General features: G+C 35.3%; 4 protein-coding genes across 15 annotated transcripts; 3 read left to right on the top strand and 1 right to left on the bottom strand.

Annotated features, from left to right (window-relative positions):
• Positions 1-73,889: 73,889 nt before the first annotated feature.
• Positions 73,890-86,015, bottom strand: LOC136202807 (mannosyl-oligosaccharide 1,2-alpha-mannosidase MNS1-like). Of its 4 annotated transcripts, none has more exons than XM_065993702.1 (14): positions 85,638-86,011; positions 85,491-85,538; positions 85,222-85,401; positions 83,853-83,965; positions 83,576-83,641; positions 83,289-83,460; positions 81,184-81,273; positions 80,897-81,021; positions 78,831-78,896; positions 77,194-77,302; positions 77,019-77,117; positions 75,054-75,134; positions 74,801-74,971; positions 73,890-74,451 (listed from the first exon to the last, which is right to left on the bottom strand). In XM_065993702.1, the coding sequence occupies exons 1-14, from the start codon at positions 85,791-85,793 to the stop codon at positions 74,215-74,217; spliced, it is 1,713 nt and encodes a 570-aa protein (XP_065849774.1). In that variant the 5' UTR covers positions 85,794-86,011; the 3' UTR covers positions 73,890-74,214. The 4 variants fall into 4 exon arrangements, 2 of the variants coding, with proteins under 2 accessions (XP_065849774.1, XP_065849775.1); XM_065993703.1 differs by having other exon boundaries at positions 85,496-85,538; positions 85,638-85,780; XR_010674609.1 differs by lacking the exons at positions 73,890-74,451; positions 74,801-74,971 and adding an exon at positions 75,711-75,810 and having other exon boundaries at positions 75,105-75,134; positions 85,638-86,015.
• Positions 86,016-95,445: 9,430 nt separating this feature from the next.
• On the top strand, positions 95,446-99,088 carry LOC136203269 (probable inactive purple acid phosphatase 28). The gene is made up of 4 exons (XM_065994389.1): positions 95,446-95,715; positions 95,800-95,947; positions 97,368-97,795; positions 98,401-99,088. The coding sequence occupies exons 1-4, from the start codon at positions 95,530-95,532 to the stop codon at positions 98,851-98,853; spliced, it is 1,215 nt and encodes a 404-aa protein (XP_065850461.1). The 5' UTR covers positions 95,446-95,529; the 3' UTR covers positions 98,854-99,088.
• Positions 99,089-117,760: 18,672 nt separating this feature from the next.
• Positions 117,761-120,442, top strand: LOC136202293 (cell division cycle 20.1, cofactor of APC complex-like). 4 transcript variants are annotated; one of them, XM_065992809.1, is made up of 5 exons: positions 117,761-117,955; positions 118,219-118,334; positions 118,708-118,986; positions 119,068-119,337; positions 119,546-120,442. In XM_065992809.1, the coding sequence occupies exons 2-5, from the start codon at positions 118,239-118,241 to the stop codon at positions 120,287-120,289; spliced, it is 1,389 nt and encodes a 462-aa protein (XP_065848881.1). In that variant the 5' UTR covers positions 117,761-117,955; positions 118,219-118,238; the 3' UTR covers positions 120,290-120,442. The 4 variants fall into 4 exon arrangements, with proteins under 4 accessions (XP_065848881.1, XP_065848880.1, XP_065848878.1 ...); XM_065992808.1 differs by lacking the exon at positions 117,761-117,955 and adding an exon at positions 118,424-118,522 and having other exon boundaries at positions 118,249-118,334; positions 119,068-119,304; XM_065992806.1 differs by lacking the exon at positions 117,761-117,955 and adding an exon at positions 118,424-118,522 and having other exon boundaries at positions 118,249-118,334.
• Positions 120,443-121,261: 819 nt separating this feature from the next.
• Positions 121,262-132,264, top strand: LOC136202294 (calcium-transporting ATPase 10, plasma membrane-type-like). 6 transcript variants are annotated; one of them, XM_065992812.1, is made up of 11 exons: positions 121,262-121,391; positions 121,518-121,608; positions 123,087-123,540; positions 123,941-124,010; positions 124,659-124,729; positions 124,812-124,895; positions 128,848-129,134; positions 129,242-129,287; positions 129,367-129,501; positions 129,688-129,799; positions 131,326-132,264. In XM_065992812.1, the coding sequence occupies exons 3-10, from the start codon at positions 123,403-123,405 to the stop codon at positions 129,775-129,777; spliced, it is 921 nt and encodes a 306-aa protein (XP_065848884.1). In that variant the 5' UTR covers positions 121,262-121,391; positions 121,518-121,608; positions 123,087-123,402; the 3' UTR covers positions 129,778-129,799; positions 131,326-132,264. The 6 variants fall into 6 exon arrangements, with proteins under 6 accessions (XP_065848884.1, XP_065848885.1, XP_065848886.1 ...); XM_065992813.1 differs by having other exon boundaries at positions 128,848-128,985; positions 129,034-129,134; positions 129,688-132,263; XM_065992814.1 differs by having other exon boundaries at positions 128,848-128,910; positions 129,034-129,134; positions 129,688-132,262.
• Positions 132,265-144,179: the final 11,915 nt, after the last annotated feature.

Below are 144,179 nucleotides of genomic sequence, written 5' to 3'. Positions count from 1 at the left end.
TAATTAACAACAACTTTGGAGGGTGAGTTAAACATGAAATTATACTATTTTTTTCGGTTAGATTTAAATTGTATAAACGTTAGATTTAAGATTACGTTGTTTTTTTGTTATGGGTAAATAAAGAAGAGAGAGAGAAAGAAAAAGGGGAGTGTAAGTGGTTCACGCCAATCCTGGTAGAGAGACAGCATTTTATTCCCAAAGGAGCCAAAAAGCAAGAGTATGTCTGCTATTACTACATTTCATTGCATTGCATTATTGCTTCTTTTTTCCATCCTGCATTCACCTTTTGTCTTCATTCTCTCTCTCTTATCAAACTCTTCTCTACTGTCTTAATACATCTTTTTGTATTCACATATCCAATTAATTTCTGATCACAAACTTGAATATTCAAGTTCTGGTTTAGACAATCATTAACCGGATCCTTCTATTTGAGATTGGATATTTAGTCCGTTTTTCTAGAAATGTATTCCTTCTTGATTAGACTTAGAGAATGTTTGTTTCAGCTTTTCAGATGAACATTTAGCGTTTCACTCCAAACTGCAGGAAATATACCATTTGTTTAGGTTTATATAATAGCAGCGTTTAACATTTTCTCTGGAAATTGCAGCATTCTCAAGCGTTTCACACTCCTATTTGAAGCTTTTTCATAAACAGTTGTTTGTAGTTATATGTTATTGACAAAATTATCATTCTTATTTCCATATTCTTTAACATTATTTATATTTCTACAATATAATTACTGGAACAACAAGGTTTTGTTGCATTCAATAAATTTTTTATTTTTTATATAGATTATTTTTATTAATTTGTGAAACACATTTTTTATTTTATAATTGGATACGGTGCAGAAATACCCCTAACATTTACAGTTAGGAGTAATTTTACCCTTAACGTCTAAAATGATGCAATTATACCCCTAATATTGGCAGCCAAAATCAATTTTACCCCTAACATTGACAAGTTGGGTCAATTTGAGAAATAATTTATCAAACTGTCTTTTTTTATCATAAATATTGTCATCTGCACTTCACATGTGCATCATTCTATCATCGTTAGTAACAGATCACAAACATATGATTAGACGTGAATTTTTTTTTAAGAAAATAAAAAAATATATATTGTCTTTTCTATGAGGTGTACAAAAAAATTTCAAATATTTTGCTGAATTTATAAATATTAATTTTCAATTTTATTATTAAATCACAAAAATACGAAATCTCTTTTTTAGAACTACTGATATGTACAATTGGTGTAGAATAAGAAATAAAATATCTATGTTTTCTAATAATATCTGAAATCGACCTAACTTGCCAATGTTAGAGGTAAAATTGCTTTTAGCTGCTAGCGTTATGGGTAAAATTGCACCATTTTAGACGTTAAGAGTAAAATTATTCCTAGTTGTAAACGTTATGAGCATTTTTTCACATTTTCCCTTTATAATTTCATCGTTGATTAATTTAAAACATGTCAATTTTAGACATTTTAAATCCGAACAGCAACAGTTCAATATAATTTTACCAAACATTAGTAATTAAACAGCTACAGCATCTAACAACTTACTGCAACTGCAAACAACTAACAGCAACCGTAACAGCTATTAGCTAACAGCTGAACCAAACAGACCCTTAGACTTAGTGTATCCTCAGTTTCACTCTAATAAGAATTGTCCGGTAACCACAGTTATCTTCTAAGTATAATATATCTAATATTCACGCATTGTATATTAACATTAATGAATCCCTATGTATATACATGAAGTGACTGAACCCTCAAGGAGACAAATCCTTGTCTAACTCGTGTAACTCACTATTAGTCCAAGACCCGGCTAGTTCAATATGGACTACTAAATCCAAACCGATGACAATTAAATCTAGACGGGCTGATAGTCCACACTGATTTGATGACAATTCCTAGTTCTTACATACTGTATTCTCCATTAAAGATTTGTCCAAATTTTTTTTTTTTATAATGTTTCAATTGTGGAAAGAGTAACTAGTAAGATTTTTTCTTTTATTGTTAAACTATATGTATGAAAGGTGATGCATACATTCTTTAAGCTTTGAGTAATTTCTTTTTGAATTTACTTTCACTTAATTGCTTACCTTTTCTTTCCATTTTTATTCCTTTCTTCTTGTAGTTTGTATTATTTTACTCAAATTCATGAAAAGATTACTTATCACTATATATACTGAAACTTGCTGAGGGATAAACATTACCTTTATTGGTCAACAATTTTCTTTTTTTCTTTTTTCATCTTCTTCTTGTGTTGTGCGTTTGACCCAAAACATTTATCTCATAAAATTTCAACTAAATTAAAATAAAAAAATGAAAGTTGGTTGTGGACTGTCAATTTTTAGAAATTAGTGGATTTTTTTTTTTAAAAAAAAAAAATTGCACTAGGCCCAGATGTAATTCAAACCCATGACCTCCCAAGGTATAGGTAAGCTCTCAACTACTAGGCTAAGAGCTTCACCACAGAAATTAGTGGATTCTTTTAATTAATTTATAGAATAATTGCTAACTATATTAGAATAAAATTACCTTAATAATTAAATTTTCGTTTTAATAGGAATTTGATCCATTATAATAAAAAAATAAAAAATTTCTATCAAACTTCCAATCTCATGTTAGACGAGTATTTCCACCTCCAATTATCCATATTCTTGGAGTAATACACTTTACCGATCAATATGTAATACATCTTTATTCAACAATCGTTATATTTTTTTTGAAAGAGAAATGCATTGATAAGTCTCAATTGGACAGATAATTAAAAGTAGCAAAATTCGGAATACTATTACAAATTTGTGGACAAGTCCCAATACGAACTTGACTGAGTAAAAGTCGTGTTGATGTAGAATGGATCTGCATTGCATTAAAATGTCTTCAAATTCCGTGCTGTCATCCGTCCCATTGTTGATGCCGTCGGCTACTATTTTGGCATCTGTTCTGAATGAGACTCGATCAAAGCCTCAGTTTGCCACCTATTCCATAGCTCGTAGTACGGATAGGACCTAGCTTTCCTTAACCAAAACATTACCTTTCTTCCCAGGGTGAACTGTCCATTACAATCCCGGAGAACTGCACCTGCGCCAGTCTGATATGACGATCTACTTCTATCTGATATGATGACGAGAAGACATTATATACCGCTCTTTAGTGTAGTAGACATACAAAATTACTTTTTACAAATTTTAACTGCAAAATTTAAAATATAGTGATTCCATCATGTGTAAAAAAAAATTCTATCTAAAATTAAATTCTCAATATTCCATCTTGAATAATTGGTTAGATCAAGGGTTATTTTCCCAAGCTGTTTTATTGCATTAAAAGGAGCCAAAAGATTTTTTCAGTAAAGCCCACTACCAAAGGTACACTTTGTTTAAAGCATTTCAAAAGCAAATTCAATATGTATAAATAATTGATTATTAATTCATGCTTAATGTGTTAGTTTCATATCACTCAAGATTGCATTCACATACATTAATTCAACTTTTTATAATGCTAGAAGAAGAAAAATGGTAAATAATATTTAAATAGGGTCATATATTTTACTATTAGTCAAAGTAAAAAATGAAAACAAAGTCTTTCAAATATATATGTTTTATATTGTAATAATATTAATAAATCTCTCCTTTATTATTGTGATACATCAAAAGTGCTAATGTACAAATTATATGTAGAAAATACAATTGTCCTAAGTCTAATCAATTTGTCTCCTTAAAGAAAGTCTAATCAATTTGTTACAATGTGATGAGGTTATCAAGTCCATAAGAAATGACAAATTGGGTGTTCCATGTATGCGGAGCAATTCGAGAGTCATCATCGGGATGGGGCCAAATCGTCGACTAGGGACTAGGGTTGATGATCTATCCTCATAATTCCGGAACAGAATGTCTACATGTCGCTAGCCTCAAGCTTAGGATCGGCGACCCGTATTTGTGCTGGACCTTTCACACGCCCAACTTTGTTTTTTTCTTTTTTGCTATTTGAGAGCCAATTACCAATGTTGCGGGACCCATTTCATTTGAGCTGCCTCCTTATTTACTAATCTGACACCCTTCAAATTTGCAAGTTCGCCATCCATTTATTCTTTTTCCATTTTAACCCTTTAATTTATGTTTAGTTAGTTTGTTTTTGAAACTTTTATGTACTTTTCATCCTATGGGTTTATTGGGTATACATGGCCCATTTTAAATTGTAAGAGAAATTTTCATCAAGCAAAAATAATTACTTCTCCAATGGAGGCTAAAGTTCACACCTTTTATCATTTGAGGGGGTTTGTAGACTCTTTAAAGTCTAGCTTGAGAATCACATCTTTATTGGTTTTTGGGTTAAAACCTTCACATTTTCTTCTCTCAATACCTATACGTATCAGTTAGTATAAGATTCAATTATTTCTTAATATGAAACTTCTTAAGGTATGGTTCAACCTAGAATTTCTCAAGAACAAATGGAGGCATATGACAATAAGCTCACAGATTTGAGGCAAGAGATAAGGGCTTCAAATGAGTGAATGAGGGTGGAATTTCAAGGCATGCTTTAATAGCCTTGGAGCGGAATTAAAGAGGAGAAGAGGAAGATCGTCTACCACCTCCACCACCATCAAATCCTCCAAAAAGGGAGCCAAGTAATCCATTTCAACCACCTCCAAACCCTAAAGTACCAAGAAATCATGAGGTAATGGACATAATTTCAATCAATTTGATGAATTTTACAGTGAGGATGAGGAAGTTGAGTATGATGATGTGTGTGGGCGTAATGAACGTAGAGGAGATAACGAGTTGGGTTTTGTGAGGAGGAACCCCTATGGTGGGAATGAGAATGAGAGAAATCCACTTAGGGAAAATTTTGATAGGGATTATGCTTTTTAATTGAAAGTGGATTTACCTAGATTTGGGGGAGATTTAGACATTGAGGGGTTTCTTGATTGTCTATCGGAAGTGGAGAGGTTTTTTCAATATACGGGCATACTCGACCATAAGAGAGTAAAGTTAGTTGTCTGTCGTTTGAAAGGAGGGGCTTCATTTTGGTGTGATCAAATTGGGGAAGAACGAAGGCGAGGGGAAATGGAACTAACTCAGTCTTGGTCGCGGATGAGGGCAATGTTGAGAAAGAGGTTCTTACCACTGAACTATGAGGAATACATCTATTGTTCCCATCAAAAGTGTACACAAGGGAGTAGGAGTGTCCACGAGTGTATCTCAGAATTTTTGAGGTTGTTAGCTAGAGCTCAACTGATGGAATTAGAGAGTCAAAAGGCATCTAGGTATTTAGAAGGGTTGAGATACAATATTCAAGATAAAATCGATACTCAAATGGTGATTAGGGTGCAAGATGCAAGAAATTTGTCACTAAAGGTGGAGTCACAATTGAGCAAAAGAAGTAGGGAAAGTTATAGGCAGATGGGGAGGGGGGAAAGGCTTTTCTATGATTAGAGAGCAACTGAAGCCTTTGGATAAAGGGAAGTGATATCACACTTCCTTTAAACTTCATCTTCGATGACTTGGGACCACAAAAGATGTTAGAAAATGGGGCAAAAGTTCCGGCAAATCCTCTTTGATGCTAAAGTTAGAAGGTATTAGATATAATATCTAGCAAATAAGTAACAAAGAGTGAAGTATTGAATAGTTAAAGTAAGATACCTGAGCTTGTGAAATGTCTCGACTATTTATAGATAAAATAAAATGTACATGGCCACGTGGCAGCACCTAATATGTCTTTGGACCCTATCTTTCCAAGCCACAACATTTCAGAATGTGGGAAGCGTGTATTTGGAATCCAACATGCTCATTAGTCCACGTGTTTCCAAATACAGCTTCCGAAGACAACCTTCAATTGTAAGGTGCCCATAACCATGGCTTTGGACAAGCTTCGATAAAGAATGACGCTATAATGGGCCTTGGTGGAATTGGGCCCATTCAAAGACTTCAGATCATATTGGGGCCTAGCTTCCAAAAGCCTAAATGATTTAGTACTGTATCAGGAAGCAAGTGGTAGGCACAAGTGGGGTTAGAAGTCCTAGTGTTGTAAAGGCACCTCTCGGTGATAGAAGGAAAGTGATGAGAGACCCACCACCACCTAGAAACAACAATAATCCATATGTTAAGCCGACCCCATTCAAGTGTTTCTATTGTAAGGAGTCAGACCATCGTTTAAATGAGTGCTAGAAAAAAGGAACACGAATATGGTGGAAAGGTATGATAATGATTATAATGATGACGATGGTGTCTATTATGAACCTCTTGAAGATGATGGGGGATATGGAGTTAGAGGATACCCATCTTGTGCATGTGTGAGAAGGTTACTAGTGTCCAATTGAGTTGAAGATGATCAAAAGCACTAAGTGTTTCGAGCAAGGTGCCTAGTATAAGGTAGGAGGTGTAACATCGTCATTGATAGTCGGAGCTAAGAGAATATTATTACCCAAGTCACCATGAAGAAATTAAATTTGACCATTGAGGTACATTATAGATCATATAGTGGAGGTGGATTAAGAATGTAGGGGGGGCTTAGAGTCAACCAAGTAAGGTGTCGATTATGATTGGGGACAATGAAGAAGAAGTTTCTTGTGATGTGGTATATATGGATGCGTGTCATATGTTATTGACCATGGCGTGGCAATATGATATGCATGTTACAAATGTGGGAAGGCGGAATACTTACAAGTTTTTGAAAGATGGGGTGAAATACATATTCACTCCTATATTGTGAGAACCTAGCAAGAAGAAGAAAACTACCTTTATTGTGTGTCCAACCCATAAGGCCTTAATGGAGGAGTTTAAAGAGAGTCAATTAGTGTATATTGTTATGGAAAAGGCTAGTAGCCGGAAGGATGATGATGAGCGAGAATTACCCGTTCAAGTGAGCTTTATGCTCGAGGAGTACCAAAATATTTTCCCTAAAGAACTTCCACATGTATTACCACCCTTGAGGGATATACAACACCATATTGACTTGGTACCAGGGACTAGCTTACCTAATCTTCCGCACTACCGGATGAACCCCAATGAGAGTGAGATTATGAAGGAGAATGTAGAAGAGCTTCTTGAGATGGGGTGTGTTTGAGAAAGCATGAGCCCTTGTGCGGTCGACCTTGATTACTTCAAAGACAGGCGGCTCTTGGAGGATGTGTGTGGATAGTAGGGCCATTAACAAAATCATCATCCCCATTCCACACTTTACAGATATGCCAGATCAATTGAGTGGTTCTAATTTTGTCTTGGGGAATGGATATCACCAAATCCGTATAAGAGCGGGAGATGAGTTGAAGAACACTTTCAAACCTCAGGTTGGTTTGTATAAATGGCTTGTGATGCACTTCCAAATGAACAATTGATGTGTATGTGTTTAAGACTCACACTTTAGCAAGTGAACTAGATCATCAATAGTAAGGACATGGTAAATACCAAGTATTAATAACCATATTAATAACTAATACAAATTTGTATTAATCCTAACTTTTTCCTATCAGTGATTAGATAACATGAGTGATTCATCCAATTATTTAATCATAACTTAAGTCTTTAAGCCATTATTCATGAAAACAATTTTCAGAAATTAACATGTTATCCAAAGGCCCAAGTTTGAGTGACTTTCTAACCCGAACAGTCCAGATAAGTTGAGTTGAATTATAATAATGTGAGACAACTGGTCTTGACTTAATTTTTAAATCAAGGGGTTTTCAATTAATTCTTTAAGGTCTCATAATCTCATTTTAGTCTTGCTTTTGTTTAGTTGCTAATGCTTTGGACATAAAATCATATGCATAGACATATAACAGTTAAATCACAACTATGGACAAATCTACATCCATTCCGTTTGAGCCAGAAAATGAATGGACATCAATAGTAGGAAAACATACATCCACAATATATATTCTTCTATTTGTTTGACTCTCATCTCCTTAGCTGCGTATGGATTACAATAACTGAAATATAATAGATATTTAGAAAGATAGGACTCACATAGGGAGATCTTTAACTGGATTTTGTATTATGATAGGTAACTTCTTAATCTCTTGGAAGACAAAGAAGCAACCAACAATAAGCAAGTCATCTACTGAAGCTGAGTATATGAGTATGGCAATGACTTCATGTGAAATAAAATGGATTGCTTATCTATTAAAGGATTTTTGTGCTCAACCAAAAAATGTCAATTCCCATGTACAGTGACAGTCAATCAGCAATTGCAATTGCTAAAGAAGTTATCTTTAATGAAAAAATCAAGAACGTTGACATTGATTATCATATCATTCGTGAAAATATTGAAAATGGTTTTATTTCAATCTCATTCATCTCTACAACATAACAAATTGTAGATTTGTTTACCAAACCGTTTGTGAGCGGCAGCAAAACCCGATTACCCTTTTTTTTCGGCAAAAGATGTTATGTTTTTACATGACATCATCACTCAATATTTTTAAGGATGATGTTTAGCGTGTCCCTTCTAGTGTATGCATTCTAATTAAAGAAAAAAGCTTTGAAAATCCTTCAGAAGTTACCTTTAGAGCGTTTTCCCAATTTAGAGCGTGGTAGACCTACGAACACGAAGACTCCAGGAACTTTGAACAACAACCCGAACCTGAACCAAACAGACATAATACCTCTGAAATATAAAAGAGATCATTCTAAATACCTTTAGATTCGAATTGAAGTTAAAATAAGATGATTTTAGTCCGAAAATGTTGATTTCTGGAAGTAACAAGGACTTCAGAAAGTGTGAAAATCGAGAATGAACTGTACTGAGTTTGATTCTTCAATATCAATCATATGTTTTTGTGTTTAGAAACATATTTAACACTCGAAAACAACAAATTGTAGGATCAAAAGGCTTTCTTCTTCCTTTTCTCTCTTTGAAAAATGTTTGTAGTGTAAAAAGTTGGCTTTCTAATGTAAAAAATTATGTTTGTGATGTCAAAAAAATCTCTCCCTCACCTGGCAGTTTTCTACCGAAATTCAAATTAAAAACTGCTAGAAATCGTCTATCATCGCCGATCGGCTACGATCCAGCCTAGGGTTTTTTGGGGGGGGGGGGGGGGGGGCTCTCGCCGCCGACTACACCCTTGAGTAATAGTGTTTTGATAGTTAATAACCCTCATAATTTTAGTTCATATTGGTTTATCTGTAATATTATTACAATAGCTTAAAATAGTTGAGTTTGTTAAGATATATTTTTGGGTAAATTCCAAAAAAAACCCATGTGGTTTGGCCGATTTCCAAAAAAACCCTTGTGGTTTGTTAATACAAAAAAAAATGACTGTGATTTGCGCCGTTACAACAATTACGGGAAATCAGAAAACGCCGTTTAACTTAGTGACGTGGCAAAGGGTAGATTTTTCCGAAATTGTTGGGGGACCTATATAAACTGCCTTTCGTTCTCTTCTTCCCCATTTCTTCTTTCAATCAAAAACCTAAAATCGAAATTCCTTCAAATCATGTTGATTAATTAACTTGTTCGTGATTCTATTGAAGTTTCGAATGTAAACCCCAAGATTTGGAGTTCCAATTTCGCCAAAATCGTGTGGAATTTATAGAACCCTAAAAGCGTGAAGGTATGAGTTCATCGAATTCATCAAATTCTCAAATTTCATTCGGGCAGTGGCATGAATCTAACTGCTACTGTGGGATTAGAGCTCCAATCCGCCGAGCATCAACAAAGTTGAACAATGGAAAGAGGTTCGTTGGTTGTGCGAAATATCCCGATCGAGCTGCTTGTCGTTATTTTGAGTGGATTGATACTGATGATTTAGAAGTTTGTCGTGCTCGTGTGGATGAACTCGAAATGAAGTTATGGACCACTTCTGAGTGTAAGCAAAAGCTAGAGATGGAACTGTTGCAGGAGAAGGAAGTAAATGGAAGACTGAGAATTGAACTGTTGCAAGAGAATGAAGAAAATAGAAGATTGAAATCGGAAAATGGGTGTTTAAGGAAGAAATTAATTGTTATTGTGATTGTAGTGTTAATGTGGTTGCTTTTAATGACGATTTCCGGTATAGATAATGATAGTAGGATAGATGGCAGATTTGGGTTGCCTTAGTAGGATAGATGGTAGATGGTGAACTACACTGTGTAGTTCTTATTGTACTGCCAGTTACATGTTTGTTTAAATGCTTGTGTGAAAGATGAATATGGAATGAAATTACTAACATTGGCTTGTGTTAATTGTGATTTGTAATTGTGTGAAACTAATTGGCTTTTAATCTTGTGCAACATATTGGCATGTCATTTTGTGCAAGTAATTGGCTTGTAATTTAGTGCAATTTTGTGCAACTTATTGGCTTGTAATTGAGTGCAACATACACTATTGTAATTTAGTGCAATTTTGTGTAACTTATCCTTAGTAATGTTACTTGTCCACAATATACCTACAAATGTTAACAAGTTCATGTCACAGTATCTATAAATTGCAAAAACTATTGATTGCATTCACATCCTTAATTGTCACAAAAGTTTTACATATAAGTCATGGAAATATACCCATGAAGCCAAACAAAAAGTAATGTATCCATAAAGGTCATAGGTTGTGATTACCCTATACACAAAGTGGTATACCCATAAAGGTCACAATGAACAAAATATACACAAAATGGGTAACAAAAAGTATTGTGCCAAAATTCCAATCAAGCTTCTTAGTAATCTTCAACATTTCCAGTGAAATGGCCATGCCTTTTGGCTAACTCAGCAAGGTTTGCAGCTCTTCTTGGTCTTTTTGGGACACGTGTCTCTGCTACATTTGGGTTGGCTCTTTTCTTGGATGTAGAAATTGTTGGTGCCATGAAATTTCTGCCCCTACCCCTACCTCTGCCCCTGCCTGTCACCATTGGTTGCCTTTGTCCTACTGCTGTTGGCTGTGTTGGGGGTGGCTGTGAGGCACTTCCTCTAGTAACATTTGTTGTTGGCTGTGATGGGGGTGGCTGTGAGGCACTTCCAACTACATGTCCTTGCTGCATCATATGACATCAAAAAATCATATAACTAAGTTAAACTGTTTTTCCAAACTCATAACACAAACAACAAAATCCACAGATTTTCCAACTTACACTAGGTTGTGCAGGATTGGCATTGGTTGCATTAGTGACTTTTTTAGGTCTGCCTACCTTTCTAGGTGGACTACCCTGCAAAACAAAAGGAAATAAGAATTTGCCACAAACATCTCGAATCGCTCTCTAATGTTGATTATACAAACATTATGAACTTACTTGAACTTGTTTACCACTCCTTTTGTTGGCTAATTTGCGCTGCCTTCTTTGCCATGGGGTCTCACCTGTAATTCCAGCCTTGCAACCCCTAGCATTATGTCCAAGCCATTGACACAGGCCACACTTAACACCACCACCTATTCTCGAAGCCTTATGAGGGTCCCTTGGCTCATCAGCCCTCCTATTCCTTCGCTTCTTTGGTCTTCCAGGTGGTTTAAGTACAATGCCAGCATGAATGTCAGGTAGTGTTGTCCGTTCCCACTCCTCTTGTGATGGCACAGGCTTGAACACATGTTGATATACTGCCAAAAACGTTGTCTTCAAAAAATATTCATGCACATATCGCTCTGGTTGCTCTCTCTGATAAATGATGGCAGCCACTGCATGCTTACAAGGGATACCAGAAATATCCCACATCCTACATGTGCAGGTCTTCTCCTTAAGATCAACAGCAACACTTCTTCCATAGTTATCAACTTCATACAATTGATCACCTGCTCGAGTGCAGAAACAGTTTCTACTCTCCACTTTTAACTTCTCAAGCATTGTCTGGTAATTTGGGCACACATTGCCATTGTAGTTCTTCATACCTATGAACTTGGTATACTGTCTCGCCATGAAGGCTTTCCTCATCCATTCCAGCATACTAAGTATAGGCCAGTCTCTACTCGGTAATATCATCCTGTTAAATGACTCACAGATGTTGTTTTGAACTGCATCACACTTGGTCCTGGTGTTGAAGTGACTCATTGCCCACGTGTGAGGATCATGGTCCATCACCCATTGATGAGCCGCAGGGTCAAAAGCTTTTAGTTTCTCCATATGATGCTCCCATAACTTCTTAGTACCCGCTGATGCAGCCTTCCACAAATGGTCTTTGTATTCAACCCCTTTGAACCTCATTTTCATGTTCTCGTACATGTGCTTGACACAGAAACGATGTTCAACATCTGGCATTAGTTCCTTCATAGCTTGCACCAGCCCCTATAAAATAAGAACAAACCATCAATATGTAATTATGAATTAACACTAACAAATAAGCACTAAGGATGACTAACCTTTTGTTGATCCGACATGAATACCCATCCTGTTTCTCTAACCGTGCCAAAATCATCTTGCAGCACTTATAGAAACCATGCCCATGATTCTTTGCACTCAGAATCAACAACAGCAATAGCAATTGGAAAAAGGTTCTCATTGCCATCCCTTCCAATTGCAGCCAACAACTGTCCCCCCCCCATCATTCCTTTCAAATGACAACCATCAAGGCATACAATGGGCCGTAAGCCAGAGAAAAAACCTTGTTTTTGAGCTGCCATTCTAACATACATGTGTTGAAACAATACAATCTCCCTAGGAACTCCTGACCCATGGTCTAGCTTCAACTCAGTTTTGATTTTGACAACAGTTCTTGGATTAGTGACCTTGAGAGTCTCTGCATAATCATATAGCCTCCTATATTGATCCCTAATCTGACCAGATATTATTTTCCTCCCCTCACTCTTAGTCCTATAGCACTTTCGAGTAGACACATCATACCCCAAATCCCTCTTAATCTTATTCTTCAAGTAAGCAACTTTCAAATCCTTATCATCCCTCATGTCTTCCAAATATTTTTCACAAAGGTATGAAACCTTGCAAAATTTCTCATTGTATTGCCTAGGACATGTATGATTCAGATTATATGTTTTTATTTTGAAAGTTTGAGTGTCTCTAACCATTGATCCTCTAATCTTGAACTCACAACCCTCTGCATCACATCTAACATGCACCAGTAATGGTCCATTCTTTTTAAATTCAAAAGTGTGCCCTCCCTCTATGGCCCAAGCCCTCAATGCTTTTCTAAACTCCTTAACATTCCTAAATGTCATACCTAATGCCAAGTTTTTAGTCATTGCATTGTATTCTACATTAGGTGTTGCTCCCTCATTATCTGAACCTTGCAAGCTCCTTAACTCATCATCTAAGTCAGGAGCAGCCTCATTGAAAGCAAATTCTACAGCCTCATTGTCCATTTCTCTATTATGGACATTACCTGTACCTTCATTTGGAACTTCATTAAACAAATTTCCCTCACTGTCTAAAGACACATCCTCACTGTCTGAGTTCTCAAAGCCTGAAATAACTTCAAACTCACTGTCTTCACTGTCTTCACCACTTTCCTCACCGTCATTGTCCTCCTCATTGTCACCACTTTCCTCATCACTTTCATCATCATTGTCATCACTTTCCTCCCCACTTTCCTCATCATTCTCCTCACCCCTATCCTCACCCATATTTTCTTCACCCCTATCCTCACCCCTATTTTCTTCACCCATATCCTCTTCAACCCTATCTTCTCCCCTATATTCACTTCTATCTTCACCTCTACCTTCACCACTAAAATTACCCATATAATTGTTAACAAAACAGTCTTCAACTTCTAGTTCATCCCAATCCATCTCTATATCCACCCCTATTGCATCATCAACTACTTCCCCAACTGTTTCTACCCTATCCACAAATGGTTCTACCCCCTCCACAAATGGTTCTACCACATCCACAACTGGTTCTACCCCCTCCACAATTGGTTCTACCCCCTCCATAAATGGTTCTTTTATATTCACAACTCCTTCAGACACAGTTACACCCTCAAATGGGTCTACACCTACATCCACACCTACATCTCCATCAACAACTGGTTCATCTCCATCCACACCTACATCTCCATCCACAACTGGTTCATCTCCATCCACACATACTTCCTCGGCTATTTGTACTCCAACCCTATCAGACATTACAGTTAAATCCTCTATCTCCCCTACCATCACCAACTCAAGACCACCAACACTTGAGCACAAGTTATTATCTGAGTTGGATGCATTTGACTCAGCAGGTGAATGTTCATCAACCAGATTGACAAAAACATCCCCCCTGATCATTAACACAGGTTTAGGTAGAGATTCAAAATAAACATCCCAAGTATCCCATTTACTATTAACATCTGCCACACTAAAACATGATTTATCATCTGATATCTCCCAATAACTCCACTCACCTGTAAGTCCTATCACATGCATCCACATCCTACACCCACCCGTATACTTTAGCTGCCTATAATAGTTCAACAATCTATAATAACCTAAGTAATCTTTATCTAATGTAATCTCAGCTTCATCTCCCCCTAAATACTTCATAGAGTCATCAAATGAAGACCATTTGCCTCCATGATGAAATACCAGGGTGACATATCCAGCCATCTGCACCCATATCCAACATACCAGCACAAACAAACAAACACCAATAAATATCTATCAAATAACTCAAATTGTATATGAAACCAGCAAAACCAACAAAACAACATTAATTGATAACTAAAAACAGAGAAATGCATAATATGATCAATCGATAAAATACAATAACTTTTCAAACAAAAACCAAAACCAAGAAAGCAAGTTATATTGAACGAAAACACTATTACATGCAATATAACTACTGTCGATTCATATACCCAAACAAAAACTCAAAAATCCCGATTCTTAATCGCAAAAACGGTAAACCCTAACTTAGTCAAACAAAACCCGAAACCAAAAACGCATGTTACAGATGAAAAAATCGAAATTTCCATGGATATGGTTCACTTACCTTGGCTGACACGTAACCCCTTCGAAAACCTTCTACTGTTGTTGCGCTACCACTTCGAACAGGCACTTCCTACTTCTATCTACCTTCGTCGCTCCAGAAAACACTAAATTTCAGTAGTATAACTGATGATCGAAGTGTTCTTGAGACGAGTTCTTTGTCTTGCCACTTCGAATTCCGATTTTGGAAACGTTGAACCCCAACAGAAATATGAGAAGTCACTAAGCTAAACACAGTTAATGAACGAAAGGCAGTTTATATAGGTCCCCCAACAATTTCGGACAAATCTACCATTTGCCACGTCACTAAGTTAAACGGCGTTTTCTGATTTCCCATAATTGTTATAACGGCACAAATCACAGTCCTTTTTTTTGTATTAACAAACCATAAGGGTTTTTTTGGAAATCGGCCAAACCACAGGGGTTTTTTTTAGAATTTACCCTATATTTTTTTTAATACAAGAGAAAACTCTTTTTTTAAGCTTCTATTTATCTATTTGAATTTTAATTTTTTAGCATTTAACATACAAAAACTATGAAATTTTAAGGTGCTCGAGGAAAAAAAAGTTGCCCAGCCCTGGTGGGCTTGACGTCGGAATTTTTTTCCCAACTCCATAAATCTAACTCTGACACTAGCCGCAAGGTTAAAATTAGCCCCTCAAATATAAAATTTCTAACTACTGGTCACATGTAACATTTTTTCTTTATATAGTAGTATGCAAAACGATTTTTATTTATCAGATGTATTACTTTCAGAGTATCATGAAATTTCTCCTAAGTGTAATTCATTTCAAATATGATGTAGAGGCACCCTTGAATAATTACTTAATTACTAATTTTGAAAGGAATGGATTATGGAGTAGGTCTTTTACTTTATGGTTTTGCATAATGATAGAATTGATTGTTGAGTAATGAATTACACTTTCACCTAAAAAGGGATGAAGTGATCAAATCATTAGAACATAATATATTTTTCCAAAGTGAATTTATGAGTTTTCTCTCATCACAAGAAAAGTATCACTTTTCATTCATTCATGGGATTAATTGAGATTAGTCTTTGTGAAAATATGATAAATGTCTTTCAATTCTTTATTTTCTTTGGAGTTTCAATGATTTGGTTTGCATATCTCCATACAATATTTCAACAAAGCAATAAAAGGAATAATTCTCAAACTACGTTAAAAGGGAACATCTAGCCCCACCATTTGTATGTGTAATTTCATGTAAACACATCATTTACCACGCCCATTCCCAAATCATTATTATTCCATTTTAATTCCTAAATCAATCTTTAATTACTTGTGCACTCCTAAACTAATTTTAATTCCAAATGTTTAATTATGTACTGTCCCATTAATATACAGTTGAGGATCCAATTGTAGCAAATTTTATGGTGAGATTCGAAGAAGCCTAAGACTTGAATTTAATAAGTTTAGATCTAACGATAAATGATTAAATTCATTAGATAATTCAGGATCCAAGTAAATGCTACTATATATATATATATATATATATATATATATATATATATATAAGGAGAAAGAATAGGTGAAACATCGGATAAGAGTCAAATTTGATCCTTACATTTTTCAAAGAAATGTAGATTTAATTCTAATGTACGAAATAATATAAATTTACCCCTAATATTTCAAAGGTAAAGATGTATAGTTTCCTTCATAACTGCTGGGAGTGCTACCACAACTTTTGTTGACTCCTTCGGATAGCCACACTATCCATTCTTCCCAGATTTTCATGTTAGCAAGCTTCTTTTGGAGTGAGGTCATGCATATTTCCTTGTCGATTATCTAGTTTTCATGGGCTATCACTCCGTAGGTATCTACCATACTATGTGGTAGATAGAGAGGGCCCCAACTGACTCCGAAAGTAAGGGTCTCCCTATGATGATGTTATATGGAAATACAATATTAACCACGAGGAATTCTTCATTGGCCTTCCACTTTGGGTGTCCATCACTAATTTCCACTCTTAATATGATGATGCCTAGAAAAGGAACTGTGTGTCCACTTATGTCAACTAGAGGAGATAGAGTTAGGACTCGTCTGTCTTAAGAGCTTCGTAGGCTTTTCAAGTGATCATATTGGCATAACTGCATGCTAAATGAATACCCTACAAAATGTGAAATTTTAATGATTATATCAATTACTAGAGCATCTTCATAAGATTGCTTCAGGGTATTTTTTTTAATTTGTCGAATGAAAACTCGGAGGTTGACTCCTTATAGCCGCTGCCTATCTCTTCATTGTGTGATCTCTAGGTGGTCCTATGATAATCACATTAATAACCTCTCTAGAAGCACACTCTTTCGCCAGAGAATTCTTCTCTTTCCTCTATTTTATCAAGTTCAATTGCTAGTTGCATGCAATATTCAATATCATGACCCTCTCTCTTGTGAAAATCATAGTAGGTCTTATTGCTTCAGTGCCCAGATTTTTCAGCTTTACAGGGTAGTCAATGCGTTGTTTGTTCTTATATACCCTAGTAAAACACTTCTTTTTTTGCGGCATTGAGGGGTATGAAGTTCCACTCTGGTTGCTCCTTCTTTCTCATATGCCCATATCTCTTCTCATTTTCCGGTGCAGCTTAAAAGTGTTTTTCAAAGCCCATGTGATCTTTGGCGCTAGAGCTTTTTAGTAACAGACTGAGTTTGAGGTTGTCCAATTTAACAAAATCTCTAGCCCATTGCATTAAGTCTGGAAATGTCTTGGGCTATCGTGCGGTTAAATCTTGTGACAAGGCTTTGCTTTGACAGTTCATTTTCGTAGCATAGACAATAAGATCTGCACTGAGGTTATGGATCTGGATGGAAACTTTCTAGAACCTCTCCACCCATTTCCAAAGATATTCTTCTAGTTCCTGAACTAGGTAGTTGAGTTCCTGGATACTTTTACTTTCGGGAATTGAGGTCATAAAGTGATGAGAGAACGAATTAGCCATCTGGTAAGATCCAATGGATCCAGGAGGTAGTTGTTCATACCAATAAGATACTACACCTTTTAGAGTAGTTGGGGAGAGGTATTTCATAACGACGTTGGTGGCTATACTAGTCTCTAGTGCCCTTTTGAATTTTTTGACATAGATCATGGGATCTCCCTTCCTATCATGTTTCTCTAAGGAGAGGTGTTTGAACCCTCAAGGCATTAGTTCCCTGAGGGTACGTGCATAGAGGGGGAGCTAGTATCAGTGACCTCCGACATTCGGGCATCTAGACTTTAGCCTCCTAGCGCGTTTCTCAGTTCCCTTCGAATAAGCTCCGCCATTGATTCTTTCCCCTTAGACTCATTGTAGTCATTGTTGTCACATGATGTGTTTTGTATTTTTTCCATCGGTACAATTGTTTTCTTGGTTTAATGACTTCTTTCTCTAGAGTCAGACTTATCGGTGCCTTTTGTTGCTTTATTCCACCACGTGGTGACTTATATTCAATTAGGGACCCTCGAGTTTTGTGCTTGTGCACTAGTGTTTTGAGGGGCTCAAACATTTTTCATGCCTTCCTTTACGTGTTGGGAATCAAACCTCGCTGCATCTTTCCATGGTAGGAGGGGAGTGGATAATCTTTCCTATAGTAATCCTTCCAGCTACTCTCATTATATGAGGAGGAAAGTGACTAGAAGCGATCATTTAGGTTCCTAGAAGGGTTTGCTGGTTGTGTTGAACCCTTCCTTGTCCACCCCATCGATGGTACTCTTGAGATGCATTCTTCCTCTGAGAACAACTCTGGACAGTATGTTGTTTGGTGGAGCAGGTGATGGAGTCCTACCTTTTTCCATCCTAATAGCTTCTTCTGTCTCATTTAACTTTTTATGCAGCTCGGCCAGTGTTGTTGCCTAGTCGTTTGTAGCTTGTTGCATGATGCTCATGTTGTAAAAGGGGTTTTTTGGTGATGCGATCTATGAATTCCCTACGAGGAGGATCAAGGGACCCCAAGCATTCTCTTATATGCCGGTTGAGATTGAGTTTATTTGGAGGGAACCCAACTGGTTACCGCTGGCATCAAGTGGAAATTCGTATTCATTGGCATGCCGTGAAGGTGATGGGTAAGTCATATTTTCTTTATAAACCATGGTCGCTTAGATGGTTAGGTCCACGCTCACTGCACCCATTTGATATGATAGGATTTGTGTGACAGTACTCCATCGCCTAAGGAGATTACTCTGGTGCCTGAAGTAAGACAAAAAGATGATCAACGCGAGGTCGTTGACTGTCGATCTCACTTTGATGCTTAAGTTAGAAGAATATAGGACATAATACTAAGCAATTGAGATTAAATTTCAATATATGTGTATATATACCTTGAGTATGAAGTTTCTTTCTATTTATAGGGAAACTAGAGGTAAAGCCGCAAATTAGTACCTCTTCATTCTCATTAGATTCCTCGAAAGACAACTAAGTGATGGACGTATTTCAAGTAGTTACATTATATATGATTTAAGATTCCCTAACCCTAACAGAGATTGAAGTGTCATGATTCGAGGCTGATTCAGATAGCATCTCATTGGTCCACGTGTTTCAAGAGAGATTTTATTTCTATTTAGTTTGATCCGACGGAAAATTTTAGGGTACTCCTGGAGTAATACTCCCTACCACTCAATCCATGACACGTGTATATGTATTTCGCTACTGCTAATTCAAATCCCGAAGCAAAAATAACAAATAGTATAGTATGAAATATAAGTACCAAGTTTGAAAATTTTCCTAATTTAGTTGAACACAACTCAACATGACTTATGTACGTAAGCACTCCTCTTTCTTTTAGTATAAAAGTCATATACCTTTCAAGAAATTTAATATGTCCCAAAGAGTACCTCAAATTTGTTTGTTATTAATTGAATGGATCAATTTGTAAATTTATTTTTATTTTATAAATAGTATAATAAAGGGTCTAATGTTGATAAATTAGGCTAATTTCAGATAACATTAATGGACTCATCTTCTCAATCACAGCTCATGTTATTTTAACTGCACGTCTGTTTGACTATGTATACGTGATATTATCACTAATCAGTATCAAATCAAATATATACGTATACATTTAGAAGAAAAGTAAAACCATATTCTGCATATGTTGGAGAAAAAAATATAGTTAGAATCTGATTATTTTGTTAAGTTAAACGATATTTCATCTCCAAATCTATTCTAAATTCACAAAAAATGTAAAACATTTTTATTTCTTAACGAGCTGATAGGTAAATGCATAACACCATTTTTATTTCTAAAATATTAAATCATCAATTATACCATTTATAACATTATAATACGTTAATTGATTTTAGATTGCCATGTTAGTAGTATTTTTGTAACTTATACCATTTTATAATAATGGATTAGAGATATCGTAACTCTTTACTCCGAATCATTCTAGGGAAAGTAACGGGTATAGATTTCGTGGCTATCCGATAATATTTGATCCTAATGTGACTATTTTTACCTATATAAAAGGGTTTGGAATAGGAATACAATTTTTTTTTTTAAAAAAAACCCTCATTATGGGAATGAGACCCCTCAGGATATCAGACGCTACGCGTTATCCGCCATGTATTAGTTAATTTGTATTAATGTTTTTACTTTTTTTTAAGGTTAGTGAATACATACTAAAAAAAATAAAGGGAAGAAATGAAGAAAATCAATACTAAATATTTGATAATTTATATTTGTTGAATAATTTTATATTACGTTATTTAGAACTTGTATTTCAAACTTTATTAAAAAAATTGTATAGTCTTATTAAATTCATAAATGATTTTATTAAATTTTTAGAATAATAAGTTTAGGTATATTTTGTTAAATTAGTGATTTATTTATTATTTAATTTATATATATTTAAAAGAGTAAATGTATATGTAGATATCCATAAATTATGTGTTATAAAAACGAAATAAAATTATGTACAAGTTAAAATAATGACACAGAACGAATAGTTCAAAATATAAAAAAGTAGGGATATAATATTATCCATGGTTACCTATGTTATAATGATTTTATTTGAAATTTACAATTTTAAGTACAAGTGAGTTTAAAAATTAAAATGTGGGTGAAAGGAAGAATTAAAAGATTGGAAGATGTAAAGAAGAAATAAAAGCAAATATGCAAAGTTGAACCTAAAAGAAAAATCATGTCATGCGGAATTAAGTTTGGTCCACACATTTAATATTAACTTTTGATATGGGGATCTGCATTTCTTTTGTTTTCATTCTAATCCCTCTTTTCTTTACACATTCTCATTTCATTCATGATAAAAGGTCCCACTTTTTAATATTTGGGAGCATTATGGAGCTTCCTAATCTTTTCCATTTTTGTCCATTAACTTAATCCTTTTTCAATTTAACACAATAAATAACTGAAAAATTACTTATAATTATGAGCTTCTTTTAAAAAAAAACAATATCATTAATTTATATGTGATAAAGTTGCTGAAACTTTTTACTCAATGGATCTACTTACGATGATCGAATTATGCGTTCCTGCAAAATAGAGAGGGCTCGATTTCAAAAAGGAATTTTACGACGCTTAAGTCAGTTTAAATTTTTTTAGAGAACCATTAATCAATAAAAAATAATAATAATATTCTCTAGTGAAGAGAATATAATGTACATTATATATATGAACCCTATTCCAATAGAATTCAACATATTTCTATACTGTTTAACAAAACTTTCTAGTCTAAATAGGAGACTATTGTTTTTTTTTTTAAAACAAAACATGAATATACAACTCCTATTAAGGCTAGACTGATCATCATTTCTATCTCAAATAAGTCCGCTTTCTCTAAAATATTAGCTATATGTGCTCGCATAACAATCCTAATTAGAATAAAATTCAATTACCCTAATCAAGAGAGACGTGGTGTTAAAAGCACTTTCCAGATATCCGGTCTAACGGAGAAGATCCAACCAAACGTTTCTTGTGTTGGATCCTAATATTTCTGATTGTTACTAGACGCCCTCTTATAAGTTTGGTCGTTTAGAATTCTCGAGAAGAACTACTATAATCACGTATTGTTGATCGATTTTCGCAAGTGCACGATTTCGCTTGCAGTAATAAAAAGATATCGAACCCATAGAGAACGCTTTTTAACGAAAACTTATTTTAATTCAGTTTGATTCACGTTTTAGGTTTATAATATAGAAAATCGTTTAATTGAATTGGATTGTATTGAATTGAATTAATAAGAATCAAATGAGAACTTTATGTTAGAAATTTAGAAAACAATTCTGTCTTGAGATTGGATTACAAGACAGAAACTTTTAGCGTTTAAAGTAAGAAAAGCGTTAAACTTATTTACATTAAGCAAAGATAACAACTTAAACTTTGTAAAGATTATAAGCATGTAATAAAAGGTAAATTCCTTCAATTAATAGGCTTTGAACCGTAGAAATCTCTCTGGTTCGGAGTAGATTTCTACCTTAATCAAATTGGTATTTATTTCCGATAAGCCGACCTAACGATCATATCTTCCGTAAACACTAATTCTTTCAAGTGTTCAACTAAGTTTCCTTATAACTATGTGAAATTAAATACATTTTAATGGAAACACCAGAATCTTACTTCGAAGATATTATCAAAGTAACTACAGAAATGTATATTGAATTGTGTAAACTTTTTATTATTGAATTTATGAATCATAACAAGTTAACAGAGAAAAGTAAACATGAGAGCATTCTAACTAATTTTGAGTTCCGGATTGTCAATCCTTTCCTCAAACCTCGTTGGAGTTTGTCAGACTCTAGGGTCGCTTCCGCTGTTTGTTCTTCTCGTTGAATCTTCGGAATAGAGATGGTTTATCTTCTACCAGAATGAAAACTCGTCTTCGAATGATTCTTAATCTAAACTTAATTGCTACTGTGTTTGTAATAATCTAAGAACAATCTTGTGTACGGCAAGTTTGCTTTACAGAATTGAAAACTAATCTCTGGCTCATTTCTGAGTCAGAGTTTCTACATAAATTCTGCTCTCTAAAATATAATTAATCAACCAACTCTGAACTCTGAAATAAACTCTTTATTTATAGATGTTGAAGAGTCGTGTTTGAAGGGTCGTGTCCGTTGTGAAGAGTCGTTTCTATCCACCCGAACAGACGTGATTCTTGGAATTAAAACATGTGCATTTGGTGCTGAAAAAGTTGTTGATCCTACCGAGATTTCAGAATCTCTGCCGAGACAAGGGGAGCAATTTTTATTCTTCAGAACGAACATGTCAAGTGCCTAAAAAAGGCGTTTCGCGACCGAGATTTGGGAATCTCGGTCGCGACATCAGAATCCCTGCCAAGATTCCAGAATCCGAGATTCAGACTCCGTTCCCATCTCCTCGTATCGGTGTGCTGATTTTCTCGTACTTTCGGCTCGTATCTTTGGGTTTTTCCTTCGTTTTTGATCCGTTTTCGCTCCTATTTGGATTTTACCAAATATTTAGGTACCTTGCATCAAAGAAACATATTCGGACGTAAAAGTACTCTAAATAGATATAAATAGCACGATTTCATGACAAAATTGACGTGAATATTAATGATATTTTAGGTATATTTTGGACTTAACACGTATGTTTCTCATTCTCTCAAAACATGATATGTATTCTGACACTTATTCAGAGAATATGAACAATTTTTTAATTTCACTACTTGAAAAAAGTATATTTGTACCAAGCAAAATGATACTTTTTATAACGGTCAACCCCTAAAATCACACTTCAAAAAAAGATTAATTACGTAAAGATGTCGTGTGGTTTCACAGATTTGTATATGGATTTTTGTGGGTTTTTTTTTACAAAAAAATCCTTTGATTTGTGAAATTTTACATTTGGGTTCACTTTATCAGATTTTGACCGATAACGATCCCGAAATGAAAAGTTTCAAGAGTTAAATGATATTTTAAGTAACTTTAATTCTTCAATTTTATATATATATATATTAATTTGCTAGAGATTTTAATTGATAGTTAAGGACAAAAATTAAGTTCTATTATTATATTTGACATACTCGTTCCTTTGAGTTTGAATTTGAAGCATCTACAAGGGTTGCCTAGACTCGAATCTTCGACCACTTGGTCTAAGAGGTCTGGTGCCATGCTATGAAATTATTTGAACCAAAAGCTTATACTAATAGTGATTCCCCAAGAATAACTTTTATTATTATCTCTAACAAAGCAACTTTAAAGGACGAAGACTATGGTAGGAATAAATTGATCAATCTCATCTAGGATACGGGAAAAGAGTAACTAAGTTATAAATTAGTAAGATATATTTCAAATATATATGTCCATAAAGGGCATTGGCCTCCCCAATCAGTCCAAAAATCCATCTTAATGTGATTGGTGAAGGATTTTGACCCCCTCAAGATTCACAGTTGGTCTCCGCTCCAGTCCAATAGTCCCCTTTATTTTTCAAACCCGACTTCAATTTTATTGTTTTTTGTTATTTTTTTCTTAATTCCTAATGACGGTGTTTCTCTTATTATTTTATTCTTTTTATTTATCTTATTCACCCGTTTTCTGACTACAATATCATACTCCAATTTACAAATGGTTTTATCCCCAAAAAAAATGAGACTTGAGTCAAAACGAATTCTATCTACAAGTTATATATTATAACATATAGGGTAAATAATTTATTAGTCCCCTACTTTTTACCTAACACACTGTTTAGTCCCCCTATTTTGAAAAACACATTATAAGATCCCTAACTTTTGCCAATATTAACTCTTTGGTCCTTTTGTCTAGTTTTTTTAGACTTGTAACCGTTTTATTTTAGCATAAATAGACATATATAAAATAACAAAGTAACATGGTCAACTTGTATTGTACAGTGGTTGTCCTAAAAGCTAAGATATGTTCGGTTAAAAATCTAAAAAAATAGATAAAAGGACCACATAGTTAATATTGGTAAAAGATAGAGACCTTAAAATGTGTTTTTCAAAATAGGGGGACTAAACAGTGTGTTAGGTAAAAGTTAGGGGACTAATAAATTATTTACCCTAACATATATATTGATTCAGTTTCCCTATCACGAAAACACATATATTTGGTTCAGTTTTTTTTTTTTTTTTTATGGAGTGGTCCTATTCTATCCTAGCTTAATATATTGGAAATTTAGGGTGGGATTTTATAACAACTTCAACTTTTCCTTTTCTCTGCTCCAAATATACTTATCAACTTTTCGTATTTTAGTGACATGAAAAATGTTGTCATTATAAACTGTCATGCATGCAAAACTATGATTGCTATCTCTTCATTAAATGATCTCCAAAATCATTGCCATTTATTTTGTTTTGGATAAAATCATGAATAAAGCCCCCACTTTTTAAATAATTCATTAGCCAAAATTGTTGAGAAACATTGATATATATATAATTTGGCTTTTTTAATGTAGAAATATCTGAACACATTGCTTTGTTTAAATCCATATATTTAGCAAGAACTTTACAAAAATAAATTGATATAAGATGTATATTACCCGTTTTGACCCAAATCTAACATTTTAGACCAAAACGTGTCTGCATATCCGCTTTGGTCTAAATCCAACCCCCTTATGTCTCACCGCTTTAAAACACATCTGCATGTATTGAATTATAATTTTACTAATAAGACCTAGTCACTCTCTCTCCATTTCCAATGTGGGATTGAGTTCTTTCATGTCTCCATCATCATTCTTTAAAGGCGCTTCTTGCTCATACTTTCTACCTCAACCCACCCACTCCAAACCAGCTTGTTACACCTGCATATTCCATAATTGGATATTCTTTGCATTTAAATAATAACATTCATAAGGAAGGGATTGGGATATTCTTTTAACCATCCCCATTCATGGGTCACCGGCCAGTGTATGTCTATGAAACTTAGGGATTGGGATATTCGGATTCTGACACTCTTACTGACAGGGCAACAGGGCTGCTTATTGGATGACAAGTTTTATAGGGAATCTTCTTACAAATCATCACAAGTATAATATGCCTCCTATAGACATCCAGGATATTCTTCTCGACCACTGTAATGGCTCAATCCTGAGTCGGGTTCTCGGTTCTTAGCTTCTTTATGTCTTTTGCTTTTTCTGTTTGTGTTTTGTGTGTTTAGCACTCTTTTTGTAACAAAAGAAAATAGCATTAATAAGGAAAAATATGAGGTGTTACATTCGTTTTACTTTGAACAGAAATAGATAATGTTACTGCAACAGTATTAGATTCACTTTAACAGACACTTTTGATTTAAATTCACGAAAATAGGAAAACTTATAATTACTTATATAAGAGATGAGATAAATTGAATAAAATGAAAAATGAATGAATGAATGTAGATCAAATCAAAAGAATATATAGTGAAAATGAATAAAGAAAAAGGGAAGAAAGAAAGGCTTTTGATACTGAAATCAAAGTGAAAGAAAACATAAAAAGGAAAAGGAAGCGGGTAATCCCATCTTTATATGTAATATATATAAAGCCATAACCAAACCCATCATTACTCTTCCTTTTATTTATCTCTGTTTTTTGCACTAATCCCTATGAATCCAAACACTATCATTCTCTCTCTTTTTTTCTTATTTTTAATTTAAAGGATCCGTTGGAGTTAATTTGGTTCCATCTAAAGCCATTCCTTTTCTTTTTTTATTGGATTAATTAAGTCACATACACATTATGTAAATTAAAAGTATATATAAGTAATGGCTTTATCATTAATAAGTTTGCTCTTGTTGGATGCATAACATTAAGCATATAAGAAGACTATTCCAAATATCCCTAATCTGTTATTATAAAGGAAACAATGATAAACTAAAGATTAGTATATACTTTAGAAGATGATGGTGTTTTATCGCTCATGGACATGAGATGTCAATCAAGGATATATCTTACTTACAAAGATTATGGAGTACTGGATCGATTCGCTAATGGAAACAGTACATGGTCATGAGTATATCTCATGTAATGCTTATATGCCAATCCTAAGATCCGAAATGACTGTGGTTCCTAAATGAGATACGGTATGCTTTGACGTAGGCCGAACGTGACCGTAAAAAGGTGCCAAGTATGGGTACAGTTGGGTATCCTCTGAATCGTGCTGAGGATTATGAGGTGAGAGAATTGCTACTCTTCTTTAGGGAGAACAGATATCACTGATCACTTGATTAGTGAGACTAAGAAGTGTGTGGCCACATCCAAATGAGGTAATAAGAGTTATTACTCATTTGAACTAATCAATTTACTTAGACATCAAGGAACGTTCGAGCACGAAACAAAGGATCGTGTAAGATTACAATAGGCATGTGTTAACTTATACTTGACATTCATTTCATTTGGATAGCCATAGTGGCTACTTACGACCGATGGACCTAGAGACAGTTTTGAGCCTATTACCAACATTAGGTGAACATACATGATCGCACACAAGAGAGTTTGATTGGATTAATTCAAATTTAATTTTTTTTAAAAGCTTGAAATATATATATATATATATATATATAAACTTTGAAGCAAACGAAGTTTGTGTGTATTATAGCTCAGCTAACTGAATGAATTTCATGGAATTAAATTCGAGCCAATTACTGAGGGATTACGGCTAGTAAATGTTGAACATGTAGGAAATCTATTTTAATTTTTAAAATAAAATTCGGTACGTGAATTATAGTTATATTAGATATAATTATAATTATAACTATAATTATGCAATTATAACTAAAAGATAATTATTGAATATAAATGTGAAAGTCAAGTTGAAATAAGTCCAGCTTATATAGAAGCTGACGTGTCTTTTATGTTTTTAGGTATTAAGGGTGAGGTGTTAGTCAGTCTTGTAACTAGTATAAATGGGTATCTGCAGTTCCTTTTCTGAATAAGATGTAACAAAACATTTTCAATCCAAATTACTTTCTTCTCTGGTTTATATGGTATCAGAGCTATGGTGAAAAAACAGAAAGGAAAGGAAGTTCGCAGAGATGAATTATTCTCGGATGAAGAAGAAAGACACATGACGAATCTATTTGCGTCTCTAGAGGAAGGTAAAAGATCGCATGGATCTCCTACATCTGGATTTGACAATCCAGGTCTCATAGTGTTCTCCAATCATCTCACTGGGAATAATTACTTGTCCTGGCGAAACTCTATGATTCGTGTTCTAACTGTCAAAGAAAAACTTCATTTCATTCTCGGATCTGAAGAAATTCTAGCAGAAGGAACGGGTGAACACCGACGATGGAGGAAACATGATTGTTTAGTTTTTTCATGGATTCTCAACACGATTTTGAAGGAAGTAGCTGAAGGATTCGAATACATCTTAACTGCGCAAGAGTTATGGACAAAGCTGGAGCATCGCTTCGGAGATAACAACGGACCTCTGTTATACAAAATCAAACGCGATTTGAGCTTGTGCACTCAAGGTAATTCCACTTTGATGCAATATTTTAACAAACTCAATCGTTATTGGGATGAATTACTGCAATTGAGGCCTCTACCAAACTATAAGTGTAGAATCGCACGAAATTATGCTTGCAACGCCTTTAGGCGTATTATAGAGAGTGATGAGGAAGATAAACTTATTCAATTCCTTATGGGACTCAATCCACATCACGATCATATGAAAAACCAGATCCTTATATTAGATCCCCTGCCTGATGTTAACAAAGGATATTTTATGGTGTTGCGTATTGAGAAACAAACAGAGATTGCTATGGAACAATCGATTGAGATTGCTAGTTATTCTCAGGTCTCCAAGGCAGATTCAGGTTACAAAGGCAAAAGGAAAGATCGGAGTGACAAATTTTGTGATAATTGCAAATCACCAGGACATCTTAAATTTGGTTGTTTCAAATTGATTGGTTATCCGGAGTGGTGGAAGGGTAAAGTTCCAGGGTCTGGTGCTAATAATAGTGGTAAGAAACCTTCAACTCTAGCCATATCTTCTCACTCTGCTAATTTATCTGTGAAGAATGATTTTGGACAGGTTCAACATATCGAAGAGTATTCTGGCTATGAAGGTGAAGATATGGCTCACATGATTAAGGAAGTTTATATGATTATAAAACAAAAGAAGTTGGAGACGTCTGAATCACCGCTTCAACATCACGATTTTACTGCTTTTGCTGGTTTTACAGGTCAGTTTGATTGTTATATTCCTGAGAATGTATGCTGGATTATAGATAGCGCTGCTACATCGCATATGTGTTCACAGAAACGTCGGTTTACTAGATGTAAACCAGTATTTAGGAAATAGACAATTGTGATGCCTGATGGTTCTACACAAGTTATGAGTCATACAGGGACTGTGAAGCTATCAAGTAGCTTGTTTTTGTTGAACGTTCTCTATGTTCCAAACTTTTAATTTAATCTCGTATCCATTGGTCAGCTGATGGAACAATCTATTATTGAAGTAGTTTTCTGTGCTACACATTGTTGCTTACAGGACTTGAAGACGCATGAGATAGTTGTAGTTGCTTAAAAGACAAATGGTTTATATTTGTTAGATAAAGCTTCTTTTTCTTTGGATGTTATAGCTAAAATAAAACAGTATAAGGCTGTAGAGAATTTTGCGTGTTGAGTTTCAGAATCTATAGATCCTTGGCATAAGAGGCTAGGATATGCCTCATTAGATGCCTTAAGTCATATATCTGTTATAGATGTTAAACAACATCATTCTTGTTGTGAAGTTTTCAATATGCGAAACAACACAGATTAGTGTTTCATAAAAGTGCTATTTCTTCTACTGCTCGTTTTAATCTACTTCATATGGATGTTTGGGGACCGTATTCAGTGTCTTCTCTTACTGGTGGTAGATTTTTCCTTATGATTGTGGATGATTTTACACGCGTTACTTGGATTATTCGATTAAAAGTATAAATGACAAGTTTGTGAAGCTATCACTGTTTTTCTTGCTATGGTTATTAAGCAGTGTGATGCAGTTATCCAGATTGTTCGAACATATAATGGAAGTGATTTTTTGAATCAACAATGTTTTCAATTGTTTCAAAAACATGGCATACTGCATCAACGCACTTGTGTCCACACCCCTCAACAAAATGGGGTGGTGGAGAGGAAACATCGTCATCTGCTAGAAGTTGCCAGGGCTTCCATTTTTCAGGCTTTTACCCACTCAGTTCTGGGGGGAAGTAGTTTTACATGATGCCTCAGTTATTAATGTTTTACCTAGTAAAATTTTGGATTGGAAGTCATTGTTTGAGAAATTTCATGGTAAACTTCCTGATTATGCTAGAATGTAGACTTTTGGGTGTCAATGTTTTGATAAGGTGTTGCCAGTTGGGCAGAAGTTTGATAGCAGGGCTCACAAAGGCATTTATTTGGGCAATCCTACAGGGCAGAAAGGCTTTAAGGTCTATGATATATTGAGTCACAAAATTATAGTGTCTCGGGAGGTGGTTTTCCAAGAGACTGTATTTCCTTATAAGTCAATTACTTCTGCAGTTACATTCACTGATCAAGAGCAGTTGAGTTTTTCAGATATACAGGGTGCAAATGAAGTTGAGTTTTCAAATGCACAAGAAGACACTAATGCACCATTTGGATCTTCTTTAAACAAACTAGTTGCAGTTCCCTCTTCAACAAATACTGTTGAAGTTCAACCTTTTCGCAAGTCTGCTCGGTCTACTAAATCACCCATATGGATGCAGGACTTTGTTCTGAATTCACAACAGATACAATCAATAATGTTTTTACCATTTGTTGAAAGTTTCAGTGCTGAGCATTCAACCTTTATGACTAATCTTTTGCAGGTTTCAGAACCCAAAAATTATGAGGAAGCGAGCAAAATACCAAAGTGGGTTAAAGCTATGCAGGCAGAGTTAAACGCCTTAGAGGCTAATAACACCTAGGAAATAGTCCCTCTTCCTAAACACAAAAAGCCCTTTGTGTCTCTTTGGGTTTTCAAAATTAAATATAAACCTACAGGTGAGATTGAAAGGTGTAAAGCTACGCTTGTAGCCAAAGGCTACAATCAAACATATGGGGCGGATTTTCATGAAACCTTTAGCCCCGTAGCAAAAGTAGTTACTGTTCGATCGAATGTTTCTAGCAACTGGTGTGTCTTTAGGTTGGTTTATACATCAAATTGATGTAAATAACGCCTATTTACATGGGGTGCTTGATGAAGATATCTACTTGGTACCTCCATAGGGCTATGACAGGGCAGGACCAGGACAAGTGTGCAAGCTTGTGAAGTCCTTATACGGATTGAAACAAGTTGGCCGTCAGTGGCATATTGAATTATCCAACAAACTCCTTAATTTTGGGTTTGTCAGATCGAAGAATGACTATTGTCTTTAGGTGAAGAAAACAGAGGAAGTTTTCCTGGTCTTGTTGATTTATGTGTACGATATCTTAATTGCAAGGGAAAATGACAAGCATATAGAAGAAGTTAAACATTACTTGAATTCCTTGTTTACAATCAAGGATTTAGGAAGTGTCAAATACTTCCTTAGAGTTGAAGTAGCAAGATCATATAATGTTATTTTGTTGTCCCGGACTAAATACATTACAGATATTCTAACTGACGCTGGTCTTGAACATGCTAAAATAGCTATAAGTCCACTTGTTTCTAGTATTGATTTGACAATCGGTGGGGAAGTCATTTCAGATCCAGGTGTTTATAGAAGGCTGGTAGGGTGGTTGCTATACCTCGGTTTTACAGACCAGATATCACATACGCGACACAACAGCTTAGTCAGTATATGCAAGCTCCATGTGTTCATTATTTTGGATGCTGCTAAACATGTATTATGCTATTTGAAAGGAACACTTTCCTATGGTTTGTTTTATCATGCAGCAAATGATTTGAAGTTAAAGGGGTATTGCGATCCCAATTGGGGTGGCTGTGTTACAACAAGAAGATCTTTGACTGGGTTTTGTATTTTCTTAGGGTTGTCTTTGATCTCATAGAAAAGTAAGAAGCAAGGAACATGTGGTAAGTCTTCTGCCGAAGCAGAGTACAGAAGTATGGCTGCAACATGTTGTGAATTAAAATGGATTACATATCTGTTGAAGGATTTTGGTTTGGGGTTGATTTTGCCAATTCAATTAAATTGGGATAGTCAAACAGCTATAGCAATGGCAAAGAATCCAGTTTTTCATGAGAAAATGAAGCATGTTGAGATTGATTGTCATATTGTGAGGGATTTGGTTGAAGAAGGGTTCATAGCAACTCCATATGCCAGTCATCAAAACAGCTCGCAGATGTTTTTACTAAGAATTTAAGTGTTGTGAAAGTCAAGTTGAAATGAGTCCAGCTTATATAGAAGATGACGTGTCTTTTATGTTTTTAGGTATTGAGGGTGAGGTGTTAGTCAATCTTGTAACTAGTATAAATAGGTATCTGCAGTTCCTTTTCTGAATAAGATGTAACACAACATTTCCAATCTAAATTACTTTCTTCTTTGGTTTATAATAAATATATTTAAAATAATTAAAATTCTATTTAATTAGGATTTAAATTCAAATTAATAAGATTAAGTTTTATCCTAATTTAATATGATTTTGAATTAATCAAATAGTTGTTTAAAGGAAAAGAAAATCCTAACTCCACTCTAACCTATGATACATGGACTCGGCAAAAATGCCAAAGTACCAGTATCAACACGACATGACACGGATTCGGGTACGAAATCTGTGTCGGATTCGTGAGTGAACACTCAGATACAACAAGCTCTGAACAGCCCTCCGTCTCCGACGAAAGCTGAGGAAGAAGGTGAAGGTCTGCCACCCCACCGTCAACTGTATCTTCTTCTTCGTTGAGATCATTTCAACGAAGAAGAAGAAGGTGCCCAACCCTAATGGGCTAGGTACCATTTAAAAAAATAATTGGGCCCAGACTCGTTTAATCTAACTAGGCCCAGTTTTTTAATTAGTTCATCCTGTTACTACATGTTGACTGTTTTTTACTATTTACTTGGGATGATGTTGCAAGGAATTAAGTTTTTTTTTATCTATTTGCTTTAGGCTTGCTTGCTTTTGTTGATTGTTGATTGAACTTTTAATTTTTCATTAATACAGTTGATGGATGTTTTAAATTTTGGGGTTTTTTTTGAAATTTATATATATATATATATATAAATATATAAAAAAAATTATTCATGTATCCATGTACCTGTGTCCAAATTTAGGACAGAGTCCCCGTATCCAAAAAAAAATTAACTTGATGTACCGGATACTCGGATCCGCACCCGTGTCGGACACTCGTATCCGAATCCATGTAACATAGACTCTAGCAATGTGTCATGCCCCCCCTTCCCCCACACCTTTAGTGTTGGTGTTGGAAATATTTTTTAACTAACACTAATGTGTGTATTTGTGTTTTTAAAGAGAATGATACAGAAAATAGTTTTTTATTTTCTCTCTAAGTTTCTCTAGACTCTTGAGAAATACATACGAACAAACTCTTCATTCCTTTGATTAATCCAAATGCTAGCACATGAACCCACCGTCAAGCTTTTCGTGTGTAAAACTGTAGAGGGGTAGTAGTAGTCGCAGCTCCTTGTTCGTTTGTATTTTTTGTTCATAACTTCATTGACTTTTGAATCCGAAGAAGAATAGTATGTTACTCGTTTTATTTACCATTCATTCATTATCATACACAGATCCTAGGCTTTCATTCGGGGTTTTTTTTTTCCAACCTTTTATGTGACAAAATTAAGATTATAGGCTAAAGTGTGAAATGTGATAAAGGTTGTAAATCACGTATTTAATTTATCACATATATTAACGGGAAAATGTATCTTGAGGTCCTTGATCTTTCACCTTTTTTTCTCTTCATTAAGTTGTTGATCTTTTACTCTTGGACATTTATTTTTACTTGCATTAAGTCATTGTTTACCAAATTAGCTAGTCGTGAGCATTTAATTCGGCTAACAAGATGTTATTCATTTTATATGTGTTTTAAAATTATATATTTTACAGTTTGAAGTAAGGTTTTTATAATTTTTCTATAGTCACATCACATATATCAATAATGGATTTCAAACAGTAAAAATACTAATTTTAAACCTATAAAGATTAAAAGTTTAGTAAATTAAAAGTTGAAATATCACGAGCCTAATGATGCTTTTTCTATATTAAACAAAGAGAAAAATTGAAACATAGAAATAAGGAAATGGTAACAATAATAAGGCATTAAGCCCAATTAAGCCCCTAAACTATAGATCCAAAACCAATTAGATCCCTAAACTATTAAAATCATCAATCAAGTCCTTAATTTATTCAAAAGTCAACAATTCATCCCAATGTAACTCTTCTCAATTTGCGCCTTCTTATATGTGGAAGGTTTTTGCACAATTTTTTAACTGTGACAGCAAGGTTCAGAGACTCTATCATGAACTTCAGTAGTTGTAGGACAAGAGAATCATGTTTTAACAATCATCAATCAAGTCTATTTTTAACGCCCGTTAGATAAGAAATGGTGATAGAGAGTAAATTGTTGATTACCGAATAGAATGAGGGTTTGATTGGAGATTTCAGTAATTTGGGGATTCAATTGATTTTGAGTCATAGTTTAGGCGCTCAACTTTATGTCTAATAATAAAAATTAGAAAAAGGACAAAAGAGGTAAAAGTAGGGAATGAATGAGAGACAAAAGGGTTTCCTACAAAACAACTGAGACAAGTATAGAATCCAATCCAACTCCTTTTTATCTTTTCTTATGTTAAAATTCAAACAAAACCTAACTAATAACTAATCACTATTGCATACTTATACCTAGCATTCAGGTAGCTATGTTTGGTTGCATTTTGGAAACTATTCTTTTTACTTTTGTTAAAATTTTGTAAGAGTAAATCAACTAATATTTACTTAGGCTATGTTTGGATTCAAAATAGGAGTTTATATATATATATCATCCCATGTTTTTATTCAAGAATAAGGTACCAAAATAGGGGTTTATATATATATATATATTTAAGCTTCACGTACAAAACGTTTAAAAATGGATACCAATTTAGACCTTGATAACGGAATGTAACATACCATTCATATTATTCCGTTAAGTTCTGATTTCTCTCTACGTTCCGTTATGATTTCTCTCTACGTTCCGTTATCGAAACCTAAATTGGTACCCTGTTTTAAATGTTAACTATATATTAGTGTTATTTTATATGTGGAGCCTAAATTGATACTTTCTCAAAAACCATATGCCTATTTTGGTCGACACAACCCATTTATGACCCGCGAACCCATATTAACACCCCTACTTATCCCTTTTATTTATTTTAAGGATAAAGTATAAAGATACTCTCAACGTTTACAGTCAGAAACAATTTCACCCATAACGTCTAGAATTGTGTAATTTTACCCCTAGCGTTAACAAATTAGGTCGATTTCGGACATAATTATAAAATACTTATATTGTGTTTCTTATTCTGCACCAATTTCATATCAGTTGGTTCTAAAAAAAAGATTTCATTTTTTTGTAATTTAATAATAGAATTTGAGATTAATATTTTTAAATCCAGTGAAATATTTGAATTTTTTTCCAACTTATACAAAATAAAATATATTTTATTATTATTATTATTATTATTATTATTATTATTATTATTATTCACGTCTAATCATATGTTTGTGATTTGTTACTAATTAGTGATATAGTGACGCACATGTGAAGTGTATATGTCAAGATTCATTACCGAAAAGACAAACCACTAGAGTGGTTATAACATATTTTAGTTTGTTACAATGATATAGTAACAAGCTTTTTGTTTCTCCCTAAAATCCAAATTCTAAGCACTTGACAGCCACAGTTCCAACATGCGCCAGATCTGGCAAGTGATGTGGTTGTCGGGGTTCTAAAAGTAATGTACTAATTTACTCTTTTAATCCTAGTAAATTACAATTTTGGTACTTATTATTGATTAATAAAAAATTTATCCTACAAATTTTTGAAAAACTACTTTCTTATAGTAGAATGTTAGTTAACCTTGTTACTATCTCCAACTAAAATCACAATGGTTGTTACCAACCATTATGGATGTTCTATTACTTATTTTCATTAGTTTTGAAAGTTATTAACTGTTAAAAGTATATAACATACATATTTTATCCTTACTAATTACGTTAAATGGTTCTCTTTTTCTTTTCAACACATTCCTACCTTAATATTTTTTTTCTAGAAATTGTTGTTTTACTTTGATAACTAGAGATTTTATTTTGTCAAATTTTCTTCTAATAATTAACATTTTAAATTTTTAAAAGTACGTGCTCAATAGCTCGTTCACTAACTCTGTTTTTTAAGGTTGACCTGCGATGGAGTGGATCCTGGACACACTCTGATACTAAAGTTAGTAAAATTGTCAAGGAAAAATACTAAAAGTGAAAAGTAGAATCTGTCCTAAAAATAGAGAAAAGTGTCCTTTTTTTATAGGGCCACTAAATTACCTTGTTATATCTGGGTGAGACAGTGGTTGTAAGTCGGTGTAGGAAGAGAGGGCTTTCTGGATCCATTAGAGGGATGGGCCATCTTGAGAACTTCAGACCCATATGGGTTTGGGTCTTTATTTTAGGGGATCCATAACAGATATCCCCTATATGTGTATTTCGAATCATTGCATGTGAGGCAAATATATGTCGTTCGATGGCAGGCATGCTTGATGTCCACTTGAATATGAGGGAGTTAATAGACGTTGCCTTTTGATCTTGTTGGAGGTTACACAATGGTGAAGGGTTTATAGGCCATTCATTTACCGTGAAACCAATTCATCTCCTTATAAGTTAGGGTTGAATATGAGGGAGTTAATAGACGTTGCCTTTTGATCTTGTTGGAGGTTACACAATGGTGAAGAGTTTATAGGCCATTCATTTACCGTGAAACCATTTCATCTCCTTATAAGTTAGGATTGAATCGCCTTTTGGAGGCCTTTACTTCTTTCATCTTCCTCACAATTTTCTTTCAAGCAAGGTTAGGTCTTTTTTCCTTCTTCTTTCTTACTACTTATGTTCTTATTTCCTTTTTATGCACTTCTAGAAAATGCATGCAAAAGCTTTTGGGTTGTAAATTGGTGTGAGATGTCTAGGTCAGCTTCGAACTTAGCCGTTCTACCATTTAGGAGAATGGGCAATCCCTATAGAGAGTTTGGAGGTGTCAACGGTTCTGACAAGGAGTTTAACGAACTCATGGTATCATCATACACATTTTTCCATAATAGACCGATATACTAAGGAGTTTTTCGGTAGTTCTGTGTTGAGGGAGGCCAATGTGACCTTTGACCAGTTATATGAAGAAATTACAAAGGATGTGTGGTCCACCAGCATATCAAGATTTGTGTGGCCAGTTATAATGTGTTGGCTACTTTTAACATTTTTTATTTATCTTTTTATGATGCATATTCTGATTCGAGGATGAATCATCTTGAGGAGAGAGAATGATGGAACCAGACTCAAGGCTCAGAATCTCACATAAACATATTGCAACTTGAGATAAACATGTTACTCAAAGTTAAGAAGTCCGAAGGAGAGCTTCAATCTTGTGCTTCAAGTGTTAGATGTTTTCGATGAAAAATGAGGCTTGCAAAATTGGTGAATCTTGCTTAATTTTATCTCTTTCTATTTGCATGGAAAACAGATACAAATGTCAAAATGAATGTGAAAGAGTTTGAATTAGTGATAGGGGTCAAAAACCCCTATCTTTGGGTACGGTTTTAGAACAGGTTTTAGCGTTATTTCATGAATAAGCGAGCAATTATCGCATTTATATGCTTTTGTGTGAGTTAGTTAGAAATTGGATATGTTCTATTGACTTTTCATTGTTTAGGCTCGTTTTCTGGTTATTTTAGGCAAATATGGCCAAATTCGCATGTACGTTAAATTTCCATTATCTTTTATAACTAATTGATCCGCCAAAAGTCGTACCAAACGGAGTGTTCACTCAAAATGAGCGATTGGCGGGTCAATTTAGCCTCGGAACTAATGTTATTTGGAGTTTTCGTGCATGTGCAGGCTAAAACAGGAACGCGTTCGGGTGAAAGTTGCGTTTCGGGACATCCAGCAGTCGCACAAGGCGTTCTGGGCAATCCCGCTTGTCGAATTGGCCTTTTTAGGGCCGGATCAGCGAGCTGGCACTGCCAGCCCATCGAGCAGGCCTCTAAGGGGCCAGCTAGATGACTGGCATGGCCAGCTCGCGTCGAGCTTATTGAAACACCTTTCCACATGATTTTGATTTGACAAAATTACTTAACAAGAATTAAAACTCCATGATAAAAATATTCTAACACATTAAAGTTAAATGCTTTGATTTATTCATACTAATGTGTTTGTTCAATGTTGAGTCACTAAATTTATAAGACATTAAGTTGTAAGGCCTAAAGGCCCACAAGAGAAAGTCAAGCCCAAGTCAACGGATGAAAGCCTCACGGCCCAAGATCAAAACGCAAGCCCAGCAATGAGAAGGATCGAGAAGCCTTCAACCAAAAGCTTCAAGACGAAGTTGCTGAGTTGAGCGATAAGAAAGTCAGGCCAGCGGATGACCTGAATAAACTTGAAGACAAAGTATTTCTACTTTGGGTAAAGTTCAGAAGATGCAGAAAGCTGTCTAGAAAGACTTTACCATAAATGTGGAGACATTCTGTCTTGTCTGAAGGAAAGCTGCTGAGCACTGTCGAAGACAGAAGATACAAGAATTTGATTGGCTAAGGACGCTGAGCACGTACTGAGTGAAAGCGATAGGAAGTCGTTTCCCTCCAATGGTTATTTCGAAATTCGAAATTACTGGTGCTTCAAGTGTCACTATAAATAGGCCACTCAAACACTTCATTCGATGCAGATCTTCAATCAAGTTGAAACGCTGACCAAATTGATATTCGAAGTTCTGTGAGAAAAGCAAAGCAAATCTTACACCAATTCCAATTCTGTATAAAAGTCTAGAGTGATCTAAATCATCTAAAGTGTCTTAGCAATTGTTGTTTAGGACAAACAAACACTTATCATTTCTAGAAGTATAAAAAGGAGAAGCTGAGTACTCGGTCATAGTACTCAGCGGTAGAAATAGGAGTGAGTAGAGGAATAGAGGAAGGTACTCTTGTATACTAAGCTTTCTATTGTAAAAGGTTTGTGCTCTACCTTTAAAGAGCTCAGTAGAGGATTCTGAAAAGCTCGGAAGGAATTCCGGGGACTGAACGTAGGCGGAGAGGCCGAAACAGGATACGTCTGCTGAGTAATATCTTTCTAACCCTTATCTCCTTAAATCATTGCTTGCTATAACATTGCCTAGTTAAACGCTAAAAAGAACATAAGCTGAGTTGTGTGAACTGAGAAGCTGAGTTCAGACTTAGTCACCTGTTGACTAAGCTTGTATCTAAAACTTACTCAGTTTCACCGTGCTAAAAGACTTCGAAAAAGTCTGAGGTGAAAATTAATAGTCAGCCATACGTGAAAATTTTAAATAGTTCCTAACCCCCCCCCCCCCCCCTTGGAACTAATATTGTCATGTTACACGGAACCTACAAGTGGTATCAGAGCTTAACAGCTCACTGAACAAGATATAACTATCTTGAGCTGATCCCCACAATGGCTGAGAACAGCACTCGTTTCCTCCCAGAAAATCAGACAACTCAGATTCTCCCTGAGGGACTATCCATTACTAGGCCTCCTCTGTTCTTCGGGTCTAACTATACCTTTTGGAAGAACAGAATGAAAAACTTCATTCAGGCAACAAACATGAGTGCATGGCTTTCTATAGTCCAATGCCCGTTTGTTCCTGTTGAAACTGTTGACGGACAAACGTCTGTCAAAGCTGAGGCTAAGTGGTTAGAGGATGACCTCAAGAAATTGCAAAATCCTGCCGCTGCTATAAACATGCTTCACTGTGCATTAGATGAGAGTACAATAAAATCTCAGGTTGCGAATCAGCACAGGAGATATGAAAGAAGCTGGAGGTCACCTATGAAGGAACCAGTAAAGTTAAGAAATCCAAGGTGAACCAACACATGAGGCTGTACGAGTTGTTCGAGATGAATGATGGTGAAGGAATTTCTGACATGAACTCAAGGTTCACCAACATTATTAACGAACTCAAGAGGCTTGGCAAGAACTTCACTGAGGAAGAGCAAGTGAAGAAAATATTGAGGAGTCTTCCCCAAAGCTGGCAAGCAAAGAAGACAGTCGTTGAGGAAGCCCAAGACCTAACCACCTACAAGTATGATGAGCTCATCGGATCTCTGCTGACCCGTGAGATATCGATGAAGAACTTTGAGGTGAAAGAAAAAGCTGAGGACAAGAAGCAAAAGTCTCTTGTCATGAAAGCTGACTCCACTGATGGTGACTCATCTGATGATGAAGAAATGGCCATGTTCACAAGAAATATGAAGAAGTTGTTCCGCAAAAATGACAAGTACAGCAGAAAGCCATTCAAGAAATATGACAAATACAAAGCTGAGTCAAGCGACAGAAAATACAAGAAGGAAAGCTCAAAGCCTATCACATGCTTTGAATGTCATCAAACTGGCCATATCAAGTCAAGCTATCCTACCCTGAAGAAGGACAAGAAAAGTGGGAGAAAAGCAATGGTGGCCACATGGAGCGATAGCGATGAATCATCCTCATCAGGAGCTGAAGCCACTGAGTCAACAAACATCTGTTTCATGGCAGATGAGTCTGCTGACCCCTATCCTTCTGAGCAAGTTGACTCATTATGTGCATCTAACAATGAGGAACAACCAACTGAGGTAACAACTCTACCTTTGCTCAAAAATGAAATGATTAATGCCCTGAGTGATCTTTACTCACTTGTCAAAAAGTGTAACAAGAAAGTGCGAGCACTCAGCAGGCGATGTGATGAGATTGAGGAGGTCAAACTCAGTGACCTTCGTCATCTTCTCCAGGACAATATTAGGCAAGATGAAAATCTTGAGATCATGCATAGTTATGTCACTGAGGTCAAATCAGACTCTAAGAAGCTGAGGAAAGACATCACATCTATTCAGAACCAGCTAAAGGTTCTGAATAAGAAAAATGTCCATCATTACGCTGAGTACTCAGGTACTAGTCAGCGGAAATGGACTCCCCAACGAAATGTCCAATGTGACTTTTGTGGGAAGAAAGGCCACACTACCAAGGTGTGTTGGCATGCTCAGCACAATGGTGCTGACCCGCCAATAAGGCGTCCACAAAGGAAGGTCCATTGTGACTTCTGTGGTAAGACCGGCCACACCACCAACGTGTGTCGTTATAAAATGAAATATGATGTATCACCTGTTGTGCTTAACAAACAAGGACCCAAAAAGACTTGGGTACCTAAAGATAACTAGTTATATTGCAGGTCGGCCTGAGGTGTGCGGAGAAGTCAAATTTGTGGTACATTGACAGCGCATGCTCGAGGCATATGACGGGTGATGAAACTCAATTCATCACACTTGAGCTTAAACGAGGAGGAAGCGTAAGTTTTGGAGACAACAAAAAGGGTAAGATAGTAGGGTCAGGAACTATTGGCGGCAATCCTACTATTGATTCAGTCTCCCTAGTCAGAGGACTTGAATATAACCTACTAAACGTAGCTCAGCTGTGTGATAGTGGTAGAAAGGTTATATTCGATGCCACTGGATGTAAAATACTCGAGGGGAAAACGAATGAATTGATTTTAACCGCCCCTCGTGTTGACAATGTCTTTATGCTGAGTTTAGAAAAGAAATTTTTAAAAAATATATGTTTAGTGTCAAAGGAAGAAAATTCCTGGCTATGGCACATGAGACTTGGTCATGTAAGCATGGACCTCCTGGCCAAATTAGCAAGAAAGCAATTAGTTGAGGGACTGCCCGAACTTAAGTTCGAAAAGGATCAATTATGCAATGCTTGTCAGCAAGGAAAACAAACCAAAAAATCTTTTCACAGTAAAAACATCGTCTCAACTAAGCGTCCATTAGAGTTGCTACACTTGGATCTCTTCGGACCAGTCCAGCCGCTGAGCTTGGGTGGTAGGAGATTTTCCTTGGTCATTGTAGATGACTTTTCTCGGTACACTTGGATCATCTTGCTGAGTAGCAAGGATGAAACCTTTAAGACATTTTCAACATTAGTTAGAAAACTTGAAAATGATAAAGACCTAAAACTAGCTCACATCCGAAGTGATAATGGTAGAGAATTAAAAAACCAATAGTTTGTTGAGTTCTGTGAAGCCAGCAGCATTGAGCATAACTTCTCTGCTCGTAGAACTCCTCAACAGAATGGGATAGTTGAAAGGAAGAACAGAACCTTGGTTGAAATAGCCAGGACAATGCTGAGTGAGAATAGGCTTCCAAAGTACTTTTGGGGTGAAGCTGTCAACACAGCCTGTTATATACTCAATAGGGCTCTAGTCAGACCCACATTGAAGAAGACCCCCTACGAACTTTGGAAAGGACGAAAACCCAACATTGGATACTTTCGTGCCTTTGGTTGCAAATGTTTTATTTTAAATACTAAAGACAACCTTGCTAAGTTTGATTCAAAAGCTGATGAAGCTATATTTTTAGGCTACTCAACAAACAGTAAAGCATATAGAGTTTTCAATAAACGAACTCAGGTCTTAGAAGAGTCAGTACACATTGAGTTCGATGAAACTAACCCTGCAGGGAAGGTCAGTCAACCGCCTGAGGATGATCCATACTCAACAGATGATGACCAAAGTGGAGCCGCTGAGTTACCACTTCAAGGGCTGACCAAAGCTAAAAACGACACTCAAATTATTTTCACTGACCAATCTATACCTACAGAGATTGTTGAAACACAACTAGCCCAAGACATTACACTATCGAAAGAAATCAGAATCCCAAGAGGACACTCTGAAAGCGCCATTCTCGATGCTGCTGAGAATACCCTGATGACAAGAAATCAACTCAGGAGATACCTCAGCAATGTAGCATTCGTCTCAGTTCTAGAACCAAAGAATTTTTCAGAAGCTGAGAACGACGAGTTCTGGATGGGAGCAATGCAAGAAGAGCTTGATCAGTTCAAAAGAAATGAAGTTTGGGACTTGGTGCCAAATCCAAGAAGCCAGAAGACCATAGGAACAAGATGGGTCTTCCGCAACAAGCTAGATGAACAAGGGAATGTGGTCAGAAACAAAGCAAGACTTGTAGCCCAGGGCTACAGTCAGCAGGAAGGTATTGACTACGGTGAGACCTTCGCCCCAGTGGCAAGGCTTGAAGCAATTAGAATATTGTGCGCATATGCTAGTTTCATGAATTTTAAATTTTGTTTCAAATGGATGTCAAGAGTGCATTTCTTAATGGAGTTATAAATGAGGAAGTCTATGTTAATCAGCCTCCAGGGTTTGAGGATCCTAAATTCCCAAACCATGTTTATAAACTCAAAAAGGCTCTGTACGGTCTCAAGCAAGCACCACGTGCTTGGTATGAGAGGCTGACCAGTTTCCTGCTGACTAGAAATTATGTCAGAGGCAAAGCTGATACAACCTTATTCATTAAGAGAAAGGGTAAAGATACCCTGCTGGCTCAAATATATGTTGATGACATCATTTTTGGTGCTACTAATGAGGCTATGTGCAAGGAGTTTAGTAAGCAGATGCAGACTGAGTTTGAAATGTCAATGATGGGAGAACTCAACTTCTTCCTTGGACTTCAAATCAAACAAGGAAAGAATGGCAACTTCATCAGTCAAACAAAGTATGCTAAGGAAATATTGAAGAAATATGAACTCGAAAATTGTAAGCCAATATCTACCTCCAGTGGGCACTGACACTGTCCTCTGTGCTGATGAAAGTGGTAAGTCAGTAGATAACAAATTATATCGAGGTATGATTGGCTCTTTACTTTACTTAACAGCTAGTAGACCGGACATTCAGTTCTCAGTATGTTATTGCGCTAGATATCAATCTAACCCTGAGGAATCTCACTACATAGCTCTAAAAAGAATCCTTAGATATTTGCAAGGCTCAGTGAATGCAGGTTTATGCTATCCCAACACTCATGACTTTACACTTCTCGGATACACTGACGCTGACTATGGACGAGATAAGCTGGAGCGAAAAAGCACTTCAGGAGGATGTCACTTCCTTAGAAGTTGTCTTGTGTCTTAGTTCAGTAAGAAGCAGTCGTTAGTAGCCTTGTCAACCACTGAAGCTGAGTATATTGCTGTTGGAAGTTGTGTTGCCCAAGTCCTTTGGATCAAGCAACAGCTAGAAGATTATGGTGTTCAGACCAAAATGATTGAAGTCAAATGCGACAACAAAAGTGCCATTGACTTATCAAAGTACCCAATCCAGCATAGCAGGATGAAGCATGTCAGTATAAGGCATCACTTCATCAGAGACCATGTACTCAAAGGTGAGATCAAGCTGACCTATGTCCCAACGGATGAGCAGCTTGCAGATATCTTCACCAAGCCGCTGGCTTGTGAGCAATTCAACATACTTAGAGAAGCTATCGGTATGTTTAATCCTCTTCAATAAATTCTAAGTATAATTCATGCTGAGTGATTTGATTACATGCTGAGTGGCTATGCATGCTGAGTGCTTTTACTATGCAAAGTTATAAAACTGACCTATACACTCAGCACTTGAACTGCTGAGTAACTACGTTACTGAGTAAAGCAACTTGCACAATTAGGGTTTGCACGCGTATTTAAGTAGCCTCTAGGATGATGTAAGCGTCATCATTAGTAAAACCACGCGCCGTTTCTCGAAATTAATGTCAGTAATAACTGACTATCGATGGTTCAAATTCCCACCGTTCTCCCTGACCTATCAAATCAACACTTACCGGCTATAAATAGTGAAAGATTTCTCACTATTTACTTTCTACGCTTGATTTTCGCACTCGATCTCTCTCTCTCAAATCCCATATCTCTAAGCATTTCTAGAGAACTCTTCTAACAACACCATGTCCGATTCCCAGAATCTCTCCGATGACCAATACGAAGACAACCGATCAGATATCAATCATGTTTCTCCACCTGAGCAGGAGTATGAAGAAACCTCAGAAGATGAGGCTCAAACGGGTCATGGTCGGCACGACAAACCCATGGATGAAGTCAGCATCCTTGGCATTGACCCCAACACTGAACATTCAACTCCTTCAAAGAAGAAGAAGGACAAGGGTAAGAAGCCTAAGGCAATAACCTTCCTATCTGTATTCGCAGATGTTGCGGACCTCGATGTCTTCCCCTCACGATGGTTCTCCAAGAGTTTCGTTGAAGCTGAGAAACCCTACTATGAATGGATATCCAAGAATGGATGGACCAAACTTTTTTCTCTCAGCGGCCTAACTTACCCAAGGCTAGTGACTGAGTTCTACACAAACTTATTGGTTGCAAAAGACGATGCCGATTTCATGGTCACATACGTCAATAACAAACAAATCATCATCGACCCCTCATACCTGTCCATACTCTTAGACCTAAAGGCGGAAGGAGCTGAATTAAGGAAAACCAATGACTATAAACGAGTCAAGTACAAAGCTAAGTTTTGTAAGCCAGAAGGACATGTAGGTGAAGTATCGTGCACCTCACTTTGTCAGCATCAAAGACACGCCCACTATCTCCTGACCAACTATTTGTTCCCAAAGGTCAACGCCACATCCTCCGCATCCATCTTCGAGCAGTGCTTCCTCTGGCACATGCTGAACTACAAACCCCTGAATATGCCTGTGTTTTTTATCGGGGCAATTCAACGAAGCACTAGAGCTCTTCAAATGGGATCACTCATCACCGAGATCCTCAAAGATCATAAGATCAGTTTCAAAGGTGAAGAAAGTGTAGTGGGGACGGAAATCACCGTTGAGATCCTAGCTGGACTAGTACACAGCCTTCCTTTCAAATCCAAATCGAAGAAAGGAAAGGAAACTGTGATAGAAGATGAAGAGGAAATTGAGCTGCCCAGTAAAGGGAAAAAGAGAAAAGCAGACACGTCAGCTGCACAGAAAGATAAGCCGGCAATCCAGACTGCCAAGAGAATTAAAGTTGTGCTGACCAAACCTTCTCCAGCTGAGTCAGCTAAGAAGAAAGCTGAGCCTACTAAGGCTGCCCAAAAATGACCTGCCGCTGTCCAAGAGATTGAGGATGAACCGAAGGACACGGAGCCACCCCTAAAGAGGAAGAAGGCTTCTGGAGTTACACCATTGAACGCAACTCCTCTGGATTTTGTTGTTCCAGACGACTCCTTCTTCTTGCGAGCTTAGTAACCTGATAAGAGTGCACAAACTCCTAGTAGTCAGCAGAATAAGTATGTCTCTACTGAGAAGACAAAGAAGAATGCACCGAGCAACTCAACTGCTAAAGAACCGGCTACTGAGCCAGACACTGAGTCCCCCGTTGACACCACGACTGTTGAGGATGAGGATGTCCAACTTGATACCTCTCCTAAGTCAACAAATACAATCTCTGCTGACCAAACCCCTTCTCCAAAACTATCCAAAGAAGGTAGTGATAAACGATTCAAAAGGAAGTCACGCAAACCACCAGTGTTTGATGTGCTAGACGACTCTCCTTTGCGTGATCCTATTGTCGACTTGACTGCACTGGAGTTCAACTTCTTCTCCAAACCAATTGCCAAACCCTCACCAGTCAAAGAAAAACAAGCCTCTGTTTCTCACAGTCAGGAACATGCCAAAGCTAACGCTCTTCAAGGTCAGAAGTCTGCCGACACCGCTGCTCTTGCCTCATTTGAGCAAGTGATCGAAGAACCTGCTGTTCAAGTGAATGAACAAGTATTTGAGAAAACTCATGCTCGGGACAATCTCGAGCTGACTCCTCCACAAGTCTATACTCAGCTCCAGAATGACACTGAGCAGGTAGATAATGCTGCTGCACAACTCAATCCTCCGACTGAGAAGTTAGCAAACCAGTCATCACCTACTGGTGGCCTCAACACTGATTCTGCCACTCCCATCGCTCAACCATCACTTAATCAAGAGGGCACCTCCATTTCTGGCGAGCAACCAAATATCCAAACACCCGCTGCTAACCTGAATTCAGTTCCTGAGCATCCATCAGCTGATCCCTTGAGCTTCCCTAATACTGCCCATTCTGGGAAAAGAATCCTACAAGCTGCTCAAGAACTGATCGCGGGCATACAACGTACTCATATCTCTGATGCTGAGTGTCATATTGCTGAGCCTACTCAACTGAGCACCATAACGCAACTTCTGACTGAACTCAAAAGTCTTAAGGAGCTTTTGTGTGTGCTAACCAATATGGTTGCTCAGCAGCCAAAGCAGGAGTTTGCTACAAAGATGGCCAACCTTCATCTGCATATGGTGCACCACATGGATACCATTGAAGGAAAGATAAATGCTTTATCTGCTACAAACTCCGGTGTAGCTCAGTCAGTCCAAGTAGCTCAAGTCTTCACTGAGCTGACTGCTACTAGAGACTTGGTTTCCTCTTCCTCTCAATGCACTATAGAGTAGATCGTTGAAGCTATTCGCATGCTCAGCTTATCCAGAGAAGAGATGCAAACCGATCAGGCGAAGTCATGTGAAATCTTCCAACTCGCCAAGTCTACTTATCAGCATGTCACACATCAATCCAATCAGCGCCATCACTATGATGCTGCACTACTCAGGATGTACCATCAGTCCTACGCCAAAATGACGGACTCCATTACCTGGATGGGAAAGTCACTTGAGTTTATACTCAGTATCATCAGCTCTCATATAGAGATTCTGGCGTCCAACATGGCTGGTGGTATCCAAGTGTTTGAAGGGCTTAAGCACAGTACAGGTCAACTCCAACAGTATTCAGCCTTACTAACTTGTGCTGTTGATCAAGGGAAGTTTTATGCTACTGTCCCTCAGCCCATTGATGCTGGCAAAACGGGGGAGAAAAACAAACATCCAGCAGACAAAACTCAAAAGAAGAAACATCCTGGTTCCACTTCTTCTGTCCCTCCCAGCACACAACCTCAGCAACAAGATACAATAAAGTCCAGTCAGCAAACTAAGCCCAAATCGAACCAAGATTCTGTCAACATTAGACGATAGATGTTTTAACTTGTGTAACCTTAGTGTTTGCTGCTGACATGTTTTTTGCTTGACCGAGTTAATATATTATCGTATCTTCTTCTAAACATCTGTGTTATCTGTTTATCGCTTTATGCTTATCTGCTGTGTTGATCTAGATTCATGTCCTTTCTCATATGTCTTCTTATTTAAATATCATTGAACAAAGTAACTGAAGCTTGTGAACATAAAGATTAATCAAGTACTTGGCCACTGAGTAAAACTACTCAGCCCCAACTAATTCACTCAGCCTAACTCTAATATCTGAACTTAATCTTCCGCCTAACCCTAATATCAAAACTGAGTAAATTGAAAATGTTCCAAGTACTGACCTTACTCTAAAAACTGACTTTAGACTTACTTGATTAAACCTTGAAATGTTTAAAGTAAAACTGAGTCAGTAGTTCAACCCTTACGGGGGAGAATCTTAAGAAGTTAAGGAAAGGTCAACCATCATGGGGGAGCTCAACACTGAGTTCCTTATTGAATATTTTTGCCAACATCAAAATGGAGGAGTTTGTTGAAACACATTTCCACATGATTTTGATTTGACAAAATTATTTAACAAGAATTAAAACTCCATGATAAAAATATTCTAACACATTAAATTTAAATGCTTTGATTTATTCATACTAATGTGTTTGTTAAATGTTGAGTCACTAAATCTATAAAACATTAAGTTGTAAGGCCTAAAGGCCCACAAGAGAAAGTCAAGCCCAAGTCAACGAATGAAAGCCTCACGGCCCAAGATCAAAACGCAGCTCGTACTGAGTAAAACGCAAGCCCAACAATGAGAAGGATCGAGAAGCCTTCGACCAAAAGCTTCAAGACGAAGTTGCTGAGTTGAGCGACAAGAAAGTCAGGTCAGCGGATGACCTGAATAAACTTGAAGACAAAGTATTTCTACTTTGGGTAAAGTTCAGAAGATGCAGAAAGCTGTCTGGAAAGACTTTACCATAAATGTGGAGACATTCTGTCTTATTTGACGGAAAGTTGTTGAGCACTGCCGAAGACAAAAAAAATACAAGAATTTGATTGGCCAAGGACGCTGAGCACGTACTGAGTGAAAGCGACAGGAAGTCGTTTCCCTCCAACGATTATTTCGAAATCCGAAATTACCGGTGCTTCAAGTGTCACTATAAATAGGCCACTCAAACGCTTCATTCGATGCAGATCTTCAATCAAGTTGAAACGCTGACCAAATTGATATTCGAAGTTCTGTGAGAAAAGTAAAGCAAATCTTACACCAATTCCAATTCTGTGTAAAAGTCTAGAGTGATCTAAATCATCTAAAGTGTCTTAGCAATTATTGTTTAGGACAAACAAACACTTATCATTTCTAGAAGTATAGAAAGGAGAAGCTGAGTACTCGGTCATAGTACTCAGCGGTAGAAATAGGAGTGAGTAGAGGAATAGAGGAAGGTACTCTTGTATACTCAACTTTCTATTGTAAAAGGTTTGTGCTCTACCTTTAAAGAGCTCAGTAGAGGATTCTAAAAAGCTCGGAAGGAATTCCGGGGACTGGACGTAGGCGGAGAGGCCGAACTAGGATACGTCTGCTGAGTAATATCTTTCTAACCTTTATCTCCTTAAATCATTGCTTGCTATAACATTGCCTAGTTAAATGCTAAAAAGAACATAAGCTGAGTTGTGTGAACTGAGAAGCTGAGTTCAGGAATAGACTCAAGTGCTATCTCCTGACTCAAGGACAGATTCAAACTTAGTCACCTGTTGACTAAGCTTGTATCTAAAACTTACTCAGTTTCACCGTGCTAAAAGACTTCGAAAAAGTCTGAGGTAAAAATTAATAGTCAGCCATACGTGAAAATTTTAAATAGTTCCTAACCCCCCCCCCCTTGGAACTAATATTGTCACGTTACACGGGACCTACAGAGCTGGCCTTCATAGGCCAGCTCGCGATGAGCTGGCTCGCCCAGCTCGGCGAGCTGTCCTGCGGGAATCAGTCAAAAGACTGATTCTCGGTCCCACGAAGACACGATTGACCCCACGACTTCCCACCTGCAAAAGGATACGAATTAGGTCAGAAAGAGGGCCCGAACCGCGTCTATAAATAGGAATTTCCAATTGTAAATTAGACATCTTTTATCTTTGTAAAAACCTAAGCTTCCACCTTGAGAAATCCTCTCCACCTCCTCCATCTCCTTCAGCCTCCATTGCAGACACCTCCGAAGCTCCGTTCATCGAGGATTGCTCAAGTTCCATCCTTAAGTCCTAGGAAGACGCCTGCATTGGTAGACAGGTTCCCTGAAAGGGATTTTTCTTCTTTTATATTCTGTCTAGCCTCTGATCCATGTTATGAATCCTAGGCTCATTGTATCTCTGTGACAATACTTTTCATCTTTAATATATGTTATAGTTTTGTTTATTCAATTGTTCTATTGCTTAAATCTTTGTCTTACGCTTTGTCTGATTGGTTTAACTCATTTGATAATCCCAAAATTAAGTTGGCACATATTGCGAGCTGAATCTGACCTAGTCAGTGCCTATAGGATTGACGACCCTATAGAAGATTAAGCTCAAATTGTTGAGCCTTAGAGCTAGTTTCGTCCTTACAAGGGAATCACGAACTAGGGACCTCAGGAGGATAGGTAGGGTTAATCGCCTCGGACACAAGTGACTTAGATTAGGTTTTAATTCCGTTGTCTAAACAATCTATTTTCATTGTTATCGTATCACCTCATGTTCCTTCGGGTAATTACATTGGTAAAACATCACTTAGGAGTAGAATAACTTAGATAGGAGTAGAAGTAACTTAAGTAGGAGTAGGTTAACTTAATCAAAAAAACTCAAAACCCCCCAAAGCCTAGATAACACCTGAGACCAAGTAGCTCGATACTTGCAGAAATAAATCCTATGGATTCGATACCTGGACTTTCCAGATTTTATTACTTGATAACGACGGGGTACACTTATGCCTTAGTGAGCCTTCTTACGGAGGCGCATCAAGTTTTTGGCGCCGTTGCCGGGGATTTATTTCTTCTGCAATATCGAACCAAAGGTCGATTTGTTAGTTTAGGCATTCGCTTGTGAATACCTTTGTTCATATCATCTATACTTGTCGATATTTTATACTTGTCTATACTTGTTTATATATTTTCTTGTTCATATGTTGAATAAATTAGGTTATACATTCTTAATCTTTGTATATATGCCATACTAACGTGGCATGTTGTCGTGTAAAAATTTATATTATTTGTTTCGCCAAAAACGGATTCATATGAGATTATGTAGATTTGTATAATAAACTGTATGACTAAATTGTATACTAGATAGTTTTCATACTTTCCCTCTTTAAGGAAAAACATTGTTATTTTTCTTTATCTTTTCTTTTCAGCATATGCATACTCGATCAGCGGAAATACCGTGTGTCCCTCTTAACCTTGAACGTAAACGTACTCTTCGCAGGAGCAAGCAAAACAGGACTATCAAGCCAGACGAGATCACTGAGCCTATCAAGATGGCTGAGACCAACCCTCCTAACAACAACAGGAATAATGAGAGCATCACTCCCAATAATGAGAATGGTGGACCGAGACCTAACACCCGCTCAATGAGCGAGATCTTAGCGCCACATCGACACCAGCACCTGGCTGGGATTGTCGCCCCAAATATTTCGGCTAACTCTTATGAGATCAAGTCAGGCATAATTCACTTGATTCAGCAGACAGGATTGTTTGGAGGGGAAGTGCATGAGAGCCCGAATGATCATCTGGATCGCTTCCTGATGTGTGCAGACACTGCAAGGACGAACGGGGTTCCCCAAGATCCTGTCAGATTGAAGCTATTCCCATTCTCACTAACTGGGCAAGCTTTGGAATGGCTGAGAACACTAAAACCCGGGTCAATCACCACATGGGCAGGATTGGAGAAGGAGTTCTTATCCTACTACTTTCCTCCCTCGTAGGTAGTGATGCTGAGGGGTGAAATTACTTCATTCCACTAACCCGAGCACGAAGCGCTCCATGCGGTTTGGACCCGATTCAGAAAAATGTTGCACATATGCCCTCATCATGACATACCTAAACATCAATTGGTGAGTGTCTTCTATCACGGCTTGACACCCACTAACCGAGCTACTGTGGACTCCGCCGCGGGCGGAGATTTGTTCAGAAAGACCGCAACAGAAGTGTATGACATGATTAATGAGCTGGCAAGGAAGAGTGTGCAGTGGCAAGAGGAGAAACTCACTGGCCCCTCAAGGCAGCGGGTGTTTGCTGTGGAAGATCAGGAACCAAACCCGGTTGTTGCGGATCTGAGTAGGAAGATGGATGTCCTGTTGGCTAGGTTTAGCCAACCTCCCACCTGTGTTCATTGTGGCAGCGACCACCATGGAAAGGATTGTCAAGCAGGTAGCCCTTTCGCTGGAGATGGGGTAGAGATGGTCAATTATGTTGGGGGACAACTGAGGTACAACCAGAACTATAACAACTACAACCCCAACAACAACTACAACTCCTACAACAACAACAACAACTACAGGAGGCCTCAGCACCCGAACCTATCCTACGGGAATTCAAATCAGAATGTGCTTAGACCTCCCAACGGTTTTGTTCAGGAGCACAGAGAGCAGGGGCTTGGCATGCCCCCATATCAACAGCAGAACCAAGGGCCAATGTAACCTCCTAAGGAATCTGATGAAGTGGTGTCTCTCTTGAAAAAGATCTCGGCTAGGCTTGCTAACAATGAAGCCTTCTGCAATGATCTGAGCAATCAGGTAGCTCACATCAACAGGGACAGACAGGAAAGGCCGCAGGGTTCTCTCCCAAGCACAACGGAGAAAAACCCAAAGATCCTGAGAAAGGATTGAGTAAGGGGGAAAAATCGGATTTTCCCCGATTTTAAATTCAAAAGTTGAACAATCATTTAAAGTTTCTAGTTTTTCTTTCTATTTATGAATTTTGTTGGTTGTTTTCATCGTTTTTATTTTTGCTCATCTAGATTGTCAAATTTTGAACCCTCGTATATACGTCCCGTAGCCCTAAAAAATCGCGGAAATTCGCCCCGGGAGGCCCAGCTCACCGAGCTGATCGGCCGAGCTGGTCAGCTCGGTCGAGACGGGCAAGGGTTCAGGATTTTTAATCCCGAACTAAAAAAAAAAAATATATATATATATATATATATATATATATATATATGTATTTAAAGGGGATGAACATTCATCCCCCTTCTTCATCTTCTTCCCTTTTTCTCTCTTTTCTCTTTCTCACAACCCTAAACCCCCAAATCTTCGTTTCTAACCCGAAATCAATGAACAAGATATGGATTCTTATCTATTTTTTATTTCTTACATGATTCTAGGATTAGATTTTAGTTTAGAACATTGGTTTTTGAGTATTGGGTAACTCTAGGTTTTGGGAATTTTCACCCCTTTTCAAATAGATCACTTGTTTGCTTGTTTTTCTTGATTTCCTTGCAATTTATGCCATTATTATGATCAATATGTGCTTTAGGTATGATTTGAGTTCTTAATTTGTGAGTTTTGGAGAAATTGCTCAAATTGGGTAAAAACTCCATTTTTGCTCAAAATTCAACTATGCAGTTTATAGTTGAAAACTTATCAATAGGACCCCTTTTCACATTCTTAACACATTTTGGTCGCTGGGCCTCATTGATTTTGCACGGATTAAGAGTCACGGGTTAATTACTTCATTTTAGGGACCAAAACCTTACATTTTGGTCCCTAAGTTTCTAAACTTCAATCATGTCTATAGGTTGGATATTTAGGTATGATTATGTGAGTATGTTCTAACTAGTCCGTTTTGGTCTCCTTTCTTATTCTCATGAACTATGGGCAGAAAAGGCAAAGCCAAGGTTGTTGTTGAAAACGAGGCCGACTCCGACATCGCGTTCAGTGATGCCTTACAAGATAAGTATGGTTCTCCTTTTGGGTTAATCGATGAGCGCGAGGGGAAATTATATGAACGTTTTTCCAAACAAGACCATTCCCCTCGAATCATCATTGACCAAAAATACTTAGCATCTATAGGGTTGGACAGGGATTTCAAGGAAATCCTAAAGTTCCAAGGCTGGTATCACCTAGCCACAAAAAGGACTGCTGCTTATGACAACTACACTGTAGAGTTTCTAAGTACCCTGAAAAAGGAGACACCCATAGGTACTGATAAATACTCCTTCCGACTGAACAGTAGACCTTATCGCCTCAGTGATACAATAATAGCAGCTTGCATGGGAGTTCATAGCCCAAGTGATGCAGTCTCGGGTTTTGAAAAACCCATGACTTTGAGCGACGCCTGGTACGAATTGACCGGGTCGTCAGATTATGATTCCGGCACTGCTAGCCCAATATCTCTTCAAGACCCACTCTTAAATCTTGCACACAAATTTGTAGCACATAACTTATTAGGCAAGAACGAGAGTAACAAGGTCTCTAGCACAGAAGTGCTTATTTTGTGGTGTGTGGTAAATAATAAACCTGTTGATAATGTTAAAACCATCTTTGAGGGTTTCCGGAGCCAAACAAGTAAGAGACGCGGCTCCATTGGGCTTGGTTATTTGGTGACCCACTTCCTTGAGGACAAGTTCAAAAGTTTGGTCATTAACGAAGAAGGTTTCCATCCTACACTGCTTAACGCCAATTTTCTTGGAAGATCTACTTTTCATGCAGTGTTGCATAGGGATCCATCTACAGGAGCAAGCTCAAGCAGCCAGACGTGGAAACGAGCACGGGGACCACCACATCAAAAAGAGGAAGAGCAAGTAGGAGCTGAGGAGGAAGGAGCTGCAGCTGCAGCAGAAAGGCACCAAGCGGAGTACCACGAGCCGGGGGTGCAAGCTCAATTCCAAGCTATGAATACGATGATGGCAGAAATGCGGGATCTCAACCTCCGAACCTTCAACACTGTTCAGCAAATGGACCAACGGTTCACCAATTTTGAGCAGAACATGGATCGGAGGCTCACGGGTCTCGAGTACGTAGCGGCAGACTACTACGAGCGCTATAACATGTCATGACCATACCCCCCGGCCGATCAGTAAGTTGTCTTCTCCATCCTAACTTTTTGCACTTGTGTTTTATGGTTTTAGATGCAATGTTGGAACTTATTGCATATTTTAAGTGTGAGGAGGAGGGGTAGAAAAACTTACAAAAATTTGTATAATTTTTAAATTTTTGTTGCGTCGTGTCTAGTTTAGTTTAACGTTTTTCGGGTTTTATTTATGCTTTATTTATGTTTTTGCATGTTTAGGACCTAAAACCGTGAACCTCCTTCGAATTTATACTTCGTTATTTGTCCTTGAGGGCTGATAACCGAATCTAAAATTGCATGACAACTAGTTTAGGTGTAGGACACAATCCTTGTATCTGTAAAAGCATGAGCTAAAGTTTGCATTTAGACCCTACTTTTGAAGAAATGCTAAAATCATTACTTAGGTAGATAACTTAAGAATTGAAGGTATGTGATATTAAACTTGAGTTTGGGGAGAACTAGTAAGCACAAATTTGAAACCCAAGAACTGTGAGTTGAATTTGAGCCCAAGAGCGAACATCAAAAAGTTCTTTTTCTTGACATTTTTGCGTGAATGCTTTGACTTGTGGAAAGATTACAGATTTTGCACCTAATACTGAGTTGAACCTACATGCAATGATTTGAGATGTTAAACGATGAATCAGCCTCATTAGAATTAACCTTTTCTTTACCTTATTTTCTCTTTTTCATCTACTCTAGGAAGCCCTTTTGAGCCTGTATTTTTGTATCTTGTAGATTTTTCTTTCGTTCTAACCCAATTTTTGCAAACCATCACTTGATTTGTTACTTGACCCGAGTTTTTTGCAAAGCTCGCATTGAGCCTTTGTTTTCTTCTAGCGCTTTATCTTTGTCTATGGCACCATAGTAGCAAGCCAAAAGGCTAATAAGTGAATGAGCATTACTATCCAAAAGAAAGAAAAAAAAGAGAAAAAGAAAAAGAAAAGAGACGAACAAAAGAAGGAGAACCTTATCTCCCAGTTCTTAAAATTAGAACGTCTCAGGAAAAAAATATGTGAATAAAAAGCTCAATCATTTCACAATTTGCTAAAGCCTTTTTAAACTTTGTTTTTCTAGCGCTAGAACTCATAACCCTTGTTGTACCTTTAACCCTCTAACCACATTACAACCCCAATTCGAGGCAGTTTTTGATATCATCGGAGTCATATAGCATAGTAGAGGAACTCGGATGAACGTGCAAAATCAACGTAATCCTAAGCAAGAACATAAGCCGAGAGTAAACACTTTAGCCACCAAAATTGTGTGAATTGAGTGAACTACCTATGGTGAGGTGTTTTACTTAGCTATCCCCTTAAGCTCGTTTAATTGAACATGCGTCCTTTTTCTTAAACATATGACCTGTGCTAATTGAAATACAACTTTTGGATATCGTGTCTCTACTTTGTAATTCTGAATGCATGTAATTACAGATGCTTGAAATTGTGTCAAGCACCTAGTCAAACCAGGAGGTTTTCTAGCTTGCTTGTGATTGCATGTTTAGTTTTTTAGTTTACTTGGGGACAAGTAAAGTTTTTAGTACGAGGAGGTTTGATAGGGGTCAAAAACCCCTATCTTTGGATACGGTTTTAGGACGGGTTTTAGCGTTATTTCATGAATAAGCGAGCAATTCTTGCATTTATATGCTTTTGTGTGAGTTAGTTAGAAATTGGATATGTTCTATTGACTTTTCGTTGTTTAGGCTCATTTTCTGATTATTTTAGGCAAATATGGCCAAATTGGCATGTACGTTAAATTTCCATTATCTTTTATAGCTAATTGATCAGCCAAAAGTCACACCAAACAGAGTGTTCACTCAAAATGAGCGATTGGCGGGTCAATTTAGCCTCGGAACTAATGTTATTTGGAGTTTTCATGCATGTGCAGGCTAAAACAGGAATGAGTTCGGGTGAAAGTTGCGTTTCGGGACATCCAGCAGTCGCGCAAGGCGTTCTGGGCAATCCCGCTCGTCGAATTGGCCTTTTTGGGGCCGGATCGGCGAGCTGGCACTGCCAGCCCATCGAGCAGGCCTCTAAGGGGCCAGCTCGGTGAGCTGCCTTGTGGGAATCAGTCAAAAGACTGATTCCCGGTCCCACGAAGACACGATTGACCCCACGACTTCCCACCTGCAAAAGGATACGAATTAGGTCAGAAAGAGGGCCCGAACTGCGTCTATAAATAGGAATTTCCAATTGTAAATTAGACATCTTTTATCTTTGTAAAAACCTAAGCTTCCACCTTGAGAAATCCTCTCCACCTCCTCCATCTCCTTCAACCTCCATTGAAGACACCTCCGAAGCTCCATTCATCGAGGATTGCTCAAGTTTCATCCTTAAGTCCTAGAAAGACGCCTGCATTGGTAGACAGGTTCCCTGAAAGGGATTTTTCTTCTTTTATATTCTGTCTAGCCTCTGATCCATGTTATGAATCCTAGGCTCATTGTATCTTCATGACAATACTTTTCATCTTTAATATATGTTATAGTTTTGTTTATTCAATTGTTCTATTGCTTAAATCTTTGTCTTACGCTTTGTCTGATTGGTTTAACTCATTCGATAATCCTAAAATTAAGTTGGCACATATTGCGAGCTGAATCTGACCTAGTCATTGCCTATAGGATTGACAACCCTATAGAAGATTAAGCCCAAATTGCTGAGCCTTAGAGCTAGTTTCGGCCTTACAAGGGAATCACGAACTAGGGACGTCAGGAGGATAGGTAGGGTTAATCGCCTCGGACACAAGTGACTTAGATTAGGTTTTAATTCCGTTGTCTAAACAATCTATTTTCATTGTTATCGTATCACCTCATGTTCCTTCGGGTAATTACATTGGTAAAACATCACTTAGGAGTAGAATAACTTAGATAGGAGTAGAAGTAACTTAATTAGGAGTAGGTTAACTTAATCAAACAAACTCAAAACCCCCCAAAGCCTAGATAACACCTGAGACCAAGTAGTTCGATACTTGCAGAAATAAATCATGTGGATTCGATACCTGGACTTTCCAGATTTTATTACTTGATAACGACGGGGTACACTTATCCCTTAGTGACCCTTCTTACAGAGGCGCATCAATTAGTTAGAAGGAAAACATGCAGTTTATTGTGTAAAAACCACTCATGATCGGTTATGAGAATGGTTACTCGCCTATAAACGGTCCCCAAGCCAATGTCAGCTCAAGGTCGTGGCTTTGGGCCAAACTCGCACGTAAAGACAAGTGTAACATCACATGGACCCGTTATGTCACCTGAGCCCGTTCGGTAAAACACAATTTGTTCAAGTTACGTGACAACCGACCAGTTATATCCCTAATTCATTAACTAGTCAAGCTAAAATTTTAAAGATTATGTTTAACGCTATGATTCTAATGAAAGCTAAAAAAAAATAGGTGTTTTGTAAGTCTTGCATGGTAGGATGGATGATCCTTGTGAGCTAATTTCAATCTTGTTGATTAGTCTAAGAGAGGATGAATGAAAGTGAAACATATATGAGTTGTTGTCCTATATAAGAAAAAAGTAAAAAGTGAAAATGAAGTGAATAGAGTGAGATGGGCAGTAACTTTGAGGCAAAAAGTAAAAGCAATGAGGTCACACTATTTAATTGTAAGCATAGAAAAACACTATTATAGTCAAAAGTTTTTACAACTTTTTTGGACACTTTATCCGTCCGGTAAAAAGAAATTAATTTTATTTTGTTTTAAAAATCATTGGGTTTGAGGATCGAATCAATAAAAGATATTTTCGTATCTTACATTTTATTCTCCTTTTATATTGTTATGTTAATTCCTTCTCTTTGTCTAGAAAGAAACAACAAGGAATTTTGACAACATAAGATGAAGACAACCAACAAATAACATTTCTTTATTCATTGATTTGAGAGTTAATACCCTCAACATATATTAGTATTTATAAGCCTTTTCCCCAACAAAACAGAAGAATTTTAAGAATGTTAGAAAATGACAAAAGAATAAGACCACAATGTCTGAATTCCAAATACATTGCTTACAATTTTGTAATCATATATATATATATATATATATATAGGAGTTGAATATCTATTTATCAATTTTGAGGTTTAATTTCTCATTCCATCAAAATTTAGTCCTCATTTCGTCGGTTTAAATTTTTGGTTCATATGTTTTTTTACAAGGTACTTTTGGAGTCTCTTAGACTAAGGTCCTGTTTTGTACATAACTTTTTTGAGTAAAATTAGAAATCTGAGCCACTTTAGAGGTTTTAAAAGAGTTTATTGGATTCAAAATGCTGATTTTGAAAAAGCTCATTTTATGAGTTTTTTCAATTAGCTTATTGTTTCATCTCTTTTGAATGACATTTTTACCCCTTATTTTTATCCTTTAAGATGTGGACCAGAAAGTCCTAGTTGGAGATAAGGATATCAAGGAACGATGGAGGTCCTATTTTGATGACTTATTTAATGGAGATCGCCAACAAGATGTTGGAGATATAAGTATCCATCACGATATGATAAATCATGAATGCCTGCGGAGAATTCAAAAGGGTGAAGTCAAAATGGCATTAAGTAAGATGAAGTTGAAGAAAGCAGTAGGACCCGATGGCATCCCTATTGAGATTTGGAGATGTTTGGGAGAAAGAGGAATCGAATGGTTGACGACGTTCTTCAACAAAATTTGGAGAAACAATAAGATGCCATCAGAATGGAGGAAAAGTACCTTAATCCCTTTGTATAAGAACAAAGGCGATGTCCAAGATTGTGCCAACTATCAGGGAATCAAATTAATGAGTCACACTATGAAAATTTGGGAGCGAGTGATTGAACAAAGGCTAAGGAGGACGGTGAAGATCTCGGAAAACCAGTTTGGCTTTATGCCGGGAAGATCAACTATGGAAGCCATCCATCTAATGAGACAATTAATGGAGCACTATCGAAATAAGAAGAAAGACTTGCATATGGTTTTCATTGACTTGGAGAAAGCATATGATAAGGTACCAAGGGAAGTACTTTGGTGGGCCTTGATAAGGAAAGGCATTTCGCGGAAATATATTGACATCATAAAGGACATGTATGAGGGAGTATGCACGAGTGTACGTACTAGTGTTGGGAAGACTGAAGAGTTTCCTATTACGATTGGAGTGCATCAAGGTTCCACACTAAGCCCATTTCTTTTTGCCATCGTTATGGATGAACTAACAAGTTCACTTCAAGATGGTATACCATGGTGCATGCTGTTTGCAGATGATATTGTGTTGGTTGATGAGACGAAAGAAGGAGTGGAGATGAAGTTGGAACTATGGAGGCAAACTCTAGAATCTAGAGGCTTTAAGTTGAGTCGAAGTAAGACAGAATATTTGGAGTGTAAGTTTAGAGGCCGTAGGAGTAGTGAGGCAGGGACAATCACCCTAGATGGGAGAGTTGTTCAGGCCTCGGATTGCTTCCGGTATTTAGGATCTATTATCCAAACGGATGGAGAAGCAGATGGAGATGTTGCCCATAGGATTAAAGCTGGTTGGTCGAAGTGGAAGAGTGCTACAGGTTTCCTTTGTGATCCCGGCATGCCTAATAGATTGAAGGGAAAATTCTACCGGACGGCAATTAGACCAGCATTGTTATATGGTACGGAGTGTTGGGCAGTGAAACACTGCCACATCCATAAGATGTCGGTGGCGGAGATGCGTATGTTGAGATGGATGTGTGGTCACACTAGAAAGGACCGGGTGCGTAATGAAATAATTAGGACAAAAGTAGGGGTCACATCTATTGAGAATAAAATGAGAGAAAACCGACTAAGGTGGTTTGGCCATGTGAGACGTAGAGCGCTTGATGCGCCGGTTAGGAGAACCGAAGAGTGGCAAAGGGATGTAGTGGTGAGGGGTAGGGGAAGACCTAAGCAAACTTGGAGGAGGGTGATCGAGAGTGATATGAGTTTATTGGGAATTGAGGAAAATATGGTAGTGGATAGGACGGAGTGGAGGGAGCGAATCTGTATCGCTGACACGACTTGATTTTCACGGTTTTATATGATGGTTCATGTTAGCCGACCCCGAATCATTTCGGGACTAAGGCTTTGTTGTTGTTGTATTTTTATCCTTTAACCCCAAATAAATGTTTTATCATGTCTTTATTTGTCATTTATCCAAACAGTAGTTAAGTTTTACCAAACAAGTTTACACAATCAGATAGTCAAATAAGTTAGTCAAATCAGCTAACCAAAAAGGTAATCAGCTATCAACTAACAACTATTTGCCAAACAGGGTTGTTTGAACCTAACTTATTAGTGCATGTTTGTTTTTATTTTTCAGAACTGTCTTTTGTCTTTCAATACTAAATAGGAGATGGAAAGTGTTTCGTAAAATTCCGAAACAGCTGCTTTTTACAGAAAAACAACTAATATTTACTGCATATCAGCAACAATAAACAACTGAAACAAACAGATTTTTAATCTTTAACTATCATCTTAACCTTTTAGACCAATTGTTCCTTTGACATAGTATTTGGTCTTTTTAAACCAAATGACTGCAAATTTCATTTGTTCATAGAATTTCAACATATTATAGGATAAACATATGTTGTAAAGCTATTTTTATATTTTAACTATCAGATTAAGTTTTTGGTATTGCTCGAATTACATCACATCATGAGTTATGTTGTCGTGGTGCAATCTAAACAATTCTGAATCAGCGTGAATCGATTAGATGAGTTCTTATATTAAACATCCAGTCTTTCATATCACTTGGAAGATTCCAAATCACATTTGGACACATGCATTGTGATCTCATTGAATAAATGAAATAGTAAGGCCTCTTAGACTCTTATAATATGTGTGCATCCATATTATATATATTAAAATATGTATGAAATATTTTCCGTTTGATATGGAAAATACAATGCTTCTAATAATTTTCCATGATTAGAGACAATAGTAGAACTCAACTAACAATGGTTAGTTTCAACTTTATATATATGGAAAGGTTATTAAGACATCCATAGAGTTCAAATCCTTTTTCATATCCTTTCTTCTTCTTTTTTTGTTTAAATTCAAATTTAACTAGATGATTGGATCAAATTCATATTTAACAAGATAATTCAAGGATAAAAATCATCTATTACTTTTGAACTATAACGGTACTAATATTAACTCTCGAAACTTCATTTCGGGTTATTAAGTTTGCAAGTCTTGAAATATTATTGAATTGAGTAAAACTAATAATATGAAATAGAAAAGGAATTTGAGAAAATGCCAAAAGGAAAAAATAGAGAACCTAAAATTCCAAAATGTCTGAAACAAACTGAGCAGTTAATTTTAATTTAAATTTAGTGTGAAAAAAAAAAAGAGTAACGCATGCCAAATGAAACTGACAGAAATAATAGAAATGAATAAAAAAGGGTCAGCTTTTAAAGGTCCCAACATGGATTCTCTTTGCCACTCTTAAACCCATCACTTCTCTCAAGAGATCAGTACTAGATTCTATTTTTCCACTTTTTCCCTTTTTTCTATTTAATTTATATATCTTATCTTTGTTTTTATTTTGCATGGGAATATTAATATTGTTTTTTAATTCATTTCATTTCCACCCACTCTCATTGTCATCATTGCAGCTGATGTGGTGGTGGTGGTGGCCTGAGGTGGTGGTGGTGGTGGGGGTGGAGGAGCTACCTTTGTTGTAATTACTTTAATTTGGTAGGGTTGAAGGAATGTCCCTTTGCTTGAGATTGTATATTTTCTTTTTCTTCTCTCAATATTTGTGCCTCCACTTACATTGGGACTGCATATTTGCTTCTATTGTGTGGAGAACCCTAAATTTAATTGCAAATTTTACTATATGTCCGGGCCGGTAGGGTTGTAAAGCCGGTAAGGATTTTCCGTTAGGATCTGTCCCAATAGTGACTGAGGAATCCTTAGCCACAGTGCGGAGATGGAAAACTCTTATCCAGTAGCGAATACAATATTGTGGATATTAAACAATCATATTGTCGGATTGTTTTTCGTGACAATATATTAAAATTATGTCATATGAAAATTTAACTTGAAACACGCTTAATTCACATGTGGCCTTACGATGACACAATTTTGTCATCTAATGAAAACGCGCATTTAACTCAAAAGTTACTTAACCATCAAATGACAGTTGTTAAATAGCACTTTCATTGTTGTGAGAGAAAAAAAAAATCTTAAAATTTTTAGGTTTCATGGGCGGAGCAAAAAGTACCCAAAATTTTAATGCGCCCAAATTTTTATACAGATTATAAAAGTCATTCTGAAAAACCTAATTATTTTTCTCAGCTTCTCTATCGATCTCAGGTCTGATTATCGGTAACTCCTCACTTTCTCTCTTCTCGCTCTCTCATTTCTCTTTTATTGTTTCATAATCTATTGTTTTCTCTTAGTGTTTCAGGATGGCACCAAGGTACCACCAGTCAATCCCAATGGAGGCAGCCACGACAGCTGCAATATGAGCCTTTGACTCTAACGTTCATGAACAAGTTAAGTTCCTTATGCCTGTTGTTAATTTTAAAGTTCTGCTTTATAAAGTCGCTTCTTTTCTCTTTTGTATCTTACCAATTTTTACACTTCTGTTTTCTTCCTTACACTTGAGTTTTCTTCCTTACCAATTTCAGCCATTGGCATTGTGGTCTCCCGAACCCATCTTTTCAGGTGCTTGCACAATCGAGCTAGAGGTGAATCATTACATCATATTTCATCAGTAATATGATCGTCGTTCCACCGCCTACGAGCCGTCGTCTGTTTCAGTTCCCTTTATATACTATCTATTAGTGTCTCCGGTCTTCTAATTGAATCCAAAGAAAAGAAGAAGAAGAGATGTCTGGTCTTACTTGACACGCTTGTAATAAAGAATTCGAGGACGATGCTGACAAAAACTCTAGTACAAACAATCTCAAATGCAAGGTTTGTTTTCTGCTGCTTTTTTCACACTTATATGGCCCAGCACGTTGCATATTGATTTATATATATATATATTACTTTGACTGTGTATTGGTAGATTGTGCATAATTTACTAGGATTGAATTTGAACCCTGAGTGGCAATGGGGAAGTTTTGAGTATATATGTTGTGGCATTGCCTATTTGAAGCATTTTTCAGTCATGGACTTATCAGTAGAGATTTTCCTAGCATTTGAGTTGCATCTAGAATTACTAGTGTTGCAATTACATGAGAAAATTATGCTCTTTTCTTGTGGGTCATCTTACAAACTATCACTTTTGGAGCTTGATTAGTTTTTTGCTCTAATTTAATTTGATCCACTGATGAAATTGTAGCTTCGATCAAGAGAAAAACAAGTTCATTAGCAGAACCTGATGTGTTTGCACTTATTAACCTCCTCTATAGGAGAATAAATTCGTATCAAGTCAGAACCTGGTGTGTTTGCACTTGTTAACCTGCTCCTTTGCTCTTTATATCCATTTCACTTTGAGTTGTTCGCTTAGTCGTCTTGTCAAACTATATATCGTAACCATAAACTTATAAGTTGTTTGATTAGCAAGAATATCAAATTGTTCACTACATGAACATGTTGGTTTCCTTTATTGTTTCTATACTATTACCTGAAACAGGACAACTGTTTTGCTGATTAATTCATTGAATACTTCAACAGCTAAAGTTTGCTGGCCATATTTCAAGCATCTATATCTTTATACTTTGACGATCAGCACTCAATTAACTTGTGTATTTTATGTTGCAGGGAGCAAATGGATGGGAAAACCTGCAAAGAATGGGCATAACAAGTCATGAGATTTAAGGTTTAGTTTTTTAGGCTTCTTACTTATATAGTTAAATGTTAGCTTTGTAATGACAAACCTTTGGTTAGGATTGTGATCTTCACATATGTAAAAGTTTATTGTTATATGTAAAGGTTATTTGCACATTATTTACAATCTACTTTGGTTATTTATACAAGTTCATGAAAGAGGTAAAAAAACCAAAAAAACAGTGACAAAATTCTTATAAGAAAATGTCATCTTACTTTCTATCTAATGATACAGAACAGGTAACCAATTATCATACTAATTACGTTCCAACAATAGGTTTTGATACAAATTATGTCATGTGAATTACGCTACAACGACACCTAAGAAAATAAAAATTGTCATGACATTAACATAATAACTTCATTTTAACTTGATATTTTGACATGTTATTTAAACATGGTGTCATGAGAACATAAATACAGTGACATTTATTATTAGATGAACTGTCATATAATTCATGGTCGAATGACAAGTAGCAATTTAGTCGATGTCATGTGACGTTATTTCAGATGACAGATTCAAACCGTCTTCTGAAGCATCAATAGACGGCAGTGAGCATCGTGACAGTTTTATTTCTTGCAGGATGGTGATTTTTAACCGTCATCTGAATGGGTTTTTGGTGTAATGTATGCCAAATTATACTATAATTCGAGTGTTTGGTTGTTTGTGTTATTCTTGGCTCCATCCCTATTCTGAACTTTAAGCTTAGCCCATAATCAAATAAGTGTATTTTTATTGGTTATAGTAAATTGTACAAGGACTTTAGATGCTTTTATCTGATTTCTGGAAATGTGTAATCTCACGACATGTAATGTTTTATAAACATGATTTTCTATTTGAGGGTATGAACAAAATCGAGCTCGGTATCTATCAGAGGAGCCTACCTCAGTCGAGTTTTCACCCTCAAGAGGTCTTCCATAATGATAGGGTACTGTTTCATCTCGGACTCAATTGGAGAGTTCGATAAACTCGACAGCACTGGTTATGAGGAAAGGATTTGCCACTTTTACTAGCTACACAAATGTTACAGAGATTCCTTGTAGAAAACTTGCATGGATTCAGATAATCATGTATGTTTAGGGAAGTCAATATCCATCCATAAGGAAATATAAGCACCCCCAAAACGCCCAACAAACTTGTCGACTTTCTACTTAACTCTCTGATATATTGTTTCGTGTATTACTTAACCCTTTTAAGTTTATGTGAAAGTTTGTGCATGTTATTGTTTCAATTAGCATTTTAAAAATAAAACACTCATTATTTAGTCAAGTCTTTAACATGTCATATTTTGCAGTTGATATGATATGTAAAACAAGTAAAATGAAACAAATTTAAAAATCTCTAAAACAGACGAGGCTCGAAAAAGGAAATAAAAAGACAATTACATATAAATCCAAGCATTCTCGGGCCTTCGCTCCACGCTCCAAATATATGGGTCTCCATTTTAATTCTTACAGTAACTAAAACTAAATTAAATAATTAAAACAAACAAAGAAAATAGATTTAAAATTTTAGGTATTTGGGTTTATGTATACGAGGATCCGACCCATGTGGCTGTAGCAGCCCTGTGGATGGTAGCGACATCATTGGCCATATTTATTTATTAGGATATGTCAATGGTAAAGAAGCAACTCTTATCTGGATTCGATTTTCGTAATCATTGCTGGAGTCTCTGTAGATAAAGAAGTATGTAAGCCTTCTCATAAACCCTCCATGATTTTGATACTCCTCCCCTAAACTTTTTGTAAGCACAAAAATAACAACTTTGGAATGGCGATCATTTAATTACTTTAAAATGTCTGAAAAATACCGATTAATCAGATCTAATTACGAACAAAAATTAGGCAAACCAATCTCATGTTTTAAATCTCCTATCAAGACAGGTCAAAATTATAATATTTTGTGAAGATTAAGAAATAAAATTCGAAAATAGGTCTAAAAAATCAAAGTGTGAAATGAATGAAGGATTGGAATAGAAAGAAAAAGAAAAGAAAGAAGAAAGCTAGCTTTTCTAGTGATCTAACATTATCCATGCACTTTTCAACTATATATGGTGTAAAATAGACACATCTGAATATTATGAACAGATTATGTTTTCTGCTGATAATTAAAGTAACTAACAATTAACAATTAACAAAACATAATGTCTTTTTACTTTTCTTGTTCACAAAACCTTTTTCCTTTCAATAATTTTTGTCCTCTTTATAATTATGAGATCTAATTACATTTTCTTACTCCTCTTCTTTTTATATTACAAACCCATATTAAACTTTTAATTGGAGCTTTTAATTTCTGATATAATGATATAATTTATCGAGACAATTCATTTTTGGTTGTTTTATATCGTATATAATTATGTAAAATATATAAATTATATAGTACGATTATGACATGAATCACGACAACTCGTTTTGTTTATATACACCGTTTCTTTGTTGCATTAGCTACTATTCTACTCTTTTGTTCTTTTTTTGTATAATACTATAATTAGGGCCGGCCCTGGGTCTAGGCTAGGAGTGCGCCTGTAGGGTCCAAAAATATTTTTTAGGTCTATAGATATATGGAGTAATTTTTTTATATACATATATTAATATCATTTAGGCTCTAAACGGTCCAAATAATTGACATTTTAGATTTTAAAAAGGCTCAATTGATTTTTTGAAAATAGTTAAATGTTTAATTTAAGAAAATGGTGAAACATATTTTTGATTTTGGATAAATAAATGTATATTTGGCGAACGTAATAATACGTACCGTACAATTATTAATGAAATACTTTTTATTATTTATTAGAATATATTTTAAATTTTTACGTATAATTTTTTTTATTAAGAGGTCTTTATCTCTTATTTCGTCAAGAGTCTATAAATTATCAGGACCGGTGCTGACTATAATTAAACGTTTAGTCAATTTGGTAAGGATGTGTAATGAATAAATTTATAGTTTTTGGGTTATAATCCAACCTCTTATTAGCTAATAAATTAAAACAAGTAATCCATGACTTAATTGTTAAAATTAACCGATCTTGTGAAAGATGAATGAAAATACTTTAAAATTAACCGATCTTGTGAAAGATGAATGAAAATACTTTAGAATTACAAAAGAAAGCTAAAGGAAGACATAGAGGAGAAATATCTAGGGATGCAAACGGGACGGGACGGGGCAGGGCGGGGCCAGGAATGCATCTTCCATCTCTGTCCCCGACTAGTCGGGGATTCCCTGTCCCCCATCCCCGCGAGATAGGTGAGGACAGATTTGTCCTTCATCTCCGTCCCCGCGGGATCCCCATCTCCGTTTAAAAATATTTTTTCCCTATTCCATATCTCCGTTCCCACATGGAATCACCATTTATATTTAAAAAAAAAAATCAGTATATACTAAAACTTCTAAGAAATACCAAGTATAAATAATCATTCTAAAAATATTCATTTAGTCCTCGTTAATAATAATATTCATTTAGTCACATTTGATTTTTTATTTGAAAATAAGTCTATTTAATTTAAGTTTAATGTTATAAATTATAATATTTAAAATATAATTTTAATTATAATGGAGAATAATTGGGGATCCGTCGAGGATTTCCCATCGGGGATTAACGGGGCAGAGTCGGGGATCCCCACGGGACGGGGATACCATTCCCCATCCCTGCCCCCATCCCCACTACGGGGGATAACATTATCCACATCCCCGTCTCATGGGGATTCTTATCGGTGATTCCATGTCCCTGTCGGGGACGGAGAATCCCCACCCTACTTGCATCCCTAGAAATATCCTAAAGAGAGTCTTAATCCACTCAATAAAAAATAATATAAACAATTAAATCTTATTTTAGTCATTTAAAAGTATCAAAATACATATCATCTCTAATAATACTCCTCATACTAAATTCTTATTTTTTCATCATTAAAAATTGGCTAAATAATTTATTAGTCCTCATCTTTTTACATAACACGTTATTTAGTCCTTCTATTTTGAAAAACATATTATACGGTCTCTATCTTATATTAATGTTCACCATTTGGTCCTTTTGTCTATTTTTTAGACTTTAAACCATACATATCTTAACTTTCAGGACAATCATAGTGCGGTATAAAATGACTTAGTTACATGTTATTTTCTGTCTGTCTGTTTATGCCGAATAGAATGATTAAAAATTAAAAAAATAGATAGAATGATCAAAAGATTAATAGTGACAAATGATAAGAACCTTATAATGTGTTTTTCAAATAGATTGATTAAATAATGTGTTAGATAAAACAGAGAAGACTAATAAATTATTTATCCTTAAAAATTATTATGTGTTATTATATATATCAATAATGATAGAAGAGAGAATTTTAATAATATATTATTAATAAAAAATAAAATAAGGATGAGATTAGGAGCAGAGAGATGCTCTTGATGGAGTTGGTTTTTAACTCAAATTCGTGAAAGTTTAACTTAAAACCTAACAAATGCGTCTCTAATATAATGGATACTTGTTGACTACCTATTCACACAATACATATAATATACACGTGTGTCTAATCTTATTTACAAGAGTCAAAAGGTTACTTATCCTATCAACTTACCATTATAAAAAATAGTGTGTTTTTTTTGGTAATATAAGTTTATTTAAAATCAACCCAACCCATAACATATTTAATTGAAATGGGCTGGGTTGGATTAGGTTGAGTTAGTTTTTAATTCAATTTTATAAAATATTATTATAATTTACATAGTAAAAAAAAGAAAACTGCTAAAAACCGATAAAACGAAAAAAAGAAATAGACAAAACCTGAAAAAATGATTAAATAGAAAAAGAAAAAGTGGTCTTCAAAAAAAAAAGAAAAAGAAAAAGTGAGGAAAAAAAAAGGAAACGTGAAAACACAAGAAAAGAAATGAGATTATAAGAAAAATGATAAAACGAAAAAAAAAATAAGAAAAGGCGGAAAAAAAGAGAAAACCAAGTATGTATGCAAAAACGAAAAAATGCAAATAACAAGAAAATTGAAAATTAATAAAATAGGGAAAATTGAAAAAACGAGAATATAAGGAAACGGGAAATCGAGATAACAAGAAACAATTTTTCTCAGCTTTTCCGTTTTTGTCTTTTTTTTTCTCATTGTATCATTTATCCCGTTTTTTCTCGTTTTTCCTCGTTCTTGCTTTTTTATCCGTTTTCTCATTTTTGTTGTTTTTCTCAAATTTTTTTCGTTTAAGAAATTATAGTTTTACGTTAAATTTATGGAAGATAAACTAAAATACTTTTTATCTCTTTAATAATAATCCTCGTTTTTCGCATTAATATTAAACTCATTATTAAGGGGAAAATAGAAAAAAATTGTCTTAGAAATTAAAACTGACAAATAATATAAAATAAGAAAAAATTTCAAAATGTGGCAATTATTTTGAAATGGATAGAGTATCATCTTTATTTTTCTTGTTTTCTCATTTTTTTTAATTATCCTTGTTTTCTTCTCTTTTTTTCCTCATTTTTTCTTATATTTTATGTTTATCTCATTTTTTTGATTTTATTTACTTTTTCGTTTGTTTCGTGTTTCTAGTTTCCTCATTTTCGTTTTTTCTCATTCTCTTTTCCCCTTTTTTTTTCCATTTTTCCTCGTTTTTCTTGTTTTTCCCTTTTTTATATTTACCGTTTTATCGAATTTCCGAATTTTGCTTTTTTCGGCTGATCTTACATATCTACTTTAAATTACTAAGTTTTTTACATTTATCTTAATGTAATATGTTAATTATATAAATATTTTGTAACAAAATATTTTTAAATTAAAAAGGAAAGAAGATGAAAAAAAAAAAAACATGTAAATATTTAAATTAAAACTCAACTCAACGCAAGCAATCCTTCTTTATATGGATTGGATTCAACTCAACCTATAAATAAAATCATTAGAATTCGACTTGGTGGGATATTGTCCCGAATTTTTGTGGATCGGTCTTTTTTCATGATCGTGTAGGACGTTGCGTTTATCACTTTTCCTAATTCTTTGGCTTCATTTTATTCTTTATTCTTTTTGTATTATGACATTTATTGACTCTTTTAATAAATTTGGTTCGGGGCTTTTTTGGGTCTGTGGTGGGGTGCCAGTATAGCTGGGATGTTCGCCGCTTACCCTTCCTCGCTAACCAATCTTTAATCAAAAATAAAATCATTAGAATAAAAATATATGAATTAAGTTGAGTTAGTCATATTTAATGAGTTGATTTATTTTTGTAAATCTTTATTGTTTGGTTGAATATTAATGTTTCCTTTCCTGTGTGTTGTTAGTTGTTATGGTAGATATTAACCAATTTTCCATCTAAAATGGCTATCTATAACTGTTTTTCGATCCTAACCCAAACATTGAACTAAACCGGAAAAAAAAATCTCCATATAAACCAATGATATATAATTTATAGAGATAAGGTACCAAAATAATGTTAATGTTGTTGGAAAAATATCAATTTAACTTCCAACATACAAAATAGCATCATTTTAGCATCATTGTAGCTTAATATTTGTGAAATGATACCAATTTATCCATGGTTAACGGAACTTTGGGTTAAATTTATACCATTTTACAAATGTTGAGACTGAAATAGTGTTATTTTATATGTTGGATTAAATTTGTAAAATGTTGAAGCAATTTGGATACTTTATCCCTAATTTATAAAAGTAAAATTTACTCCAAAAGGTTATCCATTTTGGTAAAGGCTATGCTTACCTTGTTTTTTTACAAAATAAGCCTCCTTACTTTGTGTGTTTTCATCATTAGATTAATTTTATACTTCATCATCCAATAGTGAAAACACACCAAGTAATTGTACTTTGTCAAAAACAAAGTAGTCATAGAAGACACCTATCAATTTTATCATTAAGATACAAAATAATCCAATATTATTAAGGTATTCTACTTCTGTGATAGAAATATTAATTCAATTTTATCATTTTCCAAGTCTAACACAGTCAAAAAAAAATTATGGGGAGAATACTTTAAGAAAAAGTGAAATTGAAGTATTGATTTCATGATGGGAGCAAAATGATAATGTTTTGTACGAAGACATCAAATTCAAAATCATTGGTCAAAAGTATTTTTCATTTTAATACTGTTTTGTACCAATTAAGTACTTTTTATTCGTACACACAAAAAAAAAATTACTTTTTCATTCATTTTTTTATTTATTCATTTATAAACATGTATATATTTTAATATGTATAATGCATTTTTAAGTCTTTGAATTTTCTAGAACTACTGTTTATAAGTTTTATATTTTTTAATTGAATTCTTAGACTTCTATTTTTTAAATATACAAGTTTATTTTTCTTTCAATTGGATCCATGTATGGCTTAGGAAGGGTTGCACTAGCTAGTAGACCTATTCATTAGCTAGTTGACCCGTCTAACTCTGTCCTTTTTAGACTTACACATATATTTAATATTTGATTCGGCCCGCTTAAATCTACTTCACAAGTCCACATATAAAATGTGTTAGACTCATATTTTATTTCAAAATCCCGAGTCCGGTCTAAGTTGTGTTTATATTAATTTTTTTTGTTAAATGTTTTTTATTTAAAATTATATTCGTTGAATTTTATTAATTTTGCTTTAACGTTTAAAATGATACAATTTTAATCCTGAAGTTGGTTCAAAAAAATTCACATTTTTAGTGATTTAATAATAGTATTAAAAATTAATATTTTTTAAATTTGACGCAATATTTGGATTTTTTGTCCAACTTGTACAAAAATACAGTGTATTTTTTACGTCTATTCATAACTAAGAAAATAGTTTGATGAATTATTTTTCAAATTGACCCAACTTGCTAATGTTAGGGGTAAATTTGCTTTTTGATGTCAATATTAACTTAGGAGTAAAATTGTACCATTTTAGACATAAAGGTAAAATTGCTCCTGAATATCAACCTTGAGGGTATTGTTGCACCTTATCCCTTAAATTGAATTATTTTTCAAATTGCCCTAACTTGCCAATGTTATAGGTAAATTTGCTCTTTAATACTAATATTAAGAGTAAAATTGCATCATTTTAGATGTTAAATTAAAATTGCTCCTGAATGTTGAAGGTATTGTTGCATTTTATCGATTAAATTGATTTTTTTTTCTCAAATTAACTTAACTTGACAATCTTAGAGTAAATTTGCTCTTTGATGCTAACGTTAGGAGGTAAAATTATATCATTTTAGATGTTAAAGATAAAAATTGCTCCTGAATGTCTACGTTAAGAGTATAAGTGGACTTTCCTTTGAATTTAATTATTAAATTTTAGTAGATGATAACTAACTAGGGAAATTTACATAGAAATTCACTTTTGAAAAATTATGTACAATTATGTCAAGTCTTAATTTTGATTTATATCAAACTAATAAAATCATTATTTTTAAAGATTACAATTTATAAATTAAGAATCTAGAATATATTATTTAGAGTTTAGGATTTATGAATCGGAATTTATTATATATATATAAAAAATGACATATTGAAAATTAAATTTGATAATATGATTTAGTTGTAATTTTGTAGTGAATTATGATATCCATATTTACACAGAAAATCAACTCTCAATTTTTAATTACAGTTAACTATCCTCTATAATTGTCTTTTATCATTCCCTTGTATTTAATTCTATTTTTGTCAAACTATAGTTAACTGCATTAGAAACTAACCTTAGAAAAAAGGGACAGTTTAAAAAATAGAAAACTGAAACGTCATTTTCTTTCCTTCCCCCCTTTTTCATATGTGATGCTGGAGAAAAACGAGAAGCATTGGCAGAAGCGTTTTGGCATCGGAAGTAAAGCCAACAATGGCTTTCGTTGATAAAAAAAAGTGTAAATACTGGACTTTTTTGTGTGCAAAATCATACTGCGAAAATGCTAACAATGGCTTGCATTGATAAAAATATTATAGGTTCAATAAAATTTGACATAGTTGTATTATTTTCTTAAGAATGAGTAATTTGTAATAAATCAAATCTTTCTTGACTTTTCTGTAACTTACCCATGAATCTACTAGGTGAGTGAAGGCCTTGATCCCTTGCTATATACTCCCTCCATTTTACCAGATATTTTTTATTTTATTTTTTTTATTTTAGAAATAGATAAAAATTAATTAGTTGATGCAATTAATACAAAGGTAACAAAATCTTTTAATTAAAATAAATTTTATTTTTTAATTCTTGTGTCTGAAACCTTAAAAGGTATCTATTGTGGAACATATTTAGGATATAAATTCTATTTTACCCCTTTCAAAATAAGATTAGCTGGTACAATATGTCCCAAAATAAGATCTCGCGAGCATAAGACTGATTAAGTAATCACTATTTCAGCTCGAGTTTTCTTGTTTTAATCATAGTCTATGCTTTTATATTTTTGATTGTCTGGTACGATATGCTCCTTCTATTTTACCCCGACACTGATAGTGAGATCTCGAATCAACTTATCAGTCTTGTGGTATATCTTAGTATCAAACCCGAGTCTAACTGACATTATACAATATGCATTCCGCTCTCAATTTTACATGGCTTATAAAGTGGTAATATTTCACACAAACTAGAAATACAAAAAATTACAACAGAAAAAAAAATTGGGCTGTAGTGTTCTCATTGACTGTATCAAACTAAACTACAAACTCATCTGCTTGAACTAAACCCAGCATTCACCTTCCATGCATCAAGAGTTGCCATGAATCCCTCTTGTATGTATTCCTCAACTTTTCTAGTATAATCCTGAATCCGGTCCAAAACCCTATGCTTCAATCCGAAGTTTTTCTGCCCTCCTTCCTGCCACGGAATCGATTAGCCAAATCGTGTTGCCTATCGACCTGAATGACATCAGTACGAGGAACAATTCTCAAAGGATGTGCTTCTGTATTAAATACCCATTCATCTAGAGATATGACGGATGGAGGTGAAAACAGGAGATATAGATATTTAAGTGTCTCAGCTAAGAAGAAGCTCTGCATCATGTTGTCTTTCACGCCCGTATGCACCTGTGCGAAAAAGGCAAACATGTATTTAGCTGCAAAATCGTTCAACGCTAGGATCTAATCCAGAAGCTATCATCAAACAAAATGTATTTGATTGCAATGAATTTCGTTTTGCGCACAAGTAGAAGGGGAAGAGAAAGGATACGTATTTGATGAATCAACAAAACAAGCAAGCACAATATCATCCCATCATTAGATTTAGAGAACGTATTAAGATACTTAAATAAAATACATTTAACTAAATTTTGCTATCTGCATGGCTCTTGAATCAACTTTACAAAGTACAAATTGCACGCTCAACTAGGGGAACTAAATGCATAACATCAAAATCCAAGGGTAATCAGATACTTACATCTTTGAGTCCAACATAACCCGTCTCTACGCGAGAGTTTCTTTCAAATGCTTGGAAAATATTCCAACCCCATTCTTGGTAAGTCTTGTTCCCAGTCAAACGCCAAAGGTAAAAGAGGGACTCGACCGTCTCAGGCCTCAAAATGTTCCAAGAAGTACCTACGTTCATGTCCTACAATTTTTAAGATACTTCACTGTTAAGCACGTAGTATTTTAATCACTTCTATTTCCAGAATCAGGAAAGTGAGTCATACCTGTCCAGGATGAAAGAAATAGTTCTCCCCAGCCAATTTTGTAGGAGTTGACTGATAAAAGTTATAACAAGTCCATGCTAGCTACATGACAGCCACAAGGAATCAAGTCAAAGGTGAAACAGATGTAGCCAATCTTATATATATATATATAATAGGAGCTTATTTTTTAATTGAAAACAATCAATCAGACACACTGTGTCATTTGGTATAGGAAGCCATGGATTAGACATGAAAATAGAGGTAACCATCGAAGTTTCTTTTGGTCGAAGAAATGCTCATACCATTCTAAAATATAATCCAATTGTTAACTCTAGCATTTTGATACAATTCCGTGATAAATATCTTTTCCCTTCTCTCAGCTAATTTTGGATATCAATTTTGTCCTTTCGATACCATTCCACAAATATCCGCGTTACTGTCTTCTATTCTTCTCTTTAATTTTATTGCACTTTATTTAGACACTGAAAGAAGGTTTGGAAGTTCAAGAAGTCAGCCAGAAGGTAAATAAGAGGAAGAAAGGATCGTCATTATACTAACAGAAAATCCACTTTCTGTTGGCACCAGTTCCATGTCATGCAAAGATTTAACAATAGCAGAGAAGGATCTTCCTTAAACTAAAAAGGTGACTTGATCCAAATTGAGAGCATAAAGGCTTACCCGAAGACAAATTAGGTTATACATCGAAGACAAAACTGGGCTTTTTGGTCCTACTGTTTTATTTACAGCTCCACATGTTCAGAAGTCATCCTCAAGATTCCTGTAATTATGTCTACCACAAATCTTTAAACCTCCCGGTCAGTCTAGATTGTTTATCATCTTAATAATTATTGAAAGGCCATGATCCTATCACCCCAAATAATAGTACAATAACAATAACAACAACAACAACAACAATAATAATAAATACATAAATGCGCTCATATCTTATAATGTCAGCACTTGATTCCGGAACTCAATAACCATATGCTCAGTCTAACATGTCAAAAGGGCAACAATAACTATCCATCTCTTCCAAATAATTATTATCAACAGAAGATTGTGAACTGAGCATTTTCAAGCCCATAAAATTGTTCTTGTAAGTTAGTCTAAATGATGCTCCATAAGTATAATGAGATTAAGGCATACTAAGATCCAGAGGAAAAATATTCACAAGATTCCAATAAGTTTCAAATGTTTGAGATATACCTTATCATATTCACATTTTATGAAGGGAATTTTGTTTGACTTTGACACCACCACATTCTCAGTTTAACTATTTCCAAAGTAAAACATAAAAAGTTTCAGATTGAATTCAACATTGGTAAATACCACCACCAGGGTGGGTGAAACTCTAATACCCCTGTATTTCCAAGTACGTTTGAGAAAACTACATGAACATTTTTTACCAGCCTCATTCTGTCACCTTACACAAAAATTGTCCCCAGGGATATTGATACGGTGGAGTAGGGTGCGGAGATAATTAACAAACAGACATTGTCATAACAAGCTAAAAGATGCAGAGAAAGACAAAGGATTCAGTTCTTTGAAGCAACAATTTATGTGATTGTTAAGAGTGGAGTTCCAGATCAAAGAAGCTTTGATTTAGAATACTATAAGGCTAGTTTGTCCTCAATATGCTGCAGTACTCATATTTATGTGATTGTTAAGAGTGGAGTTCCAGATCAAAGAAGCTTTGATTTAGAATGCTATAAGGCTAGTTTGTCCTCAATATGCTGCAGTACTCACTGTCAAATATTTTTTCTTGTTTTTGGTATGAACCACAGATATCCTCATCAATTTAATACTCCAAGACAATCCTATTCTAAATTTAGTAACCACATGTATCCTCAACCCTCCCAAAAGCTCCTACCACAAACTCATCAGATTGCCAACTAATGCACACAACCTGTAGGTTCACTGAGATATTGACCACAAAAAAAGAATAATGAAAACAGCAACATAATTTAATGTCACCACTATCAGTACCTCCTCTGCAAGTGATAATAGTTTTTGAGCCTCTCCAGTTTCATAACCAAATGATCCTAATGCCAACATACCAGGAGCAAAACAGGCCAATTCATCCATCTGCATGCACAAGAACATGAAACAGTATAACAACTAAGCAATCAAATACACCAGAGACATCATCCAAATACTGTACCTTGTCAGACAGACGATCTCCATTCTTCTCACATAAGTATGTATAATTTGATGGTGTTGTTCTTCGAACCAAGCTTTGCATCCCTTTCATTGATATTTCCCACATCTCTCTGCATGCAGTATTCACCAACAGATATTACCAAACCAAGGGAATTGTTACAGACATCTAAAAATAATATTATAATATTATAGTATGAATAAAAGAATTGAAATAATGATGACAAAATGAAATTACTCTCATTATTATATGCTTAATTAACGAAACCAACATACTTCGTCCTAAGTTTTGATTGTTTACATGAATTTAAAAAATAGGTTAATGCATATGATTTAACTAGGGATCACTAGTTGTTATGCAGGAGTTGGATTAGTATTTGAGGTTTCTTTCTAATTTATTACGACTCCAGCTTTCATTATTATGTTCTTTTCTTTTCCCATTTAATAGTATTTTACTTGACTAATTAGAAGTAGTTTTCAATCTAGAATTAGGACTTGTCCTAACTAGTGTAAGCGAGAATGGTCTGTTTTAAATGGTATTTTCCCCAATTCAGAATTCAATTCTAGTGTTTTCTTTACTCCCATTCGTTCTTCTAGATAAAACTACCAGATTAGTTGGCCATTACTATTCTGGTCTAGCCATTGACCCTCACAGAATATTCTCTATCATATTTATTGGGATCATTGCTTTGGCAAAAGGTTTAAAACCAGATGCAAAAAAAGTCTCAGGCAATGATCAAGTAAGCAGCTCCTTAATCCATCAAAGAAGTTTGAAATTTTCATTGTTTGGCATCTCTTTAAGGTTTATTCCCAATTTCAGTTCTATTATTATGTCTTATAACTGAATCTACGAAAAACGTGAATTTAAGAGGTCAGATTCTGCATAAAAAAACTTCAAACTAGTGAAAGTTTTATTGACTAAATGAAATAAGACAGAAAATTCCAGACACTAGATATAGAGAATATAATTCTACTAATGAAATTGTTCCAGTAGCTAAGCCTCGGAAATTCTGCAAGTAAATGCGAAGTCTTAGACCAATTTAAGAATTTTGGACTAATCAATAATGGTCCATAAATTTTGATAACATCAAATCTTTCTATTTGTTATTGACCATAGACAAATCAAAAATATATGGGATGACCCTAACGTTTTTAGGAAAGTGTAGATTTAGCCCTACCAAATGAATGGTACAAATTTAATCCTAATGTTTACAAGCAAGATCGGTTTTAGCCCTACGTTACCAGAAATTTGAAAAGGGTGGTTTGACTGTTACTTAACTGTCACATCGGACCTTCTAAGCATAATTGACCTTCTAAACATCAATTATATTATGTCTAAGATATTTAGTGCATTACTAACACAGTTACAAAAAAATTCTAAGGAATCTTATATACACATGCCAAGAAAATCCATTTAAATCTACCTAGAGGTTGAGAGCATCACAAGAGACAATATACATGGCTCAAATACCAGCTCTATCAATATGTATATCAAATCTTTGAAATTGGCAACAATAGCACAATTAGGCCTGCAATGCCTAATATGCTTGACATGTTAAATAAACTGCAGCATTTTCTGCATGCATTGAAGTATACTCATGCTCGTGACATATATTTAATATAAACAAAAATAGTTGTTACCTGTAATGCTTTACAGCTTCTGTTTTATTTCCTTGTATCCATACTTTGAGTAAATACTCATAAAAGCTGCAAGAAGGAAAACAATATATAAGTTTATAGTGTATACAAAGGTCAGATTGTTCAATCATCTATTTTCAAACTGAAACAATTTAAGTAATCATTTATTTCAAAAGCTTAACCTATCAGAGGGATGTATTCATTTTCAAAACTGGTTCGCAAGTTCATGCCTAACACACAGCACAACGGCAAAAGGAGTAGGACCTGCAACAGGAAAATCCGTCCAGAAGCCAAGTGTGCAAGAGAAACACTTGTGCTCTCAGGAGGTCAGTTCTCTGGACTAACCTGGTCAATTTTCTTGTATTTGTAGTTCATCATGTTCCTTAAGTTTCAACAATGTAAGTTCGTTTGTTATTCTGTATTCTATCATGTTTCAGCTATATAAACCTATTACATGTTATACAACAACAACAAAGCCTTAGTCCCGAAATGATTCGGGGTCGGCTAACATGAACCATCATATAAAACCGTGAAATCAAGTCGTGTCAGCGACACAAATTCGCTCCCTCCACTCCGTCCTATCCACTACCATATTTTCCTCAATTCCCAGTAAACTCATATCACTCTCGATCACCCTCCTCCAAGTTTGCTTAGGTCTTCTCCTACCCCTCACCACTACATCCCTTTGCCACTCTTCGGTTCTCCTAACCGGCGCATCAAGCGCTCTACGTCTCACATGGCCAAACCACCTTAGTCGGTTTTCTCTCATTTTATTCTCAATAGATGTGACCCCTACTTTTGTCCTAATTATTTCATTACTCACCCGATCCTTTCTCGTATGACCACACATCCATCTCAACATACGCATCTCCGCCACCGACATCTTATGGATGTGGCAGTGTTTCACTGCCCAACACTATGTACCATATAACAATGCTGGTCTAATTGCCGTCCGGTAGAATTTCCCCTTCAATCTTCCTATTACATGTTATATAATAATAAAAAAAGGAGCAGTTAACTTAGTTACTAGCTGGTTATTTCCATCAATTCTATAACGGTCTAGTAAAGCTGAAATGTAAGATGGAATAATAACAAAGTTTATTTCCAAGAAATTAAGTTATGAGATCAAAGGAAACTCTCATAGTAGCCCTCATTCAATTTGTTATCTTAAGTTGTAAAAAGAAATTGATATCATCTTAAGTGAAAACTTGATTTTACAGAAAATAAAATGATGTTCAATTTAAAAATGATTTAAGTGCATGGAGCAGATACTTATCATGTGATCATTTGACAATGGCACCCAACTAGTTTGAAGCCATTCACATGAATAAAGTTTGTTTAAGACGGTATAAATCCATTTAAAAGATAAAATGAATTTATGCATCATTTTAAATTTTTGAAATAGTGGTATTGAATGTTTGATGTTATACCAGTAGGAAGGACACTATGATCGTTTTTCTCAGCTTTTCCTTAAATCTGGTGCCGTGGCAGTTTTGAGATACATTGGGGATGTCATAAAATGGTTATGGTAAAAGTAGATGAGAACAAGTTTGCAAAATTCCATCTAAGGCAAACATTTGCAGGAAATTGATAATATGACAGTCTCAAAGTTCCCATGAACTTCGATTTATAGTTCGAGTTATTTCTTTGAGGATTCCAAGTACAATTTGATGTTCGGTGCTCAGGATTTAGTCAATTTAACAAGCAGATATACACCATTTTTCAAGCAATAGACCAAAAAGTAAATAATGTCAAGAGAATAGAATTTGTATACTAACATTATCCTGCAATGACCAACAGTTTAATACTATTATGTCAAAAAGCATGGACGTGATTCAAAATCAACCATAGACGTGATTTTCTCAAAAAGCATGGCGTAAGGCTTCAAAATGGTTTTGCATAAAGCCAGTGCTACATGACCAATACTTAAAGCCCTCAAACAAAATTGTCATGCTTTCCATTCAACTGCATATTATGGACTGTGATTCACTAGCATTTCTTCCCAAACAAATGCACTCTGCCTTCTAGCTATATATATAATGGTTATTGTCAGTTTCAAGAATCAATACCTATCACCCATGGCACCAAATGTAATCACCGAATATGAAGACGTTCCAGTATGAGGATTAATATATATGGGAAGCAAACCATCAGCAGGAAAGGTTTTGCGAAGCTCCTTGATGACATTCTCCACCTGAAAAAAACAATGCACATAAAGTTTACACAATGCGCACAAAACATATAAAAGCACATGACTATGCTTTTGGAGGGGGTTTATTTAGTACCAAATGAAACAATTTCAAACAAATTAAGGATTAATGCATAAAGTTGACATATATACAGGTTAAACAAATACCTTCTGCTGGTACTTTGGGTCATTTGTCCTTTGAGACAAAGCAATGAACTCTAGCTGCTCTGTTCCAGAATCTGCCAGGATACTACTTCCCTGAAAGTAAAGTGTGGAGTTCAAAAAAACATCAATAGAGAAAGACGGTACTAGTATAAAATAGGAAATAGTAATCGTTAGAACTTCAGGATATCTAACCGGCCCCTTTTTTAGGGTTTGGGATATTAGTGCTCTAAAAATAAAAGCCCTATCTGGCGATTACATGCTTAATATATCAAGAGATGGATGCTCTTGAAAAATGAGGCAATTCGGGATATTGTTTATCCTCCGAGAGACAAGCTTATTATAGAGTGTAAATGGGATTTACCATAAAATGCAAAGATGATGGGGCTACTGAAAAATACGAAGCATGACTAGTTGCAAAAGGGTTCACTAAGTTATGGGACAGATTATCAAGAGATATTCACTCCTATGGCCAAAACCAACTCCATTTATGTTCTTCTCTACTATGATGGATGGGGAATTTGATGTTGAAGCGTTTCCACATTTAGGAAAATTTCTGTTTCAGAAACTCTCGGAAGCTTGTAGGAAACGCTTGTTTCTGCATATTTACAGAATTAGAAACTCATTTCTTTTTTCTTTTTTTTTGATAAAATAGATAGGTTTTGAGAAGCAGATTTGTGCATTAACCAATATCATAATCAACTGATCACTTCACATTAGATCCTCAAACTAGCATATATTTCTTGCCTTCATGATTCTATCATTATTCATTTATATCCAGTGGCGGAGCCAGAGCTCAAAGTCTAATGTTTACACCTAAGAACAATTTTATCTGTAACGTATAAAATGGTGCAATTTTACCCTTAACGTTGGCAGCCAAGAGCAATTTTATCCCTAACATTGACAAGTTTGGTCAATGGGGGATTCGAATATAGGACCAATTGGATGTAAAGATTCCTTTAATTATCACTACAACCAATTATGCAAACTTAGTTTTATGTCATATAATCACATTCTACATAAAGTACTAATTTTAACTATTTTGGGGCTGCTCGGGACTGAACCACTGTTCGTCAAGGATGTTCCAGAGGGTCGGAGGGTCGGGAGACCCTCCCCTACCCCCCTAGCTCCGCCCCTGTTTATATCCTTCTTAACCTTCAACTTTGGCACCAAAAATAAAAATTCTATTTCTACCTCCAACTCAAGTTTTAATCTCCTTGATTTCCTTCTACAATATTACTTTCCAATATAAATAATAATAATCATGATGGTGATAATAATAATAATAATAATAACGTCTTTTCAAAAAAAAAAATAATAATAATAACGAAAAAACAAAGCATAGAAGGTTCAGACTTCTAAGTAACTACGAGTGAAGAAACAATAGCATAGCACCACAAATGATCTCATCCAACGCCTATGTCATATGGAATCAAAGAGATATAGTCTTGGCCATCTTTCTTTGTTTGTGTTACATGTAACATGAAGTGCACAAGATTTTAGAATTACTTAGAGCAGATAAGTTTTACCCACTGAAATGGCTTTTCCTACAAAAATTGCTTCCAATATGAATTTAGAAAACATATGCTTTATCATTTATTTGTCTAAAAACAGTTACATCTTTGATTTCATTAAAGAAATGCACTGAGATCCACAACCTTGTACAGAAATTGGGGGATGCATCAAGAGTTTTTCCTAGGAGCTAACTAACCCTTAGAATACCAATAGTTGTTCAAAATGTCTACATGTTTCTATATATATACACTTAGCTTATAGCAACAACACCAAAATTCAATATTTCCCCAACAAAAGTTGGCCTTCATCTTGAAAAGGTATCATTAAACTCTAATATCCTATTAAAATGCTTGTATCATTATTTAAGAGGGAAAATTTGAATATCAAGCCATTTAGACTTTTCAACCAATATTAAGTAAAGATTTAAAAGAAAATTACACTTTTCAACGGAAGCATATATAGTAAATTACTTGATCTTTATGTCTTTTTCCACCCAAAAATAAGATAGATGCTCAATATACATGCATAAGACTAATGTGCCAAGCAAAAAGGCTTTTCTTTTAGAACTGAAAGAGCAAAAGAAGTACAGAACTCACCCCTGTCCACCTAGGGTTGTGGGGATTCCCATGTGCTAAGTTGATTATATTATAGGGAATTCCTGAAGGAGTATTCCATGCAGGAAGCAGCCTATCTGCAATATCTCTAGCCTTTTCAAGAAATATTTTGTCACCAGAGAGATCATACGCACTAAGAAGACCTCCTACAACTCTGGCTTCAAATAGAGAATTAAATCATGATCAGACAGAGCACATGGCACATTGGCCCTGTTGCAATCTCACATCAGAACAAATAACAAAAAAGGGTTAAAACCTTATGATGCAACCTTATGGTCGTCTCAAAGACACTAGCCTCATAATTCTTGTTGAAATCCAATGAGTTTGCAATCCACCTGCAATAATGTGACATTGTAGCTAGATAAAAACTTATGAAGGACAAAGAAGCCATCACAGAGAATAACAAATTAAAAGGGTTTAAAATTGATGCTTTAGGGGGGGGAAGGTTCAGAAACCTTCGCAAATTGTATGGTGCATATGATTTAAAACACATGTAAATGGTAAATTTGAACAATGCAAATGTTATTGTAGAGGATAGAAACTCACTCTCTAGCTTTTTGAAACTGTTCATGAAGACCCATTATGAATAATGTATCAAGGGAATCTATCAAAGTCGCACCAAGTCCACCAAAGCTATCGATACCATTCCGCGTTTGTGGCTGTTATACAATCAGAGTTGACTTATAGTCAGCTTTCAGATTTGAAATGGGCCAAACACGCAACTATGCTAGAAAAAGTACTCATGTTATCGAATCATAACCATTATGCATTACTTGAAATTCAAAACAACAAGCCAATTCAAAATAACAAATACACATGCCCTAGCACACACATATGCATACAAAAGGGGAGGTAAAAACCATGTCATTCAAAATTTCCTCTTCTTCAGAAGCATCCTGATGTGAATATAATATGGTTGTATTTTACAACTTCTGTAATTAATAAAAGTTTCTCACTTATGAGATTTATCCAAACTTTAACATTGTACTTTTACTGTGATGACTACTCAAGAATTCTGGGCGTGAGACATAGGATCATGTTGCATCCTATTGTTATCCTATGAATTTGTCATATATCATTCAACTGCTTCACAGTATACTTGAGTCTTTATAGAGTTCAAAAAGGGCAAAGTAGCGATCATGTGGAATCATGTTAAAGAAACAACAATCATGTAGTGGCTTTGGAGAAATGAATAGGAGGATGGATGGAGAGGGCAGTGAATTTGAACATGTACATCCTATACACAATTCATCCTCCCTGTATCTGGACATATAAATACATCCGGGTACATCTCTCACCCCGTTCATCCTTCCAAACAAACAGGCCCAAAGTTCTAACCAAAAATACGTTTTCTAGTAACACTTGGTTTACATTTTGGGATCTCACTTCAAACTAGATTCATATATATAAATATATATATATATATATATATATATATATATGGACACATGCACACATGGAGCTGTCTTTTCTTAAAAGGAAGAAAACTCCATTCAATCTGCCCATAAATGAGTCGAGAACTGAAAATGGAAACAAATTAGTATGTCAATAAGCCTTGGCTATTGACAAAAGAAAACAAGAAAATCAACAATCAATATAAGATCAAGTACAGAGGATACAGGTCTTGACAATTGCAGCAGTCCATTTCACACTATGTATTTTTCCAACCTTTCAGAAAATCACATCATTTAACTACTACAACCTCTTCAATAATCCAATGAAAAATGTAAATCATTCCACAAGAATAAAAGATAAGAAAACTAGTGCAGTAACTGAGCCTATGCTTAATAATCAGGAGAACACCATCAATTCTTACCAGAAAATAGGAATAGTTGCAGCAAATAATTTTAGATACTATAATTCAGGAGTTCGATAAATAAAAATGAATTCAAAGATGAAAGAAATGGAAATAAACCTGGAGTTCATCATGACCCCATGCGTACTTCTCATAGCAAGTCCAAGCATGAAGCATAGCTTCTTTCACTTTTTCTCTTCTCTCATCACTAATTGAATCATTCTCGTCCGCTTTCGCTTTCTTGCTTTTAATACTAATATCTATCCCCGAACCCTTCAGTTCGTGCTTTAAATCCTCCAGCTGCCGTCATAGATTTTTTTCCCCAAAATAAATAGTTAGTTAACTATAAAGAATCAAATAAGGAATAAAATAAACTAAGAAAAACTTGCCTGACCATGTAGCTGCTCCAATTCCTCATTTAATTTTGAAACTTCGAACTGAATCCCGAGAAATGTAAAGACCAAGAAGTAAGAAAAGAATTCAACTCAAATGAAAGAAGAGAAAGAGCGAGCAAGAAGGAATTTGAAAAGAGTAACCTGATGTTCTCGAGAAAGAGATTTTCGGTCTATGAAGAGGCAAGTGAAGGAAACGACTGCAAAGACGAGAAACAAAAGTCGATTTGGACTAGTCCAGACATTCCTTTTCTTACTATTTGAAACTAATATTGATGAAGATGAAGATTTCTTCCCCATATGAGTAAAGTAGGAGTATGTTTGAACTCAGATTAGAGAGTAATTTCTCTGGAGGAAAACTGATGAAAACGGCCAAAGTTAGCCGGAGTTTAGAAGTGAAGTCGAAGCAGGAGAAGCAGGGTATGACGGAAAAGATGTGCACGACGAAGAAAGATCAAAGGCCAGCAGAAGTCAATGAAAAGTCAAAGCAAAACTAAAGTCGTTAGGAATTCCGTATTGTGGAATTTTAGAGCTTGCAAAGAGAGGTTTGTGTGAGTTGAGAGAGTGGATCATGTGTTCCTAAAAGCATAGTTGTATCATGCACCTCAAATGATATTACCGTTCAATGTTACACACACTTCTCGTGGTCACCGGTTTTGGAGTGAACATTGGGATTTACACTTCTTTTTCCGTTTGAGCTCTAGGTAGGACCGCAATGAATACCGTATCCGCGGATATTACCCGGTTCTAAGGGAATTATCCGTATTTTGAATGATATAGGACGAGTATGGGATCAAAATTATTACCCGTGACAGGTATGAGAATATCCCACATGTTACCCGGTATCCATTACCCGCCATAAACTTTTTATATATTAAAAAATAGGCCTAATACTCCTCCAGCCCCCTTAACTTGTTCAAATTGGTCATTTTACCCCTCCAACTCATCGAATGTCCTATTTACCCCCTTACCTCCATAGAAATGGTATTTCTCACCCCCTTAACTTGTCCAAATTAGTCATTTTACCCCTCCTCAACTCATCGAATGTCCTATTTACCACATTAACTCCATAAAAGTGGTATTTCTCATCCCTTATGATCATATTTACCCCCTTAACTCCATAAAAGTGGTATTTCTTACCCATTTATAGTGCAAAATTAATAGCACTTATTCAAATGAGTTTGAAAATATATATTTTTAATATCAACTTTTTATTTTGTTTTAATTTGATAATTATATCGATCCTTCATGTGTTGATTATAATAATATTGTATTACAATAATTAAATAATCAAAATTTAACTAGCAAAAAAAGTTGAAAAGAGAAACAGTGAATAAAAGATACAAATAACAAGAATATTCTTTTTTTTTTATAAAAAAACAAGAACATTAATATAAACAAGTTAAAGACATTATATATAGGGAAAATGTATCAAAATAGGCCTATGATTTTGGAGAAGTATCAATTTAGGTTCCACGTACAAAATAGCACCAATATAGGTTTAATGTTTAAAAAATGTATCAATTTAGGCCTCGATGACGGATTGTAAGGGATGAGAAATACCACTTTTATGGAGTTAAGGGGGTAAATAGAACATTCTATGAGTTGGAAAGGGGGTAAATGGACAAGTTGAGGGGGTGAGAAATACCACTTTTATGAAGTTAATGAGGTAAATAGGATATTCTATGAGTTGGGGGGATAAATGGATAAGTTGAGGGAGTGAGAAATACCACTTTTATGGAGTTAAGGGGGTAAATAGGACATTCGATAAGTTGAGGGGGTAAAATGACCAATTTGGACAAGTTAAGGGGGCTGGAGAAATATTAGGCCTAAAAAATATTATTATATTTTAGATGTAAGATGTGGGATTCAAACATCAACCTTTTATTTTTCAACAATGGAGTTATATCATGAAGTTACTTTGTTCTTGCTGATTAAGGTTCAATTTGTTCAATTTTTAGATAAATGATTTATTAAATTATCATTTGTTAAATTTGTAATATTTTTTGTTTTATGTATTGATTTTTAACGGGTAAGGATACCCGAGGGTACCCACGAATTAAATGGGATAAGTATGAGATACAAAAAGTATATCTATTAGGGTAATGAGACGAGTACAGATAATTAAAAAAATAAACGGATAAGGGTATGAGATTGACACTATCTGCAGGTACCTACCCGTTGTAATCCCTAGCTGTAGGGCTCTATTTTGGGCTTACTCTTGCTTGGGAAAAGGGCTTTCATCGAGTTAAAGTTGAGTTGGATTCGACTGTTGTCCTATATTTTATGAGTCATCGGGTTAAGGTGCATCATCCTCTAGTCTCGCTTATATTTCAATGTCAAATGCTCAGAAATAAAGATTGGAATATTGAGTTCTTACATACATATCGAGAAGGTAATCGTTAAGGGTGGCAAGGGTGCGGGACGGGATCGGAAATGCAATTCTCATTCCGTCCCCAATGTTTATAGGGATGGTTTCGGAGAATCTCCATTAAATGATTCGGGGATTTTTTTCATTCTCATCTTTTCCCCATGTAGATCCCCACTGGTAACAAAGAATCGTCATCTCCAATAAAATAATAATATTTATTTAAATGCATACTTAATTTATATATTTATATATAAAAAAAATTAATTGTGATATAAAAAAAGTAACCATTATACTGCTTTAGGTTATTTAATTTATAATTAGGGGTTCAATAGCCCCTCACCTCACCTGTATCATGTTTAGTTTTAGTTTTTTTTTTTTTTTTGAACCATGTTTAGTTTTAGTTTAAATGATACTCCCTCTGTTTCATTTTAGATGTCTTTTTAGGGAGTTTTTTTGTTTCATAATGGATGTCATTTTGATTTAATAAATATATATTAATTTAATTTTTCCAAATATACTCTTATATAATCCATTTTTACATAAGTGAGTCACTAATATTCCCCATATTTCCAATGACATAATTCCCCACCATTCCCACATTTTCCCATCGCGGAACTATTTTTTTTTTCAATCTGGTTTGTTTTCACTGCAACAATTTCCCTCCCAATTTTCACATAATTATTGGAATTCTCCTTCATCTCTATAAATTTCATAGTTATTGCTCCTAAAGATTTAAACATGGATGAAGAAAAAAGAAAGAAAGTGTTGCATGATTTTGATTTGAATCTCCCTGTTGATCATGTATTTTTCGATCTGAATAAGTTTCCAGCGGAAGGATGTGAAGTTTTTGAAAATGAAGAACTGCAGAAAACATTAATAGAGCTGTTGAGAATTTATCTTCCCACTTTCTATTAATAAATTCAATATGTTGAAGAAAGAAGAATGGCGTGCTATTGTTTTCTTGTATGAAGACTGTTATTTGATCTTCGTTCTTCCTCTTTTATTTTTTGTTAATAAGAATTGTTTTCTTCTATAGTTGATTTGGTTTGGATAATGCATTTTATTTGGATGATGTTTCTGGAATTAGCAACTGATGAATTCTCTAAGTTTGGTTGTAAGCAGTTGAAAATATAATTGTTGTGGAAATTTGAGATTTCTTTGTTTTCTTTGTTGTTGTGCTTACTTTTCCTTTTTTTCGACATGGTTTATAACTTCATTCTTGCACTTTCTCCAAACTCTTAGATTCCAGACTAGCTCCGTGATTGCCCAATTCAAAGTAATTGCAGCAGTATCTGTTCGAACTAGAAATAAATTCTGATAGATAAATATATGAAAAATTAATTGAAACAAAATACGAGTAATTCCATAATGATAACAGTGATCGTAAATGTAAAGTAAGTAAACATACCATGCTAATTGATTCTGAAAGACATTCTATATGTGAAATTCATAGTCAAAGAAGATCAATAGGAGTTTCAATAGTTGAGATTGAATTGATAAGCAATTCAACTTCTTCTTCTCTAACAAACTGAAAAAGATTGGATCCTATTAAGGCTAAAGAGTTCCAAACAATCAGTTCCTTCGTGTATCTCAAGTGATCACTATATGGTGTAAAACCTGCATCCACAAAATTGTAAGAAAGTCTAGCAGCTCCTGCTAAACAAGATATACTGTAACAAGCAAGATCATAAACTAGTAAGACATTTATGTCACACCATAGCGAATAAAGGGATTCTCCTCCACTTTACCTACATTACTTTGAGTACATTAATCAACTTAGGAAGATATAACATTGAATGCGTTCTAGAAAAAATAGCTATTGAATTGACAGCTAGTCTTTCTCTTGTGAACGATTCCGCCGCAAGAAAAGAGAACAGGAGAAAGAGTCAAGCTAAAGATCTCAGTCTAGTAAAGCTAAAACTGACCTCTACGCAAAGGTTTCTTACTACGGGGTCTACTAACCGAAGGAGCATGACAAGGCCATGTTTATTGGAAAGCTATCAATAATATTGGTGAAGCAATTGGCTAAGTTGGTGAAAATTACCAAACATTAGAAGCCTGGAAGGTTTGGAGATAGTTGCTTATTGTTTTTTTTTTCTTTTTGAAGATCAGATGTGGAGGTAGGACTAAAAGAAAAATCCAAATAAATAGAGCATAAGGAGGCATAAGTAGAGATTGAGCTTATGAAGTTACATAATGTGATTTTTTTCATGGTAATTTAAGCAGCAGAAGTGACAATTTTTATGCCTTCTTGATAAATGACATGGCTTTGGTTAATTAAATTTATGCATGCTTGAGGTTGTTAATCCTAATGATTATTGTTCTTTCTTGATAATTGTTCGTTGTTTTATTTGTTTTAAGACTTTCTGTGTTTGCTTTCTGAAGTTTTTATATAGCTGTAATGTAGAATTCAGGTTATCAGGGAGATCTATGAAAGCTAAAGAAGAAAATATACACAAAAACTTTTATTTGTTTGGATACGAAAATAGATGAATTCAGGTTAGTCAATCCATAGGATTGGAAAAAAAGAAAAAAAAAAGGTTTCAAGAAATTTGAAAGGATTTTTAAGTATGGGGTAGAAGATAATGAAGTTTTATTTCAAAATTATGTTAGACTCTAAAGATAATTCATCAAAATTGAAGGGATAGAAATCGTGAAAAATAAAAGGATCGGTTGCTAATTTTGATTTTATTCAATAACTCTGACCCTCTACTTGAATCAGCGGACAAAAGATCAACCACAGACATCAGCAAGACAATAGATGAATGTTATATGAAAGGAAACCAAATTTCAATGTAAAGCACGCAAAATGACCAGATTCTTCTAAGTAAAACAAAGCCCTGTTTTTTTTGTAGTGGCTGCTTCATTTACTTCAGCATTAGCACTGTTGCAATTTTATGCTATTCAAGGGCGGAGTAGAGCATCATTTGTCTGCATTCCCTGAGATTCATTGTCTTACTGATGCAAGAATTTGAAAGACTATGCAACTTTAATCTGTCAAAGTAACTACAATAATCTCTGTGCCACCTAGAAATAAATAATGATATACAAATATATGGAAAGACACCCTATATGTAAAATTCATAGTAAGAGCAAATAGCTTGCCAGTAAGATCAATAGGAGTTTCACTAGATGAGTTTGAATTGATAAGGCTATCGAGCTCCAAAAAAACTGAAAAGATTGGAATGAACAAGGCTAATGAGCTCCAAAACAATCAATTTCTTCATAAATTACACAATTGTACACTTCATAAAAGATTAAAATAGAAATTCAAATAAATAGCAACAACAGTTCAACAACTTTGATACAATTCCAAATTGATAGAAAGAACAATAAGTAATTACAGCATCAGAAAACTTAGTGGAACAAAAATTCATTAGAGCAACCTACAATGTAATAAAAAAAATGATAAGCAATATTACCATTTCAAGAGTCGGAGAGGCAACAACTAATTAAACTTGCTGCTGTAAATATTGAATTACTTCTTGTACGAAGGCAGTATCACATTTGATTTAAGACGGGAGTTCACCTCTACTTTCTAACATCAATTTGTTTATATGCGGAATTTTATACTGTTGGGAACCTTTTTTTTCATGATTTCTACCATGCATAGCTATAAGGTCAAAAATATGTAATTTGATTTTCTACAAGGAAAGGCTTCAAATGACTTTACAACAGCACTAATAAGTTCATCAACAGTTTTTGATGCTTCTTTATCTTTCAATGACTGAATGGCAGCGAAAAATCCAAGATCTAATACATTCAAATCAGGAGAATTTGCAGGTTGCTCGATCAAACGAATGTCAAATCCACCTTCTGTAGCCGCTCGACGAAAATCGACATCGTCATTACTAATGTGAGTTTTCACATTATCTTGCTGAATAAAAATTGGATAATTCGAATGCTCCCTGGGCCATTTTTCCTTGATGGCTGGTAGTACCTTTTCAAGCAAAAAGGACTTTATAACTTGTCTGTTAATTGAAGTCATTGGCTTTGTTTCCATAGTCCCAGCAGCTCTGTTAACACTGTTTCTTTTAGCAGGCACTAGATTGACAAAAGGAAACACTCCAATTTTCCCTGAGAAAATCTCATTTCTTTCTGTATCTAACCTTGGTCGAGCTATAGCAGCCAAAAACATAACCTTTCCGATGAAGTTCTTACTTTTACATGTACGCAATGGATCTTCTTCATGCGGCAGCAAGTAATAATTTTCTGATTTTTTGGTCATATAAAACCATTTTTCATCTATATGAACCATATTATACATACATTTGAAAGTTGGTTCATGCGGTATGGTATTTGCTTCAAGCATCGATAAACAAAATTGTAATCTCGATCTTTTGTTTTCTTCCTTAAGAAGGGGCTTGATAGCATTTGAATGACACTGTATCTCCCCAGATTTCAGATGCCTAAACAATGTAGATGTGCTTATGTTGATAGAAGAAGACAAAGATCGAAGAGTTGTTCGTCTATGCAAAGGAATATTCTGAATTTGATCAAAATCAATTTCTATTCTCTTCCGACCACAACTTTTTGTCTTCCGATGCGAGATGTCAACATTTGGACCACAATCTTTTGCTTGTTTCCATATACGCTGAATGGTACGCGTTGGGATGCCAAATGATGATGCAGCCATGGATGTTACATGTTTTTATAATTTTCCATCGACACTCTTTTGTAGTAACATTTCGTAAACAGCTTGACGTTTTTCATTACTCAACATCATTTTTGTTCTATTATAAGTTGATGATGTGTCCATATTTTCATCACCATCATTCATGTCTGTTAAACAAAAATAACATGAAATCAATTACAAACCCAATTCAATCATTGTTCAATTAAAAGTGAAATCCCTTTTATCAACCTAGATTTGATACTCTGTTGATTTCAAATGCTAATAAACATAACTAAAAAAATCATAAATGGTGGATATTCCTTAATCTAATGAGCTCTAAAAATATGCAACAACAAACGGTGGAAAATTTGTTTCCCTCACAGCACAGGTGAAATTCAATTTTCAAATAAAAGATGAAGCAACATCCATCAATCATTATAAACCCCAATTCAAAGAAGTTCCTTATAAACCCAATTTAATGAAAAGCCTTATAAACCCAACTTAATCAATTAGTATAAAACCAATTCAATCATTGTAAATCATATAAGATGATTTTTATTCTGATATTTTGCACATTTTGATTCTATATAAAAGAATTATAATAATTGGAATGACAGCAACAAAGAATAAATAAAAAAAACATACCAAAATTCAAATTTGTTTCTTCCTGAGTAGGAGTTGAACCATTGATTGCATCTGGAAATGGTGAATTTGGAATGGTATTGAGGTCAAAATTTATTGGTTGCTCAATATCAGTGTATTGAACATTCAAATCAATTTCTGTGAGAGGCATTCCTATTAGCAAACAAGAGTTTTCAACAGAGAAGAGGAAGAAAGTCTTGAACAGAGAGAATGTCTTGAGCAGCTCAAGTTGAATAAAAATGGATTTTGAGCAGACAATAGACTAAGAGAATGCGTGAAATAATTTTTGGGTAGGAGGAAGATGAAATCAAATGGATAAACGTGGGTTTTGTCTGGTATAGTAGAGTTGTGCGTGAAATATATTTTGGGCGGGAGGAAGATGAAACCAAATGAATAATGTGGGTTTTATCTGGTGACTTCATTACTGGATTCAATAAGGGCATCAAAGTCTTTTTACCATATTAATTTCTATATATTTATCTAGAAAGACATCTAAAATGAAACAGATGGAGTATAAAATAATTGTTCGAATAAAATGAATTTTCAGTACCCCTGTATCATGTGTAGAATAAAATGAATTTACTATAATTGATTCGATCGTTTCAATAATTTAGCTATATAATTAAATTATGTATTAATTAATTTGGGTGATATTTAAAATTAATAATTTTATTCGGGGATCTCCACGGGAATTTTTCGGAGATCCCTACAGAGATTTATATGGTAACGAGTCGGGGATCCCCACACGATGGATATAGCAATCCTCATCCTCATTTAGGTTTCGGGAAAAAAATTTCCCCCATCCCCAATTTTGACGGTTATTCCTCATCCCCGTCAGTTCGGATACCCGTGATTTTTGGATAATCCTCTCTCCATTGCCACTTCTAGTAATTGTACAGCAGATTGGATGGAGAATTTCGCAGGTTCTCTTATTTTGGGTCATCACGAGTGTGGTGTGTCTGCTGCATACCTCCAAGATATTCTCTTTACTGATTACTTGGCCTCTCGTTGAGTAGAGTTGTTTAGTTTTCTTGTTTTCTTTTCTTTTTGTTGCCTGGGTTTCTGAGCCTTATCGACAATTTTTTTTGTTTGTTTTAAATGCATTCCTACATTAATTTGATGCATACATGAACAGGTGCAATGACTGCAACCTTCATCAAAAAAAGACATTCCAATCCGCACATTGCCATAATGAGTTCGATTTCTACTTGAACAAGTATACCAACTCATTACCATATGTTGGAAGACGTGAAAAGTTCCATCTCTGATCAGTTAGAGACACAGATCAACAATCAGCCCTAGAAGATAATTAGCATTCGAAGCCTAAACAGAGTGGGAAAATACAAACCGGCTCGCTAATGACAAAAGATATCATCGTGACTCTTTCTTGTAAGCAGATGTACAAACTGATGCAAACCATCTTAAATAGCATATCATTACAAAAGATATGTTTATACATCTGTATCAAAATCATATTCCCCTAGATCTAATGAAAATGAGGTCGAGTCATCATTTCAAATATTCCAAAAGAATCTATTCACCTTACAAGCACACAAGCGTCTCAGCTATAATACTTATCTTTTGAAATCACCATATTCTTGTTAAAAAAATTGAATTTGGAACCCCTCGAATTCATAAGAAATAAATAAAAATGAAAAACAAAATTAAAAAGAAACGAAAAACTGAAAACCGAAAGAAAATAAAAAAACCAAAGTTTGAAATTTTCTAAAGAGAGGAGGAAGGTGTGAGCTTTCCTTCTCCGCTACCCACATATTTTTAGGCTTAGGGGAAGGGGTGGCTCCCCCTCTCATCAGTTGGCTAGCAACTAACTGAATGTGCACAACTTCAAATAATTAAAGGAAAGATATTTTCGCCTCCAATAGGCATTTGTTCTACTAATAATAATGCATTAAAAAGACCAAGAAACCAGTCAAGAGGTGAACCAGACTTGTTTCACTCTTCATGTGTTGATATTTCCGATCTTGGACGGGCTGTGACTGTTTGTCGAGCCCTGGCTATGCACTGTTCGAGGATTAAAGTGGTGTTCGTAAGACGATAAGTCAATATGGTTGTTGACGTCTTAACAAAATACTCGTTTTTTTTAATCAACAAAATACTCGTTAATAACCTAGTTCTTCTTTTTAGAATTCAGCTCTTCAACATGGTAAAATTTGGATGTAATTGAATTGAACCATCTAAAATAAATGCTCCCTAGAATTGTTAAATTATCACTTATCTTTAAGTTCTTCTTTTTACCACACAACAACATATTTCCTAGACATTACCATAGTTGACTTGACTTACCTTACCTTACCGTATCATACAGACAACCCATCCAACAAGGCCCAAAGAATGGAACTCCTTTTCTGCCATGAAAATCGGAAGGAAAAACGGTTAGGTAAGGGTTAATGGAATCAAGAGAAGTCAAATGGGGATTCTCTCTTCTTTATCTCACTATAATTCTCTCACTTCTATACTCTCTCCATACTCGTATCGCAATCAAATTAATCGTAGGTTACCATAAACCTCTTCTCAAGAGATCTCGTGATGGACCTCTCCGCTTTCGCGACGATGGCACTTTCAAAATCCTTCAGGTTTTCCTCTATTTCAAACTTTTTCCTTTAATTTCTTTTCAGATATGGTTGGCTTTGCAAGTCCTTTGATTGAATATGAACTAGGTGGCTGATATGCATTACGGAACTGGAGCTGTGACTCGCTGCAGAGATGTGTTACCCTCTGAATTTGATTTCTGCTCCGATCTCAACACCACTCGATTTCTTCACAGGATGATTCGATCGGAGAAACCTGATTTCATTGCTTTCACTGGTAATTTTCTTTTTGTTTTGTCTGCACTTTGTAGTAGTTACAGTTGGTGGATGTTTCTGTTCTGTTGAGATATAAATTTTTCAATAGATACTGAAACAATTGAGGGAATCAAGGGAAGTTAGTGAGAGGCTTTTTGATAGAAGTGGTTTACACTGGTCCTAACATTTTCTGGCCCTTCCTTTTAGAGATTTATTATAATGGCTACATAGCATGAGGCTGCTGATTTATGTAATCACTGGAATGTTTGGCATTTTGATACTTTCTCTGATTTTGTTCTTGGATAAGCTCTAAAAATAGGCGTGTGGTCAAGATTCCAAAAAATTAGCCCTTTATTTAAGCTCTATCAGTTAAGATCCTTGGAAATGAAGCCACACCATTTGGCGTCCAGGCTTGATTTAGTAATAACACTTTTTTAGAAATGTAGCTGTATTACTTGGCCAATCTACCATTTGGCATCCAGCTTGATTTAGTAATAACACTTTTTTAGAAATGCAGCTGTATTACTTGGTCAGATTGGCGATTTTTTTTTTTTTTTTTTGGACTGCCTGCCTCATTACGTATATTAAGAGGATATAATCACTGAAGACTGTAAAAAGAACAAATGGAAGCCTCTTTTTTGCTTGTTACCAATTTCATTCTGTTTTATAATGCTGCATTAATTTAATATAGGGTAAATTCAAAAAGAAACTTCTGTCTTACACCTTTTATCAATTGCATGCGCCTGCTTTTTTTTTTCTCCAACTGGCGACTGTGGTTTTTGGCTTTACTAAAAATAAAGATCTTTTAGTTTGACATTATAAAAAATGATGACCATTAACGATCTCAAAATGGAAAATTCCAAGAATTAAAGTTGTTTAGTAACACATTTACTATGGAACCAAATTTTTTATTTTCCAGAATCATCATTTTCGGAGCTTGCTCTCTCTAAACATTCAATTTCTCTCCTCACCAAACAACACCTAAATGACTCCAAAACTAAAAAGTTGAAGAATTAAAGTTGCTTAGAATATCATCAATTCTTAGAACTTTTCAATTTTAAGATTGTCAACGGTCATTTAAAAAAAAGATCATTTTTTAGCAATGGAAAAACTTCAGTCATCTTCTAGTCGCCAAAGAAAACTCAGTCCCCGTTTGAACAAAAAAACCATAGGCATGCAATTTTGACAAAAAAGTGTAACAACAGAGGGTTTTTTTTTTTGGAATTTACCCTTTAATATATCATTAGTAAATCAAGTAGACTCTGTTTGAAATGCTTAAAATAAGTAGTCAGCTTCTTTTAACTGATGAAAGTTATAGACTTATCTTTATTGAAGCTGAGTGATTATCAGTCTTGAAGGATGTGAATTTATCCTAACCCACTCTCTCTCTCACTTCTCTTTTTGCATCCAAGTTACTAATCAATATTATTTCCTGAAACTAGGAGATAACATATTTGGGACAAGCACTACTGATGCTGCTGAGTCTTTACTTCGCGCCTTTGGTCCTGCCATGGAATCCGGAATTCCGTGGGCAGCAGTCTTAGGAAATCATGACCATGAATCTACAATGAACCGCGAAGAACTGATGTCTTTCATCTCCTTGATGGATTATTCAGTATCACAAACCAATCCATCTGCTGAAGTTCACTCTGATACTGTCAAAGGAAAGATGATAACAGACATTGATGGCTTTGGGAATTACGATTTGAGGGTTCACGGAGCTGCAGGTTCTGTTTTGGCTAACCACAGTGTCCTAAATCTTTTCTTTCTTGACAGTGGAGCCACAGAGGTTTTTCAGGGACGTAGAACATATGGATGGATTAAGGAATCTCAACTTCGTTGGCTTCATGGTGTTTCTAAGGGATATCAGGTACTTAAAAATAAAGAATACTGATGAAACTATTATCTGGTTTTTTTATTTCTATGCTCAACTCATTGCTTACCCAATGTTGCATATCTCATACATCCCATGTTCACCCCTACTGATCTAACCAAATTTGAGAAAAAAAAAAAAAAAACTGAGGAAACAACCTAATTTTTGTATTCCGCTCATAGAGCTGATTCACCGTGTGAAGGTCTTCTATCTTTTATTTTACATGATTGGAATACTTGATCAAATTGATGAATATGATTTTTAGACCACTATGTTGTAGGGAAACTCTTCTTCATTAGCGTTTCCGTGTTTCCACATTTCATATCCGTATCTAGATCCGTTTCAGTTTCTTTTCCATTTCCTATCTATATCTTTTTAAAAATAACGGGTATCCGGTTTCGTGCAACATAGTTAGAGCATAATAGTAACTTGGTAGTGTAAATAATGAAAATGAAAATGAAAATATCTATGATAAAACCACGACTACTTATATAGTTATGTTCAATGGATATATGTGCCTGTCAAATTAGACATGGATGTGTTCTTGTGGTTGTTGCCTAGATTTAGATTTCATTAACATGCTGCAGGTCACAAACTAACAGGACCAAAAGCAAGATCTCGGTCACTTGACTGAGGCATCACCGTCATCTGTGCCGCCCTCACTGGCATTTTTCCATATCCCAATCCCAGAAATTCGGCAGCTATACTATCACAAGGTTATAGGCCATTTTGATGAAACTGTGGCCTGTTCGAAAGTGTACTCAGGAGTCTTACAGACCTTTGTATCTATGGGAGATATGAAAGCAGTGTTTATGGGGCATGACCACAACAATGACTTTTGTGGTAAATTAGATGGCATATGGTTTTGTTATGGTGGAGGCTTTGGATACCACGCGTACGGAAAAGCTGGATGGGAACGAAGAGCAAGGGTCGTATTAGCAGAACTTGGGAAGGATACGAATTCGTGGAATGGAGTGACTAGAATTCGAACCTGGAAGCGTCTGGATGACGAAAAGTTGAGCAAGATTGATGAGCAGGTCTTGTGGGAAGTGTAGAACTCCTTGTACCATTGCCTCATGTATCAATGTGAAATCTCTTGCGCAGTTGCACGCCATGCTTCGCGCAACTTGTACTGTGCTATATTTGTGTATTATTTGTGCTATATTAATGTTGTATCATACTAATTACTTATGTTATTCATAATTTAAGGTATATATGTAACATTTCTATATTTGTGAGTTTTATGTACCTTGTATTGAAATAAATTACAATTGGCTTGAGCTGTAAGGACATCTGGATTTCAAATTCGAGTCTTAATGTATGTAGTGGATTTTAATTGGGGTGAATAGGTTGAATTGATTAATGGGATTCATTTAAAAAAAAAGTTTTAAGAGCATCTCTAACAGATTTTTAGTGCACTTTTTAAAAATAATATAAATAATTGACTCGTGATTTAAAAGTTAAGATATATCATTTCCAACAATATACTTTATATACTCTCTATTAATAGAGAGGATGTAGAAGTTCTTAGACCCCATGAACGTTGTAATTGAATGCTTATTACAATAGATGCTCATTACCATGTTTGGATTAGTTACATTGTTTTTGTCGTAATGGAATTAGAGTTGCATCACTCAATTTTTCTTTACAAATTCATATAATGAGGATTACATAAAAAAAATAGGTATGAATTTCCATTACGACTAGCTCTAATATATATATTTTTATTTATTATCCAAAATTCTTATTAAAAGGTAAAACATAAAATGAGAAAAACATGAAAAATGCGAAAGATCGGCGAAAAGGTGAAAACGGAAAAAACACGAAAAATAGAAAAAATGAGAAAAACGCAAAAGATTGGGAAAACGTGAAAATGTAGAAACGGAAAAATGACAAAAACATGGAAAACTAAAAACGTGAAACACACACAAAAAAACATGAAAACGCGGAAAATGGGAAAAACAAACAAAAACTAACAAGTTCTTAACCATCATATATGACATGCATATGAAAATTTGAGAATAATTGAAGTTCTTAACTATATTTGACAAAACAAACATAAATATTGTAATAGTCATTACATTTCACCAATTTTTTTTAAAATTTGTCAACCAAACGTTGTAATGGAATCACTATTACATTCCATTACATTACAACTTTAATTACATTACAATATTAATTACATTACATTGCATTACATCGTACCAAACAGGTGATTTGAAGAGCCACTTAGAGGCTGTTGGAGCTGATTTTTAACTCTCTCCCCTCAAAATTTTAACTTACGAGTCAAATTAAAAGGCTGTTGGAGATGCTCTAAAGCATTAGAGTACTGATATCAGACTAAATGATCCACATTCACCCAGTAGTCCATATCGGCATCCGAATATCTTTCTCTTATTGCCCTCAAAAGCTTCACCAAATAACGATTCATTTTCATGAAACTAATATCACGGGTCTCCCACACCTTCAAATGAAGCATTTTCTTGGTGGACAATTTGCTCTTCAACTAGGAAACATCCACAACTTGCTTCTCATAAAAGCTCCTGAACCTCTGGTTCTCAACATGGTCCTCTCACAAGTCTTCAGCATATTTTAACCACTTTTCATTAGACTCGGCAAACTGAGCAGAAAATCATATGTTAGCTTCGGTGGAGTCTGCCCGAATAGTGTAAAGCGCCCAATCTAAAGCACCAACCTAGACTCAGCCTTGTCACGTTCCTCTTGGAACCTTTCACTTTGAGCTTCAGATCATCTTAGTCGGGCGTTAGCAGCTGTTATATCAACCTTCATCTCTTCCTCCTAACGAAGACGAGAAGCTTAAATGACACACGCCTTATCCTCAGCCTACGCCCAAGCCATTTGGACCACAGCAAGGTCAACTTCAAAGTAGCTTAAACTGAAGCAATCTGTTGGTCTTTTTTCCTCATATCATGTTCAAGAGCCGCAATTTCCCCTTCCCGAAGAGCTAGAAGCTCGTGAGGTTTCTTCGGATCAATTTCCGTTTGGAAACTAAGGGAAATTTGATGCATTGCTTCTAACAGCTCCACTAGATGAAGAGTGTCCTTGAGGCGTTCTCCAACCTCAGCGCTCGAGGACATAGCCTACACATAAAGGAGAAAATAATAAGACCGATGACTCAGCAAGTAGTACAAAGCGCGATGCAAAAGAAAAAACAGCCAAATGTGGGATTGTTGGATGTTGTTTAGCTCCATCATTTCCTGATCACTTGCTTGGGCAAACAAATCAGTTTCTAAAGAAATTCGCATCAATTGACATAGTGATTCTACAATTCGGGGATATTCCAAACGAGGACCTGAAGGGTACCTAGCCAACTAGAGTTGAACAAAGAAAAAGCAGTTGAACACAAAAGATCGGCGAAACAAAGAAACATAAAAACAAAAACAACAAGCACAAAATCTTATGTTGTACAAGCTAAACTGGATAAATTGATTCATAGCTTTGGGAGTTAGAGGGGCCTCAGCAGGAGGTGAGAGAGCCCCTCCATGAAACAACCTGGAAAATCCTTCCTTAAACAAAGGAACAACAGTAGCATAACAAAGAGTGGGAACCAATGCAGTGGGAGAAGGTGGAGGATTTTTACCTTCGGTGGCCAATCTGACCTTTTTGGTAGAAGGAGGGAAGGCGACTAAAGCACCTCGCTTAACCTCGAGCTGTGTGCTAGCACTTGGTAAAGTCTCACCTTTAGGAATTTGTGTGCCGTTTAAAGAGGATTCTTCCTCAAAATAACCAATGTTATGAGAACTAGACCGGATATTAAACCGGATTTATAACTGGGTTACAGGTCACTTGGTCAGATTGAATGGCTCGGATTGGTCAGACCGAATGATGTAATAAATAAATAAATAATATTTATATACTAAATATATAAATAACATTAATTTGAAATTATTTTTAAAAAATGTATATTAATTATATATTATTTTTATAAATATATATCAACATGGCATGACTTGTAAACATTTTGTAACAAAGGTGTTAACTATTATAATATATAATAATATTCAAAGAGTATAGTGGGGATAATAAGAAAGTGAATAATAAGAAGTTTTAAGGCTATAAGTGAGAATAATGTATGAGGAAAGTTGGAGGTTATAGTGGGAATAATATATGATAACGTTTGAAAAGAAGTTTGGCATAAAACCAAGTATCCCACATCGGAAATATAAGGCTAAGGAGTCCACAGTGGGTGTTATAAATAAAGTAATGCCTCAAAGAATGAAGATAGTAAGTTGACGGTAAAAACTGCTGTCTGCGTCATTATTTATTGTTGCGGCATGATGGTGCAGTTATTAACCAAGATTTTTAATTTTAATTTTTTTTAATGAATTGCCAAAAAAAATGGGGTTGCATCGGTTCCTGGTATGACCTCCGGGCGCCGATCTAACCCCGATTCCCATTGATTTGTTGGAGATCCAACAAACCAGTGCAACTCGGATCGGACCTTTCACTGGTTTTCGATTGAATCGGTCGGACCGGTCGGTCCGATCCGAGTTCGATAACATTGAAAATAACTTCCTGTCCCATCTTGGAGGAAGTAATAGCTCCTTCGGCAGGCTTGAAAGCTCTTTCTTTTGAAAAAACTCCTATATAATTATCTCCCATAGAATCAAAAGGCACAATAACCAAGACTTTAGCAGCAATATCCTCTACATGTTGAGCATCTCCCATCATGCAAATCTTCATTTTAGGCCGGGGGTAGGCCGGGGGATGTGTGGCAATGTGGCAATTTTACTGAGCCATTGAACCATTTTTCCTCTTGAAGATAACTATCCCTAGAGCCCATTTATGGGGCATTCCCTTTCGTGAAGTTACGATTCTTCTCTTCCAAAGCGACCATAGATTTGGTATCTCCATCTAAAGTACTGGACGTTTCATTTTTTCCCAATGAAACGGTAGACTTTGATTTAAGAGGACCACCACATGAAATGGGAACGACTACTAAAGGTTCGGAATTTAGACCAGAGGCCCTAGCAATCAAAGGGGTGGTTGTACAAAGGGTAAAGATAGCATCACAAGACATACCAAACAATAGTGTAGAGTAGGGTAGGAGAAGGAATCAAAGTTACCTGATGAGGTGTTTCCTGCGCCCTTCAAGGAGCTACTAGAGCTAGTGGAAAGAAGGGGAGGAAGGAATATCCCGAGAAACTGGTCCACCCACAGTACGAGTGGTTGCCTCTGTTTCAGCTAAACTAGCAGCAGCTTCAGCCTCCTCATCAACATGTTTCTTAGCAGCCAATTGGTGAGATAACAAGTTGAGCCACACAGTACTCATGTTAGAACCTGCACACGGGAACTGGAGAATAAAAAACGGACCCAAAGAAAATGTTCAGGCCCGTCGATTGAAAGGTATGCAATCGTCGATGGGATTCATCAGGAGTTGTGAGTTACAGCCAAAAAAGTAAAGAAAATGAGGGAGAGATTACTGAAATTTGCAGATAGTAGTTAACAAGGAAAATGCAAGAAGTTTGAAAACCTTGAAGAAAGAAGAAAAACACGTAGCAGATTCAGCAAATGAAGGAGAATGAGGGGGTTGAAATGACTAGAAAGAGGAAGATAAAAAGGGAGGACAGGAAAGCCAAAGGACTTCAAAACAAATCAAACGTCTTTGACGTTAACCAGGCAACACCATTAAAGAGCCACCAAAACACAAGATCCTAGAACCATCCCCCAGCTGACACATTAACACAAGTAGAAAAGGACCCATGATGATTCTGAAAGAATGACGACTTGGAGCAAAATAATAAATACCCTGATAATATCTGAATGTTACCTTAGGGTAAAACCATAAAAATCCATAAATAAAAGGATCAATTGACATAAAGGTCCAGCCGTAGAGCAATATCCGCCAAAGTTAAAGGTATTGCATATGTCAGAAGTTGCTCTCAATGGGGACCCTTGCCATATGGGTACGCCACATGGATCCCACATGGCATAAAAGGCTTATATCCACTATTCAGGGCAGATACGCCCATGTTACCATTGAGTCGTCTTTCCAGAAAACGGTTATGATCAAGTAGCATTCAACAACCCACTTAAAGCCTTAATGGTCGAACTTAAGGGTTGTATCATTAAATACATTAAAAGGTGTTAAATGCAAGGCTGTTCAAGTTACCACCTAGATGGTTATGGAATCTCATATAAATACCCCCATATGGAGGTATTCAAGGTGCACTTGGTGATTCCTTACTTTTGTGCTTATAGTTTATTCTCAAACAATTACTAACTTAAGTATTGGAGTGTCCCCGGCCGAACCCAACGGCGCCTCATAGGGAAGGACTCCGATCAAGGAATTTTTCACAAATTATCAATTGGTGCGGTGAACGTGGATCTCTGAACTTTATATTTACACCACGAACACGATGACGTCGGAGGGACCAAACCCTCCCACCATTGGAACCACCATTCCACTCTCTATTGGAATCACCACTCTTCCAATGAGGCCAATAATTCAAGAAATGCATGAAGTTTCATCTCTTTCTTTCTAGAAAGAAGTCCAAGCCTTAGTTGTGAATAACCTAGGCCAAGCTGCCGGTGATCGTATAGGAATGATGATGGAAAATCAGCCTGTAGGAGGCCCTACAATAGGCCGACCCCACACCATGGGCATGGAAGATGATTTGGATCAGGTAGCACTAATCTAGGGCTTTGGGATGACCTAGTTGCCCCATCACCACAAGGGCCTAAGATAGGACCGTGTTTGGGCCAGATGCACAACTTTCTGCTTTCATGGAACCAAGAAGTAGGAATCCTCCTTGCATTCACAGTGTAGATGCGATGATTAGCCATACCGTGTCTAGATCCGTCCCTCTACAAAGGCGATTATTCCATGATCTGCCAGAAGAAGCTCCGAGACAGGAATGGACATATGACCCTGTGACAGGCCTAAGATATGCCCGAAATCGAGAACGTTCCCATTCTCATCCGAGGCCTCAACCGGAACCTCAACATGAGTGAAATAAAGACCAAGAACCAATTTCACCACCACGATTTGGCAACGAATACATGGATGCTGAGATTAAAAGACGTGTGCAAGTCGCCTTGAACATGCGAGATAACAATACGGAAAGGTACGCCCATCCTATCAATAGGGATTCACCATTTACATCACGGATCTTGAGATATGAGGCAGACATAAGGTTCAAAGCCCCAACTTGCCCCAATACAGAGGATAAAATAATCCTGAAGCAAGACAATACAAGTAGTTGATGGATATTTATGGTTCCAATAACAGAATTATCTGCAAAATATTTTATACCACTCTAAAAGGGCCAGTGTATGATTTGTTTCAATCCGTTGCTACATGATCAATAGATAGCTGGGAACAACTGATGCGAACCCACGAGGAATGGTGCCTCGAAAACCCAACAACCAGATTTGATCCCCAAGAAAGCTAGTGAATCAGGGTTGGATAGAAAAGAACCTTTGTAAAATGGAGTTGCAAAGACCCAATCTCAATCTCCAACAACCAAGAATAAAATCCGAATGATAAATTGAGACGGAAGAAAACCCCTGCAAAACGAAGTTGCAAAGACCCAATCCCTAGTCTAACTAACAAGGATTCGATTCTGAATTGTTCAGTTGTAGTGCCCCAAATAATACAAGAGAAACCCTCGCTTGAATCTCAAGAGAAGAAATTCTGAACTTCAATTTTTAATGATAATCGATGTCTGTCGTACAAACTAAAAGAAACTAAGCTTAAATACCTAATTAACTCAACTAAAAGTGGACGTAATTGTCCTTACAAAATAAGTAAAACAATTCACCACTTAAGGACTAGTTAGTAACTAAATTAATTAAACAATCAAATATTAACTAATGACATAAATGTAAATAATGTTGTATGGAGTTATGGAATTCACGAATCCCACGCCACTTTGCTTGGGAGTAGGCAGAAGGCAAAGTCTGTTAAGCCGTGCCCACGGCTAAAGAGATGTCACGAATTCCATTTGTTCATCATTGGGCAGAAGGCAAAGTCTGCTAGACCGTGCCCACGTCAATTCCATGCCACTTTTGTTATGGAGAAACAGAAGCCAAAGTCGTCTAAGCCGTGCCCACCCCTTAGGAAAACTTCTGAAATTGTTATTAGATCCTTGAGAACAAAGCCAATCAATCTTAAACATTCTCATATGAATCTGAATGCTCCAATTGACCTCCGTATTCACATCCCATGTAACTTGAAAGAGATACGACGATTAATGGACCATTAATTTCAGAAACTCTACTTTTATCCGCGACGTCCATCACTTGGACCATATATGATTGAAGCTCCTCTTCGATCTGTTTTGCTCTTGCTCGGGTAACGGGTCCATCGGGAAGCTTTAATTGAGTGATGTGAGATCCCAAGTTTGAACTCTGATTTCCATTTTCATCATTCCCTCCCTCCTCAAGAGGATTTGACCTCGAATCAGTATCTGCATCATAGAAGGATAGATCAGAAACATTAAAAGTAGCAGAAACATTATAATCACCAGGTAGGTCAATCTTGTAGGCATTATCATTCACTCGCTCCAAAACTCGAAATGGTCCATCGCCTCGAGGTTGCATCTTATTTTTACAGAGTCCAGGAAATCGCTCCTTTTGAAAATGCACCCACACTAAATCACCGGGAGCAAACATAACTCGTTACGATGTCGATTCACTTTTGAAGCAACCCGTCGATTCTTCTCTTCAATATGCTTGCGAACCTTCTCATGAATGGATTGCACTAACTCAGCCTTTTCAACGCCATCTATACTAGACCTCGCATCCACAGGTAAAGGTAACAAATCCATAGGAGTAAGAGGGTTAAGTCTATAAACAATCTCAAATGGCGAAAACAAAGTAAATGAATGAATGCTACGATTATATGCAAATTCAACCATAGGCAAATACTCTTCCCAACTCTTAAGATTTTTACCGACTACCGTGCGTAAAATTTGACTAAGGGTTCGGTTAACAACCTCAGTCTGTCCATCCGTCTGGGGATGACAAGCAGTAGAGTATAAAATCTTAGTACCCAATCGACTCTATAAAACACGCCAAAAATGACTCAAAAACTTGGCATCCTGATCGGATACTATAGTCTTAGGGACTCCATGTAACTTAACAACCTCATGAAAGAAAAGATCTGCAACATTAGTAGCATCATCGGTTTTATGACAATGAATGAAATGTGCCATCTTACTAAACCTATCAACTACGATAAAGATAGAATCGTGACCTTTCTTTGTCCTACGTAACCTTACAATAAAATCCATGGAGATATCTACCCAGGGTTCCGTAGGTATAGGTAATGGTGTGTAAAGACCTTGAGACAAAACCTTAGACTTGGCCTTTTTACAAGTGATGCACCTAGACAAAACCTATTGACATCCCTACGCATTTTGGCCAAAAGAAATGTTCATGCAGAATATCTAAAGTTTTTCTAACCCCAAAATGCCCCATTAAACCACCACTGTGAGCATTGTGGGACACAAAGTCTATTCTCACGAAACAAAAATCCATCAAGTATATAGAACTTGTCCACATCAGACTTACCACACAAAGAGTAAATGTCACCAAAATCAACATCACCATGATACAACTCTTTAAGATGTTCAAATCCTAAGAGCTTAGTAGTTAATGAAGTTAAGAGAACATACCAGCGCGATAGTGCATCGGCCACCATATTTTCCTTACCTTGCTTGTACTGCATGGTATAAGGAAAAGTCTCAATGAATTCCATCCATCGAGCATGCTGCCTGTTTAATTTCCCTTGTCCCTTGACATGCTTCAGGGACTCATGGTCAGAATGAATGACAAACTCTTTGGGGCTCTTTGTCATATGTGGGGTAATTAAGTGCAGCCCCACTCAGCTTTTCACTAAAGAAAGCGATCGGTCGTTTATCTTGCATCAAAACAGCACCAATACCTATGCAGGAGGCATCGCATTTAATCTCCCAGTTAGGTAATGCAAGGACAGGAGCAGAACATAATTTATCTTTCAGAATATTAAAAGCATTCTCCTGTGCTACCCCCCATGAAAATCCAACTGTTTTTTTAATCACCTCTGTGAGGGGAGCAGCTAAAGTCCCTCATGAATCGTCTGTAAACTGATGCTAAGCCATGAAAGCTTCGGACCTCAGACACATTACTAGGTGCAGGCCAATCATGAATTGCCCTTACCTTTTCCTCATCTACTTCAATTCCCTTATTAGTCACAATATAACCAAGAAAAACAATTCGATCCGTGCAAAAAGAACACTTAGATATGTTAGCATACAAGTTTTCCTTTCTAAGCACATCAAATACACTTTTCAAGTGACCTATATGCTCTTCTAATGAATTACTATACACCAATATGTCATCAAAGTAAACTACCACAAACTTGCCTATAAATGCACGCAACACATGATTCATTAACCGCATAAAATTGGATGGTGCATTAGTTAGACCAAAAAGGCATAACGAGCCATTCATACAAACCGTGTTTAGTTTTAAAAGCAGTTTTCCATTCACCCCCTTCTCTCATTCTAATTTGATGGTATCCGCCTTTTAAATCTATCTTACTAAACACTATAGCTCCATGTAATTCATCCAACATATAATCTAACCTAGGGATAGGATGCCAATACTTTACCATTATGTTGTTGACAGCTCGACAATCAACACACATTCTATAGCTCTCGTCTTTCTTAGGCACAAAAAGCACAGGAACAACACATGGACTCATCGACTCTCTCACATATCCCTTAGCAAACAACTCTTCCACTTGGTGTTGTAATTACTTAGTCTCCTCAGGATTACACCGGTAAGCTGGACGGTTAGGGATAACTGATCCAGGTACTAAGTCAATCTGGTGTTCGATGCCTCGAATAGGTGGCAACCCTTTAGGCAAGTCTTCAGGCAACACATATTGGTAATCATGCAAAAGAGAAAACACAAGAACTAAGCAGGACATTGTCAGCTTGACTTACATACGCGTCTTTATAAATAAGTAATAACACATGCTTATTGATAGAAAGAGCATACTTAACCTCACTGGATTTTGCAAAGAAATTGACCTTACTCCACCCCACACTGTTATTCTCTCTTGACTCTCCTTTTGCATATGGCCCCTCTCCTTTTATACTTCAGAACTATTTTTACCTCGACTCTCTCGCTCCTTGTCCACATCAATATCAATTATCTTTTTTTTTCAGATTTGGCTTTTCTCTCCCCAAGTCCCCCTTACCATCACTCTTTTGATCATGATTTTCTCTCAAATCTCTCTGTTTATCAAAGGACTCAGATGCCTTATTAGAAACAGCCCCACTGCGGTCTTTGAGCTTAATTTGGTCCTCATAAACCTCTTTTGGTGTCAAGGGAGCTAGAATAATTTTCCTTCCATCATGCATAAAACCATATTGATTCTTTCTCCCTAAATGCATAGCATTTTTATCAAACTGCCATGGTCTACCTAGCAAAATATGACCGGCTTGCATAGGAACTACATCACAAAGCAAATCATCTTGGTATTGCCCAATCTTGAGTGACACTAAAACTTACTTATTAACCCTTATTTCCCCACAATCATTTAACCATTGCAATTTTTAAGGTTGTGGGTGCTTTGTTACTGGAAATCCTAACTTCTCTACCAAAGTAGTACTAGCTACATTAGCACAACTACCACTATCAATAATCACACTACATACCTTGCTTTGCACGGGACATCGAGTGTGGAAAATATTTTCCCGTTGTTTCTTGTCCTCGGCAATCTTCATCTGAGCACTCAATAGTCATAAGATGACTAGTGATTCTCCTCTTTCGGCTTTAGTGTAGTCATCCGCCTATCAGAATCAAACTCCCCTTCATCTTCATCTACCTCACACTCACTCTCACTATCAATGACCACTGCACCTCCTCTCATCACCATAGCTCTTCTATTCATGCATTCAAAAGCTATGTGCCCGAAGCCTAAGCATTTGAAACATTGAATTTTACTTGCTCTCGGCTTTTCCTCTACCTTCTGCTTATTCTTGTCAGTGGATTTTGTCTTAGGTGTGGGTTTATCAAACTTCGATGGATTTCTGCTTCCCGTCTCTTGACTTCCCCATCGGTTTTTCCAATTAGAGTTGGTAGATGAGGAACCCCCATTGTAGGTTTTAGCTTCCTTCCTCTCCTTAAGTTGGCGTTCTGCTGTCTTTGATCCATGTACCATGTCTTCCAAATCCACACAATGCTGAAATTCGACAATATTGGCTATGTCCCGATTAAAGCCAGTAAAAAATCGAGACTTGGTAGCTCTCCGATCTTCCACTACATCGGCTCTCAACATTGCCATTTCCATCTTCTTGTAGTAAGCATCTACGCTCTTAGAGCCTTGTCAAAAGGATTGCAATTTTCTGTATAAGACATCATAGTAATCATTAGGAACAAAATGCTTCCTCATAACGGCTTTCATCTCACCCCGCGTGTCAATTTGTGGCTCTCTGCTTCTAAATCTAGAGGTGACAAGCTGATCTCACCAAACTAATGCATAGTCTGTGAACTCAATCATTGCTGCCCTCACTTTCTTCTCCTCAGAATAATTATGACAGTTAAATAGGAGTTCAATTCTTTTCTCCCATTCTAGGTAAGATTCAGGATCATCCTTACCGTTGAATGAAGGAATCTTTAGCTTCACATTCCCAAACCTCTGTCTTCTCTATCTTGTCCCTCGTGTTGCCAAACTCGTCTATCCCAATTATCATGTCGATTTTGTTCTTCGACGTTGCGTGCTTCTAAAGCAACTCTATGATTCTCCTCAATCACATCCATACGCTCCATCAACCGGTTTAACAAGGTCAATACATGTTCTTCTGCCATTTTTTTTCTCTACACAGAAAAAGAAACACAACCAAACAGATCACGTTGAACAAACACAAGAAAAACTAATCCAAGCTCACAATCCTTTCGGTGTTTCGCTCAATTCTTTGGCTTTTCACTTTGATACGCTCACCACTCTTTGCTTTTTACCGCTCGATTTCTCTTATTGTGCTCTTTAAAGCACTCAATAGAATAAATTCAGTTTCAAAACCCCGAAAGTTCAAATCGGAATTAAATCCTACAACCTAAGAAGTAAAACGGTAAACAAGAACGCATAGCAGAATAGCAAGTCGATGACCAAAAATAATGTGACGATATGGAAGTATAACACGAAACAATGATAATCCAAATACGATGACACTGTTCAAATTTGTGCAATCTCCTCTTTTAATTTTTAAAAGCACCTAATTTGTACTGTACCTTTGAATTGTAATTATCAATTTTTGTGACCCTTTTTTCGATTTTTTTTATGTTGCTTTACTTTCTTTTGTCTTATTTTTGAATTGAATTTGAGTTCAATTCCACTGCAACATTTTTTTCTTTTTTTTTTTTGAATTGAAATCTGAATTCAATTCCACTCAATCGGTGCCCCCTTCTTTGGAATCTTAGATTAGGTTACAACCTAATTTTCCAATTCGAGAAGTGAGGAAAAAAAACAGAATAATAATAATCAAAGAAAAACTACGGATAGAATAAACCTGAAGAGTTAGCGCTCGGCTCTGATACCAAACTGATGTGAACTCATGAGGAACGGTGCCTCGAAAACCCAACAACCAGATTTGATCCCCAAGAAAGCTAACGAATCAGGGTTGGATAGAAAAGAACCTTTGTAAACGGAGTTGCAAAGACCCAATCCCAATCTCCAACAACCAAGAATAAAATCCGAATGATAAATTGAGACGGAAGAAAACCCCTGCAAAACGAAGTTGCAAAGACCCAATCCCTAGTCTAACTAACAAGGATTCTATTCCGAATTGTTCAGCTGTAGTGCCCCAAATAACACAAGAGAAACCCTCTCTTGAATCTCAAGAGAAGAAATTCTAAACTTCAATTTTTAATGATAATCGATATCTGCCGTACAACCTAAAAGAAACTAAGCTTAAATACCTAATAACTCAACTAAAAGTGGATGTAATTGTCTTTACAAAATAAAACAATTCACCACTTAAGGACTAATTAGTAACTTTATTAATTAAACAATAATCAAATATTAACTAATGACATAAATGTAAATAATGTTGTATGGAGTTATGGAATTCATGAATCCCACGCCACTTTGCTTGGGAGTAGGCAGAAGGCAAAGTCTGATAAGCCATGCCCACAGCTAAAGAGATGTCATGAATTCCATTTGCTCATCATTAGGCAGAAGGCAAAGTCTGTTAGGCTGTGCCCACGTCAATTCCACGCCACTTTTGTTATGGAGAAATAGAAGCCAAAGTCGTCTAAGCCATGCCCACGCCTTAGGAAAACTTCTGAAATTGTTATTAAATCCTTGAGAACAAAGCCAATCAATCTTAAACATTCTCATGTGAATCCAAATGCTCCAATTGACCTCCGTATTCACATCTCATGCAACTTAAAAGAGATACGATGATTAATGGACCATTAATTTCAGAAACTCTGCTTTTATTCGCGACGTCCATCACTTGGACCATATATGATTGAAGCTCCTCTTTGAACTGCTTGGCTCTTGCTCGGGTAACGGGTCCATCGGGAAGCTTTAATTGAGTGATGTGAGACCCCAAATTTGAACTCTGATTTCCATTTTCATCAACAACTAAGCCGAGAGTTTTGTGCAAAGTTTGCACTAAGTATCCCATATGTCGTATCTTGTCAAAGATTGTATGATCTCATGCAAAAAGAGAGAGAGAACCTCTAAGGGATTACATTGAGAAGTTCAACAAATTATGTATACAAATCACACGTGTTGACATTAACACAGCAATTGAAGCAGTGATAAAAAAATACACGATGTGAGAGATTACAGGAGAAGCTTATAATGCATCGACCTAGAAGCCTTGTGGAGCTGATGGAGATATGCAAAAGGTACATGAAAATATATGACACTAAAAGAGACACAAGTTCCTCACAGAAGAAAGAGAAAGGTGAACCAAAAAAGAAAGAGAATACTAGAGATTTTCCATCTATAAATAAGAGGAATATGAGCGAAAGACCAACGTATACAGCCCTGAACACTCCTAAACAAGAAATCCTCTTATGGCTTAAGAAGAGTCAGTATAAACGGGACATTACATATCCCGAACCAAAAAGGGGGGAGCATGTAAATGTTCGGAGAAACGCCAAGGTGTATTGTAGGTTCCATAGAAGAAACTACCATGCCACTGAATATTGTTGGGAGTTGGAAAAGGAGATAGAAAATTTGATTGAAAGAGGCAAACTGGATAGATTTGTCCAGAATAACAAAGAACAAGACAGTGATAAGCAGAAGGCAGAGCCTAGAAATAAATCCAAAGGTATCATTAATGTCATAGTAGGCGAACCAGGGTACCAACCACCTACAAAAATATTTTCCCTGGACAAAACATCCCTCAATCGCCCTTTTGTAGAAACAGGTCCAGTAATCCCCCCACATGTTTAACACATGGCGATTAAAGGGTGGGAGATAAAACGAGTCATGGTTAACACATGCAATGTGACCAAAGGAGCATTCCCCAAATTGAAGGTAGATCTGATACAAGTAGAGACAAAGATTATAGATATCCTGGGAGTAACATGACTTATAATCCAAACCAAGGGCTAGGTGACATTAGAGTGCGAGATCACTGATGATGATTAGGTTTGGATAGGAGACCTAGAAGTTTCCATTATGGATGGACAGTTGGCATATAATGTCATCTTGGGAAGACCATTCCTCGCTGAAGTTGCAAACTTGATTTCCATTCGCCACCTGGCGATGTACGTCCCCACAAACAAAGGAGGAGTCATGATAAGAGGAAATTAGAAGATGGCCTAAGAAACTTATTCAACATCATTATCCATGCAACCCCAAACCAATGAAGATAAAGAAAGAGAGGACGAGGAACCTATTACCACTGCATTAGGTGACACTGAGGTGTTCATAATTGTTGAAGGGAAAAAGGTGAAGATCGCTAAGGGGCTGAAACCTGAGATAAAAGAAGACATCACCAAAGCCTTCATTGAATGTGAAAATGTTTTTGTATGGGAAAAAAAGTCTTAACGGGAGTAAGTTCTTCATAAACCTCAAACACCCGACATTTGTCAACAGCCTTGGCGGCTCTCATAGCCTTACGTCTCTCTGCATAGATAAAGGTCGCATTAGACTTCCCCCTGTAAAGGGACAAATGGAAGGTCCGCCAAAAGCAAGGAAATTTATGTTACCTTTCATTAGTTGCTTGTAGGTATTATAGTCGATCGTATCTCCCTCCATCACAGCTAGAGGGACATCAGAAGCTATGAACTCAAGCACCTCGCAATACGCCCATGATTCGCTCTTTATGGATCGAAGAAGGGTTGCCACTTTCGCCTCTTCAAGATTCGGGGTATAATTCAAACCACGACCCTTAGGTTTGGGGTTATAGTTCTACGAATTAACAAACCCTAAAGGAACACCCTCTAACTCCTTTATGAAAAAGAATGCGCTCCCCTAGTTGTGCAAGTTGGAGATCTTAGAGTGGAAGGGGGCGTATCTGCTCTTCAGCATTAAGGTAACACAATCTTCAGACTTGCGGATTGTCAACGAATGAAGGGCTCAAAAGACCCATGGTGTGAGTGATATCCCAATACCATCCACCAAATAGGCATCGTAGAGAAGATCCATCCATCCGTTCGGATGAAGCTGACCCAATGGAATATTGAATGACCTCAAGACATCCCCAATTACTTCTGGTAGCGGGTATTCGAAGCATATATCCATGTGGCTGACATATACTATGAAATAACCCCTTGGCAGACGTTTTGTGTGATGTTTTGGCCTGGGGACCATACATTCTAAATGCCTTAGCCAGGGATGAAGTCCTTTCAGGATATCAATCATAGCATGGGTAACAGTGGAAGGCGTTATCTCCATTTTAGGAATTTCCACACTTTGCTTCTTAGGGACAAAAGAACTGGCCTCTTTCCCTTCCCTATAAGTGAGGGAATTCCTGGGTTCAGTATGAATGGGGCCAAAAGGAATATGTTCTAGTTCGTGGGTAAGTTCGTTGCTCATTTTAGAAAGGAAGAAAACCAGAAAGAAAAAGGAAAATCCGAAAACGCAATTATTAATAAAAATAAAGCATGCTAAAAAAGGGTAAAAGAATGGAGAAATGGAGAAACTTAGAAGAAGAAGAAGAATTTACCTAGTGAGAGCTTTAACCAGAAAGAAAAAAAAACCCAGAATCCAATTACAGTATTAATAAAAAATAAAGCATGCTAAAAAGGGGTAAAAGAATATATCTATTTTATTGCAAAATGCAGGCTATGCCAAAAAACCAAGTTTCTTAATTGTAAAACTTTTAATTACTCGAATCTATCAACATAATCATTTGATTATTTCTGCTAATGATTCGAACCAAATCCGTTTTTAGGTACAATAAAAATTTATATTATCAAATGATATCGAAGGGCTTCGCAGTTATTGTGGAAATTCAATTTTCCGATGATTAGTATCTTCTTTAGAAAGGCCAAAGATAGTAAAATCTCATAAATTATGATCAATTCATTCAATATTTCCTTTTTAGAGGACAAGTTTCCACTTCTCGATCAATCTCTTTGCCCCCTCATTCTTCGAGAATCGGAAAGATTTTTTTGGAGTTTTAATTTGTTCATTTTGAATCAGGGCTCTTTATTTTTTTTATTCCCTTCCATCATTCCCCATAGGTTTGATAGTGTAGAATCTGACCCATTTTCTTATTTATTTAATTTCATAAATGTTGTTCTTAACTACATATCCTTCTATGATAAGTTCTACCTGTTTTTTTTTACATTATTAAGATGATTTTTGTTTGTTTACAATTTAGATCACGAAGATGAAAGCATTGTGCATATTTGGTCATTCATAGTTTGAGAACTTGCGCGTTTTTCTAAAGTTATAAAAAAACGCTAGTCGCTAATCGGATGAATAGTGCATTCGAAGATTAATCAAAATTATATTTTTAATTTATTAAAATTAGCTAGTCTTTTTCGATAGCTATTTTTATTTATTCTTTCTCTCTCTTTTATTTATTTGGTAAAATACCTCTAACGTCTAAAATGGTACAATTTTACCCTTAACGTTGGCAGCCAAAAAAGCAATTTTACCCCGAATATTGCTAAGTTATATCAATTTAAGATATTATTATAAAACACATATATTTTGTTTCTTATTATGCACCAATTGCATTCAGTTGGTTCTAAAAAAATATAATTTATATTTTTTGTGATTTAATAAAAGAATTGAAGATTAATATTTTTGACAAAATATTTGAATTTTTTTAGCCCAACTTGTATAAAAGACAGTATATTTTTTATTTTATTTCTGTTAAAAAAATGTTACTAATTAGTGATAAAATGACGCACATGTGAAGTGTAGATGACAAAATTTATGGTCAAGAAGACAGTTTGATGAATTATTTCTCAATTTGACCAAAGTTGTCAATGTTAGGAGTAAAATTGCTGTTAACTAGACCTGTCCATGGGCCGGGCTGGGCCGGGCTCAGGCCGGGCCAGTCGGGTTTTTAAGTAAAAATGCTCAACCCAAGCCCAGCCCAGCCCACAATTAATTTAGGCGGGCTCGGGCCGGGCTGGGCTCGGGCTTAAAAATCAAATCCCGAGCCCAACCCATATAAGCCCACCTATATATATATATATAATTGTTAATTATAAAAAAATAAATATTATACTTAAAAATAAATATTTAATATATAAATAAATATTTATTAATTAATATTAATAAGCGGGCCGGGCTGGGCCGGCCCGTGTTATTTTTATTAATCCCAAGCCCGCCCAAAAAATAGGCGGGCTTTGGCGGGCCTGGGCCGGGCTGGGCCGATGAACAATTTTTATTGTCCAAGCCCGGTCTAAGGGACACGGGCCTGGGCGGGCCGGACGGGTACCCGGACCCGTGGACAGGTCTACTGTTAACTGCCAACATTAGATATGTGTATGTGAGACACACACATATATCATGAAGTATGCGTATGTGAGACACACACCTATATCATTGGAAAATTTCACAAATGTTGTTCTTAATTACATATGCTTCCATGATAAGTTGCACCTATTTTTTTTTAATTATTAAGATGATTTTTGTTAGTTTAGAATTAAGATGAGGAAGATGAAGGCATTGTACATGTTTGGTCATTCATAATTTAAGAATTGCGTGTTTTTCTCAAAGTTGTAAAAAACGTTAGTTGATAACCGGACGAATAGTGCATTCGAAGATTAATCGGATTTATGTTTTTTGTTTGCTAAAATTAGCTAGTCTTTTTCGATAGCTATTTTTATTTTTTTTATTTCTCTTATTTCTCTTATTTTTTTTGGATAATGTGCAAAAATACCTCTAACGTTTACAGCTAGGAGCATTTTTATCCTAACGTTTAAAATGATGCAATTTTACCCTTAATGTTGGCAGCAAAGAGCAGTTTTACCCGAATATTGGCAAGTTAGATCAATTTAAGACATTATTATAAAACAAATATATTTTTATTCGTTATTCTACATCAATTGCATATCAATTGGTTCTAAAAAAGATATTACATATGCTTCTATGATAAGTTGCACCTGTTTTTTTAATTATTTTTACAATTTAGATTACGAAGATGAAAATATTGTGCATGTTTGGTCATTCATAGTTTGAGAATTTGCGTGTTTTGCTCAAAGTTGTAAAAAATGCTAGTCGCTAATCAGATACATTAAAACTCTAATCAGATTTATATTTTTTATTTACTAAAATTAGCTAATTTTTTCCGCTAGCTATTTTCTATTTTTTTATTTAATATTTCTCTTTTCTATTTTTTTCTTTAATTTTATTTATTTTTAATAATAAATTTTTTAATTAAATAAATAGGGAATTAAATTTCTAATATGTTTAGAGTAAAATATAAATTTTAATTACCTTTTTAATCCGGTCCGGTTGGCGCCAATCCGGTCTTCTTCAAAGTGGCGTTTCTTTTACGTCCAAAGGCATAAAATTAAGGCGGTGGAGGGAGTAATATCCAGTATAAAACCAATCGCGGTGGAGCAGAGCTCTATTTCGTTATAGTCAATCAATCGCTGCTATTTCTCTCTAAATCGCAAAGCTCTCTCCCTCAAATTCTCTGTGGCTCATTCCTGAACAGCAAAGCGCTCTCCCTCAATTTCTTAATCTTCTGCTTAATCTTCTTTTTTTACAAGGTTTAATTTCTGTTTAAGTTCTTAATCTTCTGCTTCTGGGTTCTTCTAGGGTTTAATTTCTGTTCAAGTTCTTAATCTTCTGCTTCTGCGATTATTCTAGGGTTTAATTTCTGTTTTGTATTTGTGTTTTATTTCCTACATTTATAGATTAGTTATATATCATCATTGTTTGTTATCCTTAGGGTCTAATTTCTGTTTTGTGTTTGTGTGTTATTTTCTACATTTATCAATTAGTTATATATCATTATTATTTGTTATCCTAGGTTTTGTTGGTATTAACATAATGGATGCAGGATTCATGAACTCTTCTTCTTCCATCTTGGAACCACATTCCAGATTCCCACTTCAATTTCAGAACAGGAATTCTAATCATGAAAATGTAAGTTCTTATTCATCCTTAAAACACTTCCCTTAATTGATTGAGAATGTAAATTAATTTGTATTATTTTTACATATGGATGTTAACAGTTGATATCAGCAATGGATATATGGAGGTTATATGGATTTTGCACATTATGTTAATGGAATGCTGCCAATTGCTATGCTATGCTTATATTCATAAGCAATGTGGGTGGGTTGATTTAATTTAACTAGTTAAATTGCTTATACTTTCGCTCCTAATATATAAAACTATCTTTAATTAAATAAAAATTGTCTCAAACCCGAATTATCGTATCTATATTCATTGCATTAACATTCGTTAATTGATTGAGAATGTAAATTAATTAGTTTTTATATATGGATGCTAACAGTTGGATAGATTTATACCGAATCGATCAGCGATGGATATGGATTTTGCACATTACATGTTAACGGAAGGTAAGAAGGCTAAGGAGGAAAACGCATTAGCTTGCTCTCCATCAAGTCAGGCTTACAGGATGCAACTGGCAGACGCTTTAAATATTAACAGGAGTAGGATTCTAGCTTTCAAGAACAAACCTCCTGTTCCTGTTGAATTGATTCCTCGGCAACACATTTCCTCGGCTAATCTCCAACCCAAACCCATCAAACCCTGCAGACACATTCCTCAGGTTTCTTTCTCTCTCTTTTTTACTCTTCCTTTTGCTACATTACTTCAATTAATACTAAATTTTGTGTAATTTCTGATATAGAGTCCTGAGAGTGCATTTGAGGTGTCTGATCTTCCTGGTGATTCCTTTCTGAATTTGTTGGATTGGGGCAGCAGCAATGTTTTAGCCATAGCGCTAGGGAGAATAGTTTATTTGTGGGATGCTTCTAATGATTCTACATCTGAACTTGTGACCATGGATGATGAAATCAGTCATGTTACTAGTGTGAATTGGGCTCCCGATGGACGCCGCATTGCTGTTGGTTTGAACAACTCTGAAGTACAGTTATGGGATTCTTCTTCCAAAACACTGGTAAAATTCCATTTCTGTTTCTGTTTTTATATAATATGTATTAATGTTCCTTTCAGGTGGAGTGGAAGTATCAATTTCATGTTTTAGTCAAAATGGTGTTATCCCATATGGGTTCTAAATGCTAGAAAAAATGATTTTCGTGTTAGGAATTGTCACACCTTTAGGAGATTAATTGGTTTGGTTTGGTTTTTTGTTTTTTTTTTTGCAGCTAAGAAAATTGAAAGGTGGGCATAGATCAAGAGTAGGGGCATTGGCATGGAATAACCATGTCCTTACTACAGGAGGAATGGATGGTCAAGTAATTAACAATGATGTCAGAATTAGATCACACATTGTTGATACGTATAGAGGGCACCATGGAGAAGTGTGTGGGCTTAAATGGTCGCCTTCGGGGCAACAATTAGCGAGCGGAGGCAACGATAACCTTGTTCACATATGGGATAGATCTGTGGCATCTTCTACGCAATGGCTTCACAGGCTTGAAGACCATACATCTACAGTTAGAGCTCTTGCTTGGTGTCCTTTCCAAGAAAATTTGCTGGCTACCGGAGGAGGCGTTGGAGATAGGTGTATTAAGTTCTGGAATACACACACCGGGGCTTGCTTCAACTCAGTAGATACTGGGTCTGAGGTTTGCTCTTTGTTGTGGAATAAGCATGAGTGGGAACTGCTTAGTTCCCATGGGTTCATTGAGAATCAGGTCACTGGGAATCAGGTCACTGAGAATCATCTCACTCTATGGAAATATCCATCCATGGTTAAAATGGCTGAACTCACTAATCATACATCGATTGTACGTTACATGACTCGGAGTCCGGATGGTTGCAAAGTGGCCACTGCTGCACGTGATGGAGTACTTAACTTTTGGAATGTATTTGGGGTTCCAGAAGTGGCTAAGGCAGCTCCAAAAGCTAAACAGGAGCCATTTTCCAACTTTGCTCGAATCCGCTGATGAGACTCAGGAGTGGAGCAGGTCAAGCACAAGTTTCTCATAGCTTTTGATTCTGAGAAAGGCTCTAGTTAAAGATGTGTAGCAAATTAACATTGAGTTTGTGAGATGTAGAGCAAAGAGTTGATTAATAAAAAGTTAATTACTCTTTTTTGATGATGGTATTTTTCAATTGCTTGAAGTTTTGCATAAACATTAAGTACATTTTAATTGAAGTTTTGCATCCTATATTTGCATCAGTCATCATTGATCTTATTAAGGCTGAAGTTTTGCATAAACATTAACTTACAATTTAGGCTGCATAACGTTTCCAAGCTGCTGGTGATAAAGAAAATGGTACTTCTTTTCCTCAACATTTTTTCTTGCCCTTCACATGTTAAGCATTGTAAAGTGAGTTGTAAGAACATTATCATTTATTAAGCTTTAAATTTCACGAATTCTATTTGATCAGCTATTCATCATTTCCGCAGTTTGCTGCTTATGTTCATTCTCTTTTCTCATTATTGTTTCATATGGTGATAGAAATCTTATATCACAACCATCACGTGTTTCCTGGTAGCCTATTCACACAGCTTTTAGACTTCTTTTTATTTTTGCTTTTTAATTTAAGTTGTGACATATATATGCAATGATGATGTCGTGTAGTAAGCATGTTAATTGGTTCCTTGTGGTATGTTGAACCAAGGTCACTTGTTTTGATTTTCAAAAGTTTATTAGGCTGGTTGTGCTAGACTTAATAAATCATGCTTGAGGTGAAGTTGAGTTTTGTTTCCTCACTAGTAACCACAGAGTTGCATCTAACCCCTGATGGTGATTTTGGAATTGGGCAAGAACCACTCTCGACAATGACAAGGGATCATAAGTTTAATGAGCTGGAGGAGATTGGAGGGGCCAACATATTCATTTTGATTGATTTGTACAATATTTAAAAATTTACCTTACATTTTTTTCTCTTGTGACATATTGGGCATAGGTTAAAGGTGTTGCTGATCTCTTAAAAACAAGCCCAGAGAAGGGGATCCATGGAGATGATGCTGATTTACTGAAGCGCAAGAATGTATTTGGATGAAACACATATCCTCAGAAAAAAGGAAGGAGTTTCTGGGTATTTTTTCTTGCAAATTCATAGTTGCATTTTCTTTTAGTTCCTTTCTTACCACCTTTTATGAGACAGTGTTGAATAAATAATGTACAAGCTTCATTAAAGATAGCTTTATATTTTCTTCCATAGATGTTCCTTTGGGAAGCTTGGCAAGATTTGCCGTTGATCATATTGATGGTTGCTGCTGTGGCTTCTTTAGTTCTGGGTATAAAAGAGTGAGGTGAGTTTACACTTTGCATTGCAAACTAAATATCCATTTTATTACTTTCTCGTGCTGTCGTGAGAAGAATGTTTGAAAATGAGTTCGAGGTTCTATGACTGTTTGGTTATTTATTTTCTGTAACTAATTTTTGGAAAGGAAGTTGGAAGATTCTTATGCTTGAAGAATTTTGTTTTTTATTCTTTCTATTAATAACCAATTATTGCATTTCCATGACCTCCAATTATACCAAAAGAGTAGAGTTTCTAATGATTTTAGCCTTCACTTCCATTCCAATCATTTTGACCCTTATTTCTTGATATTTGTATATCTTGTATCTGTGGTAGTCTATTATGCATTTTACTGGTCAAAGATTAGTTCTTTTGGACTTAAAGCACAACAATTTGGGATCCTTGATCGATTTCTCAATATTTTATTGACAGCCATCATTTAAAATCCATTAAAAAGCTATTTTTACTCTGTTTAGGATCCTTGGTCAATTAGACAGGGATTTGAATTGGTTTTGGTAAAATTTGACTTTCTCATTCAGATTCCTAATTGAAAATGGAAGGTAAAAGCATTGACATCCATCATTTTAATGTTTAAACTTTACTTTTATGCATCTGAAGTTCTTATAATGATATTGTAAAATTTGTATTTGTCATGAGATGCTTCTGAGATATGATATATTTTTTCAGTCCTGTAGTGCATTTTGTACTGTGTGTGTTTAATGTTGCTTTAGTTGGTAAAACAATTATTTCACTATGATATTTTGTCAATTCTCAACTATACCTTTGGTGAAGTTTTGGAACTTTCTAATCACATAGGATAGTGAGACTCTCAAATTATCCAAAGTTACAACTGTAAGTATCATTTAGGAATTTAGAAGAACTTGTCCACTAAAAAGTAACAAAATAAGAGATAATAATAAAATTAGTTACAGGGTTGAGATTATAGATGTGAAACTGCAGACTTGAGAGATGGCAATTGATTCTTCATTTGGATCCCCTTAACTCGTTGATATGATTATCATGAACAATCTGATGCCTAAAGCTCTGCCCCTGCCCAATCGAGATATTATCTAGTTGTTGGTCATCGTTCCATGGATCTAAAAATCCATTTTTAGAGGAAATCAACTAGAGCTGTTTCCAGAGTCTCCATTTCTTTTGTGGTTTTCCCTTATTGAGACATATATGCATCTCTTCCTTTATTGTTGATTCCAATGGGGGCATGCAAATCTTTGTCCTTTAGGTACCTATAATATTGAAGTCTGAAATGTAGTTGTGCATTCTTTGACTTCACTATTAAGTTCTTGCATGCTTATTTTGATTCTGTTTACTATTAATAAATGGGCCTGGGGTATATATGCATATGAAATTGGGTTAATTTGGTTGGTTTTCTTGCAAGGCAGGATTATATATGAGTGTGCAATTGGGTCTAATATCCAGAAATTGAGAAGAGATACGACTCGATAATTGATGACTTGTCTATATATGCAGAAAGAGATAGCTGCAAGTGCAGTAACAGAATTTGTTCAAGCAGTGAAGAGACCTCGTGCACTTAACGAATCGAATAATAACGGCTTTCTGTAATGTGAAAATAAAAAACTGGAGTCAATGCGAAATTCATGTTGGTGCCAACCTCAAGGGCACGACACTCACTCCCCACATACTTTAAAGTTGGTGCCAGTGGCCAATTGGAGAACATGGTCAAAATTCAAGTAGAATTTTAAGTTAATAAAGTATTAGAAGTTAATAAAGCCAAGTAAGGTATGAAACGGGGAAGGAATTAAATTACAAAACTAGTTTTGGAAGCATGAAGTTGAGAAGTCACCGTAATAGCAAGGATTCAAGTCCTTATATGGAAGAAAAGAGCCAGCCGGTTATTCATTCACCGGCACCAAATGTAGACGAGCCAGATTGCGATGACAACATTGTTTATTTCATCAAGAAGGTAATTACAGATTATTGTGGAACGGAGGGAGTAATAGATATGAATGAATGTATATATACAATACTTGTTTACATGTCTATTCAAGAAAATTGGGATTCTAATTTAAAATTGTAATGCATGAAATTAGTACTGGGGAGCTGATCAATTTGACTCCTTGGCTGCCTGATTAGTTCATCAAGGACAAGGTCTTATCTACTTTGTAGCTTGCATAAGTTGCTCCCCATGTTCTTGCTCTTCAATATGCCTGCAAGATGCCTACTTTTTTCTTTTTTTTTATCAGATTGTGGTCGATTGTAAGTCTTTGTAGAACTTTGTGCCTCTGTTTTTAGGTTTTTCTGTTAAAGCTACAGATTTAGTTTTGTTGCTTTTTCATGTTTTTTAATTTCTCTCTCTTTCGTAGGGTATCAAGGAGGGATGGTATGATGGTGCCAGCATTGCTTTTGCAGTTATTCTGGTCATTGTCGTGACAGGTATGGTGATGGACGATGGTAGTGCAACATCATTGGTGTTCACCTAGTCTAGGGTGGAGATTACTCATCCTAAGGCTTAGATCTAATAAGCCTAGATGTAATGGTGACTGGCCAGGTGAACACCAAAATGCAACATTTGTTTAACATTTTGAATCATGATACTGTAGATTGTAGTGGTGTCTAAAGTATGCAGTACTTTCTCTTTCATATAAGCAAATCTTTTTCCTTAGACACTTGAATGTTTGATTCCTCGTATGTCATTGCTGATGTTATAAAGTTTGTATCTTCTGTCTTTACATGTCTCACTTTTTTTAACCGGTATTACTTCTATTCCTATCACCGTAGATGATCTAATGTTTGGTGTGCGCAGGGTGATCAGTTAGAGTGAAGAAAAGTCCTGTTGGGTGTTATATAGAATCAAACGATTAGATCAATGCTCTCATTTTTGGCTAAATCTAAAAGTTTTCTTTATGGCCTTCCTTGATGTGACAATATAAGTGAAAATATAAATACTTATAATGCTTTGTGGGATTAATATTCTTCTGTTCTTATTACATGATTCGAACTTCAATCGGCCTGAAGAAATGTTTGTTTATGCTTCTTCTGGTAAAGCGAATGTTCTGAATTTTCTTGCTTTTCTATTTTCAGCTGTGAGTGACTACAAACAATCTCTCCAGTTCCAAAACTTAAATAAGGAGAAGAGAAACATACATATGGAGGTGCACTTCTAGTGCCTCATTCTTGCCTTGGATTGTACTTTCTTGTTTATAGCATAGCATGTCTCAAGAAACTTTTGTGCAGGGTATCGGGGGTGGTAAAAGAGTTGATGTTTCAATATATGATATTGTTGTTGTAGACGTTATTCCTCTAAACATCGGTGACCAGGTAGGTACTTCTTATTTATGATACCTTTTTTACATTTTCTGCACGTGTTGATGGTCTAGGCTGTAAAGTGGTGTATGCTGGTATAGTTCCTTTTTTATCTTGTGTAGAGTACTATGTTATTCCCTTCCCATAACAAGGCACTTGTTTCTTGATTTTTAAATGCTACGTAATATAGTTAGTCTTCTCATTTCAAGAGAAGAGATGGAGAAGGTGCGAAGTAGGGGTAATGAGTAGGAGTGTTCAAAGCTTCTCATTTGTAGTTTATGCCCTTCCCATAATAAGGCACTTGTTTCTTGATTCTTAAATGCTACGTAATATGGTTAGTCTTTGTTGTGATCGTTGGTTTTATTTTCTATTATTTAGTGATTTTTATTACTTAAAGAGTCTTTATTATTTAGGAGTCTTTTATTAATTAGGCAGATTTACTTGTTTTTATTATTATTTAAAAGTCTTTTGTTATTTAGGAGTTTTATTATTTAGGAATGTCTTTAGTATTTATCGGTTAGAATCCTACTTTGGGTAGAATCCTAGTTGGGATAGGATACCTTATTGATCAGGAATCATTGTACCTCTATAAAAGGGGGATTTTCATCGAATAAACATATCGAGAATTTTAAATCAAAAATTGATACAGGGAGTTTTAGCGATCTCTCACAAATCGCTATCGAGTTTTCAAAATAGGTTCTACGAAGAACAGGAGCAACAAGGGAATTCGAAGGAATTTTCCGGTGAACAGACCTGTGACGAGATCCTATTCGCGGGCACATAACAGTCTTCTCATTTCAAGAGAAAAGATGGAGAAAGTGCGAAGTAGTTGTAAGGAGTAGGAGTGCGTCTCTTTTGTAGTTTATGTCATGGTGTTGTAGGAGGGATGCATTCAACTACCTTTATTACCTTATCCAACATAACTTTCAATTGACAGTGAGTCAGTGACGTATCATCATCATGCCCTTCCATGTCATTGCTGATGTTTTAAAGTTTTGACTTGCTAGCTCTCTCATGTTCTTGTATAAAGATATTATTAATCGGTTGCCAACTTTTACTGGTATTGGGGATTAAGGCGACAACAAAGAATAAAAACCTAAATCTAAGAAGCATCAAGATCTAATGCAATAGTGTGAGCCAATGGATTTGAGAAACTACTATTTAGTTGCTGGAGAAAGCTTCTGATTTGTTTCCTCACTAAATTTACTATATCATTTGTTGAGGTCCTGGAGGATATGTTCATCCATTTATTCTTTTTTTTTCTGTTGTCTAGTCTGTTTATTGTTCTACTAATTCCCGTGACCTAACCCATAAAATGGTCCTTTTTGTATTTGTATTTCCACAATATTTCTTTGTTGCTTTGATGCTTGGTGAAGTAATTGGTAAACTTGATTTTGGGAACTGGCTAGCATGCAAGCTCTATACAATTTGCTCCCAATGATATAATATCATGAAACTATTGATACAAGTTTTCATATTAGAAGGTAAAACTTGTCATGTTTGTTTTATGTCATCCTCTACATGTCAGAGATGATATTTTAAAGTTTTGATTTGTGAGTGTCCTGGTGTTCTTGTAAAAGATATGGTCTTATCAGTTGCCAAACTGGTCTAGAGATGGTAAAGGCGAGGAAAAAAAAATTTAGTCATTTGCTGAGCATATTCAGTGCTGGTTGGATTGCTAAACTTGATTTTTGGAACTGTGTTAGCCTAAAAGCCCTGGCAAAAGATTGACTTAGTGTACTAGTACTTTAAGAAGGCACAGATTTTCCCTATATATCATAGCATGAAACTGTAGATAAAAATTTCCATAATAGAGGGTATTGATTTTGGGTAGTTTTAATTTCCCATGCCCCATCATGTCTATCTGCTATTTGAACATGTATGTTTAACTATATGCAATACATTATTTTTCTTATATATGGGTGAATCTAAAGGTAGCATGCCACCGGGTAAGGACACATCTTGGTGGACAGAAGAAGTACGACAAGCAGTAAAGAGTAAGAGAGAATCCTATAAACTATTGGGGAAATGTAGGAGTGACGAGAACTACGAAAAATACAAAGAGGCTAAAAGGGAAGTAAAGAAGGTCATACGAGATGCTAGAGCAAAGGTGAATCGGGATCTGTATACAAGATTGGATACGAAAGAAGGGGAAAGAGACATATATAGAATTGCTCGGATGAGAGATAGGAAGACGCGAGATCTCGGAAAAGTTAAATGTGTGAAGGATGTGGACCAGAAAGTCCTAGTTGGAGATAAGGATATCAAGGAACGATGGAGGTCCTATTTTGATGACTTATTTAATGGAGATCGCCAACAAGATGTTGGAGATATAAGTATCCATCACGATATGATAAATCATGAATGCCTGCGGAGAATTCAAAAGGGTGAAGTCAAAATGGCATTAAGTAAGATGAAGTTGAAGAAAGCAGTAGGACCTGATGACATCCCTATTGAGATTTGGAGATGTTTGGGAGAAAGAGGAATCGAATGGTTGACGACTTTCTTCAACAAAATTTGGAGAAACAATAAGATGCCATCAGAATGGAGGAAAAGTACCTTAATCCCTTTGTATAAGAACAAAGGCGATGTCCAAGATTGTGCCAACTATCGGGGAATCAAATTAATGAGTCACACTATGAAACTTTGGGAGCGAGTGATTGAACAAAGGCTAAGGAGGACGGTGAAGATCTCGGAAAACCAGTTTGGCTTTATGCCGGGAAGATCAACTATGGAAGCCATCCATCTAATGAGACAATTAATGGAGCACTATCGAAATAAGAAGAAAGACTTGCATATGGTTTTCATTGACTTGGAGAAAGCATATGATAAGGTACCAAGGGAAGTACTTTGGTGGGCCTTGATAAGGAAAGGCATTTCGCGGAAATATATTGACATCATAAAGGACATGTATGAGGGAGTATGCACGAGTGTACGTACTAGTGTTGGGAAAACTGAAGAGTTTCCTATTACGATTGGAGTGCATCAAGGTTCCGCACTAAGCCCATTTCTTTTTGCCATCGTTATGGATGAACTAACAAGTTCACTTCAAGATGGTATACCATGGTGCATGCTGTTTGCAGATGATATTGTGTTGGTTGATGAGACGAAAGAAGGAGTGGAGATGAAGTTGGAACTATGGAGGCAAACTCTAGAATCTAGAGGCTTTAAGTTGAGTCGAAGTAAGACAGAATATTTGGAGTGTAAGTTTAGCGGCCGTAGGAGTAGGGAGGCAGGGACAATCACCCTAGATGGGAGAGTTGTTCAAGCCTCGGATTGCTTCCGGTATTTAGGATCTATTATCCAAACGGATGGAGAAGTAGATGGAGATGTTGCCCATAGGATTAAAGCTGGTTGGTCGAAGTGGAAGAGTGCTACGGGTTTCCTTTGTGATCCCGGCATGCCTAATAGATTGAAGGGAAAATTCTACCGGACGGCAATTAGACCAGCATTGTTATATGGTACGGAGTGTTGGGCAGTGAAACACTGCCACATCCATAATATGTCGATGGCGGAGATGCGTATGTTGAGATGGATGTGTGGTCACACGAGAAAGGACCGGGTGCGTAATGAAATAATTAGGACAAAAGTAGGGGTCACATCTATTGAGAATAAAATGAGAGAAAACCGACTAAGGTGGTTTGGCCATGTGAGACGTAGAGCGCTTGATGCGTCGGTTAGGAGAACCGAAGAGTGGCAAAGGGATGTAGTGGTGAGGGGTAGGGGAAGACCTAAGCAAACTTGGAGGAGGGTGATCGAGAGTGATATGAGTTTATTGGGAATTGAGGAAAATATGGTAGTGGATAGGACGGAGTGGAGGGAGCGAATCTGTGTCGCTGACACGACTTGATTTTCACGGTTTTATATGATGGTTCATGTCAGCCGACCCCGAATCATTTCGGGACTAAGGCTTTGTTGTTGTTGTTGTTGTTGTTGTTGTATGGGTGAATAATTCTGCTGTTTGTAGGTTGTACGATGGGGCAGATCTGTGTATGCAAACATTCAGAAATTTATCCAGTTTCAGCTTACAGTTAATGTTGCAGCTCTCATTATTAATGTTGTAGCCACAATTTCATCTGATGATGTTCGCTTAAATGCTGTCCGGGTCTGTAGCTTTTCTTCTCTCATGTTTCTAGTTTTTTCCTGCTTACAGCTTCTCTGGGTTAACCTTATTATGGATACTCTTGGAGCTTTGGCATTGGCTACAGAACCTCCGACAGATCACCTTATGCATAGGCCCCCAGTTGGTCGCAGGTGAGAAATACTATGATTGCTGGAAGCTGCTCGTAAAATGAAATTGATCTGTACTTGCTGATGGTGGTGCATTTAAACTTACATTAGTACATATATTTTTTTTCCAGGGAGCCACTTGTAACTAATATCATGTGGAAGAACCTGCTGTTACAGGTAAGAATTAGGATAGCAAGCCTGTAGTAGTCATTTGGATATATATGTTCACTTCAAATAGTTTTTCTTATAATTTCAGGCGGTATATCAAGTGAGTGTGTTGCTGGTCCTTAATTTCCATGGAAAACGTTTATTAGGGCCGAAGGATGATAACCATGACGAAGCAAACAAAGTGAAGGATACCTTGATATTCAATGTGTTTGTGCTTTGTCAAGTGAGCCTCTTACTCTGAAGGCATCACTAGAGTGAAAGAAGCAGTTTAAGCTTTATTTTCTGGTGTATATTGTTTTGGAGTTCTTTGCTTCATTATATGTACAGGTCGCCGGCTAATTAATAGATAAAATATGATTGGAGAGCTTGCATAGTATGCTGAAAGAGTTGTTGATTGGTTATCCTGCAGATCTTCAATGAATTTAATGTTCGGAAGCCAGATGAAATGAATATATTTGAGGGAGTTACAAAAAAACCATCTTTTCATGGCTATAATTGAAGTAACACTACTAGTTCTTCAGGTGAGGCTTCTTTATATTCTCCAGTTTTTCTTTTTAGACCGTCTTTTAATGTGATTTTAATTTATTTGTTTCTCCGGGTCTCTTCTGCAGGTCCTTATTATTGAATTTATAGGAAAGTTCTTTGACAGTAATGTTTTAAGATAGTTGTAGGATTCATTATCCCGGAAAGTAGTGTTTCTTTTTGTTGCTTCCACCCAGATCTAACCCTGCCCTAACGACAAGGGCTTAAAATAGAAAGGTATACCCTTCTTTTGTGCAGGTGGATTGTGTTCGTACGTAGTATATATTAAATCCTAAGTTAAAATGTTTGTTTATATAATTTTCTTTTCAATTGTTTGACATTGATTCTTTGTAACGGGGTGGTTTAGCTGTTGTGAAGTATGGTTGAATTTGATTTTTAGCTCAATTTTTGCGGTGGAACTATACCAGTCTTGATCACATGCACCTTAACGAGTACGTAGAATTTGCTCATTCACCGTTAGATCTAGGCTTATTAGAATCCTAAGGTGGAAATTCAAAGCATCCTAAGGCTTAAATTTAACGTAATTGCTCAAAAGTATTGTTGTTTGATTTTTTTTTTTTTTTACTAGACCTTTTCAAAATCATTATTAGACATGAAGTAATTAAATTAGTGATGGCAAAGGCAACATTTGTATTTAGTTTTTTTTGTTATATTTTAGAGTCATATTAAGGTGTAACAAACTTGTCAAAATATTATAAATTTTCCTTACTGATGTGGCTAAATAAGGAAGCAGTATCTGATGTGTAATTTTCTCATGCAAAACATCTTCTCTGACTAATTTTTGTTCCAACGAATCTTATCTCCATCTACTCGAATTTCCTTGACTACTTGAATTTCCATTTCCCAATGAATTTGAATTATAACCAGCAATCAGAGCATTTGTGTTGTCGTCTTACTACCCCCGCGTCACTCCTAAGGTAAGGTTTTGTTAAGTTTGGCCCTTTGGTTTACTCATTCTTATTTCTCCATTTGATCGTGTAGCTCTCATTAGTTTTTCGCATTACCCCTTTTCGGTTTGTAGCTGCAATTAATTTTCTTAATTAAAAATTTGTTTTAGAAGTTGAAAATAGGTTATTTATGCTTTAACTCGTGTGTATATGGAGTTCCAAATTTTTATATGTTAATAGATGTTTGAGTTAGAGTTTTATTAATTATTTCTTATCTACATCGTTAAAGGAGTTTATAGTCGTGTGCGTGGCGAAAATCATATTTTCTCTGGTTTTGATACATTTGTGGCGCCATTGTTCGTCATGGTTTTCCTCTTTTGAATTGATAAGTTTTCAATTCACTGGAAGGTTCAACCAAACGAAATCATTTATTTCATTAGTTTTCCAGTTCAAAACAAGGTAACAATTCTGATATGCAAATTATGCTTATTTGCAGCTTCCTTTCATCGTGTTTTCCATTTCATTAATCCTTCTGAAGTATATATGTTGTTTCTACGAAATCTATTTAAAATTAAAGTTACTTTAATTGAAAAATTTCTGGTGATGCATATATGCAGGCCTAGTGATGTTATTATTGTTTCAAGCTTTAAGCATGGGAGAGAATTGTTGTTGGTTCCTTATGTTGTTACGGCTGGTCGTTTGTGAACCCTAAACCACAAAGAAACTGATACCGATACGCATGACAAATACTTGTTAAGACTCCAAAAGCAGAAGTCATAACCAATGACCTAATACGGAGAGGTTTCTAATGCTTCGGGCCTATTGTTATGTATTCGTTCATGCAAGTGGTTGGGATTGTTAATGATCATCTTATAACATGCTTCAGATATTATGACTGTAATTCAGATGTCAAACATAAACGAAAACCCATGATTGAAGACACAAAAACAAAGATAGTAACATTTGAGAAACCGAAGTAACACGAGGAGAGTAACAAATTGTTTTCAATAATGACTCAATATTTTTCTTCTTTTGTATTGTATGTGTCGGTAGCATTAAATTAGTTGTAGCATAGTCAATTCATGTATTTGTGTATCTTTGATGTAAACTAGATATTATTGTAATGAAATTTTATTGTTTATTAATACCATTGATAGTAAACTGAACCATAGAAAACATCAGATATTAGTGACTTTGATAAGTCTCTTTTCCAAATTTTCTAATTGAGGTAAAAATCCCCGTGTAAATTGGATTCATATGTCTCTTTTCGTTCTTGTATTGCTGGAAATTTTTCAGTTAGGGAAGGGGAAGCTATTGGTATTCGAGAGGTTCTTAGATTGATCAAGCTCAAGGGTTTTGGTGGTGTGGTTGGTGGTGTGGATATGGGGTCAGATGTGATGTCAGTGGTGGAGCATATTCATCAAGCATATTTTCGTTCTTTTTATGGTTCAATTATAGACGAATATAAAAGTCTTATTTCTACTATCAATTACATTTCTATCAGATTTATAGGTCGATCTGCGAATGAGGTGATTCATGCTTTAGCTAGGTCTTCTTATTCCTTATCAGAATTTATGAAAAATTGGAATATAGGATTTTAATTATGAAATTGATAATAAATAATAAATAAATAGATAAATGATTTAATGCTTGATAACTGTAATTTGATAAAGCTATAAATAATTAAATCAGAATCAGTTATTTCAAATTTAAAATGATATTTCAATGATATTTCAAATTTAAAATATAGTTAAATGTAAAATGAATTCTAAAGATAATTTTGTATGTAATTTCCTCAAAAAAATAACGTATATTTGAAAAAATAGAATAAAAATCTCAAAACTGATATTATGTGAATTCCATCGCTCAATTATTACTAGTGGGCTTTAGTAAGGGCGACGCAATTGTTTTAGAGGCTTTAAGCCTAATTTGAATATTCTTTTGATAAATTTAAATTAATAAAAATAAATTTTATTCAATTCTAAGAAGAACCAAATGATGATCAAATTCGTTGAACCTTTTGTAGAAAACGAAATAGTTAGCCGTTATATTATTGTTAAGGTAAAGTATAATTTTTTTTGTGGTTTCACCATTTTACAAACACAGTTTCATGGTTTTTAAACTTGTAAATGTGATTTTGTAGTTTTTACGATTTTCTGATTCATGCATTTCGTTAAAAGATATTGTCGTAACTTACTCCAAATAAGAGTAATTTAAAGCAATTAAGAAGTCTGATTGTGCAAATTGCCCCATTTATTAAGTCTGACTTTCTAAATTAACTAAACCACAAATATATTTTTTATAGAAAAATTAACTCATAATTATTTTAACCAGAAACTGCACAAACCATAGACTCCTATTTGCAAGTTTTAAAGCTACGAAATTGTGTTTGCAAATCGGGCAAACTACATATTTTTTTGTACTTTACCCTTATTGTTAAGAGAGAAGTTGTGAAATAAATTTTAGAGCCCACTCTGCTATTTGAGAGGCAGTGATCGAAAGAAAAGCAATATCTATTATTATTGTCGAATTTCAATTTCATTTTAGCAGACTACAATCTTATTTTCTATATATGATTAATATTAAATTCAGATACAAAATGCTAATTATTTTTTTTTATAATTTTTTAGCAATTGAGATTTCAATAATTATTTCATTATAATTGAATTTAAAGTTGCTTATAACCATATTTCTCACCAAACCACTATTTTTAATTCTTCAAATCATATTTTTGGAGCTTTTTTCTTCATTCTTTCATTTATCTTATTTCGAGTACGAATGCTTGTTTCATTTTGCATACATATTCCTATGTAAAAAATCATAATTATTTACATATGCTATTAAAATAATGAAGAAAAAATATATATAATAGTATATATATACTATTAAGGTTATATAAATGTGCTAGAAATAGTTAAATATTTCTACAGGGGCATTGAATATTGAAAATTATAGAAATCTCCGAAACTATTTTCTTAAGAAAAAGTCTCGAGTGAATGTATATAAGTAATAAATTCTTTATTCGATTTTTCTTTTGTATTATGCTAATGCATGATAATATAATTCTTATTTCTATTTTTACATTAGGTTTGTAGGCATTAATCAAACTAACATTTTTAGCTTTTACCTGGTTTGATTCCGTCTTGATTTAAATTCAATTGAAGTTTTTAGGGAAACTATAGCCATAATACATGTTGATTTAAGTCAATATAGGATGAAAGTACTCTTTTCTTTCCCACATCAAATTTTATTTATTTTTAACACATATTTAGTAAATTAAGTAATCGTTATCTTAACTTTTGACCACGATTGCGACCACCCATTTCATTGTCGATGTATGATAGAAAAATAAGTAAAAACGGTACTTTTGGCCATGGTTGCGACCACCCTTATCACGATCGAGGTATGAAAGGAACGTTAAAATATATTAAAAGCAAAATGGCATGTCTAAGTTTAAAGTCACGTTTGTATCCACCCATGGTATGGTCAGGACCACTTAAATTGACACAAAATAAATATATTCATAAAGTCACGGTCGAGACCACCCTTATCACGGACGTGACTAGAAAATAAATTAACAAAAATTTATATATATACATTAGATAGTATAAATTGGGAAAAGAAGAATTTTAATACCTAGAAATGCCTTGAGACTGAAGATAAAAAAAAAACATGCGTGCTTTCACCCCTCCCGAATGTTTCATTATAAAAATTGCGATACAAGTCGGATGATAAATCACCTTAATCCTAACTAGTTTGATGTTTTGCATAAATTTGCCTTATGAAATTCATCTTTCGGTTTAACTAATTTAAAAATGTTTATGTGAAATATATTCTAGTTTTAAGATCGTTTGAAGGATAAATTTGATGATAATTTTGCTTGGGACTAGCAAAAACTTAAATGTAGGAGATTTGATAAGCCCAAAATATACCTAAATTAGCATGCATAAATGTGTTAAATTTCATGAAAAATATATATTAATTATTTATTTTGGAAAGATTTCACGTTGGTATTTGTTGTTTGTGTGCAAGGTATTAATATTTTGGAAAAATCCAACTAGGAGCAAAAATGGAGTAGAAATGAGTGAGAAATCAAGCTTTAGTGAAAATCACGAACGAGAATCAAAAATCATGTGAGAGAATTGAAACACACAATCAAAGGAAGAAAAGAAAAGTCCCTGTCAATGTCGAGATTCTTAAATCTTGACCGCGACACGCGCTTGGAGCAGCCATGATGCGTGCCTCCTTCCTTCCTTCCATCTTTCCCTTGTCACGTACGAGATTCTTGAATCTCTATAGGGATAGCAAGCTGTTTAAGCACATTTTCCATGTTGATTTCTCGACGCATGCTTACATCCGGATAGAGGCAACCCTTCACCAACGGACACGTCTCTTCAGCTTACCTCTTGGAAGATTATAAATAACGGAAGAATTCATAGTTTCAAAGAGTTACACAAATTAATCAAGTGCGATTAAAGTACAAATAGTTAGAGATACAAGATACATATTTTATTGTTTACATCAGAGTTTACTCAAGTCGAGTTTATGTTTCGTAGATCGACCGAGAGGTGCTATTTCAAAGATTCAGCGAGAAGAACCATTATTGGGGGCGACCCATGGTCTGACAAACCTACGAAGCTGAGTTAAGGATTGAGAACCCAGAACTCATACTTAGTTAAATGTCATTCAAACTTCTTCTTCTCTGTTAACTTGAGATGTTTATAACTCAAACTAATAAATATCTTTTAATTCAATTCCATCTTCACTGTTGTTTTATTTTAAGTTTGATCTAGCGATACTCTTTTAGTAATTCTAACGGGTGTTTTCATACAAAAGTATTTATAAAGAGATTTTGGTATTTTCTCATGCAAACTTGTTAAACACTTAAGCAAATTTGGATTTATATTTGGTCGTTACGATAGGTCGATTAATCGGATATAAACACCGAATTTGATTAAGGTTTTCAGTGTTAGGCTGAGAGGAAAGATTGATTATAGTTCAATTCCTTTAAATTGAGTAAATTAGTAATTTATTATATCTTTTCTAAACAAATCAAAGTTATAAGTTGTTGTTTTTTTACTTAGTATAAATTAACCTTGAAATAAGGTTTAATCTAAACGTAATTTCTGTATATTATAATAATAACTATAACTAAAATTAGAATTAGGAATCTTTTAAACCATTAACGATTTTATATAAACCTCGAGAAAATGAATTTAATCAGAACAGTAATTTTTATCAAAATGTTCTCCGTGGGATCAATATTTTTATTACTACAAGCGAAACCGACGGAATTCGCCCAGTAAGTTTTTGGCGTTGTTGTTGGGGACTTAACAAGTTTTTCGGCACTGTTGCCAAAAACCCAACAGTTTAACAGTATAAAATTGGGTTTTAGTGTTACGTTATATATATATATATATTCCACGTGTATATATGTGATAGAAATGAAACGAAAATCTGGATCCATTCGGGTGTGTAAGAAATGTGACAGGATAAAGTTTTCAAATAGTAGGGAGATTATAAAAATTATTGTGATATTGTTAGTCAAGATTCGTTCCATTAGTTAAAAGATTTATAATATGTTTATCAAAAGAGAAAAAGAGAAAAGAAAAGATATTGAGTTATTTGAAATATTTTTTTTTAATTTCAAATGTATTTATTGCTTAAAAGATAATGTTGTTTACTGTATTAGTTACTATTGTATCTACAGAAATGAATTTTTTAAAATTAAAGTTAGTTAAATTATATTTATGATAAATTATGTCAAATAAAATATTAAATGAATTAGCTTTATTACCTACTGAACATTTTTTGCTTAAAGACATTGATTATAAAAATTCAATTAGTGATTATTGTATTTTTCGTTTTATTAATAGGTACTTCACTTCATTTTTGTATAAGGCACTCAAAATTTCAAGCAACTCTGACAAAAAAAAAATAATTATGTCAAGTAGATTATCTCTATAAAATGTATTATCATGTCAGAAGATGATAAGCCTATTCGAATTCTTTGGACCCGATTCAGCGTATAGGGAAACGTACAAAAGAAAAATGTGGTTTGCCTATTTGTAAACACATGTCTTTGGTTTAAAAATTTACAAATAGAGGTGTTTGACACATTTTGTTTATAAATAAAATATTTTAAATTATACGGTTAAGTTCTGATTATAACTAAAGATATTTTTATCCTTAATAAAATATTTACTTATCAACAAAATATAGTCCCCTAAAATACAGCTCCCCAAATCAAAACTATAAATCATGTGGGTGGACATTCCATATTTATTTTACTAATTTGCAATTTATGAACTAAATTTATGCTTAATTTACACCGCTGCAATTTGATTTAAAAGCCTGTGTCAATATGTAAACGTAAGTTTATTAAAATATATCTATTTATAAACTTTTAAATTACATCATTGTGTTATAAATAAAGCAAACTGTAACTTAATTTTTTTATTTTAGTAATTTTACCCTAATTTTTATGGCTTTGTTATATTTCCATTTATAAGGAAAAGTGAAAAAAGAAACTTAAAGCAAATTGAGACTAGAAAAGCCAGTTTGCTGCTAATACCATTGCTTAATACATTTGTTAATGATATTTTCAAATAATGCTAATTTAAATTTTATCACATATGGTTTGGGTGTGGACGTACCAGAGAAATTAATTCTCAATTAATATGGACGATTAAATTTATAGATTTGCGCACAAAAACATGAAATCTTAATCAAAACGACTGTCGAGGAATGCAATGATTGAAAAGGTCTCTTTTGGATTCCTAACGCCATTATAAAATTTTTGCTAGATTATTTAAAGCTATTGTGTATTAGGCTATTGCAAATAAGTAAAGGACGAGTAAGTAAAAGAAAATAAAAGTGCAAAATTGACACACGATTTGGTGAAAAAATGGGTATTTTATTTATGTAACAAGGGTCTCAATATAGATATTTAAGGGAAATAATTACAATTGAATCGATCTCTATATCAACAAATAGCTAAACCAATTGAAAAATTGAACACAAACAAAATCAATAACATGAGAAGGAATTGAATTGCAATAATTATAAACACTAACGTATCTTCATTAAATCAACTGTGTTACTTATTCACATTGCTTTATGATTGTCTGCTGTGTTGATTTAAACGTTGACCTCTTTTATATGTCTTCTTAACTAAACCTCATTGAACAAAGATATACTCAGCGCACTTTGATATCTAAACTCAATCTTCCGCATAACTTAACTGAGTACTAAGAATATGAGCTGACCTAATTCTGAAAACTAACCTTAGACTTACTTGATTAAACCTTGAAATGTTTAAAGTAAAACTAAGTCAGTAGCTCAACCCTTACGGGGGAGTATCTTGAGAAAAACAAGGTCAACTATCATGGGGGAGCTCAACACTGAGTTCCTTACTGAATATTTTTGCCAACATCAAAATGGGGGAGTTTGTTGAAACACCTTTCCACACGATTTTGATTTGACAAAATTATTTATGTGAATGATAAAAATATTCTAACACATTAAATTTAAATGCTTTGATTTATTCACACTAATGTGTTTGTTCAATATTGAGTTACTTGATTTATAAGACATTAAGATAAAAAAGGTTAAAGGCCCATAAGAGGAAGTCAAGCCCAAGTCAACAAATCAAGACCTCACGGCCTAGGAAGACAAAACGCAGTCGTTCTAAGTATAACGCGAGCCCAGCATGAAGAAGGATTGAGAAGCCTTCATCTAAATGGCTTCAAGACGAAGCTGCTGAGTTGAGCGACAAGGTAGTCAGGTCAGCGGCAGAACAGAACAAACTTGAAGACAAAGTATTTCTACTTTGGGTAAAGCTCAGAAGACGCAGAAAGCTGTCTGGAAGACTTTACTATAAATGTGGAAACATTCTGTTCCATTTGACGAAAAGCTGCTGAGTACTAGCGAAGACAGAAGATACAAGAATTTGATTGGCCAAGGACACTGAGCACGTACTGAGTGAAAGCGACAGGAAGCCGTTTGCCTCCAACGATTATTTCGAAATTCGAAATCACCATTGCAGCAAGTGTCACTATAAATAGGCCTCTCAAATGCTTCATTCGATGCAGATCTTCAATTAAGTCGAAACGCTGACCAAATTGATACTTGAAGTTCTGTGAGAAAAGCAAAGCAAATCTTACACCAATTCCAATCTTGTGTAAAAGTCTAGAGTGATTTTATTCATCTAAAGTGTCTTAGCAATTGTTGTTTAGGACAAACACTTATCATTTCTAGAAGTGTAGAAAGGAGAAGCTGAGTACTCGGTTATAGTACTCAACGGTAGTAATAGGAGTGAGTAGAGGAATAGAGGAAGGTACTCTTGTATACTCAACTTCTGTTGTAAAAGGTTTCGTGCTCTACCTTTAAAGAGCTCAGTAGAGGATTCAAAAAGCTCGGAATGAGTTCCGGGGACTGGACGTAGGCGGAGAGGCCGAACCAGGATATGTCTGCTGAGTAACATATTTCTAACCCTTAACTCCTTTATATATTGCTTGCTATAAAACTGACTAAGTAATGAACTCACGCTGAGTTAAGTGCATCGAGAAGCTGAGTTCAGGAATAGACTCAAGTGCTATCTCCTGACTCAAGAAAAGAAACAGACTTAGTCACTAGTTGACTAAGCTTGTGTCTTAAACTACTCAGCACTGCTGTGTAAACCTTTTCTTAAAGAAAATAAGTCAGCCTTAATGGACAAATTTTTTGAATAGTTCCTATCCCCCCTGGAACTAATCTTGTCACGTTACACGGGACCAACACAAGGGTCTCAATATAGATATTTAAGGGAAATAATTACAATTGAATCGATCTCTATATCAACAAATAGCTAAACCAATTGAAAAATTGAACACAAACAAAATCAATAACATGAGAAGGAATTGAATTGCAATAATTAAGATATAGAAAATGAAATGAAAAATTCAAACGATAAACTCGGAGCCACATTTCGCTATCTCGGCAAAGCATTGAATCCACTTCGGCTTTGGATCCACGAGCACTTCAATCGATCGACATATAGAGGGGTTGATTTTGTCTTCGAGTTTTTTTATTCGAACAATATTGAACGGTTGGAAGGATGACTCACACGAGAGTTTCCAAAAAACAGAATCGAGTAAAACGAAAGGCTAAAATGAAGTTCAAGTTAAGAATGAGTTTACATAAAAGTTGGGGACATAAATGAACTTTAACGACTCGGGAATGTAAAAATGAAACATGTGGCCATATAGTATAAAAGTTGGATAAAATATGTAAAATGTTTTAGGGTGCATTGTATCATCCTAGTTTCCATAAAAAAAATTATTATTAAGGTATATATATATATATATATATATATATATATATATATATATATATATATAAAATGTGATTTGACCATTTTACAAATACAGTTTCATGGTTTTTAAACTTGCTAATAAATTTTAGAGCCCCCTTTACTCTTCTATTTGAGAGGCACTGATCGAAAGAAAAGCAATATTTATTATTATTGTCGAATTTCAATTTTATTTTAGCATACTACAATCTTATTTTCTATATATAATTACTATTAAATTCAGATATAAAATACTAATTATTTTTGTTTATAATTTTTTAACAATTGAGATCTCAATAGTTATTTCATTATAATTGAAATTAAAGTTGCCATCCCTATATTTTTTAAGATGATTTTTGTTAGTTTATAATTAAGAAATTATTACACTTAAATAAAAATAAATGGTAAATTGTAAATATTGAAGGTATTTTTGCACGTTCTGATTAAATTTTAGGAAATAAATAAATTAAATTAACTAATTATATAAGATACTACTATGTTTATTCAATTTAAGCTAATATAAAAATAAAATTAATCTAATAGAAAAAAAGAAAAGAAAGTAAACTTAGCTATTATGTTTCTCGCTCGCTCACTCACTCACGTGTTCAAAGCTTTCTCTCCTTCTCTTCTTGCCTATTCCTTCGATGAGTTGATCCCGCCAATGGCAATGCAAAATGCCGTTGTTAAAGTGGCGCTCCTTCTATTTTCAAAAACAAAAGGAAGGCATTCCCGCCCCATCCTAGAAAGAGATTGCTATATTTCTATTTCCTGTTATTCATACTTAGTTAAATGTTATTCAAACTTCTTTTTCTCTATTAACTTGAGATGTTTATAACTCAAACTAATAAATATCTTTTAATTCAATTCCATCTTCATTGTTGTTTTATTTTAAGTTTGATCTAGCGATACTCTTTTAGTAATTCTAACGGGTGTTTTCATGCAAAAGTATTTATAAAGAGATTTTGGTATTTTCTCATGCAAACTTGTTAAACACTTAAGCAAATTCGGATTTATATTTGGTCGTTACGATAGGTCGATTAATCGGATATAAACACCGAATTTGATTAAGGTTTTCAGTGTTATGCTGAGAGGAAAGATTGATTATAGTTCAATTCCTTTAAATTGAGTAAATTGGTAATTTATTATATCTTTTCTAAACAAATCAAAGTTATAAGTTGTTGTTTTTTTACTTAGTATAAATTAACCTTGAAATAAGGTTTAATCTAAACGTAATTTCTGTATCTTATAATAATAACTATAACTAAAATTAGAATTAGGAACCTTTTAAACCATTAACGATTTTATATAAACCTCGAGAAAACGAATTTAATCAGAACAGTAATTTTTATCAAAATGTTCTCCACGGGATCAATATTTTTTATTACTACAAGCGAAACCGACGGAATTCGCCCAACAAGTTTTTGGCGTTGTTGCTGGGGACTTAACAAGTTTTTCGGCACTGTTGCCAAAAACCCAACAGTTTAACAGTATTAAATTGGGGTTTAGTGTTACGTAATATATATATATATATATATATATATATATATATATATATATATATATATATATATATATATATATATAGGGGAGGGATCAAGTGAGAACCCTCCCCTAGGTGAGAACTCATCTTAGGTGAGAACCACCCCAAAACTACGTAGTTTTATACATTAAAAAAACAACAACCTATCCCAATTACAAAACTACAGCGTTTCACTCTTGCAAATTGAGGATCAACAATCGCAGATCATTCTTCCATCATCGCAAAATCACGATCAACAATCGCACCTCCTCCATCACTTCGATCTTCATCATTTTTCTGTAATTCAACCTCAGATCTTCCTCATCATCCATCCTCCTTCGTTAATTAGATCAGCCTCCTTCCTCATCATCGTTCCTCATTCCTCATGGCTCTGTCATTCAACCTCAGATCATTTTTCTGTAATTCAACCTCAGATCTTCCTCATCATCCATCCTCCTTCGTTAATTAGATCAGCCTCCTTCCTCATCATCGTTCCTCCTTCCTCATGGCTCTGTCATTCAAAAATCGCAAATCAGATTAAAAAGACGATCTACATTCAAACAAAAAGATTGAAAGCAATTGATCTCAATAGCATCAATCAGGTAATGAAATATCCAACAACTATAAATGAATATTATTATCTGTTCTGTTTCTTATGTTTATAATTATTCAGAAATTCGTTAAATCTGAAACAAATTGGAAATAATTCAGATTCTATCCAGATGAAAACAATGGATTTGCATGAAATAATAGATAATGATCTACAGGAGAATGATGATCATCATCAAATTTCTCTGTCTTCAACTATAGAAAGAGGTGCATTCCCAATTAACATTCTTCATAATCTAAAAAAGCTAGTTCCAAATAATTGTTCATGTGTTCTATAGATAATAGTACATATTATTCGTTTCTTATTTATAATTAGTTCTAAAAATTGTTGAAAAAATAAAATTGAGTATATTGAAATATATAGTTCAATACATTCTTCAAACTGTACCTAATGTTCTAAACATTTGTTCATATGTTCTATATATTATCACATATGTTCAAAAATTCAACTTAAATGCAGTGTCAAATCAAGAGCAGCCTAATGATTCTACTACTGCAATTATATCCTACACTCAACAAGTAGAATTTGGGCAGACTCCTGAAGGAACAAAAGAATGGAAGCCATGTTGCTCTCCAGAAAAAATACCTACTGTAGGAACAAAATTTAATACTATTGATGAGGGTATTGAATTTTACAAAGCATATGCCACTGAAGCAGGATTTAATATTAGAAAATCTACAGTTAAAAAAAGAAAAAACTCAAATCTTGTCATTTTTCAATACTGTTTGTGCAATAAAGCAGGCCATAAGCAGAAAAAAATTGTTGAAGAAATTGAAGGACACATACCAAGAAGAAGATTAATAACACGTGTTGGATGTCAAGCGCAAATTGTTTTAAAGTACTGCAATGATGAAAAATATATTGTCTTTCGTTTAAAAGAGGAACATACACACCCACTTTACAGTCCACGATGTATGAAATTTCAAAAACAGGGAAGAAATCTGACAATACTACACAAGAAGATGATTGTTGATAATTCTAAGGTGAGTCATATTATAAATTTAAAATGTTTACAAACATCTTTACTTGTACATTTCTAACAGTTCATAGTGAAACATAGAACATAACATCTACAATATTTCAAATTGTATTTACTTTCCTTATAAAATCTCTTAATGTCTTTTCTTTAGATGAATGTTGGACCCGTAAGAACATACAGACAAATAAAAGAAAATGTTGGAGGATACAACAATGTAGGTGCATCTAAGCAGGATTTCAAAAACTTCCACAGAGATTTAAAGGCTTACATTTATGAGTCAGATGCCCAAATGTTTATTGACATTTTCAACAAGAAAAAACTTCTATGGTCTACATTCTTTTTTGACTTTGATATGGATGAAGACGATCATCTCTGTAGAGCTTTATGGGCAGACCCAATTTGTAGAAAGAATTATGCTCTATTTGGTGATATGGTATCTTTTGACACAACATACCAAACAAACAGGTATTATATTATATGTACTGATTTCTTATTGCAATGTTCTAAATATTTATTAATGAATTTCAATATATTATTGGCATGTTCTAAAATCTTATTCTTATATTCTTAATAAGTTTTCTTATTTACAAATTTTTTTATACTATTTCCACAGATATAACATGATCTTTGACCCCTTTACTGGAGTAGACCACCACAAAAAATGTGTTACGTTCGCTGCTTGTTTCATTGCTAAAGAAGATATTGCATCATTTGAGTGGGTTTTCAAAACGTTTCTTAATGCAATGGGAAGCAATGAACCTACCTGCTTAATAACAGATCAAGACCCAACAATGAAGATTGCAATCAAAAATGTTTTCAAAAAAACAGAACATAGATTCTGCATGTGGCACATTATGAAAAAGATGAATGATAAATTAGGTAAGCATTCTAAAACTTTGTTTACAATTAAATTTTTTATTGCTTGACTGTTCTACTATATGTTTTGATCAGGTATTAAATTGTATGTTCCAATATATTATTCGCATGTTCAAAATATTTGTATATTATGAAAATACTAACTCGTTCTTTTAA

This window comes from Euphorbia lathyris, chromosome 8 (genome assembly GCF_963576675.1).
Source record: "Euphorbia lathyris chromosome 8, ddEupLath1.1, whole genome shotgun sequence".
NCBI classification, from domain to species: Eukaryota; Viridiplantae; Streptophyta; class Magnoliopsida; order Malpighiales; family Euphorbiaceae; genus Euphorbia; species Euphorbia lathyris.
Note: the sequence above shows the minus strand (reverse complement) of the source record. Positions and strands in the feature narration are given on the sequence as shown.

Excerpts from the sequence above, each read along its gene's own strand:
- LOC136202807 (XM_065993702.1), bottom strand. The coding sequence starts at position 85,793 with ATGGGGAAGAAATCTTCATCTTCATCAATATTAGTTTCAAATAGTAAG. Across the intron at positions 83,461-83,575 it reads GTCTTTGAGACGACCATAAG|AGTTGTAGGAGGTCTTCTTA; the intron begins GTTGCATCATAA and ends ATTTGAAGCCAG. Across the intron at positions 74,972-75,053 it reads ATTTCTTTCATCCTGGACAG|GACATGAACGTAGGTACTTC; the intron begins GTATGACTCACT and ends TAAAAATTGTAG.
- LOC136203269 (XM_065994389.1), top strand. The coding sequence starts at position 95,530 with ATGGAATCAAGAGAAGTCAAATGGGGATTCTCTCTTCTTTATCTCACT. Across the intron at positions 95,716-95,799 it reads GCACTTTCAAAATCCTTCAG|GTGGCTGATATGCATTACGG; the intron begins GTTTTCCTCTAT and ends AATATGAACTAG. Across the intron at positions 97,796-98,400 it reads GTGTTTCTAAGGGATATCAG|GACCAAAAGCAAGATCTCGG; the intron begins GTACTTAAAAAT and ends ACAAACTAACAG.
- LOC136202293 (XM_065992809.1), top strand. The coding sequence starts at position 118,239 with ATGGATGCAGGATTCATGAACTCTTCTTCTTCCATCTTGGAACCACAT. Across the intron at positions 118,987-119,067 it reads CCTGCAGACACATTCCTCAG|AGTCCTGAGAGTGCATTTGA; the intron begins GTTTCTTTCTCT and ends TTTCTGATATAG. Across the intron at positions 119,338-119,545 it reads ATTCTTCTTCCAAAACACTG|CTAAGAAAATTGAAAGGTGG; the intron begins GTAAAATTCCAT and ends TTTTTTTTGCAG.
- LOC136202294 (XM_065992812.1), top strand. The coding sequence starts at position 123,403 with ATGAAGTTGAGAAGTCACCGTAATAGCAAGGATTCAAGTCCTTATATG. Across the intron at positions 129,135-129,241 it reads AGGCCCCCAGTTGGTCGCAG|GGAGCCACTTGTAACTAATA; the intron begins GTGAGAAATACT and ends TTTTTTTTCCAG. Across the intron at positions 129,288-129,366 it reads GGAAGAACCTGCTGTTACAG|GCGGTATATCAAGTGAGTGT; the intron begins GTAAGAATTAGG and ends TTATAATTTCAG.